Below are 144179 nucleotides of genomic sequence, written 5' to 3'. Positions count from 1 at the left end.
CTCTTGCAGCATGAACATCCAATCAAAGGATCAGAGCTAGTACTGAAAGCATAAGCTACAGCTAGCTAGCACTGCAGTGCATAAAATGTGGTGAATAGTTGACTCAAGAGAGAATGACAATAGATTAACAGTTTTAAACCAATTCAATTCTTCAAAAATTAAGGAGAAGCAGCAGAGAGAGAGATGACTATATTTTGTTGTATTTTTTCAGTTTCACTTACTTAGCTAGCTAATGCAGCTAATTTAGCTTACTCAACAACTTGACTCAAACAGAGAGGAAAACTATTTATGTTAGTTAGCTGGCTAAGGCTATCCAACTCTTCCAAGTCAAGGTAAACTTTTGGTTTTATTAATTTACCCAGGGGGGCCCACCAGTGTAACTGCTAAACTGCTTGTTGTACACTGTACCTACTGCACGATTGTACACATGGATTGGCAGTGCTGTTAACTCTCAGGCATTGGCCAGGGGCCACCCACATTTGACCCTCTTCACACGCTCACACAGCACACCTCTTATTTCTCAATCATGCTGCTTTTATTTTCTAATTAATCCACTATATATTCAGTGCATTAACTTTTCAACTGTGCCTGCAAATCTTTTTGAAATCGGAGCACATAATATGTGCCTGTAATTCTAAATCACAAGCAATCACTGCCACTGCACTGTGAACCACGGCAGATTGAAGCTTGTGATTGGTTTAATAATGGTCATGGACCAAGGGTATTGGATGTGCATTTGTAAAGAAACGGCACTCACAACTAGAGTGGAGTGCAGCCACGGCAGACTGGAGAGGTTCTTCGTTCTCCGCGAATCAAATTTTATGTACTCAATTATCCAAAAAGTAGCGCTGTTTTATACACGTAATGTCTTGTAGTGCTCTTTTATACACATAACTGTCAACAAATGAATTTGTGGTCACTCCTGTCCCTGTCGCAAAATGCTTCCTTACGACATCATGTGATAATTAAGAAATAAAGCCCGAGGGGGTGTGGTACAGTGGGGCAAAAAAGTTTTTAGTCAGCCACCAATTGTGCAAGTTCTCCCACTTAAAAAGATGAGAGAGGCCTGTAATTTTCATCATAGGTACACTTCAACTATGACAGACAAAATGAGAAAAACAAATCCAGAAAATCACATTGTAGGATTTTTAATAAATTTATTTGCAAATTATGGTGGAAAATAAGTATTTGGTCACCTACAAACAAGCAAGATTTCTGGCTTTCACAGACCTGTAACTTCTTATTTAAGAGGCTCCTCTGTCCTCCACTTCGTTAACTGTATTAATGGCATTTCTCGTTACCTGTATTAATAGATTTCTGTTATTATCGCCACCAACTGGACTGGAGTATGGAAGAGCAAAACGGACAGTCTAAATCCTACCCAGAATTCTCATATCCGTAAGGAAAGTCAATAGATAATTAAATACTACATCCCCGAAGATTTACCCAGCAGTTCACTTAATCTTGGCTCTTCAACCAAGTAACTTCTCAAATCTAACAACAATTTCTCCCTTTCCCCTCCCATATTTCTGGCACTGCAATAGAACATGTTCCACTGTCTCAACTTCAGTTGAACTCTCCTGGAACTCTCCTGGCTGTATGTTCCACTGTCTCCATCTCCTCCTGACAATGATCACACCTCCCAGTTTCCAAACCAATTTCAATGTAATATTGAGCCTTATGTGTTCCAGTCTCAGCCTTGTGATTACTCTTTCCTCCCTTCTCTCTCAGCCTGATGACCTCCCTGTCCCCACCTTTTCCCAAATCTTATACAGGTGTCTTCCCTTTCCCTCCCTTTTCCACAACTCTTGACATTTGATTTTAACCACTGTTTTTATCAACCCCTTGGCTTCTGCTTTACTGATTGACAATTCCATCTCAACATTAGGATGTTTAAGAGCCTGCTTGGTGTTAACATCCACCTCCTCTTTCCCCTCTACTCCCACATGTGCAGGTACCCAGAGGAACAAATACCCTTATCGGTTTTACCCTATGGAAGCACTGCAAAACCTCATACAATGCATCCTGTCTGCTCTGAGACACAAAGGAATTTAAGCTCATCAGTGCTGCACAGGAGCAGATCACTACTCTGTCTGGCCTCACCTCCTCCACCCACTCTGCAGCCAAGAGTATGGCCATAAACTCCATTGTGTAAAAATACAAATTATCTGATGCTCTTTTTGTCACTGCCACCTTAAACTCTTTAACACTAAAAGCTGCACCTGTCCCGTCTGTTTTAGGGTCCTTAGATCCAACTGTAAATATATTCAAGAAAGCATAGTACTGTGTTCTTAAATGTTCACTTACAACTGAATCTACTCCTTCCTCATCAGCTCTTACCCTCTCAAGCAACCCTAGATATATCACTGGCTGAGGGAGCAACCAAGGTGAAATAGCAGGAAGAACCACAGAGGGGCTCAACGCCCTCCCAAACAACCCCATCTCTCTCACCATGCCATTGACTATCCACCCAAAACTTGTGTTCAGATTTTGTTCATGTTCCCAGCCCTCTGGGAGTATATTTTTCGTAAGATGTGTAACCTTATTTCCTTGTAGATTTACAGTGCCTTGCGAAAGTATTCGGCCCCCTTGAACTTTGCGACCTTTTGCCACATTTCAGGCTTCAAACATAAAGATATAAAACTGTATAAAACTGTGAAGAATCAACAACAAGTGGGACACAATCATGAAGTGGAACGTCATTTATTGGATATTTCAAACTTTTTTAACAAATCAAAAACTGAAAAATTGGGCGTGCAAAATTATTCAGCCCCCTTAAGTTAATACTTTGTAGCGCCACCTTTTGCTGCGATTACAGCTGTAAGTCGCTTGGGGTATGTCTCTATCAGTTTTGCACATTGAGAGACTGACATTTTTTCCCATTCCTCCTTGCAAAACAGCTCGAGCTCAGTGAGGTTGGATGGAGAGCATTTGTGAACAGCAGTTTTCAGTTCTTTCCACAGATTCTCGATTGGATTCAGGTCTGGACTTTGACTTGGCCATTCTAACACCTGGATATGTTTATTTTTGAACCATTCCATTGTAGATTTTGCTTTATGTTTTGGATCATTGTCTTGTTGGAAGACAAATCTCCGTCCCAGTCTCAGGTCTTTTGCAGACTCCATCAGGTTTTCTTCCAGAATGGTCCTGTATTTGGCTACATCCATCTTCCCATCAATTTTAACCATCTTCCCTGTCCCTTCTGAAGAAAAGCAGGCCCAAACCATGATGCTGCCACCACCATGTTTGACAGTGGGGATGGTGTGTTCATGGTGATGGGCTGTGTTGCTTTTACGCCAAACATAACGTTTTGCATTGTTGCCAAAAAGTTCAATTTTGGTTTCATCTGACCAGAGCACCTTCTTCCACATGTTTGGTGTGTCTCCCAGGTGGCTTGTGGCAAACTTTAAACAACACTTTTTATGGATATCTTTAAGAAATGGCTTTCTTCTTGCCACTCTTCCATAAAGGCCAGATTTGTGCAATATACGACTGATTGTTGTCCTATGGACAGAGTCTCCCACCTCAGCTGTAGATCTCTGCAGTTCATCCAGAGTGATCATGGGCCTCTTGGCTGCATCTCTGATCAGTCTTCTCCTTGTATGAGCTGAAAGTTTAGAGGGACGGCCAGGTCTTGGTAGATTTGCAGTGGTTTGATACTCCTTCCATTTCAATATTATCGCTTGCACAGTGCTCCTTGGGATGTTTAAAGCTTGGGAAATCTTTTTGTATCCAAATCCGGCTTTAAACTTCTTCACAACAGTATCTCGGATCTGCCTGGTGTGTTCCTTGTTCTTCATGATGCTCTCTGCGCTTTTAACGGACCTCTGAGACTATCACAGTGCAGGTGCATTTATACGGAGACTTGATTACACACAGGTGGATTGTATTTATCATCATTAGTCATTTAGGTCAACATTGGATCATTCAGAGATCCTCACTGAACTTCTGGAGAGAGTTTGCTGCACTGAAAGTAAAGGGGCTGAATAATTTTGCACGCCCAATTTTTCAGTTTTTGATTTGTTAAAAAAGTTTGAAATATCCAATAAATGTCGTTCCACTTCATGATTGTGTCCCACTTGTTGTTGATTCTTCACAAAAAAATACAGTTTTATATCTTTATGTTTGAAGCCTGAAATGTGGCAAAAGGTCGCAAAGTTCAAGGGGGCCGAATACTTTCGCAAGGCACTGTATCCAATATGTCATGGGCAGCTGTTGTCTTCTTAACTTTAACGGCATCTCTCCCAACTCTACCTGCATCGCTGCCACCGAGGAGGTCCTGAGTGCTCCATAATATATTCTTAGGGCTTGGGCCTGGATTACATCTAGCGTTTCAAAACATTTCTGAGCTGCTGATCCTTATGCTATACTTCCATAATCCAGTGATGACCTTAACAGTGCTATTTAGATAATTTTCAATGCCATTGTATCTGCCCCTCACTCCATTCCTGACAGGCAATGCATCACAATATTTTCTTTCCTTTGACAACTACTCTGTTAACATGCTCCGCCCATGTCATTCGAGTGACAACCCAGACCCCTAGGAATCTAAACCCTCCCTCTACAGATTAATTCATACAACTTCAAGTATTATTTCCACCCCAACCTTCCTTCTAGAAAAAAAACTGTCTGTGTTTTCTCAACTGAAACATGAAGCCCCACCTTGAACTCTCCTGGCTGTATGGGTAATATATTTCCCTCTCTTTAGATTATTTGAGCTGTGCACCTTCACATATTCCTGTGCTAACATCTCTGCCATCTCTCACTACAACAATTCCCAACTTTTTAGCTCAGGGAGATCCCAATCTTGTCTGAACCCACTCTTAATCCTCTTAATCATCCCCCATACCTCTCCCACAGGAGTGGTCCTACCTATGTTTCCACAAAAGCGGCACCAACACCCCCTCTTAGCTGCCTGAATGATCCTCCTTACTGCTGCTTGTGCCTGTTTATACTGAATCAGGTGCTGGTAATTATGGGACCTTTTCAACATTCTGAAAGCCCTGTTCCTACTCTTCACAGCTTCTCTACTCTCTTCAGTCCACTAGCGTTACTGCATTACTCTTTCTCCCCCTGTACCCATAGGAATGACCTGCCTTGCTCCTTCTCCCCCCTGTACCCATATGAATGACCTGCCTTGCTCCTTCTCCCCCCTGTACCCATATGAATGACCTGCCTTGCTCCTTCTCCCCCCTGTACCCATATGAATGACCTGCCTTGCTCCTTCTCCCCCCTGTACCCATATGAATCACCTGCCTTGAGGCCCCTACTATTGCTCCTCTTATTCTATCATTCACTGTTTCTATATCTGAACTGATATAAACCTGAAACAGCTCCTGTTCACTCAACTCCTGAAACTGACCCCTCTCTGCTTTCCCAAATATCCATCTCCTACTGAAACTTCCATCTTCATTCCTACAGTACACATGATAGGATAGTGATCACTACCCCCTGTATATTCCTCCAAAACCTCCCAACTACATCTGCCTGCCATTGAACTTGAGATCAGAGAAAGATCCAGTGCAGATTTATTTCCAGTTCCTGGGTCAATCCTTGTTCCCCGGCTGTCATTAAGACTCACAAGCCCTTTCTCATACAGTAGGTCCTCCAACGATTGTCCATTTACATCAGTCTGTACCCCTCCCCAGAGAGTACTATGAGCATTAAAATCTCCACACCACATTACGCGTCTTCTATCTTGACCTTCTACATTCCCAAGGGTAATCAACTCCAGTCTCTCACACAGGTTGGAAAAAATTGCTATTACCATATTCCTCCCTCCCAACCACACCTCTACACTGACATACATTTGTTCAACTCCCTCTCATACACACCTATATGGGATCCCCCGCGTTATAAAGGTAGCACACCCTCCCCCTGCCACCCAATCTCTAAGGTCTGCAACATAACCTTGTATTACAAAATCTAGAGTAGGTTTAAGCCATGTCTCCTGGAAACATATCACATCAGGTTAGGCTGGTAACACCTCAAGAAACTGTTTGAACTCTTGCCCATTAGCCATCAAACTTCTTGCATTCCATTTAAGGATTAACACCATAATGCAAATTAACCAGAACATGATTCGTCTCTGGACTGATTCTCAATCTTATTGAGGTCATCCTGTGCATTTTCCCATGTCAGTCCTGTGATCCCAAGATATTTCACTGCCTGTTCCACTATTATCTGTATCTTCTTATTTTTAGTTTTAAATTGTTCTTTGCAATTGATTGCTGCTATCACAAATGTAACAACCTTTCTCATGTCTACTATCAGTCTTGTGTTCTCCTCCAATCTCAAATCAAGTCAAATCAAAACTAATTTGTCACATACACATGGTTAGCAGATGTTAATGCGAGTGTAGCGAAATGCTTGTGCTTCTAGCTCCGACCATGCAGTATATATCTAACAAGTAAGCTAACCTAACAATTTCACAGCAACTACCTTATACACACAAGTGTAAAGAAATTAATAATAATATGTATATAAAACTTATTGAATGAGTGATGGCCGAACGGCATAAGCAAGATGCATTAGACGGTATAGAGTACAGTATATACAGTACATATGAGACGAGTGGTGTAGGGTATGTAAACATTATATAAAGTGGCATTGTTTAAAGTGGCTAGTGATACATTTATTACATCAAGATGGCAAGATGCAGTAGATGGTATAGAGTACAGTATATACAGTACATAAGAGATGAGTAATGTAGGGTATGTAAACATTACATAAAGTGGCATTGTTTAAAGTGGCTAGTGATACATATATTGCATACATTTTTCTATTATTAAATCAGTTGAGTCAGTATGTTGGCAGCAGCCACTCAATGTTAGTGGTGGCTGTTTAACAGTCTGATGGCCTTGAGATAGAAGCTATTTTTCAGTCTCTCGGTCTCTGCTTTGATGCACCTGTACTGACCTCGCCTTCTGGATGATAGCGGGGTGAACAGGCAGTGGCTCTGGTCGTTGTTGTCCTTGATGATCTTTATGGCCTTCCTGTGACATCGGGTGGTGTAGTTGTTCTGGAGGGCAGGTAGTTTGCCCCCGGTGATGTGTTGTGCAGACCTCACTACCCTCTGGAGAGCCTTACGGTTATGGGCGGAGCAGTTGCCGTACCAGGCGTTGATACAGCCCAACAGGATGCTCTCGATTGTGTATCTGTAAAAGTTTGTGAGTGTTTTTAATGACAAGCCAAATTTCTTCAGCCTCCTGAGGTTGAAGAGACACTGCTGCACCTTCTTCACCACGCTGTCTGTGTGGGTGGACCATTTCAGTTTGTCTGTGATGTGTACGCCGAGGAACTTAAAACTTTCCACCCTCTCCACTACTGTCCCGTCGATGTGGATAGGGGGCTGCTCCCTCTGCTGTTTCCTGAAGTCCACGATCATCTCCTTGGTTTTGTTGACATTGAGTGTGAGGTTATTTTCCTGACACCACACTCTGAGGCCCCTCACCTCCTCCCTGTAGGCCGTCTCGTCATTGTTGGTAATCAAGCCACTGTAGGGTCATCTGCAAATTTGATGATTGAGTAGGAGGCGTGCATGTCGTGGGTGAACAGGGAGTACAGGAGAGGGCTGAGAACGCACCCTTGTGGGGCCCCAGTGTTGTGAATCAGCAGGGTGGAGATGTTGTTACCTACCCTCACCACCTGGGGGCGGCCCGTCAGGAAGTCCAGTACCCAGTTGCACAGGGCGGGGTCGAGACCCAGAGTCTCGAGCTTAATGACTAGTTTAGAGGGAACTATGGTGTTAAATGCTGAGCTGTAGTCGATGAACAGCATTCTTACATAGGTATTCCTCTTGTCCAGATGGGTTAGGGCAGTGTGCAGTGTGATTGCGATTGTGTCGTCTGTGGACCTGTTGGGGCGGTAAGCAAATTGTAGTGAGTCTAGGGTGTCAGGTAGGGTGGAGGTGATGTGGTCTTTGACTAGTCTCTCAAAGCACTTCATGATGACGGAAGTGAGTGCTACAGGGCGGTAGTCATTTAGCTCAGTTACCTTAGCTTTCTTGAGAACAGGAACAATGGTGGCCCTCTTGAAGCATGTGGGAACAGCAGACTGGGATAGGGATTGATTGAATATGTCCGTAAACACACCAGCCAGCTGGTCTGCGCATGCTCTGAGGACGCGGCTGGGGATGCCGTCTGAGCCTGCAGCCTTGCGAGGGTTAACACGTTTAAATGTTTGCTCCCAATATTCTCCCTACATCATGCCCAACCTGCATCCCTATCTGCTCTTCTAGGTGCCCCAATTGTTTCTGCGTGAACTGCCTTCACTGCTTCTGCATACTACTGCACTGTTGGAGCTAGGAACACAAGTATTTCACTACACCCGCAATAACATCTTCTAAATATGTGTATGTGACCAATACACTTTGATTTGATTTGACATGAGATTTTACACTCACTCCACACCTGCTGCACTTCCACCTGTCTTTTCATCACTGCACTATCCCCATATGCAATACTGTGGGCACCCCCACAATTAAAGCACTTTACTTGCACTCATCTTCACATTCCCCTTATGAATATTCTGCCCCAAACTTTGGACATACAGTTGAAGTCGGAAGTTTAAACCCAAATGTGGAACTGATTCTAGTTGGGGACAGTACATTGAAAGATAATTTGTGTTGAGTGTAGGGGTAAATTTAGCCTGTGCCATCTTGTCCTCAGAAGATTTTGTTATCAGTTTAATTTATCTGGTCTTTCACAATAGCTGATGTAAGGCATTAGAATAATTTGCATCCCCTACATTGGGCTAAAATTACACAATAAGGCCCTAGGGGATGTGGTATATGTTCAATATACCACAGCTAAGGGCTGTTCTTAGGCAAGAGTCAAAGCAGAGTACCTGGACACAGCCCTTAGCCGTGGCCTTATTGCTATTATAAACTGGTTCCCAATGTAATTAGAGCAGTAAAAATACATGTTTTGTCATACCTGTGGTATACAGTCTGATATACTATGCCTGTCAACCAATCAGCATTCAGGGCTCGAATCACCCGGTTTATAATATAGAATAATTACTTAGTGTGCTTATTGCAGCAAAAACACTGTCATTCCCAATATTTTATTATTTCACTTCTTACCAATTAAGTGATAAAATGAGGACAGGCTATATTGAAATGCCCCTTGCTTCAAATATCCTGTTTTGTAATTTTAGTATTGTGCACAAGCTGCTAGGTAGAAACGGTAAGCATAATTGCAAAAGATCTTGCCTATGTAGAGTAAGATGATGGCAAGGTTTTGAAAATCAGCCTCAACCACCTGAAGATGGATTTTTCTTAAATGTGGGATCATTTGTATAATGTCAAATGTCACATGAACATATTCAAGCCCGTAGTATTTGGGAAACATAGATCAGAGATGGGCAGCCAACCCTTTTGGAGAGTTACCTCTAGGCAGGATTTTTAATGGTCCTATTTTAGAGGGATCGTTCACCCAAATGTAATAATTATTTTGCCTGTTGGTTTCTTATGGACAAGGAGAAACTGCAATCTGTCCTATGGTTAGCCACTGCCACCTAATATTAATATTAGCTTATTCTAACCAAAAACAAATATAATTAAATGTCCCCCAGTTAGCATTCTCTAAATTCCATGCCCAAATAATCTTCAAACCAAGTCATCGAGTTTTGAGCGTGAATTCAACTTCAAAATTCCTGAATACACCTGAGCTGTTTTTTAAAAAAAATTCCACTCTGGGCCTAAGCCATGTGACAATATGTAACATTTCTGCAAATTAGCTTTAAAACAGATTTTTTTTTAAATTGGGGGAGAGATACGCACATAGGGGCATAACAAGAGAGATAATGATGGGAATGGGTAGAGACATAAAGGAGGGGTGGATGAGATCAGAGTAGTGCTAGGCCAAGAGAGAGTATAGCGAGAGGTACGTTGGCCAAAGGGAGCGAGCATAGCAATGAAGTACATTGGGCCAAGGGGTTCATCAACAGTCACGTGAATGATTTGGTGACATACAAAGTAGGCCAACAAAGATAACATAAAGTCAAGATAAGATACGATAAGGAAGGTGAAGATTTGAAAAGATTACATCACAGCAAAGGAGCTTTGTCACTGTTAATTCAATCACTCTATGTTGTGTATATTGTGACACATGATGGTGTGATTTCCCCCCCAAAACATAATCCTTATTGACTGGAGCCCAGAGTAGAATAAACAGCCTCACCTCACCATTCAGAGAGAGAGAGGGAGAAAGAGAAAGAAAGAAAAGAAAGAAAGAAAGAAAGAATGAAAGAGAGAGAGAGAGAGAGATGTGTAATGTTTAATGTTAATTTCTCATTGTGTATTTCACTTTGGTTTATTATCTATTTCACTAGCTTTAGCAATGCAATATGTTTCCCATGCCAATAAAGCCCTTTGAATTGAATTGACATGCGGTAGAGAGAGAGAGATGAGGTAGAGAGAAGGTGAGCGAGAGAGTTTAGATATAGAGGAAGGTAGAGAGAGAGAGATAAGGTAGAGAGAAAGAAAGATGGAGGAGAGAGATGAGGTAGAGAGAGAGATGGAGAGAGAGTTAGAGAGCGATGGGGTAGAGAGAGAAAGAGAGAGAGATGTGGTAGAGAGAGAAAGAGTAACAAGAGAAAGACAGGAGATAAGGAAATTAGACAATTATGCAAGACCCAGTAAAAAGGGTGGGGTGAAAGGGAAGAAGACTTGAGTTAAATCATCCCTGTCTCTTTTCTGAACCCCATGCACCCCTTTCTCCTCCCCTCTCTTTTCTCCTGTGAAGCTGTCAGGGGCCCTCCAACCACGACCAGCACTACAAGTCAGGTGGTCAGCCTGAAATTCAGCTATCAGCTTGAATCCTTGGGATGGGTCATCATTGGTCCCCTGACGGCTTCCCTCATGAGAAGAAAGGACTATGGCACCATGAGGGTCATCCACCATGTCCATGTCCTCACCAGCACCACAAACCAATCAGTCAGCCGGGAATGCGCACACTAGCTTGAAGATGAACAGGCACGGCTGACTTCAATAAACTCGTTAAGGGTGTGGCTGGCTACTCAGTCAGGCGCCACACTTATCAGCTGCTGATTTCCCTTCACGGGGAAGAGGACTGAGAGAGCAGGTAGCTCTAGTTGCAAGTTTTATTTGCGGAACATTTCTTGATTCTTGAAGAGATCGTTTAGGTTGGAACCTTATAAAATCTATTTTGTTTTGAATTTACCCTGCCTCATGAGCCTCTGTACTAGAAACCTATCCTAGCTCTGGTCAGTGACATCACACCTCGCCACTGGCTGCCACATCTCCCGAAAAGTAGAAGGGGTCAGAAGGGACAAGAATGTTTACAAACAACAAACCAGAAGAAATGTTTTCTCTCCAATAAAGTCTTGTTAAAGCACTATCTATAGACTCCTTTGAAAATAAACCCAAGACACAATGTCCAATGCCCAAAAAAGACATCCTCTGTCTCTCTCACAGTCCGAGTCCGTCGCAGACAAAGTGAAATGACAATGTTCTTACACTGTTATGTGTTGAGTGTTTTCACCCTATTTTTTCACCCAGGTTCTTTCATTAAGAATCTCTTCTGAGAAATGGAAGCATTGAGTGTCGCATTGACATGTTTAATTAAAAGCCAAGTAGGCTATTTCAAGAGGGACTTGTAGTGGCACCTCTTCACGTGCTCCATTAACTTAAATACTCTTGTCAAAAATTCTATGGTATCAAATCAAATCAAATGTTAATGTGAGTGTAGCAAAATGCTTGTGCTTCTAGTTCCGACAATGCAGTAATAACCAACGAGTAATCTAACCTAACAATTATACAACTACTACCTTATACACACAAGTGTAAAGGGATAAAGAATATGTACATAAAGATATATGAATTAGTGATGGTACAGAACGGCATAAGCAAGATGCAGTAGATGGTATAGAGTACAGTATATACATATGAGATGAGTAATGTAGGATATATAAACATAGTGGGATAGTTTAAAGTGGCTAGTGATACATGAATTACATAGAGATGGCAAGATGCAGTAGATGCAGCAAGATGCAGCAGTTTAAATGAGTACAGTGTAAACATATACATATGAGATGAGTAATGTAGGGTATGTAAACATTATATTAAGTGGCATTGTTTAAAGTGGCTAGTGATACATTTTTACATCAATTTCTATCAATTTCCATTATTAAAGTGGCTGGAGGTGAGTCAGTATGTTGGCAGCAGACACTCAATGTTAGTGGTGGCTGTTCAACAGTCTGATGGCCTTGAGAGAGAAGCTGTTTTTCAGTCTCTCGGTCCCTGCTTTGATGCACCTGTACTGACCTCGCCTTCTGGATGATAGCGGGGTGAACAGGCAGTGGCTCGGGTGGTTGTTGTCCTTGATGATCTTTTTGGCCTTCCTGTGACATCGGGTGGTGTAGGTGTCCTGGAGGGCAGGTAGTTTTCCCCCGGTGATGCATTGATGCGTTGTGCGTTGTGCGGTGGTACTGATGATGGATAAGGTCATCACGTGTTTTCTTCTTCAGTTTGAGCTTGCAGGCACCATTCAACAGGAAGGATGCAGCAATGGCCAGGTGTGTGTGCTCATCTCATCTGTGTCTTTCTCTGTTGTCAAAAGTGAACTAGCAATGAAACAGAACTCATTGAGGTTGTTTCACAGCATAGCTTTCAGTATCCTTCTGAAGTGATGTGCTGACCCTGGATATGTTAACTTATAAACCCCTACAGCCCACTCAGACACTCAGATAATGTGCATGACACAGGGAGCATGGCACAGGGAGCAGGCCATGGAAAGTCTTGAGAGAGAGATAAACACTTCACTGACTGCTGTGGTAATTTAGTAACAGAGGAACTGGTCACAACTTTGGGTAAAATAACAAAATGACACCAGCTTGATCTTTGTCCTTCCTTTAAAAGGCTTGGAGCAGAGATTCCAGATCACAATCATTATGACATACAGTTGATTGCTAATTATATGCATCACAAATACACATGATCACCAACACTATCTTCTTCTCTCTTGTGCACTTGATTAGAAAAGGAAGTCTGATAAAGCTGTTCGAGTCCCCTTAAAGCCTTCAACACAGCAGGCCTGCTGTCCACTTTTCCTCACCTAGCCCACATAAACAGGGTCCCCTGATGGCATGTGCTAGGGTGAGAGTAAAGAGTTGAGAGGTCATTCGAGTTAAAAGGTTAGCTAGCTAGCTATGACGGCAGCAAAGCATGCATCCATCTCACATTTAACTTTCAGAAATGCAATGTTAATATACAAAAATAATATTTGTGCATCTACCAAGCATGCGTTCACAACAACCAGCGTGTCCGCAAAAGAGGTTTCGCTTCAGCAACTGGTTTTATGCTAGCTTGCTAATGCTAGCTGGCTAGTAGCTATGTTGCAACCAAGTTGTTGACATTTCGTCTTGCCCCACCCGACAGGTGCTCATTTGTAGTGAATTTGAAGTGAAGAACATTCAGGTGGGTAACAATTTTTGCCAAATGTTTACATTTCTCATGATCCTCTGATACTGAGTGATACTTTCTTTTGGTGAACCAGTTTATAAGCCTGTGTTAGCAAGCCAGCCATTGCCAGCAGCTGTTATTTAGGCTAGCTTGCTAACGTTAGGCTAACTGTCTACCAGGACTGGCAAAGCTGAGGTAGCAAGCGAATCTAGTGTGCTAACTAAGCAGCTAAGATAAAAGCATATAACTAGTTAGTAAAGAGTATATTACATTTCAGTTAAAGCATTGCTTTAGTTTTTTGGGGGGGAAACTAGCTAGCTAGCAATTGAACGAACTACAAAAATCTCTGAAACTGGAAACACTTATCTCCCTCACTAGCTTTAAGCACCAACTGTCAGAGCAGCTCACAGATTACTGCACCTGTACATAGCCCACCTATAATTTAGCCCAAACAACTACCTCTTTCCCTACTGTATTTTATTTATTTATTTATTTTGCTCCTTTGCACCCCATTATTTTTATTTCTACTTTGCACATTCTTCCATTGCAAATCTACCATTCCAGTGTTTTAATTGCTATATTGTATTTACTTTGCCACCATGGCCTTTTTTTGCCTTTACCTCCCTTATCTCACCTCATTTGCTCACATCGTATATAGACTTGTTTATACTGTATTATTGACTGTATGTTTGTTTTACTCCATGTGTAACTCTGTGTCATTGTATGTGTCGAACTGCTTTGCTTTATCTTGGCCAGGTCGCAATTGTAAATGGTTAAATAAAGGTGAAATAAATAAAATAAAATAAACTGCTGACACTACTATTTTACAGGAACACACATTAAGACCTTTTGTATTTGTTTAGGGGTGGAGAACTAGCCTAGGTATTGCATGTGAAGGTGGAAAAGTTTTAAGATGTAATGTCACATACACCACTTAATTTAGAGGTCCTGGATGATGTACTGGTTCTGTCCACACCACCCTATGTAGTGGTATGCGATCGAGGGCGGTGCTGTTGCCATACCAAGCAGTGATGCTTTCCACACTGCCAGGTCTTTGCAGTAGCTAAAAAGGATTTAGCTGGTAATTTATATAATCCCTGTCATTGAGTTGAAATCAAGGTGTGCTGTTGGAATGTGAAAATGGCTCAGCTCATGATGAATAAATTAAGTCTACTAACTACTATGCTTTTGATGTTTTTCTTCCAGTTTAGACTGCAGCATCAACCTCATTAAACTGCATTCTCTCTGTCAAATTGAGTTATTTTCCAATAAGCCCATTTGCCCTCTATGTGTTCTGACACCAACACAAATCCTCACAGTGGTGATGTCCATTAGCGAAATGAGCAGGCTACCTCCTGGTCACATTCCAAACACTTCTAGGCCTTATCATTCTTGATGAGATTTTTAGAAAGCTTTACACACACTCGCACACACATTCTGCATAAGGTGTTTCTTTCTGGAGGAGGGATGGCAGTGCTTTATGTGGGCCTCTGTGGGCACTTATCTTTCATATCATCGAGAAATAATCTTTCAAATAAAAAGTATACACTTACTGTAGCCAGTTTGCACAGATCCATACAGTTGTGTCCCTAAAACCGACGAACTACACTTTCACTACAATTCCTCCCCAGTTACACTTACACAAAGGTGTTCGAGCGCGCTAGATAGCTAATTAGCACAGGTGGTCGCCTCTGTTTCCTCTGTCTGTCTTCCGTAAACAAACGCTGTAAAATGGAGATATGGCTGTGTGGGAACACTAACCACAACCTTATAAAGGTGTGTAGTAATTGAACCTTTGTATTATTATTATTACTTGCTGATATGAAAAATATGTTCCTTATTTTTCCAAAACTGTACCGCAAGAGATAAGTGTTAACAGAACTTCCCAGGCCAGAAGATACCTTCACTCATAGACGCTAAAGGTGGTTAGCATCTATGAATGGGTTACACTGGCCCCATTGTCCTATTCAAGTGCAATCAGTGTGCCCTGTCTATTACAGGCACAGTTCATATTGAAAGTAGGCTAACCTTACAGTATGTACTGACTACGTCCACAGGCTGTATATTGATCATTGGCACAACTAAGCCTTTTTACTGGTGTGAGTGTGTGTGTGTGTATCTGGGTGTGTGTTTGTGTTCTGGCTTGTTTTGTACTCTCAGAGATCCAATGGGTAAAAGTTATTAAAGCGTTGTTCTTTTCCCCACTGACTAACCCTCACCCTCCCCTCCCTGCGAACTGCACCACTCATCACAGACAGCAGGCAGCAATTAGCTGTGAGCACAGTGGAGATGGAACCCAGGGGTTGAAGTCCTCTCTGTTTTTCCACTGCAACAAAGAGGGCTGTTCAGCTAGCCTAACTCAGAAGTTGAATTACTCTGCCTAATGGTTTTGAGAGCAGAGAACCAAGAATGGGCACGACTCGGTTTGCTGTTTAGACATGGTTGACCTCTCATTTCCATTTCCTCTATGGTGACATTTGGTCTCCACTCAAAATGATTTCCAGATTATGCAGGGTCAGACTACGAGCAGATATATATGTGTCATTGCAGTTGGGCTAGATCATATTTTGCTATGGTGATTGAATAAACATTTAATCAACCCTCGTTATATGGATTTAATCACATTTTCTATGATTTTATTAGTCCTACACCATTGAACATTGAAAGAAAATGTTTTCCGTGAGCGGGTGAATAGCCTACATCCCTTGTGTCCTGGGGGTTGGAAAAAATCATGATGTGATGACTTTATCACTTTTCACCTCTCATCCTCTGGGGACCATAAAGGTGTGTGTGCTCTAGCATGTTCCTGCCGACACGTGTGTGTGTGTGTGTGTGTGTGTGTGTGTGTGTGTGTGTGTGTGTGTGTGTGTGTGTGTGTGTGTGTGTGTGTGTGTGTGTGTGTGTGTGTGTGTGTGTGTGTGTGTGTGCGCGCGCGTGCATGCGTGCGCGTGTGTGTGTGTGTGTGTGTGTTATGGGGGAGAGCAGTAACAGGGGAGGCGTAATTGTGACAATTGTGCTGAGCCAGCGTGTTCCTCACCTCTTCCGTGCTTCATATTTTCCATTGCTAAAAAACAACAACCCTTAAACCCCCATCCAAGCTCTGTATGACACACACACCTGAGTTGTTATTCCATCAACCACTTTGAATGCTGCTTACCGGGAGACCTGCCGTGTAATGGTACTGCTGTTGCTAAGCGTGGTGGTCATTACGTGAGGGGGATGGAACCGGGAGACTTGTGCGATTACAGCGGTAATGGAGGTGGAGGAGTGTGAACCACAGTTCAAAACACCTGCTTGGTAGAGCAGAACTCCCTGTAGCCGAGCTCAGGTTCACTGCGTCAGCAAGACCAAGCAATAAAAACTAACAGCAAGAATAAAGCCATATGTTCTACTGATTTAGTGTTATGATTTGTTTTTTCTTCATAGGCTTATACTTTTATCCAAAGCCACATGCATAGCATGCGTAGCCAAGATCCCCATTTTTAGGGTAATAGGTGACACTGACAGTAGTTCTGGGAAAGTTTGTCCTACCTGTTGGGTTTATACTTTTTGTTAGGATATGCTCATTGGTTCATGCTTGGCAATACTGAGCTGTTAAGGCCCCATAAACCTAAATACGATACACTCCTCCACTCAGCAACTGATTTCTATGAACACTAGTAGACACAAAGGGTCCCTGTGGGGCAAGACTAGATATCATCTGACATGATCATATGGAGATCATATGAGCTGTCAAAGTCTCTGTACACCTACTGTAACATAGCAGTAGCTTTGAAAATAAAATGGAATATAGGCCAAGGCGTATGACAGTATTGAGTGGGCCCCAGATGGCATCCTTCTCGAAAGCTCGATCCAACAAAAGACAGCTGTAGGCTGAGTTATATGCAAAAATATTTAGGCTATTCAGTGGAAATGTGAAATGTTCAGGTCTAAAAAAAGGTTGTCAGGCGAGCTGCATAAAATCCAGTCTCCCTGCTCACAGCATTTTAACAGTAAGAAACTCCTGGCTCCAACCCCTATTTACATTCCACAATAGGAATGTCTGCCTTGGTTTTTCCACTGTTTAGTGTTTAGGAAGATGAACAGAACAGGAGGGTTTACTAGTTATGAGGACATTGATAACTCCATTTGTCTTATATTAGGCAACTCCATGATTCATCAAATCTTTCCTCGTTACTCCTAAGCTTGCAGTTCCATATCCGCCGAGAATTCTAGAGAATTGATTAGCTTACTTTGGAAGTGTTAATGTCCTATGTACAGTATATCTGCTTCATGATCAGTTTAACTGCTTTTACTGTAGTGAACTAACAAGTTCACTGACGGATTAAGAAGAGAGTCCAAATATAAATGTGAAATCATCTCTCGCTCTCCCTCTCTCTTCCAGGTATGGCGATGTCGGTGCAGGGGCTTTACTTTGTGGTGACCCTGTTTCTGGGTAGTTTCCTTGACAGCATGTTAATGCTAGTCCCTGTGCTTCCTCTCATGCTGATGTCACCCGCCTGGTACCCTGGATCACAGACTCTATCTTGGCCACCTGGCTCACCCTGCATGTGGTTCATATATTTACACCAATCTGTTCCTGTCTCTGTCTGTGTTCCTTACCTCTGCATCTTCTTACTTATGTCTGTCTTTTTTATCACCTTTGTTTGACCACTGTGGTTTAACTGTTGTGCCTTTTTGGTTTTGACCTCCTAACCTTCTTTGATGTGTCTGTAAGTCAAACTAATTTTAAGAACATTGTATGCACATACACAGAGATACTCAGGGAGTTACCTTTCTTGATCTCTTGCCCTGATGTTTTTTGACCTCTCACTGACCTTGTTTTTTGTACTATTCTTGGCCTTTTTGTTTTTGTCTAGAGATGATGAAATTTATACGGGGTGCTCTTGTGAATAAGAATGCAAATACAGGGGAATACAGCAGGACTAAATTAAATGACAGTCTTCCTGTTCCTTCCTTCCTTCCTTCCTTCCTTCCTTCCTTCTGTGCAGGCCTTGCTGGAGCTGGTGTTTGGGGTAATGGTGGTGATCAAGGCTTCATCCCAGGGGAGCATAGTGTGATCATCATGAACCACCGGACCCACCTGGAAGGTACTCCTGTGGTACTGCCTGCTGAGGTATAGCTAGCTACCTGTGCCTGGAGAATATCTACCTCAAGGTGGGTATAGGCAACATATGCACACACATGTGTGCGCACACACACACACACCTCAGCAGTGCTTCATCAAGCGTCAGTGGGAGGAGCCACAAAGAGAACATGCTGGAACACTTCTGTAACATCAGAGAGCCCCTGCAGCTCCTCCTCTTCCCTGACCGGTAACAGCTTTTAGTGACAGCTTTTAATGACATCAGCCAACCAGGGCAATGACTGTTGAATAGGACATGAGCACCCTGCATCAACCGTTTCCAGCTCTCATCCCCAAGCCTGTTAACATCGGTTTTATACTGTAACTCCCTGAGTATCTCTGTGTATGTGCATACAATGTTCTTAAAATTAGTTTGACTTACAGACCCAGGGCCAGATATATGACACATTAGGGTTAGGGTCAGCATCTGCACAAACCCCACAAACAGTGCCTGTTCAGGGGCAGAACGACAGACTAGTACCTTGTCAGCTCAGGAATTTGAACTTGCAACCTTTCTGTTACGAGTCCAACGCTCTAACCTCTAACGCTCTAACCACTAGGCTACCCTGCCGCCTCTTGTTCTTGTGTACCCCATTCTCTCTACTTGCAAATCATCATCTGCACATCCATCACTCCAGTGTTAATGATAAATCGTAATTATTTCGCCTCTATGGCCTATTTATTGCCTTACCTCCCTACTCTTCTACATTTGTACACACTGTACATAGATTGTTTTCTATTGTATTATTGACTGTACATTTGTTTATATGTAACTCTGTGCTGTTTGATTTTGTTGAACTGCTTTGCTTTATCTTGGCCAGGTCGCAGTTGTAAATGAGAACCTGTTCTCAACTGGCCTACCTGGTTAAAGAAAGGTGAAATAAAAAATGTAAAATAAAATGACCCAGGAGCACTGGGCTAAAAGGGAGGTCCGCCTGAGTGACCTCTACGCCGCTGAGCCCCTGGGCTTTCCACAGGGAGGTTGCCGCGTGCCCCGGTGTAAGACGGAGCTCCACATGGCTCTGATAAAAACAGCCTCTCTGTTCTACTGGAGCTCCTTCATCACCTAACTTCACAGACCTCTGGCTCTGGGCCTTATCTGATTTTATTTCATATCATTCTTGAACCAGAGTGTCATAATAATAGCCAGAATACTATTTCTTAGTTCAGTTATGTGTTTTAAATGGATTGTATTATTGTTTTGTATGTTGTCCCTTGGTTATGTATTTATTTATTTTAAGTGATGGAAAAGAGCCATAGTATACAGCACTCATACATTAGATGTGTGTATTTTTGCCATTATTGTTCTGTGTTTAGCCAATGTAGATTATCCATTAGTCAAGCCAAATGAATCACTGTTTCTGCAAGCAATCATTAGCCAACAAAAAGTGATTACCGGTAGAACTGAATGCTTTCAGTCGAAGTGATGAGTCAATCGTGCACTAAAGTGTTTGCTGGCAGGGAATCTGAACAGTGTCTAACACATTAAGGCTACTGTCAATCCATTTACATTGAGCCTTTATAGACGAGGTAAGTTGTTTTCATTGCTTACCTCTCGATAAACCTGTAAACCTGATCATTTTTGTATACATGCTGGAAGTAGCTTTTGCACCAGGAAATCCAAAGGCAAAAATCAGCCATGTAATGTAAAAAGGAATCAAACGGAATGTAGTAGTCTGCCAAAACTGGGCAGGGCAGTTCCACCACGCATCGCTGCTAAGGTTCTTGTGGAATGCAGCAACACTTTCATGCACTCTTTATTGGAATGGGCGACTGTTCAGGAATCGAGATCTGAGACTGAGCAACTGCAAAGCAGCTTAGAAAGAGAGGGTGGAGGGTGGAAGAATGTAATTTAGACAACACCCACAACATCCAAGTGGGACACAGAGGACCAGACTTGGAGTGGAAAGTTGGCCTTGAAGTCGCCCTAATCCAAAAAAGCCTCATGCCCACCTCTTTCTCTTCCCAGCAAACTTGCATCGATGCTCTCAGCGCGCTAAACTCAATTAGCGAATGACAGCTGAGAAAGCTCTACCGATTATGACAAAAAAACAAATCCAACCTTGCCATATATAGAGTTCTGCCAATCCAGAACCATTTTTATGAAGGACACTGTTTGATCTACCGACCACCTCAATGCTGCAGGTCAAATTATAATTTTTGTAAGAAAAGAATGAGTCCTATGTACAAAGTCATACTGTGCCTTGCGAAAGTATTCGGCCCCCTGGAACTTTGCGACCTTTTGCCACATTTCAGGCTTCAAACATAAAGATATAAAACTGTATTTTTTTGTGAAGAATCAACAACAAGTGGGACACAATCATGAAGTGGAACGACATTTATTGGATATTTCAAACTTTTTTAACAAATCAAAAACTGAAAAATTGGGCGTGCAAAATTATTCAGCCCCTTTACTTTCAGTGCAGCAAACTCTCTCCAGAAGTTCAGTGAGGATCTCTGAATGATCCAATGTTGACCTAAGTTACTAATGATGATAAAAACATTCCACCTGTGTGTAATCAAGTCTCCGTATAAATGCACCTGCACTGTGATAGTCTCAGAGGTCCGTTAAAAGCGCAGAGAGCATCATGAAGAACAAGGAACACACCAGGCAGGTCCGAGATACTGTTGTGAAGAAGTTTAAAGCCGGATTTGGATACAAAAAGATTTCCCAAGCTTTAAACATCCCAAGGAGCACTGTGCAAGCGATAATATTGAAATGGAAGGAGTATCAGACCACTGCAAATCTACCAAGACCTGGCCGTCCCTCTAAACTTTCAGCTCATACAAGGAGAAGACTGATCAGAGATGCAGCCAAGAGGCCCATGATCACTCTGGATGAACTGCAGAGATCTACAGCTGAGGTGGGAGACTCTGTCCATAGGACAACAATCAGTCGTATATTGCACAAATCTGGCCTTTATGGAAGAGTGGCAAGAAGAAAGCCATTTCTTAAAGATATCCATAAAAAGTGTCGTTTAAAGTTTGCCACAAGCCACCTGGGAGACACACCAAACATGTGGAAGAAGGTGCTCTGGTCAGATGAAACCAAAATTGAACTTTTTGGCAACAATGCAAAACGTTATGTTTGGCGTAAAAGCAACACAGCTGAACACACCATCCCCACTGTCAAACATGGTGGTGGCAGCATCATGTTTGGGCCTGCTTTTCTTCAGCAGGGACAGGGAATATGGTTAAAATTGATGGGAAGATGGATGGAGCCAAATACAGGACCATTCTGGAAGAAAACCTGATGGAGTCTGCAAAAGACCTGAGACTGGGACGGAGATTTGTCTTCCAACAAGACAATGATCCAAAACATAAAGCAAAATCTACAATGGAATGGTTCAAAAATAAACATATCCAGGTGTTAGAATGGCCAAGTCAAAGTCCAGACCTGAATCCAATCGAGAATCTGTGGAAAGAACTGAAAACTGCTGTTCACAAATGCTCTCCATCCAACCTCACCGAGCTCGAGCTGTTTTGCAAGGAGGAATGGGGAAAAAATTCAGTCTCTCGATGTGCAAAACTGATAGAGACATACCCCAAGCGACTTACAGCTGTAATCGCAGCAAAAGGTGGCGCTACAAAGTATTAACTTAAGGGGGCTGAATAATTTTGCACGCCCAATTTTTCAGTTTTTGATTTGTTAAAAAAGTTTGAAATATCCAATAAATGTTGTTCCACTTCATGATTGTGTCCCACTTGTTGTTGATTCTTCACAAAAAAATACAGTTTTATATCTTTATGTTTGAAGCCTGAAATGTGGCAAAAGGTCGCAAAGTTCAAGGGGGCCGAATACTTTCGCAAGGCACTGTAGATGGTTATCTATGTGTTTTTGTTTCTTGAAATACGAGGCCCTGTGGTTCAGGTGTATGGGCTGGTTCCAGTCACTGTGATTAGACTGCGTTAACAATTCTCTCATCAGGATGTCAATGGCTTACCAAATTACTACTCATCTCTCTATTACTAGAATCTCTGAAACAGCTGGAATTTACATATTTCACCCATCTCTCTCCATCTCTCTCTTATCTGTTCTCTTTGTTTTCCTTTATCTTTCTTGGTTTCTCAAAGTTCTCTATTTCTCTGTTGGGTTGTCTCTGTGTTTTGTTATTGTCCATAATAGAATAAACTGCTGATGCTGGACTCCTTTACAATCACTGTCCTCAGATAAATCTTTACTGGCCAATGTTGTCAGTTATCACGCTGTTCAATAAATATAACATTTCATCCCATGCAGATACCCTGCTCTGTGTGTCTTGTTTGAAAATGTGCAATGTAAAACTCATTCTTCACTGATTGACGTTCAGGATGCTGACCCAACATTATATCAGCTCACTACCATTAGAATATTGTAGTTGTGGTCTCTTGGAGCAGTCCTAGTAAACATTTTAGTGAATGAATCAATAAGACCGTGCACGCTCATGTTACAGCCATAGTGAGCTCACACCATAGACCATATATATATAAACACACTCACCACACCAGTCTGCTGTGGCACTGACAGACAGAGGGCAAGAGATTTGAAGGTGAAGCAGTGTTGCCGTGGCAACAAATGTTGACTCATCCGTTCCCTAGCAACGTGATGCAGAATGATGTCAATGGAAGCATGCTATTTTTTCCTCTACTGCTAACGGTATGATGCCACTTGTGTATGTGTCAGTGTGTGTTTAGTGCATGGGTGTTGGGTGTTGGGTCTATGAGCTGTGTCTGCAAGCATGAGTCTCTGCTCTGATTTTAAATCCCAGCTCATTAATGCTGGAGGTAGAGAGGGAGGGAGTGATGCTGACATCCTTGGGAATAAATGAGGGCGAATGCAGGCCAGGTTGATACAGGACTTTTAGAAATAGCCACTCCAGGGACTATGAATCACAGGGCAATTATGCATATGGCTCTAATTATTACCTTAACTGTTTTTTTCATCATCCTTGTGCTGTGGCCGAACTGATGTCCACACCCACTATGATAGATATTACAGTGGGTGGAAGGATGATGATACAGCTTCCATCATTCTGTTGGCTGGTTGCAATGACACATCACAAGACATGTTCCTATTCCTTCTCAACCCTGGAGGAACATGAAACCAGGAGCTCTTTTTAGCATAGCTTTCTTAATCCACAGATAAAAGGGGAAACCTAGTTAGTTTCTAGTAATCTCTTCCTTCAGTCTTCTTCTTCTTTTGTGGACTTTATATGGCAGTTGGCAACCAACTTTAAGGTGCATTACCGCTACCAACTGGACTGGAGTGTGGACCTCAGTTCATCTTTCAATCACCCACGTGGTATATGCTTCTAAAAACCAATGAGGAGATGGGAGAGGTGGGACTTGCTGCACGTCATGCGTCAAACATTTAACCACGTTCTATTTTAGCACCTGGCTACACAGTCGTGAGCAAGTGATTTGGATGAAATTATTGAATAACATGTATGTGTAAATGTATTTTGCAACGCTTGCACACGCAACACGGGCAATGTTGTCAGCATGTCAGAGGGGAAAAGGATAACCAATACAATACATATTGGGGACAAGAAACTTGTTTGTTCATCTGATTGTTTCGTCTACCTTGAGTATTGGTGGAGCTGGTTATGTCTGGCACTCAACATGTTGCTATTTTAATCCACCTTCCTTTAACACCCTGACCCTCATCCTCTTTAGTTCAATCACCTGAGATGCCTCACAAGTACACTAATGTGCACAAACCCCAGCTAGTTCTAACAAAATGGATCACACAGGGTAACCCATTCTGTCCCGCCAAACTTGTGCAGTTAATCAGGATTTGTTAGAGCCTGCCTGGTAAGTGATTGGTAGCACTCTTGCTTGAGTAATTGCAGACCCCTGCTGATCCTACCATCCATAACACATAAACACACTCAGACTAACACCCACAGACAACGATGGCTTCCAACAGGATCAACTCTAAAAATAACCCCCGTGTTCAGCTCTGTAATATGTATGGGTGGATTAGGAATGCTTTGTCACTGCCTGTTAATAAGCCAATTTCACACACCACCAAACCCCTTAATAGTGGTGATATTTGTGGCCTGTGTTGTCACAGAACAAATTATTGTGGTTGCTTGGTCTGTGTTCAGACAGCTGTGCCTGTTTGACTCCTTATCTGGGTGGACTTGGTTCCCATTCTCACATTTTCCACTACTCTTTGTACCCACCTTGACGTTCTCCACTATCAGTTTGATGTGAGTTAGTAGTTTTATATTGTAACGGCATTCTTCCTCCTCTTCTGAGGAGGAGTAGCGAGAAGGATCGGAGGACCAATGCGCAGCGTGGTAAGTGTCCATGACGTTTATTTAAAGACATAAACTGAACACTACAAAACAATAAACGTGAAACTAACAAAACCGAAACAGTACAGTGTGGCAACAAACACTCACACGGAAACAAACACCCACAACTCAAAAGTGAAACCCAGGCTACCTAAGTATGATTCTCAATCAGAGACAACTAATGACATCTGCCTCTGATTGAGAACCATACTAGGCTGAACTCAAAATTCAGAATGTGAAATATAGGCTATATAGAAGTAATGACATTCAAATTGAAAATCATTCTACGAAATAAAAGGATCTAATAGATTACAACACATTCCTGTGTTCGAACCTGTAACAAGGCTGCATGGGATTATTACTAATGCGACTCGGCGCATCCAATGACAATGTCCGCAATATGTATACCGCCAAAGCCACTTGCTGATTTGACAACCCCAATGCAGTTACACCTCCAAACATCACTTTAATAAAAACAATCAATCTGCTATGCCGTTTTCGGTTAAGGCGGATGTGATTGAATCGAGCCCTCATTCTATTAAAAAAATTATTAAAAAGACATTGGCCGTGTTAGAGCATCAAAACCCTGATGTATCTTGGGTAAATTGTGACTGACTCACTGATCTCCAAATACTATTGAGGTTATTTGTGATGCAAGGCGATTTGTAGATCACTCAGTCTCGACCCAGCTGCAAAGTCAAACGCTTCCACTGTCTAAATGCTTCCACTGGGTTCACAAACCTTTTTACTTGGGGCCCCCCTTCCAGCATTGGGGAAACTCCTGCGCACCCCCTGCGCCACATCTATTTCTACGGGCACAAGCACTGTTCATGACACAAAATGTCACCCCTCTTGTTTGCAGAGAGAATTGTGCAGGTTTAAAGCTTATTTCCTGCAATTCTACACATATTGTCATGGGGTGCAAAGAACATTTTGTAGTTTAACTAAAGCAAATTTTCTTTAAATTCTATACATTTGGCCATGTCTAATGTGTTTACATGTGATATTTGAGTGACAAAAAAATGACAACAATATCTCTGGGCTAAAAATAACCCCCATGTTCAGCTCTGTTCAGCTCTGTAATATGTAACCTAAATTAAAAAACCTTAGCTGACAGTCTAGTTGATCTGGACATTTCTGACAGGTTATAAATAGCTCTCTAAGGTATGCAATGCCTAACATGACAATAGGAACTGATGATGCACTACCCAATTTCGAAATTGCACGTTGTGCATTCTACTATTACAGTTTGGAAACCACTGGTCTATAGGATAACCATAGTCACATCACAACACGCATTGTATTTTTAGTATGTAATCCGTTTTATGGTGCCATCTAGTGATCTAAAGCTCAAACTGTACCAAACAACATTTGGAAACATTACTTTTAGCAAGAATACACACTTTATTTCAGAAATCATCACTACAGAGGAAAAATTGCCCAAGCAGGATAACTGGAAAAAGAGACAATCTTACATTTCAAGAAAAACAGACGTTGTTTTTTAAAAATACATAAAGAAAAACAATAATCATAATAAAAGCAATATTTTTTTATACTCATTCTGTAATTTCTTGGTAAATTAAAAAAAAAATATTTGTATTGTATTCACGTGACATTCTACTGTACTGTTGGAGGTGCTTTTAACACCTGCAAATCTGTGTACTCGACTAATAAACTGATTTGAAAAGCAAACCAATTAAAACAATGACTCATCTGAGAATAAAAATACAATAATGATACTAACCATTAATACAATTATAATAATTTCTGATGATCATGTGTTATTTCTATCTACTCCGCTAGCCAGCACCTCGTCTTAATAGGTGTGCGTTTCTTTTTCTTCTAGATTTCTATCTATTGTACATTAACCTGGGCAGGGATTGGAAACAAAGAACAGCATGACAGAGAACACAGATCCCTTCATTCCAACTGGCTGGGAATTGTCAGAAATTGGGAGGAACAGCAACAGTTCATATGAAGGCCAGCCCAGCAGGCCACCAGTCTTTGGGCATGATACTACCCTGCTCAGCTCCTCACTTACTAAGAGGCAATAGGCTGCTCGCACTCCTCACACACAGAAGGATGGACTTGTGGGGATGTGCATGGCAACAAGCAGGTCCTCACAATGCATGCACAGGCACAGCAGCCAGATAGAGGATAAGGATACACAGTACACACAACACTGGGAGGGAGTTATAGTGACTGCAGCTGTAACGTTGACAAAATATCCAGTCAGTGAATACATCTACTAATCATGCATGTGAGCATGTCAAGTATGTAAATATGAGTCTGTGTGCCTTGCAGTGTGTGTAGTTGCCTTCAAAATCCTGTGTTTGCACGTGTGCATGGAGTCCATAGCTATGTGAAAGCGGGCCCGTCGATGTCTCTAGGTGACAGAAGGTGGTCTTTGAAAGAGAGAGGGGTTTAGGAGAGGCCAACAACGCATCAAGAGATCCAGCCAATCAGGAAAGGTCAAAAAGTCCTAGCTAGGTCAAAGCTGTGGGTGGAGCCTAGACTATTGACCAGTGTCTGGAATAATGAGCTTGGGGCTATGGAGGGTTAGGGCAGGGGCGTAGGGATGAGCGAGTATTTTGAGCATCAGCTCAGGAATTGTCAGAGGGGACATGTTCTTCGAAGCCCTCGCTCTCCCTGACGAGTGCTCTCTCCAGGATGACGCGGCCCTCCTTGTAGCGCTGGCTGTCCTCAGTGGCAAACTCATAGATCCAGCCCAGCTTGCTGTTACAGTTCTTACAGCTGACATCTCGCACCATGTGTCTGCCCGTCAGCATCACGCGGTCCTGCACCTCGCTGTACTGCAGGTTCACCACCTTACAGATAATGAATAATAATGCAGAGGTTATTACACAGTCGTAACATGGTAATAAACATGTATGTGTTTGCTAGGTGTTACTTCTGTCTTTTGTGGAAGTGGGTTTTCTAGGTGTCACGTGTAGTGTAACTTGCTGTGTAAATAATGTGAGTACACTTGTGTGTTATACATAGCTAAGTATAGTGATAGTGAGCCTGGAATAAAATATATTAGTTTGAGTGTTTATGCATAAAAGGAGTTTTCACATTGGACTATTTCAATCAAGGGATAAAAGTACTCATGTGAAAACATGTCTTTGGCAGTAGCAGGCAGGTGTCATGGTGTTACAGTGGAGGTGTCGCTTGCCTTGTTGAAGAGGAAGGCTCTGCCGGTGGCTCCGGTGAAGCGGGTGGAGATGAGTTCTGAGCGATTGGTCAAGATAGTGTCACAGTTGGCGCAGGAGAAGAGGCGTGTGCCCCCGATGTGGTCCAGGAAGATCCGCCCCATGGTTCAGTACACACTCACCTGCAGGACCAAACGGAAGGTTAAACGCTGCTCTCTGAAAGACAGAGAGATCATTTAAATTACATCTCTATACTCTGTTCAAAAAACTGTTCAATGAAGAACACAAATCCATGACAACTGTCATAATAAAGTCCCTAACGATAATACAGTCAGTCCCTAACGATAATACAGTCAGTCCCTAACGATAATACAGTCAGTCCCTAACGATAATACAGTCAGTCCCTGACGACGCTGTGTCTCGCGCACGCACTCTCTCTTTCATGGCCGGTTTGTCAAACTCAGTAACGCCATATTTAGCAAACGACGTCGATGGCATCAAGAGAAGGTCGGAAAAATATGACGTGTTGTTGCCTAAACACAACCCAGTCTTACCGTTTAAAGACTTTTCGACTAGTTGGGTTTTAGCTATTTGTAGCTAAGCCGTCCTTTTCCACGTTAATTATATTATTCCCCAAAGTCTGTTGGGTTCGTTGTCGCTTTGTTGTTCTCTCCCAGCTGTTCCTGCGGATTCTGTATCAACATCCGGTACGATGACGTGACGTAGAACGTCGCACTGGCACTTAGATCGAATAGCATTCCAGCTATGAACACAGTATTCTGCTCTCTAGTGGGTAGAGTTAGTAAGATTTTTCAACCAAATCGTTTGAGAAGGAGGTAGCTACAGCTCAATATGGAAACCGGAATATGGGCAAGTGGGTGTGTTGAAAGGAAAGTAGCAAGCATGTGGAAGGAAGTGGTTGTGTCCAAAGGAAAGTAGTAGGCGTGTGTAAAGGAGGGTGTGTGTCGAAGTGCTCTCCTATAGGTTAGAACAGTTCTGAACTGGTTCAGAGAGGGAAAGGAAGAGGCCCAACTCGATCAAAAAATAATACGGCCCAACTCCGTGGAAATGTCTCCCTCCAGCAGGTGGCATTTTTGCGTTGTTTTACCAGGGAATGCGTTTTAGTATTGAGGTCAATGAGAGAGTGTCGAATTTGGGCAACCAAAATGGCTATTTTGCTACATGAGGTTTATATTATGGAATAAGAGTTTCGTAACGCTTACATTGTTTCGAGTGTACTGATATAGGACACGTGACATCCCAGCAGCTTTGATAAAAAAAAAAACACTATTTCGGAGTTGTCTCGAGATGGCTATGCATATTCATGTCATGAGGCTAGTAGCATAGCATCTATCTCCATTGAATACAGGTGGTTGACGTCAACAACTCTCATAGAATATTAAAAAATAAATTACAATAATGATCTCCATCCACCAATCCAAAGAAAGGATAGGCGGGAGCTAGGCCTCTACAGGATCGGTGTCCACTGCGGGACGGTTGAGCTAATGTAGGTTAATGCGATTTGCATGAGGTTTTAAGTAACAACAACATTTCCCCAGGACATAGACATATCTGATATTGGCAAAAAGCTTACATTCTTGTTAGTCTAACTACACTGTCCAATTTGCAGTAGCTTTTACAGTGAAAGAATACCAATACCTTTAATTTCACATTTCTACAAACTTCAAAGTGTTTCCTTTCAAATGGTATCAAGAATATGCATATCCTTGCTTTAGGTCCTGAGCTACAGGCAGTTAGATTTGATTTATTTTCATTTTATTTTTTGTTAAACATTTTTTACAGGCAGTTAGATTTGGGTATGTCATTTTAGGCTAGACGTCACACTTTTTGGACTACTCCCATAAGAGTAATTTATCTTGTCAGTATATCCATGATCTTTGACTGGTTTTACCTAAGGACTTAAATTGGAACCAGGTTGTCTCAGTTGTAACCCAACATTGGCATTGTGAAAAATGATTGCCAAAATATAATCTGGAAACTATTTTAAATGCTATATTGATAGTAAATGTATCAATTATTTGCCAATGGAACAACATTCCCAACTCTCATTGTCAATAATACAATTTTGCCCATATTCTTGATGAAGAATGTTAGTAACTCAATGGTTTAAGAGCCCCAAATCAACCATAATAGCACTGCTAATAGCTCTATAATGAAAATACCATGAATTAAGAAAATATATACTATCACTTCTATACACTTTCTTCCTGGTTTAAGTCATTTCAGTTTAGACTGAATAAAATAAAATAAAAATGACAAAAACATTTACTCAGACAATCACGACCCATTCCAAACCTCCCGCGACCCAAATCTGGTTTGCGACCCACCAGTTGAGAATCGCTGGGTTAGACTGTTTTCATTTAACTACCGTACAACGAGAGTTAGGACTTCTGTTTTGAAGCCAGAGGACGAGTCTATGTCATATTTCACTCTTAGTTTTACACAAATAATTGTACATTTTTAGTTATAAAATTGACAATGGATTATTTTTTAAAATAAAAGTACTGATGATGGGTGTACTGTTGCTTCATACGTTGTATGCGTGTGCTTACTGTGAACTATAATATCCTATGCTTCACGGAGTCGTGGCTGAACAAGGACATGGTTAACAAATCTAGCTGCTTTTTTATGCATCAGTAAGACAGAATGGCAGCGTCTCACAAACTCAAGGGCGGGGGTATGTGTCTCTTTGTTAAGAACAGCTGGTGCACGATTTCTAATATCAAGGAAGTCTCCAGGTTCTGCTCTCCTGAGTTAAAATACCACATGAGAAGCTGTAGACCATACTATTTACCAGGAGAGTTTTCATCTATGTTTTTCGTAGCTGTCTATTTACCACCACAAACCGATGCTGGCACTAAGACCACACTCAACTAGCTTTATAGGGCCATAAGCCAACAAGAAAATGCTCATCCAGAGACAGCGCTCCTAGTGGCCAGTTGCTTTAATGCAGGAAGCTGAAATCTGTTTTGCCTCAGTTCTACCAGCATGTCACCTGTGCAACTACATCACCTTGACTCCTCACACAGAGACGCATACAAAGCTCTCCCTCGCCCTCCATTTCGCAAGTTTGACCATAACTCTATCGTCCTGATTTCTACTTACAAGCAAAAACTCAAACAGGAAGTACCAGTGATGCTCAATTCAGAGGTGGACCAATGAAATTAATGCTAAGCTACAGGAATGTTTTGTTAGCACAGACTGGAATATGTTTCGGGATTCATCTGATGGCATTGAGGAGTTTACCACATCAGTCACCGGCTTCATTAATAAGTGCATCGACAACGTCTTCCCCACAGTGTCCGTAGGTAGATCTCCCAACCAGAGGCCATGGATTACAAGCAACATCCGCACTGAGCTAAAGGCTTAAGCTGCCACTTTCAAGGAACAGGACACAAAACTGGATGTTTATAAGAAATCCCGCTATACCTCTGATGTACCAACAAAGAAGCAAAGAGTCAATACAGGACAGATCAAATCCTACTATACTGGTTATGATGCTCGCCGGATGTGGCAGGGCTTGCAAACTATCACAGATTACAAAGAGAAACCTAGCCACGAGCTGCCCAGTGACGCAAGCCTACCAGATGAGCTAAATGCCTTCTATGCTCACTTTGAGGCAAGCAATACTGAACCATGCATGAGAGCACCAGCTGTTACGGACGACTGCATGATCACACTCTCCGGAGCCGATGTGAGTAAAACTTTTAAATAGGTTCAAATTCACAAGGCCACAGGGCCAGAAGAATTACCTGGATGCGTACTCAGAGCATGTGCATTCCAGCTGGCAAGTGTCTTCACTGATATTTTCAACCTTTCCCTGAACAAGTCTGTAATACCTACATGTTTCAAGCAGACCACCATAGTCTCTGTGCCTAAGAACACCAAGGTAACCTGTCTAAATGACTATCGCCCCTTAGCACTTACATCTGTAGTCATGAAATGCTTTGAAAGGCTGGTCATGGCTCACATCAGCACCATCATCCCAGACATGCTGAACCCACTCCAATTCGTATACCACCATAGATGACACAATCTCTATTGCACTCCACACTGCCATTTCCCACTTGGACAAAATAAACACCTACGTGAGAATGCAGTTCATTGACTACATCTCAGCGTTCAACACCATAGTGCCATCCAAGCTCATCACTAAGCTAAGGTCCCTGGGACTGAACACTTCCCTCTGCAACTGGATCATGGACTTCCTGACGGGCCAACCACAGGTGGTGAAGGTAGGCTACAACACATCTGCCATGCTGACCCTCAACACGGGGGCCCCTCAGGAATGGGTGCTTAATCCCCTCCTGTACTCTCTGTGTGGCCATACACGATTCCAACACCATCATTAAGTTTGATGACAACACAACAATGGTAGGCCTGACCACAGACAACGATGAGACAGCCTATGTGGATGAGGTCAGAGACCGGGCAGTGTGGTGCCAGGATAACAACCTCTCCCTCAACATCAGTAAGACAAACGAGCTGATCGTGGGCCGAGCACTCCTCCATTCACATTGACAGGGCTGTAGTGGAGAGGATAGAGAGCTTCAAGCTCCTTGGTGTCCCCATCATTAAGGATCTATCATGGTCCAAACACACAAACACAGTTGTGAAGAGGGCACGACAACGCCACTTCCCCCTCAGGAAGCTGAAAAGATATGGCATGGGCCCTCAGATCCGCAAAAAGCATTGGCTGCATCACCGCTTGGTATTGTACTGCTTGGCATTCAACCGCAAGGCGCTAGAGAGTGTAGTGCATACAGTATGGCCCAGTACAACACTGGCTCCCTGCCATCCAGGACCTCTATACTGGGTGTTGTCAGAGGAAGGCCCAAGAAATTGTCAAAGACTCCATCCACCCAAGCCACAGACTGACTGTTCTCTCTGCTACCGCACAGCAAGTGGTACCAATGCACCAAGTCTGGAACCAACAGTACCCTGAACAGATTTTACCCCCAAGCCGTAATACTTCTAAACAAGACTGCTAAATAGCTCATGAAATGTCTACCCGGACTACCTTTAGATTAACTATCTTGCAATGGCTCTATGCACACACACTGGACTCTACCCACACACTCACACCGACACCCCAACACACACATACTGTACACACAATACATATGCCCACGCACACAACATGCACACACATGCATACTGATGCCACGCACTCACACACACACATACTTTCACACTCACCACATAGGCTGCTGCTTGTCACTTTACCCCTACCTACAGTGCATTTGGAAAGTATTCAAACCCCCAGACTTTTTCCACATTTTGTTTATGTTACAGCCTTATTCTAAAATTGATTAAATAATTATTTTTTTCTCATCATTCTGCACACAATACCTCATAATGACAAAGCAAAAACAGGTTTTTAAAATGTATTGCAATTGTATATAAATGTTTTGAACTGAAATATCACATTTACATAAGTATTCAGACCCTTTACTCAGAACTTTGTTGAAGCACCTTTGGCAGCGATTACAGCCTCAAGTCTTCTTGGGTATGATGCTATAAGCTTGGCACACCTGTATTTGGGGAGTTTCTCCCATTCTTCTCTGCAGATCCTCTCAAGCTCTGTCAGGTTGAATGTGGAGCGTCACTGCACAGCTATTTTCAGGTCTCTCCAGAGATGTTCGATCGGGTTCAAGTCCAGGCTCTGGCTGGGCCACTCAAGGACATTCAGAGATTTGTCCCGAAGCCACTCTTGGGTTTTCATGACTGTGTGCTTAGGGTCGTTGTCCTGGTGGAAGGTGAACCTTCACCCCAGGATGAGGCCCTGAGCGCTCTGGAGCAGGTTTTCATCAAATATCTCTCTTTACTTTGCTCCGTTCATCTTTCCCTTGATCCTGACTAGTCTCCCAGTCCCTGCCGGACTGCTGCTGCCACCACCATGTTTCAACGTAGGGATGGTGCCAGGCTTCCTCCAGACGTGACGCTTGGCATTCAGGCCAGAGTTCAATCTTGGTTTCCTCAGACCAGAGAATACTGTTTCTCATCATCTGAGAGTCTTTAGGTGCCTTTTGGCAAACTCCAAGCGGGCTGTCAAGTGCCTTTACTGAAGAGTGGCTTTCGTCTGGCGACTCTATCATAATTGATTCATGGATTCATGGAGCGCTGCAGAGATGGTTCTTCCATTTCTTCCTCTTGCTGTCTCTGCCTGGCCGGTTCCCCTCTCTCCACTGGGATTCTCTGCCTCTAACCCTATTACGGGGGCTGAGTCACTGGCCTACTGGTGCTCTTTCATGCCGTCCCTGGGAGGGGTGCGTCACTTGAGTGGGTTGAGTCACTGACGTGATCTTCCTGTCTGGGTTGGCGCCCAACCTTGGGTTGTGCCGTGGCGGAGATCTTTGTGGGCTATACTCGGCCTTGTCTCAGGATGGTAAGTTTGTGGTTGAAGATATCCCTCTAGTGGTGTGGGGGCTGTGCTTTGGCAAATTGGGTGGGGTTATATCCTTCCTGTTTGACCCTGTCTGGGGGTATCATCGAATGGGGCCACAGTGTCTCCTGACCCCTCCTGTCTCAGCCTCCAGTATTTATGCTGCAGTAGTTTATGGGTCGGGGGGCTAGGGTCAGTTTGTTTTATCTGGAGTACTTCTCCTGTCTTATCCGGTGTCCTGTGTGAATTTAAGTATGCTCTCTCTAATTCTCTCTTTCTCTCTTTCTTTCTCTCTCTCGGAGGACCTGAGCCCTAGGACCATGCCTCAGGACTACCTGGCATGATGACTCCTTGCTGTCCCCAGTCCACCTGATCGTGCTGCTGCTCCAGTTTCAACTGTTCTGCCTGCGGCTATGGAATCCTGACCTGTTCACCGGACGTGCTACCTGTCCCTGACCTGTTGTTTTCAACTCTCTAGAGACAGCAGGAGTGGTAGAGATACTCTTAATGATCGGCTATGAAAAGCCAACTGACATTGCTGCACCCTCGACAACTACTGTGATTATTATTCTTTGACCATGCTGGTCATTTATGAACATTTGAACATCTTGGCCATGTTCTGTTATAATCTCCACCCGGCACAGACAGAAGAGGACTGGCCACCACTCATAGCCTGGTTCCTCTCTAGATTTCTTCCTAGGTTTTGGCCTTTCTAGGGAGTTTTTCCTAGCCACCGTGCTTCTACACCTGCATTGCTTGCTGTTTGGGGTTTTAGGCTGGATTTCTGTACAGCACTTTGAGATATCAGCTGATGTATGAAGGGCTATATAAATTCATTTGATTTCCACAGAGGAACCCTAGAGCTCTGTCAGAGTGACCCTCAGGTTCTTGGTCACCTCCCTGACCAAGGCCCTTCTCCCCTGATTGCTTAGTTTGGCCGGGCGGCCAGCTCTAGGAAGAGTCTTGGTGTTTCCAAACTTCTTCCATTTAAGAATGATGGAGGCCACTGTGTTCTTGGAGACCTTTAATACTGCATAAATGTGTTTGTACCCTTCCTCCAGAACTGTGCCTTGATTACAATCCTGTCTCAGAGCTCTAAGGACAATTCCTTTGACCTCATGGCTTGGTTTTTGCTCTGACATGCACTGTCGTCTGTGGGATATGCACTGTCATCAAATCATGTCCAATCAATTGAATTTACCACAGATGGACTCCAATCAAGTTGTAGAAACATTTCAAGCATGATCAATGGAAACAGGATGCCCCTAAGTTCAACTTCTAGTCTCATAGAAAAGGGTCTGAATGCTTATGTAAATCAGGTATTTCTGTTTTAATATTTAATACATTTGCAACCTGTTTTCACATTGTCATTATGGGGTATTGTGTGTAGATTGCAGAGGATTTGTATTTAAGCAATTTTGGAATAAAGCTATATCGTAACAAATGTGTAAAAGTCAAGGTGTCTGAATACTTTCCGAAGGCACTGTACATACATTCATTTTACAGAAATGCCTGGGGAAAAACTAGTCAGACATTGGTGCAAAATAAAGTTATTTATTTTTGTTTGTGTACTTATTTACTCCCCCAGTGACCTCAACCCCCCCCCCCCCCCCCCTTTCAAAAATCTATCTCTACCTAATCTGTAACAATCCCTTGGCACTGAAATGTGGTTGTAAAATAGTCATACTCACTCTTCCTTCTGTAATTATTAACCCACTCAATGGTGGTACAAGTGACTTGGACACAGACTTTAAAGCTTTACTTCAGCAAATATCTTGTTGGTCTATGGTAAAACATGACTGGTGAGGACAGATGCCCAGCAGTTGAAGTTCTGGATGGCACATCACCCAAGCTCAGCCTGAAACGGGAAGTGGGACTGGTTGGCGCTGTGTCGCTCGTGGCTGGCACTATGATTGGATCTGGGATTTTTATGTCCCCTCAATTCGTTCTGGTCAACATAGGAAGCCCAGGAGGAAGCCTGGTGGTCTGGGCTGCTTGTGGCCTGCTGGCTGTGCTTGGCTCTCTCTGCTATGCTGAACTGGGGACAGTCATCCGAGAGTCGGGGGGAGAGTACATCTATATCCTACGGACGTCAGGCCCAGTATTGGCCTTCATTTTAATTTTCAGCTCAGTCATATTTGTGAGACCTGCCAGTGTGGCTGGGATCTCATTGAGCTTTGCTGAATATGCATTGGCACCTTTCTACCAGGACTGTCCATGCCCACAGCTGTTGGTGAAGTGTGTGGCTGCAGCAGGGATTGTGGTGACAGCCATTGTTAACTGTCTGAATGTACGATTCGCCATGTCAATGCAAGTGTTCTTCATGGTGGCCAAGGTGCTGGCTCTTTCAGTAATAATTATTGGAGGAGTGGTGTTGCTCGTCAGAGGGGAAACAGAAAGTTTTGAGGATTCTTTTAATGGGACCAACTTGGGCATCAATCCGATAGGTATTGCTTTCTACCAGGGACTGTGGTCCTACGATGGATGGAATAACTTGAATTATGTGACAGAAGAGCTGAAACGTCCTAAGGTAAAGAGATGCATTCACTTCCATTGTAGAAACGGTACATTGAATTTATATTAGTGCTGATTTTGAGTACATAATACATTATATTTATTATCTCATACAGGTTGATTACAAAGGAACACTAACACTGGTTTACACATTCTGAGTGTCACTGACCCTGACAAAAAGTGTTTTCAATGGGTGGTGATCTCAAATTTGTTTATTCCGGATGGATTCTCCTCGGGTTTTCTCCTGCCATATCAGTTCTGTTATATTCACAGACATTATTCTAACAGTCTTAGAAACTTCAAAGTGTTTTCTATCCAATACTGCCAATACAGTCCAAGGAATGTTGACATCTACTGGAAGCCATAGGAACTGCAATCTGGGAGGTATTCCATTTATTTTCCCATAGATAGCCATTACAATGAGTGGTGAGCTCATTTTTTTATATTTTGGATGGATTCTCCTCGGGTTTTCGCATGCCATATCAGTTCTGTTATACTCACAGACATTATTTTAACAGTTTTCGAAACTTTAGAGTGTTTCCAACACTTCCAATTACTTCCAATTATATGCATATCCTAGCTTCTGGGCCTGAGTAACAGGCAGTTTACTTTGGGCACCACAGTCACCCGAACGTCCGAATACTGCCCCCTATCCCTAAGAAGTTTTTAAGCAGGTCAACATTCACAAAGCCACGGGGCCAGATGGATTGCCAGGATGTGTACGCAAAACATGCACGGACCAACTGGCAAGTGTCTTCACTGACATTTTCAACATCTCCCTGACTGAGTCTGTAATACCTACATGTTTCAAGCAGACCACCATAGTCCCTGTGCCCAAGGAAGTGAAGGTAACCTGGCTAAATGATTACTGGCCCGTAGCACTCACATCAGTAGCCATGAAGTGCTTTGAAAGGCTGGTCATGGCTCACGTCAACAGCGTGAGCCGTTTTCTTTTTTGTACTACTGAGGTTATAGCTCACAGGAAATAAACCAAAAATACAGAGTATAGGATATACAGTGCCTTGCGAAAGTATTCGGCCCCCTTGAACTTTGCAACCTTTTGCCACATTTCAGGCTTCAAACATAAAGATATGAAACTGTATTTTTTTGTGAAGAATCAACAACAAGTGGGACACAATCATGAAGTGGAACGACATTTATTGGATATTTCAAACTTTTTTAACAAATCAAAAACTGAAAAATTGGGCGTGCAAAATTATTCAGCCCCTTTACTTTCAGTGCAGCAAACTCTCTCCAGAAGTTCAGTGAGGATCTCTGAATGATCCAATGTTGACCTAAATGACTAATGATGATAAATACAATCCAACTGTGTGTAATCAAGTCTCCGTATAAATGCACCTGCACTGTGATAGTCTCAGAGGTCCGTTAAAAGCGCAGAGAGCATCATGAAGAACAAGGAACACACCAGGCAGGTCCGAGATACTGTTGTGAAGAAGTTTAAAGCCGGATTTGGATACAAAAAGATTTCCCAAGGGCGCTGTACTGCAGCGCCAGCTGTGCCATCAGAGTCCCTGGGTACGCGCCCAGGCTCTGTCGTAACCGGCCGCGACCGGGAGGTCCATGGGGCGACGCACAATTAGCCTAGCGTCGCCCGGGTTAGGGAGGGCTTGGTCGGTAGGAGTGTCCTTGTCTCATCGCGCACCAGCGACTCCTGTGGCGGGCTGGGCGCAGTGTGCGCTAACCAAGGTGGCCAGGTGCACGGTGTTTCCTCTGGCGCATTGGTGCGGCTGGCTTCCGGGTTGGATGCGTGCTGTGTTAAGAAGCAGTGCGGCTTGGTTGGGTTGTGTATCGGAGGACGCATGACTTTCAACCTTCGTCTCTCCCGAGCCCGTACGGGAGTTGTAGCGATGAGACAAGATAGTAGCTACTGCAACAATTGGATACCACGAAATTGTGGAGAAAAAGGGGTAAAATAAAAATTAAATAAAAAAAAAATAATAATAATAATAATAATAATTCCCAAGCTTTAAACATCCCAAGGAGCACTGTGCAAGCGATAATATTGAAATGGAAGGAGTATCAGACCACTGCAAATCTACCAAGACCTGGCCGTCCCTCTAAACTTTCAGCTCATACAAGGAGAAGACTGATCAGAGATGCAGCCAAGAGGCCCATGATCACTCTGGATGAACTGCAGAGATCTACAATTGAGGTGGGAGACTCTGTCCATAGGACAACAATCAGTTGTATATTGCACAAATCTGGCCTTTATGGAAGAGTGGCAAGAAGCAAGCCATTTCTTAAAGATATCCATAAAAAGTGTTGGTTAAAGTTTGCCACAAGCCACCTGGGAGATACACCAAACATGTGGAAGAAGGTGCTCTGGTCAGATGAAACCAAAATTGAACTTTTTGGCAACAATGCAAAACGTTATGTTTGGCGTAAAAGCAACACACCATCCCCACTGTCAAACATGGTGGTGGCAGCATCATGGTTTGGGCCTGCTTTTCTTCAGCAGGGACAGGGAAGATGGTTAAAATTGATGGGAAGATGGATGGAGCCAAATACAGGACCATTCTGGAAGAAAACCTGATGGAGTCTGCAAAAGACCTGAGACTGGGACGGAGATTTGTCTTCCAACAAGACAATGATCCAAAACATAAAGCAAAATCTACAATGGAATGGTTCAAAAATAAACATATCCAGGTGTTATAATGGCCAAGTCAAAGTCCAGACCTGAATCCAATCGAGAATCTGTGGAAAGAACTGAAAACTGCTGTTCACAAATGCTCTCCATCCAACCTCACTGAGCTCGAGCTGTTTTGCAAGGAGGAATGGGAAAAAATGTCAGTCTCTCGATGTGCAAAACTGATAGAGACATACCCCAAGCGACTTACAGCTGTAATCGCAACAAAAGGTGGCGCTACAAAGTATTAACTTAAGGGGGCTGAATAATTTTGCACGCCCAATTTTTCAGTTTTTGATTTGTTAAAAAAGTTTGAAATATCCAATAAATGTCGTTCCACTTCATGTTTGTGTCCCACTTGTTGTTGATTCTTCACAAAAAAATACAGTTTTATATCTTTATGTTTGAAGCCTGAAATGTGGCAAAAGGTCGCAAAGTTCAAGGGGGCCGAATACTTTCGCAAGGCACTGTACAGGCAAATCACCTGAGACAATACCTGACAAGTCTACTCTATCGCATCCTGCTAAATGGTTTTGATCTTTGGACCACCCCACCAACAGAGATATAGTGTGCCCTTATCTATTTTTTAAATTGCATCTGATACACTAATCAGGATGGAAATATGGTTGAAAATGTATGCAGAACTACGTCATTAGCTAGAGGGCAAGTCTACACTAAAAAGACCTCGGCTGTCATTTTTACATTTACATGGCTTTTGACAGCAATTGCATGTGGCTTTATGACCAACACATATAACAATGGTGAGATACTGTAGGTCAACCTTGGCCTTAACCTTTCCGACCTTCAAGGGAAGGAATTATCCAAGTGTACAATGACATACAGTAGCATCCATTTTCTCACTCTCCTAGTCAATCGGACCTCCTTTTTTTTGTTACAGTAATAATTTGGTGAATCTTTAACAAACACTTTGGGGGGGTAATCTGTATGGGTACCATTTTACATCTATAAACAAAGACACAACAATATACATTTTGCAACCTGAGAAGTTAATATTAACTACTAAGTACTTTGCACCCAGCATCAAAGATTTGCCAGGTCTTTGTATGTATTTGTCTTGCTTAAGAAGAAAGGATTGACCATTGACAACATTTTCTCATGTTGTTTGAATCAGTAAGCTGGCCATGGCAAAAACAGAAACAGAAGGGCTTGAACTGAAGTGCAAGTTGGGTTTAGTTGGTTCTGTTTCACTGGTAGCAGGAATCATAATTGGATGGGGTATATTCATGTCCCCTCAGTTTATGCTGTCTTACATTGGAAGTCCAAAGGCAAGCCTGATCATTTGGGCCCTGTTTGGCCTAGTAGCCATGCTGGGAGGAATCTCGTAAGCTGAGCTAGGAACCATTATTAAAGAATAAGGTGGGGACTTCATCTACATCCTTCAAATCTATGGACCTTTCCCTGCCTTCTTTGAGGCCTTTAACTTCCTACTAGTGGTGAAGCCAGCGAGCATCGCACCAATACCCCTCAGCTTTTCAGAATACGCTGTGGCACCTTTCAACCAAGACTGTTCTCCTTTCAGCTAATAGTGAAATGTGCTGCTGTTGCAGCCATCATGGTTGTAGCCATGGCCAGAATCTTGAATGTACATTTATCCATGAGAATTCAGGTGGTCTTCTTGGTGGCTAAGCTACTTATTTGCCCTGATGGTTATAGTAATTGGAGGAGTAGTGAAAATTGCACAGGAGAATGTTATTGTACAAAAAAAATGCTTTTGATAGTACGAACTTGGGTGTGAGCTCCATAGGGATGGCTTTTTACTAAGGCCTCTGGCCCGTCACTGACTTGTATAACTTAAACTATGTGAAAGAAGAATTGAAAAGACCTGAGGTAAGAATGCACTGTAATAAGTAATGTCCTTTGTTCCATGATCTTAAGGACTTTACATATCTTTATCCATCTTGCACCCTCTCAGGTAAATCTGCCCAGGGCAGTTATGATTGCCATCCCCATGGTAACCATGCTCTATCTACTGGTCAATGTGAGCTACTTGGCTGCCATGACACCCAGAGAACTGATGTTGTCGAGTGCAGTGGCTGTCACCTGGGGGTGAGAGAGCTTAACTCCATCCATACACCTCTCTCAAAAAAATGTTCAATGTGTGATGAGATGACAAATTACATTGTTGTCTTTAACAGGAATAAGGTGCTCGGGAGCTGGGGATGGGTGATGTCCATTGCAGCTGCTTTGTCTGCTTTTGGCTCCCTGAATGGAACATTCTTTAGTGGTGGCCGGGTGTGCTTTGTGGCTGCAAGAGAGGGACACATGGTGAGAAACACATGCAAGAGACAGGCAATTTTAACTGACATTTTTCAAAAGGAAACTTTGGCATAGTCTGATGTAGGTGTTGAGTTAGATAGTTTTGTAGTTTTTATGTCAACATTTGTGTTGTCTTTGTCTCCAGCCTGATATTCTTGCCATGGCCCATGTGAATCGACTGACCCCCTCTCCAGCCCTGATCTTTACCACGGCTATCTCACTTCTGGTTCTCATCCCTGGGGACTTCCAGAGCATTGTCAACTTCTTCAGGTAGTTTATGCTTTGACTTCAAAATGTCTCAATACATTTATCAAATTGTTGCTTTATTTATCTTCCATCCCTCTGCATTGATATTACCAGTTTTACAGCCTGGTTCTTCTATACAATCACTCTGTCTGGGCTTCTCTACCTCAAGATCAAGAAACCTGAACTTCCCAGGACATATAGCGTGAGTCTCATAGGATATCTAATTTCTTATTTTATTTATAAAGGTGTGAGTCCTTTTGAACAACACAAGATTGATTTATTAAAATTCAATTGGCCAAATGGACCCATCTACTTTCTCAACTCTTGTGACAGTACCACTGTTTTTGTTTATTCACCCAGGTTCCCATTGTAATCCCCATTTTGGTCATCATGGCAGCGATTTTCCTTGTGATGGCACCTATCATTGACAACCCTGCAATAGAGTACCTCTACGTCACCATATTCATCTTCAGTGGTGTATTGGTTTATGTGCCATTCATTCACTACAAACTCTGCCCTGGACTGTTGGAGAAAGTCACTGTGTTCCTGCAGCTCTTCCTAGAGGTGGCCCCAGCAGACAAAAATATATGACAATGCTGTCTTCTGAGTAATACCTGGACCAAAATAATTTACATCTCAGATGGGCACCACCATAACCTGATTTTCAATAGTATTTAGGATGGAACGTAAAAATAAAAAAAAATCTCATTTGTACTGATTGTACTGCAATATAGGATGCTTTCAATAAATAATGCAAGTAAACATACCATTTTGTAAAATTGTAGACTTTATTTGGTGAAAAAAAGAGAAAAGATAATTTGTTGTTTAATTATTTTTTTACATTAATATGTTCCGACAAGACATTTAGTATGATAAATCCAAAATTACTGTGCAGTTATTACAAAAATGAGTTAGATTTCTTTGTCATTGCATTTGGAACCACTCAATCATGGTAATGTATACAGCATTTTCAGTATAAAAAGTAGGAAAGCAATATGGTTCAAAATAAATGATACCACACAGGCCCATTTCCAGCACTGATTGTAACTACACATGTTCAGTAGACTTTTATTAGAATCAGACTTCCAAAAGTCATCGTTGATGGAATAATATGGGTAATGTCAAAATATAATCATAGGCAGAATTTTAGGCTGTTATTTTCCTGTGTAGCCTGCTAACAACTTCATGAGTCCTAATCAGTTACTATCATTTAGTTGGCAATTAAAACAGATCCAGATCATCAATAGATGTAGACTCATTTTGTTGGATATACTTGAGAATGTCGATTTGATCCTTCACCTCATCTGCAACTGGAAGAACACCCACAACTGGGCCCCTACCACCTGAGACTAGAGAGGAGGGCTTCACAGGCAGTTTTGGCTTTGGGGCCAGTTTGGGTTTGGGGGCAGGAACTGGCCTTGCCTTGATACTTTTCTTCACCTGGAGGAGCTTGTCAAAGTTGTCTTCTATCCTGAAAAGGGAAACAAGGACAATGTTGAATGGCTAATACAATGTTGTAATAACCCCTTTGTCTCGCAAATAACTGTGACTGTCTACCTGAAAAGTTCATCTGTATCCTCATCCAGTCCTGAATCTGCAGATGCCACATCCTTGTATGCTGTTGGAAGTAGTAAAGGGTCCCCCAACTTCACATTCCACATCAAGTCTGGCTCCTTAAACAGCTTAACGTTGCCTGTTAGCCCAATGAAGATATGAGTTGAACTTAAATTGGACAAGAGGCAAGCTTCCTTGGGAACAGATCTGATATTTTCATTTACAGGGTGGCAGTCTGGAATCTCTGACACTGACACTGTTTGTAGACAGCTAATGACATTGTTATTGCAGTTCCTATGGAAGCAATAAATGGAACACAGAATCTGTATTTAAATATTTATACTAACTGTCTTTGGCTGCAGGTTGAAACAAGTCGTCATCTATATCCTCAGCCTCATCAAACAGAGATAACTTAGGTTGGGTAGCCACTTTAGCCTGTGGAGGCTTTTTCTTCTTCTGCCTCGTGCACCTGGGGGAAAGGGTGACAGAAAGCATTAAATACCATACAGTGCCTGTAGAAAGTATCCCAATTTTCAAATGTTGTTGATTTACAGCATGAAATGATATTTTCCCTTTCAACCATTTTATCCAGAATACAGATATTTGAGAAGATACCAAAACCATTGAGAAAAACATCTAAAATGAACACAACCTCAGCAAGGCTCTTACTTTAAATTGCCTAGAGGTCCAAGGTACTGATCATCATCGTCATGTTCCTGCTCCTCTTCCCTAGGTTTCACTGGTGGAACATGTTTGGTTACTTTTGCAGCAGCAGCAGGGGTCTCCTCACTTTCAAAGAAATTAAAGCCTTCTTCTTTATCCTGGTCCTGCCAATCTGCAACGTTCCTGGTTTTCGAATCTGCCATTGTGGACTTCGCCCCTACAGAAATATGAACTGTGAGCCAAATATTCTTTTTGACATTATATTCTTGATTAAATAAGGCAACTTCTACAATACAGGGAAGTACTGTTTATTTTTTCTGTTTGGTTAATAATTCATACTTTTCTTAAATAACCAGCCAGGCAGATACATGTCAATTTGAACCCCCGACTGCCTTGATATACAGTAACCTCATTGTTCAAATAATAATATCACAGTTTGGTGCAGTAGTATTAGTACTAATCCCCAAGGTTGAACATTTTCTGACCTATGTAGTTTGCATTAAGATAGAGGGGTGGCATTAATGTAGGTGAATGAGTTGGAAAGTGCAAGTTTCAGTCAGAGACAAGCAAATCAAACAAGTTATTTACCAAAACTCTATAGAAAAAATACTATTTACTGTAGTGCTTTGTGGTACATTACCTAAGAGCTCCAACACCTCTGGGCAAGTAGCAAGTGTAGAATTCTTGGAGATGAACTTGACCAGTTCGTCAAAGGCCACCCTACGCTCCCGGATGTCTGCCTCGCCTACAAACATGGCCTTGCGAGGCATGGCTGGTAAGGTGATCTTCGGATATTGACCCATGAGTCTGTAGTAAAACTCATCAATTTCACTGTATTTCTTTGAAACCTGCAAAACACATGTAAAACATGCAGGGTCTAGGTATGCCTGTAGCTTTTATAGCAATGCTTTGGGGTTCAAATCTAACCGTTAGAATTGTATATTTGGTTGTTGTTCAAAATCTTAATGTTATTATGCATTATGTAGCTGTTATAAAGGGTTTAGGAATGCATACTGTACATACTGAATGCTACAGTGAAGTGTTACCACAATTTCAGACCAAGCAGTAGCTGCAACACCATCACTTTCAATTTGAGGTGATTAGGGGCACAGGGGCAGGATGCTAATACTTATGTTTCCACCTAGCTTACATGGGACTACGACTACCTGTGACTACCTACCACCAGCTGTACAATGTCTTCAGGTTTGTGCTTGGCGGATTTGAAGGCAGCCAGCCGAGTCACCACAATTATCTGGTACTCCACATGACCTGTCATCATGGTACCACGGATCTCCTGGTAAAGAGGCACCTGCAGATCTATGCCTGTCACCTCATTCTGCAACAGCCTGGGATGGAAAACATTGTGACATTGACCAAAAGTAATTGCATAAAGTGCAAGATTCATACAAGAACAGAACTGTGGAGTGACATCGTGAATAAACATCATTTCACACTGTCCCAACGGTAAACAGCAAGAAAGGAATCCAGCAAACATGTCAATGACACCTTTTATTTCACTACATAATGGTATTAATTCATATGTGCACAATAGTTTGGTGAATAGTTGCAACTAAGTCAAAGGGACCCCTGGGTTGGTACAGGGAAAAACAAGGACTGGCTTCAACAAGTAAACAACGATGGGGATGTGTTTCACACGTGTTAATGTTATCAGGCAACCTCGAAACGTCAAAGAAAGATAGCTACGACATGTTCTTTATTTTACCTGCTTGTAATAAGTCCGTCTGGCATTGTGGTAAGATTGCTGTCCTGTCTCTGTTTATCTGTAATCAAGCTGACCACCCCCATTCCCTACTGTTATGATACAAGTCATGGGATGGGAACTAGATACTGTTTCGGCTGCAGGCATACAAAACAGGGACTTCCGGTTTTAGCCTTCAAAATAAAAGCGCGCTGCTGCACTCGTTCTGCACAGCACGAGCGGTGAGTTGCGAATATTTTGCAGTTGCTTGTGGTCTGGGAAGGAGGCACATCGACTCCTTGATAGTAAGTCGAGGCATATGTCAGTAGCAGAACAAGCTCAAATCAAGTAAAAACTAGCTTGTTTCGACAGCAAAGCTAGGTAACTAGGTCATCATCTACATTGGCTATGATCAGCTGATAGCCCATCCGTCTTTGCCTTAATGGCTTTTGCGTGCAGCCCTGCTACACTAATAGCAATCGGGCATCCGTGTGAGAACTCGTTGGGCTAGAATACGGCCATATCAGCTCTCATTTCATAGAACTCTCCATAAGCCACGCCCCAGTGGGAAGATCTAGGCATGTTGCCTAGAAAAAAATACATTTACAATGTGTCCGCCGTGGTTCTGTGTAGCCTAGTAATGCTAATATATTTCAGACCAGTGTATTGTAGTTAATTTCGTCTTTGACTCAATAAGTTCAATATATTTGAGTAGTAAACAGGGAAACAACAACGAAGTGAAAGGAGATACCAAGTCCGTTTCACAGCTGAATGCTTTCAACCAAAATGTGTTTGCCGCATTTAACCTTAACCCCCTAGGATCCAGGTAGTTCGCAAAAGAATATACCAGAGGGGGGCATCGTTTTACTAGGCTACATTGGGATCATATAGTTACCACCAGTGTTCTAATACATTGAGTTCGTTGACAAAACAGCAGTGGTGGAAAAAGTACCCAATTGTCATACTTGAGTAAAAATAAAGATACCTTTTTATAGAAAATGACTCAAGTAAAAGTGAAAGTCACCCTGTAAAAAAGTACTTGAGTAAAAGTCTAAAGTATTTGGTTTTAAATATAATTAAGTATCAAAAGTAAATGTGTAAATCTTTTCAAATTCCTTATTAAGTAAACCAGAAGGCACCATTGTCTTTGAATTTTAAATGTACCTATAGCCAGGGGCATGCTCCAGCCCTCAGACATAATTTACAAACGAAGCATGTGTGTTTAGTGAGTCTGCCAGATCAGAGGCAATCGGGAAGACCAGGGATGTTCTCTTGATAAGTGTGTGAATTACACAATTGTTCTGTCCTGCTAATCATTCAAAATGCAACGAGTACTTTTGAGTGTCAGGGGAAAATGTATGGAGTAAAAATTACATACTTTTCTTTAGTAATATAGTGAAGTAAAAGTTGTCAAAAATATAAATAGTAAAGTACAGATACCCCCCCAAAAACTACTTAAGTAGTACTTTCAAGTAATTTTAATTAAGTACTTTATACCACTGCAAAACAGACTATTGGACAGAGATGTATTTGTCAAGGTCCACGGTGGGTCTGTGTAAACTATGCAATTATATTGGAGACGGCCTCATAGCAGTGAATGTCATCTATTCATTTACTGTTATATTATTTGTAAGTAGCAGCCATATCAGCCAAGGAAACAAATTGTTCTCACTCTATAATAGAACAATCAGATTTTTCTGCATGAGTGTGGCACTCTTTAGCTGAATTATTAGGATTTTCTTGTATTCTCAACAAATCTGCTTATTTAGCTGAAATAGAGATAATTTCAATGTTTTCTTTGAAGATGGCCCTGTCTGAGAATAGAACATTCCGTTTTTTGCCTGATTGTGGAGCTGTTTATTGTAAATTTCTGGATTATCTTGTGACCAGAACAAAACTACTTAAATAAATGGTGTTTCTTTAAAATGATGGGCCTGAGGGCCTTCCAAGTTGCGCAGCGGTCTAAGGCACTGCATCTTATTGCTAGAGGCGTCACTACAGACCTGGGTTTAATCCCAGGCTGTATCAAAACCGGTCGTGATCCGTAATCCCATAGGGCAGCGCACAATCGTCCCAGCGTCATCCGGGTTTGGCCGGGGGGGGACCTTACTTGGCTCATCGCGCTCTAGCAACTCCTTGTTGCAGGCCGGGCGCCTGCAGGCTGACCTCAGTCGTAAGTTGACCAGAGGAATCTGATGCATTGGTGTGGCTGGCTTCCGGGTTAAGCGGGCGTGTTTCGGAGGACGTATGACTCTGCCTTTTGCCTCCCAAGCCCGTTTGGGAGTTGCAGCAGTGAGACTAGATCAAAATTGTGGAGACAAATCAGGATGAGCCTGGCTGACATGGACTGTTTCCTCACCTTGTTCTTCTTGTGGTTATCCATGGTTGTTGCTTATTTTACCAGGTAACAAGAAGTGAAAAAACAAAAGGACTGGAAAAATAGGCTCCTTATTTTACTAAACTAGAGATTTAAATAAATGGTGTTTCTTTGAAAAGATGGGCCTAGCTGACATGAAAAATAAATTAAGTGGGAAGGATCCAGAGACACAGAGGCTCATTATCTTTCTGCACATATTTTTATTTACAATGCTGGCTGCCATGGTTAACAAAAACGCAGGAAGGCTACCTGAATTAATTCAGAAACTAACATAAGTAGTCCTGAAGTATCACAACAAGGTCAAACAAGTGTGTGTGTGTGTGTGTGTGTTTGTCAGATTATCCAGTATCCACAGCAACACTATTGATTGTTCTCTACCTCCAGTGCATGTGGTGTACAGTACTATGGTCTTAGCCATGCTCTCACTAACCCTAATCTTTTCTCTTTCACTGTCTCCCCATCCGGAGGGCCTGAGGCTCTTGGACCACAACTTAGGACACCCTGGCCTGACACCTGGATGTGCCTGTCCATATCCCCCCTCTACCTGCCTGTTACTTTAAAGTCCATATTTAACCTATACAGCTCTGGATCCATTGTCTTACATATTACTGCAACAAATTGTCAGTTATTTGCCATTTTAAATCATTTTTATTTTATTTTTTACTAATGACTGAAAGCTGTGTGACCATTAACAATTGCTGAATATACATTGTCCTTCTCCCAAAGTATTGACTTTCACATTTCTTCTCATCTCAGGGATTTAACAATGGTGTAAAGTAGCTCAAACCAATGCTTACACCTAGCCAATGCTTGGATATCCATGAGGAGAGAGATGGACAATTGGTATGCAGCCACTAATTTCAGGTGGCTTCATCAACAGATGGAATGTGTTCCAAATGGCACCCTATTCCGTATGCATAGTGCACATTCCGCCTGTTGAGCACCACCCTGCCTATTGTTATCCATCCCATTCCCCCAGTTAAGCAAACAAAGGGGAGAGGCTCTGACTATAATTTATGTAGTAAATTGCTTTTCCTATCAATTACTTTATTTTATAAACTTCCTTTGTTGTGTATGCATGTCCCTTTTAATAAAACCTTAATTGTCTCCCGAGTGGCGCAGCGGTCTAAGGCACAGCATCTCAGTGTAAGAGGCATCACTGCAGTCCCTCGTTTGAATCCAGGCTGCATCACATCTGGCCGTGATTTGGAGTCCCATAGGGTGACGCACAATTGGCCCGGGTTTGGCCTGGCTAGGCGGTCATTGTAAATTAGAATTAGTTCTTAACTGACTTGCCTAGTTAAATAAAACATTTTGTTTTTTAAATTAATTCAAACAAGAAATCCATATTTTCACTGGTGGATATTCATGATGGACATTATACTGAACAGTCATGTACCAATGAGATTCACAAGTATTGCAGTTGTGTGTGTGTGTGTTGTTGTTGCCATTCAGCCTCATCTAGAATAACTGCTAACTGACAAAATAACTCAGCCATAGGAAATCATTGGGGAAAGAAGTCACACGTCCGGTTGGCACAAATCTTTATTTGACTTTTTGTAATAGAGCTACAAACCGTATAAAAGCATACATTCAAAACCTTATGGTCAAATGTAATGGAATCCAAGTTTCTGGGTGTGTGGGGTTCAGTGACAGGGGCAGGTAGATGGGGGCCAGGTGGGATTGGGCCAGGCATGTCCAGGTGTCAGGCCAGGGTGTACTCAGTAACGGTCCAAGAGCCTTAGGCCCTCCGGAAGAGGAGACGGAGACAAGATGAGGGTTGCGAGCATGCACTGGGGGCAAAGAATGATCAATCGTGCTGATCTGGACACTGGATAATCTGACTAATACGCACACACACACCTGTATGACCTCGCTGTGGTACTGTAGGCCTATTTGTGTTACTTTTCAATTCAGGGAGCATTCAATGTCTTGCGTTTGTGTTAACCATGGCAGCCAACATTGTAAATAAAGAAATGTGCAGATTGTTAATCAGCCTGTGGTGTGTGTGGATCCTTTCCACTCAATGTCTTTTTCATGTCAGCCAGGCCCATCTTCTCAAAGAAACACAATTTAATTCATTCTTGTTACCTGGTAAATAACCAACAAATAAGGTGAGGAAACAGTCCAGGCCCATCTTTTTAAATAAACAATTTATTTCAATCTCTAGTTGAATAAACTATACTGAACAAAAATATAAAGGCAACATGTAAAGTATTGGTCCCATGTTTCATTTTGTGCAGACATTTGTTTACAGCCATGTTAGTGAGCATTTCTCCTTTGCCAAGACAATCCATCCACCTGACAGGTGTGACACATCAAGAAGCTGATTAAACAGCATGATCATTACACAGGTGCACATTGTACTGGGGACAATAAAAGGCCACTACAATGTGCAGTTTTGTCACACAACACAATGACACAGATGTCTCAAGTTTTGAGGGAGCGTGCAATTCGCATGCTGACTGCCGGAATGTCCACCAGAGCTGTTGCCAGAGAATTGAATGCTAATTTCTCTACCATAAGCCTCCTACAATGTCATTTTAGAGAATTTGGCAGTACGTCCAACCGGCCTCACAACTGCAGACCACGTGTAACCATGCCAGCCCAGGACCAGGACCACGTCCAGCTTCATCACCTGCGGGATAGTCTCAGACCAGCCACCAGGACAGCTGATGAAACTGAGGAGCATTTCTGTCTGTAATAAAGCCCTTTTGTGGGGGAAAGCTTATTCTGATTGGCTGGGCCTGGCTCCCTAGTGTGTGGGACTATGCCCAAATATGTAAAATCCATAGATTAGGGTCTAATTCATTCATTTACAAGTAACTGATTTCCTTATATGAACTGTAATTACGTAAAATCGTTGAAATTCATGCATGTTGCATTTATGTTTTTGTTCAGTCAATATTGTAGCCTCCAAAATTCCAAAAGTATTCCATTTAAGAATGATGGAGGCCATTGTGTTCTTGGGGACCTTCAATGCTGCAGAAATGTTTCTGTACCCTTCCCCAGATCTGTGTCTCGACACAATCCTGTCTCGGAGCTCTATGGCCAATTCCTTCCACCTCATGGCTTGGTTTTTGATCTGACATACAATGTCAACTGTGGGACCTTATATAGACAGGTCTGCCTTTCCAAATAATTTCCAATCAATTGAATTTACCACAGATGGACTCCAATCAAGTTGTAGAAACATCTCAAGAATGATCAATGGGAACAGGATGTACCTGAGCAAAATTTTACGTCTCAAAGCAAAGGGTCTGAAAGGTATTTCTGTTAGAATTTTTGTATACATTTACAAACATTTCTTAAAACCTGTTTTCACATTGTCATTATGGGTATTGTGTAGGGAAAATGTGTATTTAATTTTTAAAAAAAATTAAGGTCTGTAACGTAACAAAATGTGGAAAAATAACATTTTCCGAATGCACTGTAAATTTGGTATCTGCATTTGATGTAAATCTGATTTCCAGGTCTCACTCATCAATAACATCCCTCAATTTAGAACGAACAAGGTTGACTTGACTATAATTCCACGGTAACAGAGTGACACTGAGACTATTTAAAGTGTATTTCAATCAAAAACAATGATTGAAAAGTTCAAGAAATCCTACAACTATTTATTTTATTTCACCTTTATTTAACCAGGTAGGCTAGTTGAGAACAAGTTCTCATTTACAACTGCAACTTGGCAAAGATAAAGCATAGCAGTGTGAACAGACAACAACACAGAGTTACACATGGAGTAAACAATAAACAAGTCAGTGACACAGTAGAAAAAATAAAAAAAAGAGTCTATATTCATTGTGTGCAAAAGGCATGAGGAGGTAGGTGAATAATTGCAATTTTGCAGATTAACACTGGAGTGATAAATGATCAGATGGTCATGTGCAGGTAGAGATACTGGTGTGCAAAGGAGCAGAAAAGTAAAGAAATAAAAACAGTATGGGGATGAGGTAAGTAAATTGGGTGGGCCATTTACCGATGGACTATGTACAGCTACAGCGATCAGTTAGCTGCTCAGATAGCAGATGTTTAAAGTTGGTGAGGGAGATAAAAGTCTCAAATTTAAGCAATTTTTGCAATTCGTTCCAGTCACAGGCAGCAGAGAACTGGAAGGAAAGGCGGCCAAATGAGGTGTTGGCTTTAGGGATGATCAGTGAGATACACCTGCTGGAGCGCGTGCTACCATCGTGACCAGTGAACTGAGATAAGCATGGACTTGTAGATGACCTGGTGCCAGTGGGTCTGGCAACTAATATGTAGCGAGGGCCAGCCGACTAGAGCATACAGGTCGCAGTGGTGGGTGGTATAAGGTGCTTTAGTAACAAAACGGATGGCACTGTGATAAACTGCATCCAGTTTGCTGAGTAGAGTATTGGAAGCTATTTTGTAGATGACATCGCCGAAGTCGAGTATCGGTAGGATAGTAAGTTTTACAAGGGTAAGTTTGGCGTCGTGAGTGAACGAGGCTTTGTTGCGCAAGAACTTCTAACAATGTCCACTGAACATTTACAGTTGAAGTCGAAAGTTTACATACTTTTAGGTTGGAGACATTAAAAATCATTTTTCAACCACTCCACAGATTTCTTGTTAATAAACTATAGTTTTGGCAAGTTGGTTAGGACATCTACTTTGTGCATGCCACAAGTAATTTTTCAAACAATTGTTTACAGACAGATTATTTCACTTATAATTCACTGTATCACAATTCCAGTGGGTCAGAAGTTCACATACACTAAGTTGACTTTGCCTTTACACCTCAGAAAGAATATTGTAGACCTCCACAGGTTCATCTTTGGGAGCAATTTCCAAACATCTGAAGGTACCACGTTCATCTGTACAAACAATAGTACGCAAGTATAAACACCATGGGACCACACAGCCGTCATACCACTCAGGAAGGAGATGCGTTCTGTCTCCTAGAGATTAACATACTTTGGTGTGAAAAGTGCAAATCAATCCCAGATCAACAGCAAAGGACCTTGTGAAGATGCTGGAGGAAACAGGTACAAAAGTATCTAGATCCACAGTAAAATGAGTCCTATATCGACATAACCTGAAAGGCCGCTCAGCAAGGAAGAAGCCATTGCTCCAAAACCACCATAAAAAAGCCAGACTACGGTTTGCAACTGCACATGGGGACAAAGATGGTACTTTTTGGAGAAATGTCATCTGGTCTGATGAAACAAAAATAGAACTGTTTGGCCATAATGACCATTGTTATGTTTGGAGGAAAAAGGGGGAGGCTTGCACGCCGAAGAACACCATCCCAACCGTGATGCACGGGGGTGGCAGCATCGTGTTGTGCGGGTGCTTTGCTGCAAGAGGGTCAGGTGCACATCACAGAATAGGTGGCATCATGACGTAGGAAATTATGTGGATATATTGAAGCAACATTTCAAGACATCAGTCAGGAATTTGAAGCTTGGTCGCAAAGGGGTCTTCCAAATGGACAATGATCCCAAGCATACTTCCAAAGTTGTGGCAAAATGGCTTAATGACAACAAAGTTAACGTATTGGAGGGGCCATCACAAAGCTCTGACCTCAATCCTATAGAAAATTTGTGGGCAGAACTGAAAAAGCTTGTGCGAGCAAGGAAGCCTACAAACTTGACTCAGTTACACGAGCTCTGTCAGGAGGAATGGGCCAAAATTCACCCAACTTATTGTGGGAAGCTTGTGGAAGGCTCCCCAAAACGTTTGACCCAAGTTATACAATTTAAAGGCAATGCTACCAAATACTAATTGAGTGTATGTAAACTTCTGACCCACTGGGAATGTGATGAAATAAATAAAAGCTGAAATAAATCACTCTACTATTATTCTGACATTTCACATTCTTACAATAAAGTGGTGATCCTAACTGACCTAAGACATGGACTTTTTTCTAGGATTAAATGTCAGGAATTGTGAAAAGCTGAGTTTAAATGTATTTGCCTAAGGTGTATGTAAACTTCCGACTTCAACTGTACAAAAACGAATGTACATGAACAACAGTGCAAAATGTTGTAACATTTTCAAAGGACATTGTTTAAAGTAGTCACTGTGCACAGAGTTGTGTGGTTTGTTTAACATTGCAATTATTGGATTTTGTTTGACATACATTTTAAAAGGAAAAATCAGAGTCTCAGCATCTTGTTATCATGGAATTGACCCTATGGCAACAGTTTTGCTTACGAATTCCTCATCTCAAAGCCTATACCATCTGACTTGATAGTGATACTCCAACTACATGCCTGCTTCCCCTGTGTCATATATTGAATGGCTATAGTTGGCTATTGCCCAACCAGGTGAACTATACATTCATTATTTACAGTTTATCAGGGGTCACTAAACGTCAGGCTGTTGTGCTCTCACTGTACAATCAGCATTTTAAAGATACTGTGCCGTTTGAAAAAGCTTAGAAAGCTTTTTTATTATCTTTAGCGAGTTTAGTGACCCGATTTTTATTTAGGCATAGTAATTGTTGGGAAACCCATTTGCTACTTGTTTAAAGGCAGGCTTACACTGGGGATGTGAGTAGACTAGGTACAGCCAAAAAACAAAGACATAGCCTACAGTTCATGCCAGAAAAAGTGCAATTTTTGCTTGTTGAAAAAACTGGTACATTCATACTTATATATTTTCTCACCACCAAGTTTAAGCTAAATTCAAACAGTAAAAGGTCTCGCACCTCCAGGAAAACAAATGTATGGTGACCAATCAGCACACACGCCTCAACATCCGACTATGGGGTTAATTGAAAGATAAAACATTTTAAAAAGTGCTTTGGCAGACCATGTCAGCTACCTCAGAGGTTATATTCAAATAACAATGTTTACTGAAAAACAAACATTACTTTGCATCTCAGGTGTGCATTAACTGGTGTGTTTGCTTTTAAAAATACAATGTTATCCTTGTGTTTGATATCAAGTTACACCTTGTGCCATTTAACCTATGTTCTTTGCCAAGAATAGAATCCTTACATTTTTGTTGACAGGTTGTAGGTTGGCATAAGGTTTTAAACTTCGGCAAAAAAGCAGAGAAAATAGGTTGAGTCTGATGGGTCACACGGCTCCTGCCAAAACTACACTTCAAGCATTGAATGTCTGATTCTTTAATGTCCACCAGCTGTAGTTGAAACACCCCCACTGTAATCAATGAGGCACACTACATACACCAGCCGCAGAAGCAGCATGTCATGTTCCAGGCCGCCTATATAGCAGTAGGGTTGCACAGGTTATCAGATCATTAAGTCATACTGATAGGGTTCTTGGAATGTTAAACAGATATTAAACTGAAAGTTTATCAGACCTGTATCAGATCTCTGCAAGTTCCAAAATCTTAAAAATATAAATACAGAGTACCAGTCAAAAGTGTTCTACATTGTAGAATAATAGTGAAGACATCACATTTATTAAATAACACATACGGAATCATGTAGTAACCAAAAAAGTGTTAAACAAATCCAAATATATGTTACATTTGAGATTCATCAAAGTAGCCACCCTTTGCCTTGATGACAGCTTTGCACATTCTTGGACTTCTCTCAACCAGCTTCACCTGAAATGTTTTTCCAACAGTCTTGAAGGAGTTCCCACATGCTGAGCACTTGTTGGCTGCTTTTCCTTCACTCTGCGGTCCAACTCATCCCAAGCCGTCTCAGTTGGGTTGAAGTCAGGTGATTGTGGAGGCCAGGTCTTCTAATGCAGCATTCCATCACTCTCCTTCTTGGTTAAATAGCCCTTACACAGCCTGGAGGTGTGCTGGGTCATTGTCCTGTTGAAAAACAAAAGATAGTCCGACTAAGAGCAAACCAGATGGGGTGGTGTATTGCTGAAGAATGCTGTGGTAGCCATGCTGGTTAAGTGTGCCTTGAATTCTAACTAAATCACTGACAGTGTCACCAGCAAAGCACACGCACACTATCACACCCCCTCCTCCGTGCTTCACGGTGGGAACCACACATGCAGAGATCATCCGTTCACCTACTCTGAATCTCACAAAGATACGCCGGTTGGAACCAAAAATCTCAACTTTGGACTCATCAGACCAAAGGACAGATTTACACCGGTCTAATGTCCATTGCTCGTGCTTCTTGGCCCAAGCAAGTCTCTTCTTCTTATTGATGTCCTTTAGTAGTGTTTTCTTTGCAGCAATTCGACCATGAAGGTCTGATTCAAGCAGTCTCCTCTGAACAGTTGATGTTGAGATGTGTCTGCTATTTGAATTCTGTGAAGCATTTATTTGTGCTGCAATTTCTGAGGCTGGTAACTCTAATGAACTTATCCTCTGCAGCAGAGGTAACTCTTGGTCTTTCTTTCCTGTGGCGGTCCTCATGAGAGCCAGTTTCATCATAGTGCTTGGTGGTTTTTGGGCCAACACTTGAAGAAACTTTAAAAGTTCTTGAAATTTACAGCATTGACTAACCTTCATGTCTTGAAGTAATGATGGACTGTCATTTCTCTTTGCTTATTTGAGCTGTTCTTGCCATAATATGGACTTGGTCTTTAACCGAATAGGGCTATCTTCTATATATCACTCCTACTGTCACGCCCTGGTCTTAGTATTTTGTGTTTTCTTTATTATTTTGGTCAGGCCAGGGTGTGAAATGGGTTATTATGTGGTGTGTTTTGTCTTGTTTTTTTTGTAGGTATTGGGATTGTGGTATAGTGGGGTTTTCTAGCAAAGTCTATCGTTGCCTGAAGTGGTTCTCAATCAGAGGCAGGTGTTTATCGTTGTCTCTGATTGGGAACCATATTTAGGCAGCCATATTCTTTGAGTGTTTCGTGGGTGATTGTTCCTGTCTCTGTGTTAGTTTGCACCAATATAGGCTGTTTCGGTTTTCTTGTTTTTGTATTATTCGTGTTTATTCATTATTAAACATGTATGAAAATTACCACGCTGCATTTTGGTCCTCCTCTCCTTCATCGGAAGAAAACCGTAACACCTACCTTGTCACAACACAACTGATTGGCTCAAACGCATTAAGAAGGAAAGAAATTCCACAAATTAACTTTTAACAAGGCACACCTGTTAATTGAAGGGTGGCTACATTGAAAAATCTCAAATATACAATTTATTTTGATTTGTTTAACACTTCTTTGGTTACTACATGATTCCATGTGTGTTATTTCAGTTTTGATGTCTTCACTATTATTCTACAATATAGAAAATAGTAAAATAAAGAGAAACCGTGGAATGAGTAAGTGTGTCCAAACTTTTAACTGATACTGTATATACCAAATCCTACTGTTCAGTGTGCATCTCTATATTAGACTTTTGCGTAATTTAAATAATGTACGAAAACCTTCTCCAACTTTTCTAAAAGCTATACATGGATTATGGCATAGCTATAATTCCTCATACAGTATACTGACCTACATAATGTGCAACTGGTAGTTGTTGCAAGTTGCTACAGGACAGTAGATCCCTGAGAAACAAAACAGGAGACAATGATATTTTGATCCAAAACAATTGCTAAACGGGATAATCAGTACTGACAAATGTGCAATTCACATATTCTAGAATAGTGACAATTTTCTCCTTTGTTCAACTAATCAAAGTTGATGACCTTTGGATTGGCCACAACATTTGCAACATTGATTTATCTACCATAGCTCTCAGTTGGGCTGTCTTTGGGAGGGACTAGGAGAGATATGGGGAGATATTATAAACAATCTAGGTCCTGTGGTTAGTGAATCAGTTACGGTTGAGAGAGAGCTCAACCCAACATAAGGGACAGAGCTTTTTTTGTTGTTGAGCGCCCATCATGGGGGACCCCAAGATCTGGCTATTACTTCTTCTGAGCACCAATGTCTTTGCTCGTAAGTTTTTATCTTTTATTACTCTCCGATTTTCATAAGATAGTGAAAAGTATTCATCACTTGCATTTTATTTAGTCAATATAGGAAGATACATATTTTAGTAATATATTAGGAAAATAATTATATTCTATACTACAATCTACTTTAATTAATGACATTAAATTATTTTGGATAGTTTGAAAAATATATGTCTAAAAATGTATGCTCAACTGCATGTCTGACATTTACACAGATTCAACGTAGCAAAGTATACTGAACAAAAATATAAAAACAACATGTCAAGTGTTGGTCCCATGTTTCATGAGCTGAAATAAAAGATCCCAGAAATTGTAAATACGCACAAAATGCTTATTTCTCTCAAATGTTGTGCACAAATTTGTTTACATCCCTGTTAGTGAGCATTTCTCCTTTGCCAAAATAATCCATCCACCTGACAGGTGTGGCACATTAAAAAGCTTATTAAACAGCATGATCATTACGCAGGTGCGCCTTGTGATGGGGACAATAAAAGGCTGCTCTACAATGTGCAGGATTGTCACACAACACAATGACACAGATGTCTCAAGTTTTGAGGGAGCGTGCAATTGGCATGCTGACTGCAGGAATGTCCACCAGAGCTGTTGCTAGAGAATTAAATGTTAATGTCTCTACCATAAGCCCCCTCCAACGTCATTTTAAAGAATTTGGCAGTATGTCCAACCGGCATCACAACCGCAGACCACTTGTTTGGCATTGTTCGAGTGAGCGGTTTGCTGATGTCAACCTTGTGAACAGAGTGCCCCATGGTGGCGGTGGGGTTATCGTATAGGCTGGCATAAGCTACGGACAACGAACACAATTGCATTTTATCAATGGCAATTTGAATGTATAGCGATACCGCAACGATTTCCTGAGGCCCATTGTCATGCCATTCATCCACCACCATCACCTCATGTTTCAGCATGATAATGCATGTGTTGCAAGATCTATACACAATTCCTGGAAGATGAAAATGTCCCAGTTCTTCCATGGCCTGCATAGTCACCAGACATGTCACCCATTGAGCATGTTGGGGATGCTCTGGATTGACATGTTCGACATCCTGTTCCAGTATCCGCCAATATCCAGCAACTTCGCATAGCCATCGAAGAGGTGTGGGACAACATTCCACAGGCCACAATCAACAGCCTGATCAACTCTATGCGAATGAGATGTGTCACACAACATGAGGCAAATGGTGGTCACACGTGCATATCTATATTCCCAGTCATGTGAAATCTGTAAATTAGTGCCTAATGATTTTATTTTCATTGACTGATATCCTTGTATGAAATGTAACTTAGTCACATTTTTGAAATTGTTGCATGTTGCATTTATATTTTGTTCAGTATAAATAAATGCTACACCAATGTAACATTTTTCACAAAAATTAGGACTCTTTTATTTGCTTTTTAGAGAAAGGCAGTGAAAATGCTGATGAACAGATGTCATCATGCCCATGTAAGTCTCTAAGAATTTACTTGAACTGTTAATCTTACATTCAGTAAATACATGCTTTTAGATCGATGCCTGTCCTGGTTTTTGAGTTTTAGTGGAACTGGAGATAACAGAGATAACATGGCTGGATCTGAACTCTTGCGCCATGATGTTCATGATTTGTACAATTGATGTTATTCACTAAGAGAATTTCCATTTACTCAGTAAAGGTCCAGAGTTCAAGTGGTGACTTGGAACTTCGACTGTGAACCCAGGATGTTGTGTAAAAAATATTGACTTAATTAAGGGAAAACCCTTCTCTTTTTTTTTCCTCATTTAAAAAAATGATGTTTTGTTTTGCATTATGTAGAAGTACAGTACCAGTGAAAAGTTTGGACACACGTACTCATTCAAACTTTTTATTTTTATTTTTTTTACTATATTCTACATTGTAGAATAATAGTGAAGACATCACAACTATGAAATTACACATATGGAATTATGTAGTAACCAAAAAAGTGTTAAAACCAATCAAAATATATTTGAGATTTGAGATTCTTAAAAGAAGCCACCCTTTGCCTTGATGACAGCTTTGAACAGCCTTGGCATTCTCTCAACCAGCATCACGAGAAATGCTTTTCCAACAGTCTTGAAGGAGTTCCCATATTTGCTGAGCACTTGATAGCTGTTTTTCGTTCACGCTGCAGTCCAACTCATCCAATACCATCTCAATTGGGTTGACGTCGGGTGATTGTGGAGGCCAGGTCATCTAATGCAGCACTTCATCACTCTCCTTGGTCAAATAGTCCTTACACAGCCTGGAGGTGTGTTTTGGGTCACTATTCTGTTGAAAAACAAATGATAGCCCCACTAAGCACAAACCAGATGGGATGGCGTATCACAGCAGAATGCTGTGCTAGCCATGCTGGTTAAGTGTGCTTTGATTTCTAAATAAATCCTAGACAGTGTCACCAGCAAGGCACCGCCACATTATCACACCTCCTCCATGCTTCACGGTTGGAACCACACATGGAGAGATCATCCGTTCACCTACTCTATGTCTCACAAAGACACGGCGGTTGGATCCAAAGATCTCAACTTTGGACTCATCTAACCAAAGGACAGATTTACACCGATCTAATGTCCATTGCTTGTGTTTCTTTGTCCAAGCAAGTCTATCTTATTATTGGTGTCCTTTAGTAGTGGTTTCTTTGCAGAAATTCGACCATGAAGGCCTGATTCACGAAGTGCCCTCTGAACAGTTGATGTTGAGATGTGTCTGTTACTTGAACTCTGTGAAGCATTTATTTGTGCTGCAATTTCTGAGGCTGGTAACTCTAATGAATGTATCCTCTGCAGCAGAGGTAACTCTGGGTCTTCCTTTCCTGTGGCGGTCCTCATGAGAGCCAATGCGCTTGATGTTTTTTGGGACTGCACTTGAAGAAACTTTCAAAGTTCTTGAAACTTTCCACATTGACTGACCTACATGTCTTAAAGTAATGATGGACTGTCATTTTGCTTTGCTTATTTGAGCTATTCTTTCCATAGTATGGACTCGGTCTTTTACCAATTAAGGCTATCTTCTGTATACCACCCCTACATTATCATAACACAACTGATTGGCTCAAATGGATTAAGAAGGAAAGAAATTCCACAAATTAACTTTTACCAGGGCACACCAGTTAATTGAAATGCATTCCAGGCAACTACCTCATAATGCTGGTTGAGAGAATGCCAGGAGTGTGTGAAGCTGTCATCAAAGCAAAGGGTGGCTACTTTGAAGAATCTCAAATATAAAATATATTTTGATTTGTTTAACACTTTCTTGGTTACTACATGATTACACATGTGTCATTTTATAGTTTTGATGTCTTCACTGTTATTTTATAGTGTAGAAAATAGTAAAATAGAGAAAAACCCTGGAATGTGTAGGTGAGTCCAAAATTTTGACTGGTACTGTACATCTAAAACGTAGCCAGTGGCTAGTAGCTAGTATATTAGAAGTATTGATATACATTTTATAATACTTGATATAATACTTGTACATTCAGTGACATTATTCAAATTGATTTGCCCATTATTTGTGATCTCCAGTGTCAGCAAGGTTTAAGACCTTTAAGAAATATGTGTACCAATACACAACAGAGAGCAAAAATGGTGTGACTGGTACATCCAAACTCAGTAATGGCCCCAAAGTCACATGTCAGGTAAGCCTATGTCTGTTTGTTTTTGTGGCTCCACTTTTTATTGTTTCTCCTGGTAAACGGGGGAGCTCTTATCTTACTGCCCCTCCCTCTCTCTGTTTGCTTCACCTCTCTTGTTATTATCCTCCTTGTTTAGGTTGAACTCGAAGTCCCACAAGAATGCAGCTTCGTTCTTCACACAGCGAACTGTGCTCTCAGTGAAGTTTCGGTCATCGACCCTCAGGGAGAGCCTGTGTATAGACAGGCCGCAGGAGCTGATGCCTTCCAGGCTGCTATGGAGAAGTCAGTGGAAACATTTACCATAAAGATAAAACATGTATTGTCAATTTGATGATTTGAACATAAAATGTTCTCCATCACTTTCCATCATTTTTTAACCATTTCAATCATTTTTCACTTGTAAAATGAATAACACTATTTATTAGTCTATTATTATTAGTCCAGTGAAAGAACAGATCAACTATAATTAATTTGACAATGTTGACTTATTGTCTGGTGTGCCGTTTGTATTCAGGAACCCTCTGAAAATCACATGGGAGCCGGTCGTCGGAATACGCCTCTACCCAGAGCCAGATGAGCCTGTCAACATCCTGAACATCAAGAGGGGTATCATCTCCGCACTCAACGTCCCTGTCATGGAGGAGAGCAACGACATTATGGTAGGTCAGGTGATTCTTAGAAGTGCACGATTGCACTGAGGGAAAGTGTGGGAAATATTGATGTATATTTTTCCCTTTCCTCATTAGAACACTGTGCATGGCCTGTGCAAGACTGACTACACGGTCAACTCCAGGAAGGACATTGATACAGATGTGACCCTCACCAGAGATCTGTCTCAGTGTGATCAGTTCCGCAGAATGAAGCTCCCCAGCAGCCCCCTGGCCCTCCTCCCAAGCCTGGTGAGACCTGACTTCAAAAACATTAAACCTGTACAACTTCACTGTGTTGAAAATGTTGTGGATTCCCTCTGGGTCCACCCATACAGTTATAGGATCTTAATTTGACCAGTTTCTCACAGTAGAAAAATAATCAGCAACAGGAAATGTGAAATATTGTGTGGATTATAATGAATGGACATTTTTGTAGGGGTTGATACAAGTGAAAATTACAAACTTTAGAAGCCTTTTTTTTTAACCTTGAATACACTACAATATTTCCTGCAACAACAGGGTGATCAAATTAAAATCCTACACCTGTACAAAAATGTTTGCTCTCAAAGTGACTGCTAAAAGTGACATAAAACATATTATATGATGTTATTTTAGAGCAATTATAGTCTATAAAATATATGACATTTCAAGGAAGTCCTGAACAAACCATACAGCCATTTTGATAGATATGTGTCTTTTCTTATAACTTCAAAAGTGAGATTTTCAGGAAATTTAAAAAAGGTAATAATGTCATTATATGGCTATCACTCTTTCTTCAGCATGGTCCTTTGTCCAAGCTCATCAGTAGTACTCAGGACTGCAACTATCAGTTTGACAACAGGAGAAAGCATATGACCAATGCTGTGTGCACAGAAAAGCACATCTTTCTGCCCTTCTCACATGAGTAAGTCACCGACAAACATTTATGTGTATGTGCGGTGTGCAAGTGTGCGTGTGTGTGCTAGGGTTTAATTGCGGGAACTGGGTTACCAAGATTTCCCACCCAAACCCATTCTCGTTTCCCGAGATAAATAATGGCATGATCAATCAACACAGTGTGTGTGTGTGTGTGTGTGTGTGTGTGTGTGTGTGTGTGTGTGTGTGTGTGTGTGTGTGTGGTTGTAGCCTACTGTGGGCCTATTACGCAAAGTCGCCATTAATTCAAAGCGCTACGTGTGAGGGGTTCTTCTACCATGCCATTGGAAACACCAAGTAGGCCTACATTCTACATCAGATCAGCACTAAAAAAAGATGGCCATAGCCTACCCTCCCCAAGAATCCCCCAACATATCACAACTGGTGAGAGAATATGCAGAGAACGAAAAGGGCATATTAGCTTAGATGCAGAAATACAAACTATGCACTTGCAACATATCAACTCGCTGGCTTCATTCATACATTAGTCCAGTCATCACAATGCTAGCAGCTTACCATATTTACTCAAAATGAAGTCCCCAATAGAAAACATCCTTTACAAACTAAGAAAAGAGTGTTCCTCAAGGGTTCTTTGAAAAGGGTGAGGGTTCTGTGTGGAACTATAATGACTCAAAGAACCCTTTGAGCCTTTCAATGGTTCTTTGCGTTCACAGTGGTGGTTTGCTCACAGCTCTTTTTGTGCAACAGTGAATGAGTGTCATTCCAGTTTATCTAATCTGTTGTGCTATGCCATTACATGTTAAATGTGATTATGTCCAGTGATGGTGTCTTGTGAAAGACTCATATATGGCCTTGCGTCAATTGAGAACTGATGTCTAAATCAGGTTCTCAAACCTCTCCTCAGGGACCCCCAGCCATTCCAGAGCTAGCACACCTGATTCAACTTGTCAATTAACACAACAATAAAAACTATGGAATTTTAACCATACTTTAACCATGTCATTTGAGGGCTGAGGGGATAGGATGTATATTTTAAGTGTTTGGACCGCAGTCATAGACTGTTCTCTTTGCTACCGCACTTCACACTTATTTTTCTTAAAACTGCATTGTTGGTTAAAGGCTTGTAAGTAAGCATTTCACTGTAAGGTCTACCTACACCTGTTGTATTCGGCGCATGTGACAAATAACATTTGATTTGATAAAGAACATTTGAAAAGGGTTCTGTACAGAGGTAAAAATGGATGTAACGATAGCGGAACCCTTTTTGGTGATAAATAGAACCTTTTTTTAATAGTTATTTTTTGGGAACAAGTTCTCTATAGCACCATCATGGTTCCATTTAGAACTGTATGAGCATGGTTCTTTATAGAAGCTTCAAAAAGGGTTCAATTTAGCACCTAAAAGGATATGCTATCTTTACAAGCCAAATAACCCTTATTTGGCACTATATAGAAAAATGTATTTTTAGTGTGATAGCTACTTGCATGGTTTCTGTAAATATAATTGCTTACTAAGTGTGCAGGCTACACTCGACCTCTCGACGCAGTTACAGTAGACAATGTCCAATCTCAATATCCATACATTAAAATTTCCAAACTAATGTGTGGCACTGGCAGAGACTCAAAATATAAACTGTTGCTAATCACAAAATGGCAGATACACTGTGTCCACAAATGCGCTTGAGGAAATAGACATTTGCAATTTTGTTTCATGATGTTAGGCCTATGCTAACAAAAGTGAGCTCACGGTGGGATACTGGTCAGATTCACGGACAATTTATCAACTGCAATATCCATGATTCTCCTCTGCTACCCTAGGCCTGCTTAGCTTATCTGTTTGTATAGCGGAGAATCTCATGTTCCCTGGGACAAAGTTACCACAATAAGTGTATTATCATCAAGTAAAAACAGCCACAACCTCCCCCAACTCCCCAATTGCCAGGTGCAAGCCAGGGAAGAGAAAAAGGACAAGAGAAAAGCTGTCTGACATCTTTCAGTCAAAGATATACTAAAACAAATGTCATTTTCACTAGACCTCATAATATTTTACTAATCGGCCATCAGTGCTTCATAAGACTACATTAAAACTAGGCTACATCGCCTCCCGAGTGGCGCAGCGGTCTAAGACAGTGCTGGAGGTGTCACTACAGACCCGGGTTCAATCCCAGGCTGTGTCGCAGCCAGACGCAATCGGGAGACCAATGATGCAGCGCACAATTGTCCCAGCGTTGCCCTGGTTAGTGGAGGTTTTAACTGGCCGGGATGTCCTTGTCCCATCATGCTCTAGCGACTCCTTTCCTTGTGGCGGGCCGGACACATGCACACTGACTTCAAATGCTAGTTGTACGGCGTTTCCTCCAACACATTGGTGCGGCTGGCTTCCAGGTTAAGTGAGCAGTGCGGCTTGGCAGGGTCGTGTTTCATGGACACATGGCTCTCGACCTTCGCCTCTCCTGATTCCATAGAGGAGTTGCAGCAATGGGACTAGACTGTAATTACAAATTGGGGAGGAAAAAGTTTTTTTTTTTAAAAGTGTTTTGCATGCATGAATGTGATATTGCAGGGTGTTGAAAAATGCCAAAGCAAACAATCAAAAAAAACACCAAGAAACACAACAAAATCTAGAAAGGTGTCTGCATGGAGAAAGTCTCCTCCATGAATGGGGAATTGGTGTATTTATCCTGGGACACACCGGGCCCAAGTGTTTCCCATGTAGCTGACGACCCTCCCAACTCCGCCCACCGGCATCCTAATAAGGAAACAAGAACAAAGAGAGAATACGGCAGACAGAGTGGGAGGGTCGTCACAACGGGAACACCTGAATCCCGGTCATTTCTTGTAATTATCACTGGAAAATATTCAACCTTAAATTGTGCGTGTTACAAAAATATTTGAATTGATTTCAGTAAAGCCAATTTTTACCCATCTGCAGGAATAGTGGAATATCATCTGTGGTGACACAGAGCCTGACCTTGAAAGACTCAGCAAAGATCAACAACAGAGTCGTTGGTAAGGAACATGAAGGCATGTACTGTACTATCAGGAAGTGTGAGTGTTGTGTTTGTTGCGATCTGTGATTTCTCTTGCTAAAAATATCCCCTTGTTATAAGAGCTGCATAGCATTGTGTTAACAATTACATATTGATACCATGAAAGCTGTCAGTTTATAACATTAAATTCAGCTCATTTGGCTTGGGTCCTGACCCTGTCGTTTGGCCATTATATGTCAAGTAAAGTGTCAATTATTAAGCAGATAACATGAGTTGAAGGGAACTTCTTGAAGGATTTTCCATACCTGTTCTTTTCTCCCTGTACGTTGACGTAGAGGTTGAAACCAGCCGCATTCAACCCCTTCGCATGGAGTACCCAGAGGACAAGGCTCCTACTCAGACCAAAGAAGCTGTGCTGAGCACGCTGCGAGACCTCAGCGGTCTGTCAAGCACTGACCAGGGCCAGAGGAGGCCAGGTCTCTTCCAGAAACTGGTCTCCAAGCTCCGTGCTCTAAAGAACGAGACACTGAGCCCGGCTGTGGAAGAGATGATGGTGGAGGGTGGTATGCTGACCTGGCAGGCCCTGGCCCAGTGTGGAACACCAGAGTGCACCAGTGCCATCCTCCAAGTCATCAGGACGATGGACAGCAACGCTGTGGAGGGGGATGCCTTTGTGTACACCCTTAGCCTCCAGTCGAGCCCTGATTCCCACCGGGTCAGAGATATGCTCAGTGTGGCCCAACACAGGCAGAGCAAAGCCATTATGTATGCTCTGGCAAACACAGTCAAGAAGTAAGTGAAATTACACTCTTTACTATTTTTACTCTACCTAAAAATAACTGAAATCATCGATATCTCATCAATTGCCTTTTTTTGGGAGGGGGGAATATCGTTGAAGTTTATTTGACTGTAACCATAACAGCTTTGTAACTTTTTAGATTTTTTTATTCAATTAATTGTTGAAGCTAACCACCATAGGGCAATAATTACCATCACAACTAGGGTTGCAAAACTTTCAATAAATTCTCTGGTTTTCCCGAAATCCTGGTTGGAGAATTACAGATTTCTTGCTTAATGCTTATACTCCTCCAACCGGGATTTCAAGACAACCAGGGAATTTATTGAAAGTGCCCAAAATTTTGTAACCCTAGTCACAACACAATTCAGCACTGTTAACATATTCCCAACACTCATCTGCAGGTTCCACCCAGGACATCCCACCGCTGAGGTCAAAGATGTGAAAGAGTTCATGGATACCATGTTGGGAGACTGCTCAGGGAATGAGGATATGACTTTCCTGACACTAAGGGTATACAACTGCTTATACGCAATATTAAAAGTATTGTTTTAAGTATTGTGTTGTTGTATATCTAACATACATATACAGCTAGTCAGTATTGCACCTTGCAACTTAATTCTTTCACAAACATATTCCAGGTAGTAGGTGTTATGGGTAAAGCTATGAAATCTACCGGTGATGTCAGTCTGGGCTTGAAGAAGTCCCTCATGAACTGTGTGCAGAAGGGGGCTTCTCTATCTGTCCAGAAGGCAGCAATTCAGGCCTTCAGACTCATGGACATCGACCAGGAGGTGATTCAAAGCCCACCACCATACCCACCACCTAAACCTACTCAATAAATTCTCAACGTTCTTCTTTGAGTTCTCTTCAGTTATATACTTTTATTACTTAGCACACTGTTCATAATCCTATCAATAACAATCTGTACTAATAAGCTAAAAGGTTTGTGCTGTGAATGACAGGTCAGAGAAAGTCTCTTGGAGGTGTACCAGGATGCTGAGAACCCCGTCCAGAAACGTGTGGCAGCTTATCTGATGCTTATGAAGAGTCCTGACGATGCACTCCTTAGCAAGGTGATCACCACGCTGAATGACAAGCAGAACCCACAGGTCAGGAGCTTTGTGGCCTCCCACCTTGACAACATCCGGCACTCTGATGATCCCAAAACGCAGCAGTAAGTGACTGTTTTCTGTATGATATGTTCAGTCACTCCCTATTCGTTTATATACGTAGTTTGCAAGGTTAACTTAATATGTTTGATCACAGTGGTAGAAGGTGTCGTTGTTTTCTGCATCTCCTACTGTATATGTTTTTGACACCTGTGTAAGAAAATCATCTTCATTTAGTTATATTTTTCATGTCTGTCCAGCTACAAAATCATGGACATGATTGTGTTCAATAGAATCACAGCAACAAAATAATACCCTTTATTTTCCCAATCCCCATAATCACTTGTGCAACACAAACAAGTTGTGGGTTCTGAAAAGCGCTCTCTCTTTTCCTCAAGAATAAGACAGTATATCGAGGAGGCATTGCAAAACCATCAGCATCCTGCTAACCCTTTCACCACAATGTCCCGCAACTACAAAATGGACACTGCCATGGGCTCCATGAAGGGCAACATGATCTTTGATTCCACTGACTCCCTGCCAAAGGAAGTCCTGCTGGAGACCACCCTCAAAGCCTTTGGGTACAATAGTGACATGTTAGAGGTAATGTTTGAAAATACTTTAGAAACTTATTTGGTAAATATGATACAAAAAGTGTATTTATCTAATAAATGAAACATTTTATTTAAATGCATATTATTTCAAAGAATAATTGCATCTATATTGGTGTGATTACATTGATATCTTGTCTCCCCTTTGTGTTTTTTAAGTTTTATAACATATTCTCACTTCTTTTTTTAAGGTTGGTATTGAAGGTAATGGATTTGAAGCGAGACTTGAGGCCCTTTTTGGAGAGCAGGGTTTCTTCCCTGACTCGGTCTCTAAGGCCATGTACTGGGCGGGTCACAAGATGCCAGACTCGGTCAAGCAGGTGCTGGAGAACTGGATCCCCCCCTTGAGGAGTGACAGAAGGAAAAGACAGGTAAAAGTGTATTTTATGTATTGATGTTCAAGGAATAGTTTTTTGGTTTGGCCTTTTAAGGACATGTTTAATCCTCCATATCTTACAGGCCCCACAGGACCTCATGAGAGACATTGGACAGAACTTCCAAAAGCTTGTCAGGGAACTTCGCTCTCAAGACTCCCCTGAGGCTATGGCATACCTAAGGATTCTTGAAAATGAAGTTGGATACATCAAGTCCAGTGAGATGGAGCACATGGCCCAGAGCCTAGCCATGTACTCTGAGGTGTTCTTCAAGATCATGCCTCTTAAGGTAAATCATGGTTGACTGAACAGGTCATTCTGAAGGAATGAAGCTGATTAAAGGCCTACCGGGTGGCGCAGTGGTTAAGGGCGCTGTACAGCAGCGGCAGCTGTGCCAGAGACTATGGATTCGCGCCCAGGCTTTGTCGTTACCGGCCGCGACCGGGAGGTCCATGGGGCAACGCATATGGCCTAGCATCGTCCGGGTTAGGGAGGGCTTGGCCGGTAGGGATGTCAGCGTTCAATTGGCATGCTGACTGCAGGAATGTGCACCAGAGCTGTTGCCAGAGAATTGAATGTTCATTTCTCTACCATAAGCCACCTCCAACGTTGTTTTAGAGAATTTGGCAGTACGTCCAACCGGCCTCACAACCTCACCCAGGACCTCCACATCGGGCTTGTTCACCTGCTGGATTGTTTAATACGCAGCGTGGTTAGGGTTAAACATCTTTAATAAAGACGAATACAGAGAAAACACTACAAATATACAAAACAATAAATGTGAAACCAGTCCTGTGTGGTAAAACAAACACATGGGATTTGTGGGTGGTTATTTCCGTGTCAACCACCCACAAATCCCAACACAAAACAGGCTACTTAAATATGGTTCCCAATCAGAGACAATGACTAACACCTGCCTCTGATTGAGAACCATATCAGGCCAAACATAGAAATAGACAAACCAGACACACAACATAGAATGCCCACCCAGCTCACGTCCTGACCAACACTAAAACAAGGAAAACACAAGAACTATGGTCAGAACGTGACATAATGTTTCAGCATGATAATGCACAGCCCCATGTCGCAGGGATCTGTACACAATTCCTGTTAGCTGAAAATGTCCCAATTCCATGGCCTGCATACTCACCAGACATGTCACCTATTGAGCATGTTTGATGTTTGGGATGCTCTGAATGGACGTGTACGACAGCGTGTTCCAGTTCCCACCAATATCCAGCAACTTCGCACAGACATTGAAGAGGAGTGGGACAACATTCCACAGGCCACAATCAACAGCCTGATCAACTCTACTCAAAGGAGATGTGTCATGCTGCATGATGGTGGTCACACCAGATACTAACTGGTTTTCTGATCCATGCCCCTGCTTTTTTTAAGGTATCTATGACCAATAGATGCATATCTGTATTCTCAGTCATGGGAAATCCATAGATTAGGGCCTAATTGATTAATTTAAATTGACTGATTTCCATATATGAACTGTAACTCAGTAAAATCATAGAAATTGTTGCATGTTGCATTTGTATTTTTATTCAGTGTACGTAGAACCATTGTGGAATAGACGTTGAATTGATGTCTGTGCCCAGTGGGAAATATGATTTCAATTATCTCCATACACTAATTGAGTTAAAGTGAACTTACCCACACCAAAAGCAGTGTCGGTCGGTGATGTTTAAGATGAGGGAGGACGATTTTTTTTTGTTATAAGCATACCTTATTTCTATTACAGCACATTGGCTGACTGTCATTCATATTCCATTCACCCAGCTCAACGTAACGTCGATAGGTTTAGGCTACTACATGATACTCTAATTTTCCCTATACCCATCATGAGGTTGATACGACTTGGCCTATGAATGAAAGTTTACAACTTAGGTGCAAAATTAGAGTAATCAAGGTGACATTCAATACTGCCTTTCACACTCTTGCCTGCATCTAGATGATCTAGGCCTAGGGTGTAATCATTAGTCCAACAGTTGCAAACGAGAGTTTCAATTGGATAAATTCAGGTATGTTTATCACACGCAAACAAAGCTCACAGCATGATCATTGTGCTCATTTTACAATTACTTCTAGCATCTACGCGTTCTCCTTCTCTCACCTTTTCCCTTCGCTTGTGGACTTCAGTGCACAACACATCAGCTGTCTGTGACCAGACGAAAAAACCTTTCCAAGCCAAACCTTCATATCATAACCGCTAACCGCTACACACAGCTTACATCATTGTCACCATATTAGCTAATGTCATAGCTAGTCAACATACCTACTAGAACTAACGTGTTAGTAAACCCTCTACAGTCATGTGGTACAGTGTACAGTCAGCAAGCAGTTTAGCACTTACACCGGCAGGCCTCGATGGCAATGAATTAATAAATCCAAAATCTTACATTGACTTGGAAGAGTTCCAGTGTTGGATAGCCATAGCCAGCTAGCTAACATAGCATCCTTCTCTGTTTGAGCCGGCTATGAGTAGGCTAAACTAGCTAGATGCATTCGCTAGCTAAGTAAAAATGCAAGTGAAAAAAATACAACTAAATATGTCTCTCTCTCTCTCTCTCTCTCTCTCTCTTTCGCTTCTCCTTCATTTTTAATGAAATTAATTTGTTCAAAACTGTTCAACTATTGTCTTTCTTTCTCTTTGAGTCAACTACTCACCACATTGCATGCACTGCAGTGCTAGTTAGCTGTAGCTTATCATTCAGTAGTAAATTGAGTCTCTGATCCTTTGATTGGGTGGACAACATGTCCATTCATGCTGCATGAGCCCTGATAGGTTGGAGGACATCCTCGGAAAGTTGTCATAATTACTGTGCAAGTCTATGGAAGGGGCTTAGAACCATGAGCCTCCTAGGTTTTGTGTACCCAGAGGAGGACGAAAACTAGCTGTCTTCCGGCTACACCATGGTACTACCCTACAGTAGGCTGTTGAGGCTACTGTAGACCTTCATTGCGAAACAGTGTGTTTTAATCAATTATTTGGTGATGTGAATATGTTTAGTATAGTTTTATCTAAAAAGGAAAACTTTTTAAATGTTTCACTATTTTAATTTGTATGAAATTCACTGAGGAGAATGTTCCTCCCCTTACTCTTTTGAGGAGCCTCCACTGACCCAAATTCCTTTTGTTTCAATTAACCTTATTCTCTTTATTTTTGCACAGGTCATGCAGTCTCTAATGTCGAGCACTGACAACGAGCTTTATGCCCACTATATCTTCCTGGATGAGAGCTTTTATCTGCCCTCCGCATCTGGCTTACCCCTGAAATTCTCCTTGTCTGGTGTCTTTGCCCCTGGAGCCAAGGGAGGTCTGAGCTTCTCCCCTGGCATGGTAAGCTGCCTGCTCTTTTGTTTCTATTCAATTAAATGTATATGCCTTATGGAAGACTTTGAATGTATTCCAACCCTATTTGAACAAATTTTATGATTCATTTAGGATCCTAGGTTATTTTTAAGTGTGAATTGTGCCTTTCTTACCTGTAGCAGCAGCTGTCTTTCATGCCATCTGTCGGTGTGGAGTTTATTACGCAAATGGGCATCCAAATTCCTGAGTTTGTGGTGGCTGGCATTGAGATGCACACCAACATGTACCATGAGAGTTCCCTGAACGCCAAAGTCACCATTAGCAGAAATGAGATCAAACTCTCCATCCCTGCACCCAAGGGAACCACTCAGCTATTCAGTGTCAGGTGGGAATTACTCTAACTTCTACTTAACATATGTCTACTTAAAATAATTGTTTTTAAATATAATTGGAATGTTAAGGGTAACTCACATACTGTTGTCAGTGTGAATCGCAGTACAGACTTAAGAATCCAGTTGTATCAAATGCCATCATCTTTTAACATAGAAAAACTTTACATAAACCAGCCTCAACTTGAATCAGTTATATTAAGCATTACTATGTAAAAAGTAATATTAAAGATTTTGTCATTATTTTCCTGCATCTCTTCAAAATCCAGCAACAAGCTGATGTCATTGTCCTCCACCCAGACTAAGATGGTGCCGTCGATAGGGGAGGGTATGACAGACTCCACTGAATGCCAGCCCCTGTTTACTGGTATGAATATCTGCACAACACTGCGTTACACCAATGCAAGCTCAACAGATGATGCTCCGTACTACCCCCTTACAGGGGAGAGCAGGTGAGAGTTGATTCCATCGCCAGAATTTCCAAACACATTTGATTTCAACTGCATCATTTTATTGATTCAAAAGATAGTCTTTAAGAGACACATGTCTATCAATTCATTAGGCTTTCTGTGGAGATCCAACCAACAGAGGAGGTAACAGAATACACTGCTGCCATTACTTCTGAAACTCTCAGAGAGGGTAAGGAGGGACGCCAGAAAGTGGACTCTCTGAAGCTAACCCTGAGGGCATCAGGTATGTGTGTCCAATTTTAAAAAAAATAACAAATTAAGACTGGCAAATTATAAAGCTACCCCAATAGAATGTACATAACATGAATTGAGGCACATCTGTCCTCTTCATATTAGGTTCTGAGCCCACAGAGGCGACCGCAACACTGAAGTACAACCGGAACAAGAACACTCTGACCACTGAAGTCCATGTCCCTGATTATGACATTGAGGCAGGGATTAAGCTGGCAGTCACAGACAGCAATGTGAATGGGAAGAAGATACGTGGCATCACCTTAGATGTGACCAACCACAATATTCCACAGTTGTCTCTAGTTGGTCGTGCCAGGTAAAAGAAAACCCAGAATTATGTTTTACCATTTTGGCAAGGTTGGTAATACTGTAACTAACATGCCTTTCTTTGAATGTTTATTAACTTAGACTTGAGTCCATGGAAAATGGAATGCTGCAAGTCCAGATGACCATCCCGGCCCTGAGTTCAGATGCCTCTGCTACTGCAACCCTGAAGAACACCGATGGTCTAGTCATGCAATTAGAGACGGCAGTCAATATTCCAGAGACTTCCTCCATGCAAACAGTCATTGTGAGATATGGTAAGTGTCATACAGCTTTTTCTCTGTACTGTGTGACCTGACAAAGGCAATTGCTAAATGTAACTACAAACAGAAATTATTCAAGTCTTACATGTGGTTTTCCCATACAGATGACAACAAGTTTGAGGTGGAGATGAAGTCTGACCTGAACTCTGAGATCCCAAAACTCATCCCAAACACAGAAGATTACCAGAGGGCGCTACAAAAGTTCATTGATGACATACTAGATCAGAAGGTGGCTAAGACTGATATGAAAGTGCGGCACATTGTTACCAAAGCCATTGAGGTAAGAGTTGTGTTTTTAAAATACAGAGAGTTCTAAAGTAATGGGAATAATCACTTCTATATTAATAAGGATGCTACCGTGATTACAGCTAGTTCCGAATGAATTGAGTGAGAAAGTTACAGACGCACAAATATCATACCCCTAGACATGCTCACCATTACAATAACTGGGGAGGTTAGCATTTATTTTATTTTGAGGGGAGGTATGATATTTGTGTGTCTGTAACTTTCTCACTTATCATTATTCATGATTCATTCAGGACTATCCGTAATCATGGTAGCATCAACATTCATGTAGAAGTGTTTAGAAATATATTACATTTTTATTTACAATAAAAGTCACTCCAATTACACAATACATTATTTATCCTTAATTTCTATTGGGCACAAAATAATCTGAAACACAACCAAAACAAATAGAAAATGGATCTGTAACGTCCGTTGTTGGTGGAAGAAGGTGAGGACCAAGGTGCAGCGTGGTGTGTGTCCATATTTATTAAAATGAACACGGAAATAACAAAAATACCAAAGGTGCAGACTCCGGACGAAAAACACTGAACTTATAGGGGAGGGTCTGGGTGGGTGTCTGTCCGCGGTGGCGGCTCTGGCGTGGGACGTGGACCCCACTCCACCATAGTCCTTGTCCGCCTCTTAGCCCGCCTCCGTGGCCTCTTTAGAGCAGTGACCCTCGCCGCCGACCTCGGACTGGGGACCCTAGCCACGGGTGAATGGACGGGAGACTCCGGCAGCACCGGACAGGCGGGAGACTCCGGCAGCTCCGGAGAGAAGGGCGATTCCGGCAGCACCGGCGTGACGGGTGATTCTGGCAGCTCCTGGCTGAAGGACGGCTCCGGTAGCTCCTGGCTGACGAGCGGCTCCGGCAGCTCCTGGCTGACGGACGGCTCCGGCAGCTCCTGACTGACGGACGGCTCCGGCAGCTCCTGACTGACGGACGGTTCCGGCAGCTCCTGACTGACGGACGGCTCCGGCAGCTCCTGACTGACGGACGGCTCCGGCAGCTCCTGACTGACGGGCGGCTCCGGCAGCTCCTGACTGACGGGCGGCTCCGGCAGCTCCTGACTGACGGGCGGCTCTGGCAGCTCAGGACAGGAGGGAGACTCTGGCAGCTCAGGACAGGAGGGAGACTCTGGCAGCTCAGGACTGGAGGGAGACTCTGGCAGCTCAGGACTGGAGGGAGACTCTGGCAGCTCAGGACTGGAGGGAGACTCTGGCAGCTCAGGACTGGAGGGAGACTCTGGCAGCTCAGGACTGGAGGGAGACTCTGGCTGATCCGGACTGGAGGGAGATTCTGGCAGCACTAGACAGGCGGGAGCATCAGTAGGGAGGAGACGGAGAGACAGCCTGGTGTGGGGGGCTGCCACCGGATTCTGGTGCAGTGGAGGTGGCACCGGACAGACCGGACCGTGAAGGCGCACTGGAGCTCTCGAGCACCGAGCCTGCCCAACCCTACCTGGCTGAATGCTCCCAGTAGCCAGGCCAGTGCGTCAAGGTGGAATAGCCCGCACTGGGCTGTGCTGGCGAACCGGGGACACCATGCGTAGGGCTGGTGCCATGTACCCCGGCCCGAGGAGACGCACTGGAGACCAGATGTGCTGAGCCGGCTTCATGGCACCTGGCTCGATGCCCACTCTAGCCCGGGCAATACGAGGCGCTGCTATGTACCGCACCGGGCTATGCCTGCACACCGGGGACACCGTGCGCCTCACGGCATAACACGGTGTCTGCCCGGTCCACCTCTATCCACGGTAAGCACGGGGAGTTGGCTCAGGTCTCCTACCTGACTTAGCCACACTCCCCGTGTGCCACACTCCCCGTGTGCCCCCCAATATATTTTTGGGGCTGCCTCTCGGGCTTCCTTGACCGCCGTGCCAACTCCATTCTCCGGTATCCCTCCCAGGTTGTAACCTACTCCAGATAGCGCTGCTCCTTACCACGCTGCTTGATCCTTTGGTGGTGGGTGATTCTGTAACGTTCGTCGTCTTCCTCTGATGAGGAGTAAGAGAGGTCGGACCAATTTACAGCGTGGTAAGTGTCCATTTTAATAAGACAAACTGAACACTACACAAATACAAAATAACAAAGTGAAACAAAGTGAAACAAATGAAACGGTCCCGTGTGGTAACAAACACTAACACGGAAAATAATCACCCACAACTCAAAAGTGAAACCAGGCTACCTAAATATGGTTCTCAATCAGGGACAACGATAAACAGCTGCCTCTGATTGAGAACCATACCAGGCCAAACACAGAAATCCCAAAACATAGAAAAAGGAACATAGACAACCCACCCAACTCACGCCCTGACCATACTAAAACAAAGACATAATAAAATAACTAAGGTTAGAACGTGACAGGATCAAACAAGTTTCTAGAGTCTCACGCTTTATGTAATCATTCTGTGCTATGAATATGGGAACAAATATTAAAATGTTCACTACTTTAATACACAATACAAATTTGCCCAATACTTTTGGTCCCCTAAAATGGGGGACTATGTACAAAAAGTGCTGTAATTTCTAAATGGTTCACACAATATGATTTCAAATACTCTCAAATTAAAGCTGACAGTCTGCGCTTTAACCTCATTGTATCAAATCCAAAGTGCTGGAGTACAGAGCAAAACAACAAAAAATTGTCACTGTCCCAATACTTTGAGCTGACTGTATCTTTTGATTAATGGCATCGGCAGTAATTTTTCAAATGTTCTACTCCCAATTGACATGCCTAGTTAAATAAAGTTAAGATAAATACAAAATGTTAACAAATTGCAACAATTTTGTTTCCATTGATAACATTTCTCTACAACAATTCTCAACCTAAAAAGTACATCTCATTTTAGGCATGCAACATTTGGCTGGACAAAGTTGCTGGAAGAAACAGGAGGATCCTTGCAGAACTCACTCTACCCACCGTGCCTGAGAAACTGTTCCTTCAATCGTAACTATCTGACAATTCACATATTAAGTGGGGTTGGGATTACAGTGCATTCGGAAAAGTATTCAGACCCCTTCCCTTTTACACATTTTGTAATGTTACAGCCTTATTCTAAAATGTATCAAATAGTTTTTTTCCCCTCATCAATCTACACACAATAACACACAATGACAAAGCAAAAACAGGTTTTATGTATTCAGACCCTTTTCTCAGTACATTGTTGAAGCACCTTTGTCAGCGACTACAGAATTGAGTCTGGGTATGACGCTACAAGCTTGGCACACCTGTATTTTGGGAGTTTCTCCCATTCTCCTCTGCAGATCCTCTCAAGCTCTGTCAGGTTGGATGGAGAGCGTTGCTGCATAGCTATTTTCAGATCTCTCCGGAGATGTTAGATCGGGTTCAAGTCCGTGCTCTGGCTGGGCCACTCAAGGACATTCAGAGACTTGTCCCAAAGCCACTCCTGTGTTGTCTTGGCTGTGTGCTTAGGTTCGTTGGCCTGTGGGAAGGTGAACCTTCTCTTCAGTTTGAGGTCCTCAGTACCGTGGGGCAGGTTTTCATCAAGGATCGCTCCGTACTTTGCTCCATTCATCTTTGCCTCAATCCTGACTAGCCAAATCAAATCAAATGTATTTATAAAGCCCTTCTTACATTAACTGATGTCACAAAGTGCTGTACAGAAACCCAGCCTAAAACCCCAAACAGCAAGCAATGCAGGTGTAGAAGCACGGTGGCTAGGAAAAACTCCCTAGAAAGGCCAGAACCTAGGACGAAACCTAGAGAGGAACTACGCTATGAGGGGTGACCAGTCCTCTTCTGGCTGTGCTGGGTGGAGATTATAACAGAACATGGCCAAGATGTTCAAATGTTCATAGATGACCAGCAGGGTCAAATAATAATAATCACAGTGGTTGTCGAGGGTGCAACGGGTCAGCACCTCAGGAGTAAATGTCAGTTGGCTTTTCGTAGCCGATCATTCAGAGTATCTCTACCGCTCCTGCTGTCTCTAGAGAGATGAAACAGCAGATCTGGGAGAGGTAGCACGTCCGGTGAACAGGTCAGGATTCCATAGCCGCAGGAAGAACAGTTGAAACTGGAGCAGCAGCACAGCCAGGTGGACTGGGTCAGCAAGGAGTCATCAGGCCAGGTAGTCCTGAGGCATGGTCCTAGGGCTCAGGTCCTCCGAGAGAGAGAAAGAAAGAAAGAAAGAAAGAAAGAAAGAAAGAAAAAGAGAGAAAGAGAGAAAGAGAGAAAGAGAGAGAATTAGAGAGAGCATACTAAAATTCACACAGGACACCGGATAAGACAGGATAAATACTCCAGATATAACAGACTGACCCTAGCCCCCTGACACAAACTACTGCAGCGTAAATACTGGAGGCTGTGACAAGAGGGGTTGGGAGACACTGTGGCCCCATCCGACGATACCCCTGGACAGGGTCAAACAGGCACGATATAACCCCACCCACTTTTCCAAAGCACAGCCCCCACACCACTAGAGGGATATCTTCAACCACCAACTTACCATCCTGAGACAAGGCCGAGTATAGCCCACAAAGATCTCCACCACTGCACATCCCAAGGGGGGCGCTAACCCGGACAGGAAGATCACGTCAGTGACTCAACCCACTCAAGTGACGCACCCCTCCTAGGGCCTCATGGAAGAGCTCTAGTAAGCCAGTGACTCAGCCCCTGTAATAGGGTAAGAGGCAGAGAATCCCAGTGGAGAGAGTGGAACCCGCCAGGCAGAGACAGCAAGGGTGGTTCGTTGCTCCAGAGCCTTTCCGTTCACCTTCACACTCCTGGGCCAGACTACACTCAATCATAGGACCTACTGAAGAGATGAGTCTTCAATAAAGACTTAAAAGTTGAGACCGAGTCTGCGTCTCTCACATGGGTAGGCAGACCATTCCATAAAAATTGAGCTCTATAGGAGAAAGCCCTGCCTCCAGCTGTTTGCTTAGAAATTCTAGGGACAGTTAGGAGGGCTGCGTCTAGTGACCGTAGCGTACGTGTAGGTATGTACGGCAAGACCAAATCAGAGAGATAGGTAGGAGCAAGCCCATGTAATGCTTTGTAGGTTAGCAGTAAAACCTTGAAATCAGCCCTTGCCTTAACAGGAAGCCAGTGTAGAGAGGCTAGCAGTGGAGTAATATGATCAAATGTTTTGGTTCTAGTCAAGATTCTAGCAGCCGTGTTTAGCACTAACTGAGGTTTATTTAATGCTTTATCCAGGTAGCCGGAAAGTAGAGCATTGCAGTAGTCTAACCTTGAAGTGACAAAAGAATGGATACATTTTTCTGCATCATTTTTGGACAGAAAGTTTCTGATTTTTTAAGGATGCGTAGATGGAAAAAAGCTGTCCTTGAAACAGTCTTGATATGTTCGTCAAAAGAGAGATCGGGGTCCAGAGTAATGCCGAGGTCCTTCACAGTTTTATTTGAGACGACTGTACAACCATCAAGATTAATTGTCAGATTCAACAGAAGATCTCTTTGTTTCTTGGGACCTAGAACAAGCATCTCTGTTTTTTGTCCGAGTCTAAAAGTAGAACATTTGCAGCCATCCACTTCCTTATATTCTGTGGCTTCGAAATGTACAGCTGTGTGTCATCCGCATAGCAGTGAAAGTTAACATTATGTTTCCGAATGACATCACCAAGAGGTAAAATATATAGTGAAAACAATTGTGGTCCTAAAACAGAACCTTGATGAACACTGAATTTACAGTTGATTTGTCAGAGGACAAACCATCCACAGAGACAAACTGATATATTTTCAACAGATAAGATCTAAACCAGGCCAGAACATGCCCATGTAGACCAATTTGGGTTTTAGCGCTATGATGGGGTCTAAAACCAGACTGAAGCATTTCATATACATTGTTTGTCTTCAGGAAGGCAGCGAGTTACTGCGCAACCGCTTTTTAGAGGAATGGGAGATTCGATATAGGTCGATAGTTTTTAATATTTTCTCGGTCAAGGTTTGGCTTTTTCAAGAGAAGCTTTATTACTGCTAGCCTCCCAGTCCCTGCCGCTGAAAAACATCCCCACAGCATGATGCTGCCACCATCATGGTTTACCGTAGGGATGGTGCCTGGTTTCCTCCAGATGTGATGCTTGGCATTCAAGAGTTAAATCTTGGTTTCATCATTAGACCAGAGAATCTTGTTTCACATGGCCTGAGAGTCTTTAGGTACCTTTTGGCAACCTCCAAGCGGGCTGAAATGTGCCTTTTACTGAGGAGCGGCTTCTGTCTGGCCACTCTACCATAAATACCTGATTGGTGGAGTGCAGCAGAGATGGTTGTCTTTCTGGAAGGTTCTCCCATCTCCACAGAGGAACTCTAGAGCTCTGTTAGAGTCACCATTGGGTTTTTGGTCACCTCCCTGGTGGCCACCTCTAGGAAGAGTCTTGGTGGTTCCAAACGTCTTCCATTTAAGAATGATGGAGGCCACAGTGTTCTTGGCGACCTTCAATGCTGCAGAAATGTTTTGGTACACACCCCCAGATCTGTGCCTCGACCTCATGGCTTGATTTTTGCTCTGACATGCACTGTCAACTGTGGGACCTTAAATAGACAGGTGAATGCCTTTCCAAATCATGTCCAATCAAATGAATTTACCACAGGTGGAATCCAATCAAGTTGTAGAAACATCCCTAGGATGATCAATGGAAACAGGATACACCTGATTCTAAGTCTCATAGCAAAGGATCTGAATACTTATGTAAATAAGGTATTTCTTTTTATAATTGTTTATACATTTGGGGTCTGAATACTTTCCGAAGGCACTGTATTTCCATGTCAATCCTTTCCATTTACTTTAACCATATCTACATGTACATGCTACCTCAATCAGCCTGACTAACCGGTATCTGTATATAGCCTCGCTACTTTTATAGCCTCGTATATAGCCTGTCTTACTGTTGTTTTATTTCTTTACCTACCTATTGTTCACCTAACACCTTTTTTGCACAATTGGTTAGAGCCTGTAAGTAAGAAATTCATTGTAAGGTCTACTACACCTGTTGTATTCGGCGCACGTGAAAAATAAACTTTGATTTGATTCAATTCAGGAGATACAATTAAATGTAATAATGGCAAAGTGTAAGGGGAAATCAGGATAAATTCTTCGCTAATAGCAATTAATTAATTTGTCACTTTCTTTTTTGTTTTTACTACAGTGATAGTTTATTCAGATACGAGTTCAACCAGAACAAAATGGCAATCTCCCTTGTTTTGCCTTTGGGAGGAAAATCCTCTGAGGAGTTAAACATTCCCGCTACCCTGTCCATTCCTGCCATTGATGTTCCTGAAATAGGTTGGATGGTTCCTGCCAATGAGATCCAAATCCCAACTTTCACCATACCTCGCTCTTTTGACATCGTGCTGCCCTTGCTTGGCCTTGCTGAGGTGACCTCCAAAGTAAACAGCAACTTCTACAACTGGGAGGGATCCATCTCCGGGGGCAACAACACTGTTGATGTTCCCAGCTATATTGCTCATTTTAAAGTCAAGGCTCAGTCTCCTGTCAGCCCACTCGCCTACAGACTTGAAGGTAAACTTTGCTGATCTTTCCATGTTTCATTAGGGGTTCATAGTGAAGCTCTGTAACCTATTGTTATTCTTACATTTTGTTTTTCCTTGACATGGTCAAATAACTCAAGCATAGATTGATAATTTTTTTTTTTGGGGGGGGGGGGTATACAGAAACTAGAGGCCATGAGCAACTTTGTTAAAAATGACTGAACTGATTGGCCTATAGATGACGCTGGTATGATGCACTTTGCATCATATGATGCAAAACGCAGCATCGTATGATGTACAATGCATCATTCCGCCTGTATTTCTGTATTTTGGAAGTTATATATCTTGAGAACTTGATTGCTGACATGCAAAACATTTTGGGTCTATATCAACAATGGACTTATGCAACAAATACCAAAAGATCATTTTTGGGTGTAGTTTTCCTTTAAACTCTCATATCCCCTGCCATTTGACCTAGAGTCTTGAAACTTTGTATGTAGTTGTCTGTCATCATGCTGAACAAATTTTCCTCAAGGACCCATAAGGTCCATCAGGATCGATTTTCCTCCATCTTGGACAAAAATAAATAAACATATTCTCACAAACCAAGTCCGAATTACACCAAATGACACCAAATGTAGAATGTAGGTCCATTGTACATGTTTTAACTTAGTCTTAAGTTTGAGAAAAGCTAAGTGATTGATTAAGAGATGGCTGAGTTATTGATAAATCAGGAAATCTGATTTTAAATGTCTATCTAAATCCTTTATAAATCCACTCCACAATGGCCTGTTTTCTTGGGGTCATCAGAGACGTTACCTTGATGAACTATGTTACATTTTGGCATTGATATCTTAAAAAATAAGAAAACTATTAACAATTAACTTTTTTTAATATGTAATGCTAATGTTTAAATTAATCCGAAAAAAAAACGTATTCTCATGGACTAAACTTAAGATTCATTCAAAATGTGGGCCTTGGACTCACCACAAAAGTCCCTAAAGAGTTTAAGAAAATAACGTTGATGCATTCAAAGATGTACACAGTATACCAGTAGATGCATATTAGCACATATGTTAAAATATGCTACAAATACTTTGAAAATCTTCTTCTCATGAACCATACGACCAAATGACACCAAATGTAGAATGTAGGCCCATGGTACATGTCTTAACTTTGTCTTAAGTTTGAGAAAAGCTAAGGCATTGATCAAAATATGCCTGAGTTATTGACAAATCTGATTTTATGTGTCCATTTAAACCACAGTAAATCAGCTCCACAGTGGCTGTTGAACTTGAAACTTGTCATCGCTATTATGGACGTCCCTAAGATGAACTACAATGAATTTGGTATTGATATCTCAAAAAACAAGGAAACTTTTAACAACAAATTCTTTGCATATGCAACGCTAATGCTCAAAATCATCTGCAATCATCTTCTCCTCATGAACCAAGATTCACTCCAGATTTTGTATTTAATGCTGTCATATAAGATATACAGTATTTCAAATTATATTTGTGTAGTGATTTTCTTGACCACACCTACAGTCTTGCTTCGGTACTTTGGTGCTGCAGTTTAACTCATAGACCGCACAATAGAGAAGTCGGATTTGAAAATTCCTAATAAGACACTTTAGTCTTCACCTTTGTATGCAAAACCATATTTGGTACATAGACTTACCACATTAATCTCTAATGAGTTTAACAAAATAAAGTCCCAGAATTCAAAGATGACTGCAATATACCCATACACTAAGGCTGAAACTATTTCACAAGTCTTAACATTAACCATTAGTCAAATTGACTCCAGAATTGATATATAAACTCAGTACATTAAGTAATGACTTTAAGAATGATTACCTGCTGCAATCAAAGATAACAACCTACAGCGCTAGACTAAACTTCACTTTTGTCATTCTTGTGGTATTGAGAGATAAACATGGTAATGTTTCACTGATTGCACATAAAGGAAGATAGTTCCTACATGATAGAGTTTGCAGTTTGCTGTGTTATCCAACTGATCTTGTGTCCTTTCTGTCATCCCGTGAACCCCGTTCATTGCTGGTCGCTGCTATATTTTAATGTACAGTGCATTCGGAAAGTATTCAGACCACTTAACTTTTTCCACATTTTGATCTGTTTCAGCCTTATTCTAAAATGGATTAAATGGTTTGTTTTCCCTCATCAATCTACACACAATACCCCATAATGACATCACAATACCCCATAATGACAAAGTGAAAACAGGTTTTTAGAAATGTTTGCATATGTATTCATAATAAAAACAGAAATACCTTATTTATATAAGCTGTGTGCTCAGGGTCGTTGTCCTGTTGGAAGGTGAACCGTCGACCCAGTCTGTGGTCCTGAGCGCTCTGGAGCAGGTTTTCATCAAGGATCTCTTTGTACATTGCTCCGTTCATCTTTCTCTCGATCCTGATTAGTTTCCCAGACCCTGCCGCTGAAAAACATCCCCACAGCATGATGCTGCCACCAACATGCTTCACCGTAGGGATGGTGCCAGGTTTCTTGCATACGTGATGCTTGGCATTCAGGCCAAAGAGTTCAATCTTGGTTTCATCAGACCAGAGAATCTTGTTTCTCATGATCTGAGAGTCCTTTAGGTGCCTTTTGGCAAACTCCAAGTGGACTGTCATGTGCCTTTTACTGAGGAGTGGCTTCAGTCTGGCCACTCTACCATAAAGGCCTGATTGGTGTAGTGCTGCAGAGATGGTTGTCTTTCTGGAAAGTTCTCCCATCTCCACAGAGGAACTCTGGAGCTCTGTCAAAGTTACCATTGGGTTTTTGGTCACCTCCCTGACCAAGGCCCTTCTCCCCAGATTGCTCAGTTTGGCTGGGTGACCAGCTCTAGGAAGAGTCTTGGTGCTTCCAAACTTCTTCCATTTAACAATGATGGAGGCTGCTGTGTTCTTGGGGACCTTGAATGATGCAGAAATGTTTTGGTACCCTTCCCCATATCTGTGCTTCTACACAATCCTGTCTCAGAGCTCTACGGACAATTTCTTCAACCTCATGGCTTGGTTTTTGCTCTGGCATGCACTGTCAACTGTAGGACCTTATATAGACAGGTGTGTGTCTTTCCAAATCATGTCCAATCAATTGTATTTACCACAGAGGAACTCCAATCAAGTTGTAGCATCATCTCAAGTATGATCAATGGAAAAGGATGCACCTGAGCTGAATTTTGAGTCTCATAGCAGAGGGTCTTATTTATACTTATTTAAATCATGTATTTCTGTTTTTTATTTGTAATACATTTGGAAAAAAAATGTTCAACTGTTTTTGCTTTGTCATTATGGGGTAATGTGTGTAGATTGATGAGGAAAATTGTTTATTTAATCTATTTTAGAATAAGGCTGTAACTTAACAAAATGTGGAAAAAGGGAAGGGGTCTGAACACTTTCCGAATGCACTGTATATTTTCCACACATACATTTAAGTACATAGAAGATCACCATATTTCACTGTTTATATAATGACATTGGTTTAATCTCCTTTTGTCTTCATAAAGGCACAGGCATGATTTCAGGAACAGTGGAAGATAATCTGAAGTACCTAGTCAACGGGTCCCTGAGCCACAGTTTCATCGATGCCAGCTTCAGTATCTTTGAAACCTTGAGCGTTACAGACAAACTGAATGCTAAGGCCAACTACAAAATTGAAGCCTCAAGTCCTCTGGGCCTGCAGACCTCTCTGTACTACTCAGCAATGTCAGAATCCACTTCTGAAGAGGTCACAGGGGATGGTAGCTTGGATGGAACCATCAGAGTGGGCTCATGGAAAGCCGACTCCACCTACAGACATAACTATGCCATTCGCCCCCTCGATAGAGAAGGAAGAGGAGAGTCCAATCTGCGGGTGAACTCCCCACTTATCCAGGCTCAGAACATGATCAAGGGAGTGTATGCCAATGACGAGTTGTCCATTGTGTCCAAAACCAATGTGCAGGACAATGCTCTCAAGCATGTGGCAGAGCTCAAGTACAAGGATGGCCAACTATCTCTAAAATGTGATGCTGTTTCCAATGCCCTGGGCAATATACTTAAGAACAAAGTTGAACTTGGAATCTCCAGTGAGGTAATCATTCTGAGAGTTGAGTCCCAGGCTGATGATGCAACAAACCAGGCTTACTCCCTTCTCACAGGTTCCCTGAACATGGACGGTCTTGAAGTCAACTCTGAAGGCTCCCTTACCGTTAAAGGAGGCCGTGGATTGCATAAGGCCACTGTGTCAGTGAACAGAAATGGCCTGGTTACCAGTGGCACCAACAGCCTGCAGTGCAGTCCCTTGACGTTTGAGAACATCTACAATGGGGGCATAGATAGTAGTGGAGCCTCCCTGACCTCCACGACCAAAGGAATGGCTGAAGACAGCAGAGCCGAGCTAAGCTTTGAGGGCAGAATATCAAGTACTGAGGCTTCTCTAGGCAGTGCCTTCAGAGGCAACGCCTATGATTCAAACGCAAGAAGTACAACAAACCTGGTATTTAACAGGCAGGGTTTAATCTTCTCCAACAACATGAAGGGATCTCTGCAGAACATGAAGACAGAAAACACCCATAGTCTGACTCTCACATTATGGACCCTGGCCTTCCGCTCTAAGACAGATAACTCCATCTGTGAGGACGCCTCCTACAAGCATGATATAAAGGTTGACGTGAAGCCTTTTGTTACCTCCATTGACATGAAAAATTATCTCAAGCTCTTTGACGTCCGTATGAACAATGAAGGCCAGTTAAAAATGGAGCCTACCAAGCTGGACCTGAGTGGAAGTTTAAGAGGAGCCTACCGAGACGAACATGAGCTCAGACACACTTATGAACTAAACTATGCTGACCTAGCTGGCGCTCTGAAGTGTAGTACAACTGGGAAGATAATGGATGCACAGATGAGCCACAACTGTGAAATTGAGATTGCAGGACTGACCTCCAAGTCTAACTGTGAGGCAAGGATAAACTCAGAATCATTACGTTTTGTCAGCACTATTCGTACCTTGGCACTGCCATTTAGTGTCACTGTCAATGCCATAATCAACAGTGATGGTGAGGTGGACCTGTTTGGGAAGCACACTGGGCAGCTCTATAGCAAATTGCTTGTTAAAGCAGAGCCTCTTGCACTTGCTTACTCACATGACTGCCGGGCCACAACCACACATATGCTGGAGAGTTGGGAATCTGCTGCTCACCTGGATAACAAGTTTGATGGTCTTCTAACACCCAGTGAACAGTCATTAACCTGGAAAACTAAATCCAAGTTTGACAACCACGCTTATAATCAAGACGTCAGCACTTACAACAATGCTCAGATGCTTGGAATTGAGTTTGAGGGAATAATATCTACAAACCTTTTAAATGAGGCTGGAGTGTGTGGAGACCAAAGGTCAGAGAAGGAAAACCAAGAATTCAGTGTCTCCGGTTTCCTGAAGTATGACAAGAACAGTAACTCACATATCATTGAGCTTCCCTTCATTAAAAGCCTTCCTGCTGCTTTTGATCTCCTCAAGACTGCTGTAGTCAGTGCTCTGGAGGCCATGCAACATTATATCATCAGCTTAGACATTAACCAGCTAATTGGTGAGCTAAGAGTCCATTTGGACAATCTTCCGCAGCAAGTCAGTGACTTCATGACAGAGATTGATTTGGAGAACAAAGTGACTGATGTCAAAGAGAAACTGATTATTTTGACACAAGAGTATGCTGTGACACTGGAGGACTTGGAAGCCTCTGTGGAGAATCTTAAGGTGAACATTGAAAAAACACTATTTGATATTGCAACCAAAATCAGAGACCTGATTGCGACAGTCAGGGGCAGCATTGAGAGGGGAGACTTGTCAGACGCCATTTCAAATGTCCTCTCACAAATTAGTAATATGCTTAAGGATGTTGATTACCATTTTAATATCAGAGAAACAATTGTCATAGTCATTGATGCAATTGAGGATGTCATCAGACAGATTGATCTACAGAAGCTAGGAGACAGCAGTGTTGCCTGGTTGGGGGACATTGATAGTAGATTTAGAATCAAAGAAAAACTTCAAGATAAAATTAGTGAATTGAAACAGGTTATTGAGACCTTTGATGTCACAATGTTTTTCCAGAATCTGAGGGACTACACCCTCTCAATCAACTTTGACTTTGCTAAATATGTGGAGCAGCTAACTGCTAAGATTCCCACTGAGCAGATGGCCAGGGTCCTTGAATCTATAAAGGATGTAATTGTCAACTGGATTGAAGAATATGAAATTGCAGACAAAATCAATGCTATGTATTCTTATATCAGAGATCTGCTTCTCAGGTATGAGTTTGACAAGAGATTTGAAATATTCATGGATCAGACTGTAGTACTCATCAAGGAATTCAGAATCCAAGAAACTGTGCAGTCACTGGTTGATGCTTTGAAATCTATAGACGTTGAAGTCATGTATGACAACGTTATGCAACTACTGGATGGGTCTGTAAATCAGTTCAAATCAATTGACTTCAAGCAAAGCATTGATGAGCTAAAGGAATACATTTGCTCAGTCATCAAGATTATAAAGGAATTTGATTACAATGCGTTTGTTGATGATGCTAACCAGAAGATCAGTGAACTAACAAGTTATGTTAATAATCAGATTGAAGCCTATGGAATTGCACAAAAAATAGAGGCCTCCAGAGAATTTGTTAGAAAGATCCAGGGTTCTATCTTCAAATACTTGGAACAACTCAAAGAGACAAGAATTGCAGAAGTCGTGAAGATGATGAAAGATGTGATTGACACTACAGCCTTCAACGATATAAAGACGATTGTACAGCAAGCCCTTCAAGACATGAGAGATCGAGTTGATGGCATGAACATTAGAGAGGAGATACTCATATATCTGCAAAGGGCAAGTGACTCCTATACGAACATGGTTGCCTACATTTCTGTTCAGTTCAACAAACTGATTGAGGAAATCCGCAGGGTGGCTGAGGACCAAGATATATTAAACCAGATCAGTCAGGCTGTGGATGGTATTCTGGATGCACTGAAGACAGCAGATGTTGAGATTCCCTCTTTTGTAGTGCCTCTCACTGACCTCGTAATTCCCGCCATCCAAATCAACCTGAACAGGCTGCAGGACATAAGCATTCCGGCTCAAATCTCAGTCCCTGAGTTCACCATCCTGAGTTCTTACACTGTCCCAGCCATGAACATAGATTTTGAGGAAATCAAACAACAAATAATTGCATTCATCGACCAAGTAAGAGAATATGAGGTTCCAATGCCTCCACCCGAGGCCATCTTTGGAGACTTGAGAGCACTTTACTTATCCGACCTCCCAGACTTGACCTTCCCAGAAATAACTATTTTAGAGATCAAGCTTCCAGCCATCAACCTCCCTAAGTTGAATCTGGAGAACTTTGAAATCACAATGCTTCCAATTCCGGAGTTAAAGTTCCCTCAGGTCCACACTGAAGTTCAAATTCCTGCTTTTGGCACGCTCTATGGCGAGTTTAGAGTGAACTCCCCCCATTACACTCTTGTGACAGTAGCCTCATTAGAGAACTCAACAACAATTAATTTGAATAGAGATGCACCAGAGACTTCCAAGTTCACAGCCACGCTTACTTCTCAGGCCAAATCAGCCTGTGAATTCCTTGACTACTCCTTGGATGCCACTGCTCGTCTAGAAGCTTCTCAGATGGAAACATTGGTGTTTACTGAGACTGTGAATGTCACCCACATGGTCTTCTCTATAGATCACGAGGGATCACTGACTTTCAGCGCACCCTCTGCAGAAGCAACAGCAAAGACCACTGCTAAGGCCACTACTGAGATGTACACAGCTGATCTGGTGAACAACATTGCACTGTCCCTAAAGAATGGAATTTCTGCATCAATAGACACTACCTACAGCCACAACTTGAACATCCCAGCTGTTGAAACTTCAAGCCAAGCCACCATGACCCAGACTGCAGCAGCCAGTCTTGAATCTGGTATTATTTCTGTGACTGTTCGAAATGAAGGAAATGGAAAGTGGTCCATTCAAGACTACTCAGATGAAGGCACACACAAAAACAATCTAGAATTCAACATCAATGTTATCACTGCGAAATTAACCTTTGTTGGAGAAACTGAAAGCAAGGTCTTGAAAATGAAACAAACCATGAATGCTGAATCTGTCATTTTCAGCCACTTCACTGTTGATGCCAGGGCTGAGACAGAATTTCCTTTCGTCAAGAGCAGTATTGTGGTTTTAAATGGAGATGCCCATGTGGGAGACCTAAAGATTGCACTGACAGCCTCCCACAATGCAGAGCTTATGGGAAGAATGAGTGGAACCATATCTAACACTTTGGAATTTTTGGCCCGTCCTTTTGAGATTGTCCTAGATTGCAAAAACGAAGGAAATTCAAAGGTTATCTTCCCATTGACACTCACAGGAAAGTTTGATCTCCAAAATGAATTTGGTGTGATACTTAACTCTGAAATGCAGCGCGCCTACTGGGCTGGCTTAGCTCGATTCAATCAGTACAAGTACTATCATAATTTCACCATGGACAACAATCAGAAAGACATTGGAATCTATGCAGCAATGAACGGTGAAGCCAATGTTGACTTTTTGACCGTTCCCCTCACCATCCCTGAGATGACAGTGCCTTATCTTAGATTGAAAACACCTCACATTCAAGAACTTTCTCTTTGGGAGCATGCTGGCCTCAAGGAACTTCTAACCACCCCTAGGCAATCATTTGAAATGAACCTAAAGCTTCAGTATCAGAAGAACCCTGACATGCACACCATTGCTTATGACCTACAACCCTTCTACAATGCAATTAGTAATTTGGACATTTTTAGGGCTCACTTTGAGTTAGGGAGAAACAAACTTGTAAACCTTCTGACAACCTCTTACAATGAAGCCAAGACACATTTTGACAAATATAAGATTGACACATCCAACCAACCTCCCAGGTTTGTCACAGTCCCCGGATACAAAATACCCATCCTGCATATTGAAGTCTCTAGCTTCAGAGCAGAGTTACCTGCATTTGGCTTTTTCATCCCTAAGGAGGTCAGTACACCAGGTTTTAAAGTTCCAACAATGGGTTTTTCTGTGCCATCTTATACCCTGGTGCTGCCATCTCTGGAGCTGCCAGTCTTACATATTCCTGAGACATTGAGTGAGCTGACCCTTCCCTCATTCACACTACCTGCCATTCAGAACAACATCATGATCCCTGCCATGGGCAACATGACATGCGATTTCTCTTTCAAGTCCACAGTGATTACCCTGACTGCTAATGTAGGCCTCTATAACCAGTCTGACATTGTTGCCCGATTTGGAGCTTCCTCAACTTCTATGTTTGATATTCTAAAAGGTAAACTTGACGGGTCTACCAGCTTGACAAGGTCAAGGGGTTTAAAACTTGCCACTGCTCTGTCCTGGGAGCACAAGAACATAGAAGGCAGCCACGACTGTACTGTTAGTCTCTCTAAAAGGAACATGGAAGCTATTCTGGCAACTGTTGCAAGAGTCAACCTTCCCTTTGTGAGTCTGGAATTGAGTCAGGAACTTCTTGGAAATACCAAGACGAAACCAAATGTAGCCTCCAAGATTAAACTAAAATACATGCTTAATATGCCACTGATTGAGGCTGTAGGCAAGGGGAACATTGATCAAAACTTGGCATTGGAGGGACTTACATCTTATGTCTCACTGGAGACCTCTACCAAAGGAAAAACTGACATAACAGTAAAAAGGATTGTTTACTATGGAGCTATAGACAACGAGGCTAACATTTACCTAAACGCAAATGGCTTGCGATCCACAGTGAAAACTGACCTAGACTCCAACCTTGTTCACGATAAGGTTACCATATTGAATCTGAACATCAATGACAACCTAGCTCTTGAGGCATCTCTGAGGCGTGTGTATGCAACTTTGAATTACACCTGCAACAATATGGTTAACATTGTTTGGGCAGGGTTTGATACAAATGGGAAGCACTCTGTTAAAGCAAACTTAGACTTTGTTCCTCTAACAACGGTGACAGCTAAGGTAGACATTGGTGCAACCCAGCCATTCAATTACATGGATCTTCCAGGTGACGCAGGAGTGGATCAGAAATGTTATCTTTCCATCGCTGCAGATAAGCAGACATTCAGCTGGAGTGGCAGAGAGCAACTTGCCTCTGTTGTACATTCCTGTGACTTACTTCTGTCAAATGATGAGGCTGAAGTGAAGATAGATATTGCTGAATCTGTGGAAAGATCTCTTGCTTTCCTGAAGTCTGTCCGGCTCCCTGTCTACCAGAAGACTATTTGGGATGTGCTTAAGTTAGAGCAGGTCTCCAGAATGGATGAAATGCAATTCCTCAATCTGTCCACTACTGTAGTTTACACAAAGAACAAAGAGGGACTAATTTTCACTTTACCATCCAAATTATTTGAGAATGGGGTCACCTTCAATATCCCAGAATTGACACTAGCAGTGCCTAGCTGGGTGAAAGAGATCCCAAAGGCTGTAAGGACGATTGACATGCGATTCCAAAATATTGATCTCCCAGATCAGGTCTCAGTGCCACCTGTCATCGATGTTCCAGCTTTTGATGTACCCTTCACCACTCTCCATGTGCCAGCCTTCTCAATTGATTTGAAGAATTTGGAGATCCCTACGATGATAAGCACCACTGGCTTTGACATCATGCTGCCTGGTCTGCCCAAGGTGGAAATTCCCCGTTTTGATATTGATATACAGTTGCTACAGAACAGAATGTCCTTCCTGTCAGTGAAGCTGCCACAGTATGAAATCATTATCTCATCATTTACCTTCTCCAAGTCTATTACCATTGGTGAGCACACCATTAATTTGGATGAGATTGCTAGTCAGATTTCCAACTTTGAAATGCCAACCATTACCATCTCAGAACAGAAGATTGAAATCCCTGAAATCTCCCTGAACTTGCCTGTAAGTGTGTTTATCCCAGCCTTTGGTGCCCTTTCTACCACTGTGAAGGTGTCATCCCCAATTTACAATGTGACATCAACTGCAAACCTGGAAAACAAGGAGTCCAACGTTGTCACTTCACTGAAGTCCATCTGTACCTCCACTATGATCTTCCTGGAGTATGACCTCAATGGTAAGATTTATTTTTTTTTACTTTGGATTACTTCCTCCAAGTACTTTCAGGTTTACATTTATTTTTGTATATTTGTCCCTGCAGCCACCGCCACTCTTCGTTTTGAGAACGGAGCAGTCCGCATGAATGGGAAATGCAACTTGGTTCACAGTGACATAAATGTCAACTGGCAGCATGTCTTCTCACAAAATCTCAGGTAAAATATGTTATGAAAGTAAGACTGATGCTTTCGAAAATACAACGCTACCAAATAATAAGATAACAACATATTTTTCTGATTTAAATGTAATCTATTTTCTTAGGATGAAACGGCAAGTCTCTCCTGATGCTATGTAAGTACCACAATATAATTAGATTTTTTTTACTTTACTAGGCAAGTGAGTTAAGAAATTCTTATTTACAATGATGGCCTACCGGGGAACAGCCTTGTTCAGGGGCAGAACGGGGAACCTGGGCAACCTTTCGGTTACTGGCTCAACACTCTAACCACTAGGCTACCTGCCGCCCCAGACATCCTGTACATTTCTACCTTTCAGCCCAGATTTTCCCCAACAGACAGATCATAATCGCATAAAAATCTAACCAAGTGTCCTTTATCTTTCAGTGTATCTCGTCATACTTTGAATGTGGATATCACCAGCCCAACCTTTGTTGATGTGAGCTTCCGCTATGCTTCCCGCAAGGATGGCATCACCACTTCCATGGCTTCCCCATCGATTGGTTTCCTCGGATTCCTTTTTACTTGGAGGTCACCTTCACAAGTGTACGGAAAAGTGTTCAGTCGCTACCTGGTAAGACACATCTGAATTACTGGAACTTGTTTTATATGCATACTACACACCTCTGCCTATAAATTGTCAAACTGAAAGCTTAGAGTTTTCAAGATGTTATTTTCTATGGACACAATACATAGCTTTTTGTTGTTGTTGCCTTAATCAGTGTTTATACTGAAGGAATGAGACAAACAATTCTAATCCCCTCTTACTTGTTCCTTATCCATCCAGTCTAGCCCTGATAAGGATACGGACATTGTGAGTGTCAAAGCCACTCTGAAGAACTCTGAGAAGTTAAGTTTCCAGGTTGCCTGGAACATGAATACCATGCATTACACCATCGAAGGGCTCAAAGAGCGGATGCCTGCCATCACAGATGCGCTGCTCAAGTTCATAAACAAGTATCACACAGCTCACTTTGGCTTCAGTGTAAACCGTGCCTCCATTAAGCTGAAGAACTCTGTCTCCAACATCATTGAGAGAGCCTATCATGAGGTCCCATTGGGTTTTGATACACTACAGAATTCTATGAGAGAGATGTTTAGGATTGCAGCTGACAGTATACCGTCTATCGACATCACTGAACTGCTTAACAGTGTTCTTACGTTCTTGCGTGAGACTAATTTTGCTCTGCCCGGAATAGAGGAGAGACTTTCTGGACAGGAGCTCTACGAGAGGGCCAGTCGCTCTGTGTCTGCAGCCATTGACTGGGCTGCCCAAAGGTTCTCAAATGTCATGGAGACCATAACTGATATAATTGAAAGTTTAATTAAAGGCGTTCAGTTAACAATCCCTGGTAGCAATGTAGTTGTCAACGGAAACAAGATTGTTGCCAACCTGAGGTCTGTCGTGAGTGCCATCCAGGATGAGATGACCAAGGTAGTGAGACACTTGGAGGACGTGAGTCTGGAGGACCTGATCCAGACAGTTCATAACCTCCTGCAGCTATGTTTCCAGAGGGCAGCAGAGTTCATCGCCTCTCTGAAGACACAAGACCTGAAGAAAATGTTGCGTTCTCTTGAGCGTGACATGTACATAACAAAATCTAAAGCTGGTGAGTACAAAGATACTGCCAAAATAAAGATCCAGGAAATCTATAATGAGGTTACAGTGGATCGTGTGAACAATGACCTCAAGGAGCTTGTCGATTTTTTCCAGTCTCACTTTTATGGGGGACTCAATGAATTGATCTACCTAATGGAGCAGGCATCGCAAAGCACAGCTCCATACATAAGAGTAACATTGAAAAAGATGGACATTGATGTTCCCCTTCCCTTCTTTTGGAAGTCTTTCGGTGAGTGGCCAACACAGATAAGGCAGTGAGTGAGCGAGCAATGCTTATTACCACCACTTGAATAAGAACAGCTAACTAAATGTACTTTTCTAAATGAAAAGAAAACACTATACTAAGCACAGGAGGTTGGTGGCACCTTTATTGAGGAGAACGGGCTTGTGGTAATGGCTGGAGTGGAATCATTGGAATGGTAACAAATACATCAAACACATGGTTTCTGTAATTGATGCTATTCCATATGCTCCATTCCGGCCGTTCTCCCCTCCGCAGCCTCCTGTGATACTAACATATACTTTATGTTTGAGCTGTGACTTTGCTATGTGGAAAACCCAAAAATATTATACTAACAAATATACATTATATTTGAGCTGTTATTATATATCACTGTGTTTCATTTTTAAAAAAGCTAGTTTTTTTTTTTAATACCTGAACAATCATCTTTTTGATGACCATGTTAATTGAGACAATAAAGGGATTTTTTACAGTTATGGTCAACAACACATTTAATATGAGTTATTTCAAGTGAGATTCTTACATCCCAACAAATTAAGGAAGATGGTTCACACACATAAAGTACAGACTCCAAGACTCTTATTTTGTTCTAGCTCAAGTTAAAATCATGTGGCCTTTAGATGGCAGGGTAGTCCAACTCTTTGGAATACTTCTGGTTATAGAATTCTAACTGTCTACATAGAAAGCTATAAACCTTTGTTTGCTACAGATTTTGGATCTTAATTTGATCACTCTTCGGTTGCTGAAAAACTTCCTGCACTGTAGGAAATGCAGATGAGCTTTTTGATTTACATAAATTAACTGAAAACCTGCACTAATACACGGCTATATTAACAGTATTGCACTTTTCATGTCGTCTAATTTTGGCCAGTTTATAGCTTAACCACCAATCAAGCAACCTTATGGACTAAACGTTCAACTCCTGTTGCTGCGGGATTATTTCACTGAGACAATACAGGGCAAATTAAGATCCTACATCTGTAGGTCCAGTTATTCACCCTTCACCCTGCCTCTTCTCTCCTTTTTGCCCTCCCTTCTTTCTCACTCCCAATATCTCATACAGCCTCTTGCTCTCTTTCATAATGTGTGCCACATTCCCCCTGCTTATTTCCCCTGGTTACCTGGTTGGACACTTAATGCCCCCCACTGCTATTTCATATACTCTATCAAAGAAGGGCCCATAACAAATGTTGCTAAGCTTGGTTGCTGTCATCTGTTTGGAATTCAGGGCTGTGATGGTTGCAAGAGAAAACAGTTTTCCCACAGTAGTCTTTCAAAAAGTGTTGTGTTTGAGCTTTGCTCAAAACATATATAAAATATCAAAATGTAGAAATGCATTATATCTCATAAATAACTAACATAAGAATAAAAAAGATTAAAGATCATTGTTGGAACGTGGAGTCAGAAAGGACGTTGGCTTCATGTATTACTTCATTATGAGCAATCTCCTTCAGATTAAAGTGACTAAGTCACATGTCCAATTTGGTCAAGTATCTGTATGAGTTTCATGTTAATTTCAGAAAATGTAAAAAATGAAAAGTTCAGTGTGGCTTTATTTTTAGGAGCAATCATACATCATATTTCTTTAAATATTCATAGCAGTCAACAAATGAGGATGTGTTCTGGTGTTGGACGGTAGTAAATTCGTTTTTTTGTCATTTATTTCTATGAAGACATAAAGATGAACAGTCAAATGTGGAGTTATACAGTTGTACACACATTTTTTTTTACATTTTCAATCCCACCCGCTGCTCTCTCCACCTGACCCCAAAAATGAAAAAAACATAACACCCTCATCCTTACCATCCAATACCTAATTTATTTTTACATTGTCATACAAACACGATCACACACGATTAAGTCTCTGGCAAATCAAATCAAATTGTATTAGTCACATGCGCCGAATACAACAGGTAGACCTTACAGTGAAATGCTTACTTACGAGCCCCTAACCAACAGTGCAGTTTCAAAAAATACAGATACGAATAAGAGATTACAAGTAATTAAAGAGCAGCAGTAAAAAATAACAATATATACAGGGGGTACCGGTACAGAGTCAATGTGCAGCGGCACCGGTTAGTTGAGGTAGTATGTACAGGTAGGTATCAGACAATCATGGAACTGAATCATACTGTATGTCCGCAGGTTACCTGGGCATCTACTGGCCTGCCAAGATGGTGCCACTGTAGGCTGCAGGTAGCCAAACTTAACTGACAAGATTGTCTCTATAACACAAACCATTGCTCAGATGTTAAAGTGACTTCAGAGGTCATTAATAAGATTTCCTATTGTTGAATACCCCTGAATTGGATTACTGCCAGCCATGAGTAATCTCATCTCTGTGAAGGATTAACAAGGTTGCGAAAGAAAACAAAATGTCTGTGATTTACGAGGTGCGTAAAAGGCAATAAAACATCCACTGTGAAACCCCCACCCCTTTCCCATAATATTCCTCCTGCACATTGCCAGCTGTGTGTTGAACTGGACAGTGATAAAACTCATATGACTTATTGTAAATTCTTGCAATGTTTCATCTCTAACCTTCAAGATCAGATGCAGCCTTGCTCTTGAGAGACTTTGTCATTAGCACATTGCATCAGGATTGTATTAGTCAAAAGGTCAGTTTTCTTTCCATTAGGGCCTTGATGAAGACACACTGGCTACTTAAAAATGACACCAACGCCAGCCAGTAGCTTTCCTGTCGCACCTGTTGACACCCTTCGCTCTTTGAAATTAAAAGGTTTTCCTTAAGTCAATCTGAGTTGACCTAACATAAACTTCACATAAAGGCAAATAAACACAATATTATGCCACTCTGAAATATTATGTCATGATACTCATGATAATTGTGTGCAACTGTAAAGTACCGCCTACCTTATTAAGAAGGGTGCCCCCAAGAACAAATCTGCAAATGGAAGAGAGGCCCCACTGGACACACCACGTAATTTCAACGTGGACATTTGGGTATTATTTGGAGATGTTGATCAATGACATTTCAACCTTTATTCACCCACTCAAAAAGACAGACAGAAGTTTGTTGAATTCCCAATGTGTTACTACTATTTTTTCAACCATCTAAAAGCACAACCAAATTCCAATAAAGAAATGTCGGATTATGGTTTAGTTGTCATCAACATGTGCTATTACTGCATTTTCAACCATTTAAAAGCACAACAAAGCCCTGGATCAGATCAAGCGTTAACAAGAAATAGCTGATGCTTGGCAGTGTCGGAGGTGGAGCTGTCAAATCAAAGTGGTTGCTCGTGTGATCATAGTTACAAAGCCACACCCGTCCCACTCATGTTAGAAGTTCAGAAAAAGAAAGTGTAGGCTATATAGAAATAAGGACACTTACATTTCAAAATCTTCAAAATAGAGGTCTAATTGAGGTGTAGATTACATCTCATGTGCTAGTGTTCGAACTTGTAAATAAAGCTGATTTCTCTTAATGTCACACTTTATGTATAATGCCGGGAGCCGCTTGTGGATTTGACAGCTCTAACGTAGGTCCACCTCACACACTGCCAAAAAAAAACACTATTCAGGTGTTGGCTAGCGTGGATCTGATACAATCTAGCCCAAGGTTCAAATAGGAATACAATGTCAGATATTTTGTATTTTACAACAATTTAATGTCATTGTACTTTGTCTAATAGCACAACCAAAATGGCCTGGATTGCAATTGAAATTACATTAAAAGTACATAGTGCAAGGGATTCTGCTCGTATTATTAAAGCAGTTGTGAAGATCTCCACAGACCTGTGACCTTTGTGTGCTATCTTGAGCATGTACACTTTCTATTATTACATAAGAAGATATTTACAGTTGAAGTCGGAAGTTTACATACACCTTAGCCAAATACATTTAAACTCAGTTTTTCACAATTCCTGACATAAAAACCCCCCTGTCTTAGGTCAGTTACGATCACCACTTTATTTTAAGAATGTGAAATGTCAGTATAATAGTAGAGATAATTATTTCTTTCAGCTTTTATTTCTTTCATCACATTCCCAGTGGGTCAGAAGTTTACATACATTCAATTAGTATTTGGTAGCACTGCCTTTAATTTTTTAACTTGGGTCAAACGTTTCGGGTAGCCTTCCACAAGCTTCCCACAATAAGTGGGGTGAGTTTTGGCCCATTCCTCCTGACAGAGTTGGTGTAAATGAGTCAGGTTTGTAAGCCTCCTTGCTCACACACGCCTTTTCAGATCTGCACAAAATGTTCTATAGGATTGATGTCTGGGCTTTGTGATAGCCACTTCAGTACCTTGACTTTGTTGTCCTTAAGCCATTTTGCCACAACAAGTATGCTTGGGGTCATTGTCCATTTGGAAGACCCATTTGAGACCAAGCTTTAACTTTATGACTGATGTCTTGAAATGTTGCTTCAAAATATGCACATATTTTCCTTCCTCATGAATGCCGTCTATTTTGTGAAGTACACCAGTCCCTCCTGCAGCAAAGCACCCCCACAACATGATGCTGCCACCCCCGTGCTTCACGGTTGGGATGGTGTTCTTCGGCTTGCAAGCGTCCCCCTTTTTCCTTCAAACATAACGATGGTCATTATGGCCAAACAGTTCTATTTTTGTTTCATCAGACCAGAGGACATCCAAAAAGTAGGATATTTGTCCCCATGCGCAGTTGCAAACTGTAGTCTGGCTTTTCTATGCTGGTTTTGGAGCAGTGGCTTCTCCCTTGCTGAGCGGCCTTTCAGGTTATGTCGATTTTGGACTCGTTTTACTGTGGATATAGATACTTTTGTACCCGTTTCCTCCAGCATCTTCACAAGGTCCTTTGCTGTTGTTCTGGGATTGATTTGCACTTTTCGCACCAAAGTAGGTACTTCTCTAGGAGACAGAACGCATCTCCTTCCTGAGCGGTATGACGGCTGCGTGGTCCCATGGTGTTTATACTTGCGTATTATTGTTTGTACAGATGAACGTGGTAAGGATGCCCCAAGGATCCCAAGGATGAACCAGACTTGTAGAGGTCTTGGCTGATTTCTTTTGATTTTCCCATGATGTCAATAAAAAATGTACTGGGTTTGAAGGTATGCCTTGAAATACATCCACAGGTACACCTCCAATTGACTCAAATGATGTCAATTAGCCTATCAGAAGCTTCTAAAGCCATGACGTCATTTTCTGGAATTTTCCAAGCTGTGCTGTAATGGCACAGTCAACTTAGTGTATGTAAACTTCTAACCCACTGGAATTGTGATACAGTGAAGTGATAATCTGCCTGTAACAATTGTTGGAAAATGTACTTGTGTCATGCACAAAGTAGATGTCCTAACTGACTTGCCAAAACTATAGTTTGTTTACAAGACATTTGTGGAGTGGTTGAAAAATGAGTTTTAATGACTCCAACCTAAGTGTATGTAAACTTCCGATTTCAACTGAATCATTACAGCAACCTCAAAATGTGGCCATGGACGTGTTACTAATTTTAAGGTTGAGTAAATGAAGAGTTTCATTCAAAAACGCTATATATCCATTTTCAGAAGTATTGGTAAATTAGCTTTTATTGTTTAAAGAAATGATGAAAGAGATTTGTGTGTTTTATCACTATCTAATCATGGCATGGGGTTGTTCAATCACAGACATGCATTTGTTTCAAATCTATCACTTGATTGTTTAATTTGAGTTGAATTGAAACAATAGCTGTTAATGACTTAACAAATGCTACATATGCCTAGTATCATTGACGATATATGACGTATTGTCATTGTCCAGCATCACTACTCTGGACGGCTCTGACTTAGAATACGTGGACAACTACAAATACCTGGGTGTCTGGGTAGACTGTAAACTCTCCTTCCAGACTCACATTAAGCATCTCCAATCCAAAATTACATCTAGAATCGGCTTCCTATATCGCAACAAAGCATACTTCACTCATGCTGCCAAACATACCCTCGTAAAACTGACCATCCTACCGATCCTCGACTTCGGTGATGTCATCTATAAAATAGCCTCCAACACTCTACTCAACAAACTGAATGCAGTCTATCACAGTGCCATCCGTTTTGTTACCAAAGCCCCATACACTACCCACCATTGCGACCTGTACGCTCTCGTTGGTTGGCCCTCGCTTCACACTCGTGGCCAAACCCACTGGCTACAGGTTATCTACAAGTCTCTGCTAGGTAAAGCCCCGCCTTATCTCAGCTCACTGGTCACCATAGCAGCACCCACTCGTAGCACGCGCTCCAGCAGGCATATCTCACTGGTCACCCCCAAAGCCAATTCCTCCTTTGGTCGTCTATCCTTACAGTTCTCTGCTGCCCATGACTGGAACAAATTGCAAACATTTCTGAAGCTGGAGACTCACATCTCTCTCACTAGCTTTAAGCACCAGCTGTCAGAGCATTTTACAGATCACTGCACCTGTACTTAGCCTATCTGTAAACATCCCATCTGTGTACCTACCACATCCCCATACTTTATTTTGCTCCTTTGCACCCCAGTATCTCTACCTGCACATTCATCTTCTGCCGATCTACCATTCCAGTGTTTAATTGCTATATTGTAATTACTTCGCCACCATGGCCTATTTATTTCCTTAACTTACCTCATTTGCACTCACTGTATATAGACTTTTTGTTTTATTTTGTTCTACTGTATTATTGACTGTATGTTTGTTTATTCCATGTGTAACTCTGTGTTGTTGTATGTGTTGCTACGCTTTATCTTGGCCAGGTCGCAGTTGCAAATGAGAACTTGTTCTCAACTAGCCTACCTGGTTAATTAGAGGTGAAATAAATCAAATTTAAAAAAAATCTCTCAATAATAATTCTCACAATAGCACATTGATAGTAGTCAGTAACAAATATCAAAGCCAAGCAGGGATGGCCTTAGATACAACCCTGGATGGGAGACCAAAAAGATAACTGTAGATAGTTCAACTCTCCAGGAGGTTCTGCCCATCATTGATTTTTTTCTGATACTGGATATAACTTTGAAAAATCTTATGTTGTTTCAAAGCTACAAATTCAACAACATTTATCTACGTTTAAAATTGGTTACCATTATGACATAATCCTGTGGTTGAAATATTAGCCTCTAAACAACATTTTCCGTTGATGACTTTTTGCATATCCAACGTATTTTCCACATAGATTCTACGTCACAATACGTTGACAAATTACGTTGAAACAACATTTATTCAACCAGTTTGTGCTCAGTGGGGCACCTCTGGCAGCAGGAGAGGGACATCCACCTCCTGGGAGGAGGAGGGATTTTATTGCTACACACAAGTTGCTGATGTCCTCTCTCCTTTAGCCCTGGAGCTTTAACAGCACCCAGCTTGTGGTTCCTAAATAATGAGGTCAGAACTTTTCAGCCATCCCATCACATCACAACACACATCATACCACATAACATCACACCACACCACAACACATCACACCACACCACATCAGACTACATCGCATCACGTCACATTCCGCTGGAAGCAGCAGCAGCAACATCACCACCCCTTTTGCCTCCCACAGGCTGCATGTTGCCCCGCAGTCCTCCTCCTCACCCCCTGCACCCTCCCATCCTGCTCTCCCTCCCTGCAGGTTTGGGAGCACATCCAAATCTATTACGCACAGGGCCAAGCCTAGCTACTCTCTGAATGAACTCTTCACAGCTGGACCCAAATGACTTGCAGGTGTCTCTGTAGGCTGCACATCACTGGCTCTCTACTCACGGTCAAAGGGGGCATCACCTTTGCTACATTGGGGATCACAGCTGGTGCAGCGTAACACTCGGCAGGAAATGTCTGACAGCAGCCCGCCAGCGTGAATCTGGGAAGTGCCCATAGAGAGAGAGAGGAGAGTGCGATAGAGAGAGAGAGCAAGGGTTGGAAGTGGGGGGATTGGTGTTTTGTGAATGCGAAGGCCAAACAGGAAATGCTGACCAACTTTTGAATGTGCTGCTGCCCCATCTGACAAGGTGCAAGTGCAACAACGAGTAACACACTGTGATAGTGAGCAATTTTGCTGGACTATGGATGTGATGCACGGTAGTTGTAAGCATGCTATGGTTCTCATATGTTTCTCAATCATTGCCCAGCTGCTGTTTTATGGACCTGGTCAGGCATATATCAGCCCCTACATAGTTAAAGCTCTGAAATGTTCCTAGGTGATTTAGGTGTAGCGTGTTGGCCAGATCCAACGGTTAAGGAGAGTTTTATCTCCTCTCCCCAGAGAGAGGCTCTCTCAGTCCTGCGTGTTAACTTGTTTCCTGAAATCAAAGCACACACAGGAGCACTCACTGGAACACACACACACAGACACACACAAGGCACAGACACACACACACAAGGCATAGACTCACACATAAGGCATGATAATTAACCAGCATAAAATGTGCTAGAAGAATGTTTGTTTATACTCCAGCTCAGAAGGTGGCGGTAATGCACCTAAACATTGTTTTGTGCACTGGCATTAAATCTCAATGAGAAAGAAGAAGACAAAGAAGGAGGCTGTGTTCCAGACCGCCTACATTGCAGTCATGTTGCTTAGATTATCAAAATGCTAAATCATACGGATGGGATTCCTGCCATATTAAACACTTCTTACATGTTTACAGAGATCTAAAACAGATGTAAATAGTCTTAGATCCATTCACATGCGATAGTAGTTTTTTTATGATCGGATCATTATGGGTGCCAGGTAGCCTAGCAGGTAAAGCTTTGTGCAAGAAACTGAAAAGGTCGCTAGTTCGAATCCCTGAGCAGACAAAGTGAGAAATCAGTGGTTGTGCCCTTGAGCAAGGCACTTAATCCTAATTGCTCCAGGGGCGCTGGACAATAGAGTTCGCCAGCTTGTAGGCTAGTCCTAAAATGAATGTGGAAAGAATGGGGTTTTGGGATAAAAGCCTGAACTAAGGTCTTAGGTTAACACAGGCTAATGAGATCTTATAAGTTTTGTTCTATGAGATAATATTAATCAGTTAACATGAATTATGAAGCCTGTATGTGCTTGTTTTGATTAAATAAATACTTAAAAATTCATAAAAAGTTACGTTATCTGGTGAAGATTATCTGGAACGCCACCAAGACTATCAGACTGGACCAGCTAGAAGCCGGGTGAGCACAAACCACTCGTGCCCCTTCAGTGTCCGTTGGTACTAGGGCATGACCGTCATCAACGTAGCAAAACATTTCATTTCGACAAAGCATTTGGTATGTAATCGTCGCAGTGAAAATCTTAGGAGTAATAGCTAGCTAATTAGGTAGCTAGCTGGCTATCCGATTTCCAACAACATTAGCAACATAATTAGCGTAGCAGCTCAGTCAGGTATGTTCTATGCAATGATATAGCTAGCTGCCCAGGCTGTGACTAAAAATGTACATGTTGTCAACCAACCTAAAAACGATTCCCTAGTCAGCTAATTTATTACACTGACTGGGTCGGTGTCAAAGGGAATGAAACGTTAAACTGATAACATGTAGGTGAACGGTTCAGTGGCCTGTGTTCCAACATGCAATCACAGAATTTGAATCTCAGTCAAATTGGACAATTTTCTAAAGAAGAACCTCTAGGTACAATAGATGGATGGCAAATATTAGGCTAGTTCTCTAAATAAATGAATAGGCTATTTCATATGGAGCATGTCTGATTATCTCCATAATAATGGAGGTTATTAATATCTTTGCTACAGCCATGTTATAATCAGGGCTCATGAGGTGGCAATAGCCTTGAGGTTAGTGACAGCAGCCAATATTGAATTGTCTGTTCAAATCCCCGCCGTTGTATCTTTGATCATGGCACTAACCTCAACAAACTACATTGCATATCAAAATGAATGAAATAACTAACATTTCATGCCTCACTCTTTTGCTAGCCATTGACATGGGATCCTCAGCAATGGAGGATAGAGATGAGGCCTTCACAGAGCACCTATACAGCTGTGGGGCTGTCACAGAGGTCCTCAAATTCGTCACCTGTAACCTACACTCTGGTAATCCCCCCTAAAGTGCTTTTTCTCGTCATTTCAGGTGAGTCTCTTTAAAGCATTTTCTTAATTAATGGAAAATGCATTATGTTATTCCTGGTTAGATTATTGTGAGATGCCTGTAGTTTTCATCCAAAAACTGTATTGGTAAATCGACTACAGCCAAGATATGTGTATTTTGAGTGGGCTATCCCTTTAGAGTAGAGTCTTTATTATCCCCAGGGGGCATTTAATTTTGCAGCACATAGTAAAAGCACATGACAATAAATATACACCAAAACAATATATACTGCAATAAGTTCACAACTACCAGTGCTACTACAGCTTATTGAGAAAGCTGATAGCAGCTGGCATGAAGGAGAGTTTAGACCTATTTGTTTTGAGAGAAGCAACATAAAATAATCAAACAAGGGATGCTGGGAGTCCCTCAGAATGGATGGCTCCTTACGTATGACTAGTGTCTGATACAGGTGAGAAAGGTCAGTAAAGCTCATGATCCTGCTACTTTGTTTCACAGTGTTACCCATCCCGTTCTTACTCTTTAAGTTGAATATTTCTAAAACAGCAGATCGTATTGAATGGTAAAATGGATTCAATGAGCGATCGATGAAAGATGGTCATCGGCGTCTTATCCACCCTGAAACGGCAGTTTCCTCAGAAAGAACAAATGCTGATCTCTCTCAACTCAATTTGCTGTCGAGGAAAGTTCCAAGATATTTGTATGGATCGACGGCCTCTCACCATCTATCAGTCTGTATTGGCGGCAGTGAGCTCCTCCAGAAATCAATAGCCATATCCTTGGTTTTCTTGACATGAATTTCTAAGTAGGAGTGGTCACACCATCCAACACTCTCCTCCATCACTGGGCCATGGCTCACCTCAACTTCCTGTCACACTCATGATAACCTTAGTCATCTGCAAACTTAATGGTATGTCTTGTCGTGATTACTCTGACAATCATTAGTGTACAGTACAAACAGAGGGGAAAGGACGCAACCTTGTGGTGAACCAGTGAAGGAGGATATTGTAGGGAACCATTGAATCTCACTGAGTTATTTTGATTAAAAAAAATCTCTCAACCAGACTGTTAAAATCAAGAACAAAATTGGACAATAGCCTATCTGCTAAGATGTGGTTGTATATAATTAAAAGTGGAAGAGAAGTCAACAAATAGTAGTCTGGCATGGGTTTTACTGTACTTCCCTCAATGTTTAAGGACATAGTTAAGAAGAGTGACAGTTGCATCTTCCATCCCTCTCCCAATCCCATACGCAAACTGCAATGGGTTTAATCAATCCTGAACCTTGGCCATAATCTCACCCTTAACAATATGTTCAAAGGCTTTTTAAACTGCAGTTTTTAAAAGTGGTGTCGTTAATACAACACGTTTCATCGTATTCCTGACAGAGCAGTTTGCTTTAATTGACCCTTAGTGTCTCATCATCATATCATGTGATGTTGATATTAAACGTCCTATCCTGTGACTATGTTCTCACCACGTCCGGACCAAATAGCACACAAACATATTTTGGGTCTCGTGTGCCTCGATACTACTCTGCCTATGTCACCCCACTTCTTTGTGGTTAAATATGGGAACTTTGAGAAAGATGAGCCATAGAGTCAGGGCGAGAATCTCAGTCATGCCAGTGACCTTTGAAAGGTCGCAGTGACTGGAGCTCGTTCATTGCCCTCTAAATATCACTCAGTATATGGCTCAATGGACCCATTATGGCTGACAGAGACACCGTGAAGGCCCAGTTATTGTAGACCAGCTGCCCTTTTCTCAGTGATCAGAGTAATGATCTTTGTGTCCAATCTTATGGACAAGCCGTGTTTCATACTCTAAAGCACTCACAGGTGTATCTGTATTCTCTGTAGGTGTGTTTTGATTGATGAATGGAAACCATGACGACTTGAATAGAGGTTGACCTCTTCCAATTAAACGTATGTGTTTTTGACTGTTTTGATAGAGCACAGATGCCACAGCCAATCATTCTAAAATCTCAAAGCGTGTAGCCTACTACAATCATAGACATTCTGTATTCCTTGGTGAAAAAAATGGGTTAGTGAAAAGTTTGATGTTTTAAAACCAGCACCTGATATGTTTTGTCATGTGTAGGCCTATGTTCTTCTCTGTCTGTTCTGTGTGATGGTGTTGTGTGTGCGCCTGTGACATCTTGAGAACTTGAGAACTTGTTCTCAACTTGCCTACCTGGTTAAATAAAGGTGAAAAAATCTTAATTTCCTCCTGAGGATCAAAAATGGTCAATTCAACGGATGAAAAAGTAACCAGGAGCAACTCGCTTTAGCCTCTAGGGTAAATGGATAGGATAGTCTACTTAATACATAGGCCACCCTCTATCGATACATCCCTCCACCCTCCCTCCAGGCCACCCTCTATTCTCAACAGATGGAGGAGAGGCAAAAAGGTCAGCAAGACCAAGGGAGGGAATAGCAATCAAATGTTACCTCCAGGTTACATTCCACCAAATATTTCAGCAATGCATGAAAATAATCATAACCAATAACTTGGGCTGACATTCCAGTCTTAGCCCTCAATCCACCTGCCGCAATGCTATTAGCAGTACCAGGCATGTCACTATTAGGTAAACATCTGAATTGAGCCCCTGTAATACCGCTGTGATTAAAGTGAGTTAAAATACATACTTTAAGGTGTGGTGACTGCAGTCCGTAAAATGTATCACTGCTCACTGAACATTTCAACCACTTGATTTTTGCAGAATAGGCCTAAAAGGCAAATGTGTTTTGGGAAGTCTAACTCAATCTTTGGAAGTGCAGTGGAAGCTCAAAGTGGGCTGCAGGTGCGGGACTACGTCAGTGCTGCGGTACTTCAGGCACAAGGCCGAGAGATCAAAGATGCTAGGGAGGGAGGTCTCCACAGTGTTCAGTTCAGCAGACCCACATTCATACACTAGAAATGCACCCTTTCTAGTGAAGGAAGAAGGGAGGAAAGACAACAAGTGGGGAAGACAGGGAGGGTTGTTTGACTTTCTTGAATTAATCAAGCCTGGAGTGATTCAGGAGTTGTCCTCTTCCAAAAATAAGACATTTGGTCATGAGACATCTGTATTTAAATAATTAACAGATATCCAATGTGCTATTGTGCTTCTTTTAGCTAAGAGATGAGTCAGTCTCTTATTAAGGCACTTATGTCACTACATTAATAATGCTTCAACATTTGTCACTCTCTTATTGCCAGTGCATGCTCTATGCCTCCAGAAGCACTTGCACAACTGCTGTTGCCAATACTAAAGTGATGTATGATCTGAACTGTGGCTAAAATGCAATTCCTTTAGTGACAGACACACAAGAACAATAATGTATTTTTTATTGAGTTATAATATCTTAGCCATTCTTAAATTAAAATATAATTTGTTGCTATTTCCAACTGTAGCCTACACTGAGTATAACAAACATTAGGAACACCATCCTAATACTGAGGTGTTGAAAGTGTTTCACAGGGATGCTGGCTCATGTTGACGCCAATGCTTCCCACAGTTGTTTCAAGTTGGCTGGGTGTCCTTTGGGTGGTGAACCATTCTTGATACACACTGGAAACTGTTGAGTGTGAAAAACCCAGCAGCATTGCAGTTCTTGACACAATCCTACCACCATACCCTGTTCAAAGGCACTTTCATTTTTTGTCATGCCCATTCACCCTCTGAATGGCACACATACACAATCCATGTCACAATTGTCTCAAGACTTAAACTTCATTATTTTACCTGTCTCCTCCCCTTCATTTACACTGATTGAAGTGTATTTAATAAGTTACATCATTAAGGGATCATAGCTTTCACCATAGCTTTCATAGTAATAGCGCCAGAGGAGATGGCTGCCGTTTTACAGGCTCCTAACCAATTGTGCTATTGTGTGGTTTTTTTGCATTATTTGTTATTTATTTTGTACATAATGTTTCTGCCACCGTCTCTTATGACTGAAAAGAGCTTCTGGATATCAGAACAGCTATTACTAACCTCATACTGGACAAAGATTTTTTCTTTAACGAGTCAAACACAAAGGATTTACTTCAGACACTGAACAAGGCCTAAATCCCCGTCATTCACATGAAGATGAGATAGAGATATAGGGGACGTAGGTCGAGGTGCCTTGTAGGAACCCGACGGCGAGCGGTTAACCCACCTCTAACAACGTGCAATCATTGGATAATAAACTGGATGAGCTCCGATCAAGACTATCCTACCAACGGGACATTAAAAATGAATATCTTATTTTTCACAGAGTCGTGGCTGAACAACGACATGGATAACATACAGCTGGCTGGGTTTTCCATGCATTGGCAAGAGAGAACAGCTGCCTCTGGTAAGACTAGGGATGGCAGTCTGTGTCTATTTGTCAATAACAGCTGGTGCACGAAATCTAATATTAAGGATGTCTCAATTTTGCTCGCCTGAGGTAGAGTATCTCATGATAAGCTGAAGACCACACTATTTACCAATAGAGTTATCATCTATATTTTCCATAGCTGTCTATTTACCAACACAAACCGATGCTGGCACTAAGACTTAACTCAACAAGCTGTATAAGGCCATAAGCAAACAAGAAAATGCTCAGAGACTGCGCTCCTAGTGGCCGGGGACTTTAATGCAGGGAAACTTAAATCCGTTTTACCTCATTTCTACCAACATGTTACATGTGCAACCAGCGGGAAAAAAACTCTAGACCACCTTTACTCCATACATAGAGACCCGTACAAAGCTCGCCCTCCATTTGGCAAATCTGACCATAACGCTATCCTCCTGATAGCGTTATGGTCAGATTTGCCAAATGGAGGGCGAGCTTTGTACGGGTCTCTATGTATGGAGTAAAGGTGGTCTAGAGTTTTTTTCCCGCTGGTTGCACATGTAACATGTTGGTAGAAATGAGGTAAAACGGATTTAAGTTTCCCTGCATTAAAGTCCCCGGCTACTAGGAGCGCAGTCTCTGAGCATTTTCTTGTTTGCTTATGGCCTTATACAGCTTGTTGAGTTAAGTCTTAGTGCCAGCATCGGGGATTTGACGGGGATTTAGGCCTTGTTCAGTGTCTGAAGTAAATCCTTTGTGTTTGACTCGTTAAAGAAAAAATCTTTGTCCAGTATGAGGTTAGTAATAGCTGTTCTGATATCCAGAAGCTCTTTGATTTCTGCCTACAAGCAAAAACTAAGGCAGGAAGCACCAGTGACTCGCTCAATACGGAAGTGGTCAGATGACGCAGATGCTAAGCTACAGGACTGTTTTGCTAGCACACACTGTGTGTCTGGGACACACTCTGTCTGGGATTCTTCTGATGGCATTGAGGAGTACGGCACATCAGTCACTGGCTTCATCAATAAGTGCATTGTGCATCCCCACAGTGACCGTACGTACATACCCCAACCAGAAGCCATGGATTTAAGGCAACATCCTCACTTAGCTAAAGGGTAGAGATGCCGCTTTTAAGGAGTGGGACTCTAACCCGGACACTTATAAGAAAATCTGTTATGCCCTCTGACGAACCATCAAACAGGCAAAGCATCAATACAGGACTAAGATTGAATCCTTCTACACCGGCTTCCGATGCTCATCGAATGTGGCGGGGCTTGCAAACTATTACGGACTGCAAAGGGAAGCACAGCCGCGAGCTGCCCAATGACATGAGCCTTCTAGGCGAGCTAAAGGACTTCTATGCGCGCTTAGAGGCAAGCAACACCGAAGCATGCATGAGCGCACCAGCTGTTCCGGAAGACTGTGTGATCATGCTCTCCCCAGCCGATGTGAGTAAGACCTTTAAACAGGTCAACATTTACCAGGCCGCAGGGCCAGACGGATTACCAGGACGTGTACTCTGAGCATGCGCTGTCCAACTGGCAAGTGTCTTCACTGACATTTTCAACCTCTCCCTGACCAAGTCTATAATACCAACAAGTTTCAAGCAGACCATCATAGTCCCTGTGCCCAAGAACACCAAGTCCACCTGTCTAAATAAATACCGACCCGTAGCAGTCGTGTCTGTAGCCATGAAGTGCTTTGAAAGGCTGGTCATGGCTCACATCCACACCATATCCCAGAAACCATAGACCCACTAAAATTTGCATACCGCCCCAACAGATACACATTTCACTCCACACTGCCCTTTCCCACCTTACAAAAGCAACACTTACATGAGAATGCTATTCATTGCCTACAGCACCTCGCTCAACACCATAGTGCCCTCAAAGCTCATCACTAAGCTAAGGACCCTGGGACTGAACTCCTCCCTCTGTAACTGGATCTTGGACTTCCTGATGAACTGTGTCAGGTGATAAAGGGTAGGTAACAACACATCTGCCACGCTGATTCTCAACACGGGGGCCCCTCAGGGGTGCGTACTCAGTCCCCTCCTGTACTCCCTGTTCACCCAAGGCTGCATGGCCAAGCACAACTCCACCATTATTAAGTTTGCTGACTACACAACAGTGGTAGGCCTGATCACTGACAATCACCGACGAGACCACCTATAGGGAGTAGGTCAGAGACCTGGATATATGGTGCCAGGACAACAACCTCTCACACAACGTAATCAAAAAAGGAGATGATTTTGGACTACACGAAAAGGAGGACCGAGCACACCCCCATTCTCTTCGATGGGGCTGTAGTGGAGCAGGTTGAGAGCTTCAAGTTCCTTGGTGACCACATCACCAACAAACTATCATGGTCCAAACACACCAAGACAGTTGTGAGGAGGGCATGACAAATCCTATTCCCCTCAGGAAACTGAAAATATTTAGCATGGGTCCTCAGATCCTCAAAAAGTTATACAGCTGCACCATTGAGAGCATCACTGCCTGGTATGGCAACTGCTCAGCCTTCGACCGCAAGGCACGACAGAGGGTAGTGCGTACAGCCCAGTACACACTTCCTGCTATCCAGGACCTCTATACCAGGCAGTGTTAGAGGAAGGCCAAAAAATTGTCAAAGACTCCAGAGACCCTAGTCATAGACTGTTCTCTCTGCTACTGAACGGCAAGCGGTACCGGAGCACGAAGTCTAGGTCCAAAATGCTTCTTAAAATTTCTTGCGACTCTCAAACCCGGATCCTGGAGCGTAATCATCGCCTCAAACTAATTAGCATAACGTAGCGGACATAAATATCCCTAAAAAATCTTCCTATTCATGAAAATCACAAATGAAATATATTGAGACACAGCTTAGCCTTTTGTTAATCACACTGTCATGTCAGATTTTCAAAATATGCTTTACAGCCAACGCTAGACAAGCATTTGTGTAAGTTTATCATAGCCTAGCATAGCATTATGCCCTGCTAGCAGCAGGCAACATTTTCACGAAAATAAGAAAAGCAATCATATTAAATAATTTACCTTTGAAGAACTTTGGATGTTTTCACTCAGGAGACTCTGTTAGATAGCAAATGTTCCTTTTTTCCAAAAATATTATTTTTGTAGGCGAAATAGCTCCGTTTGTTCTTCACGTTTAGCTGAGAAATCGACCGGAAAATGCGGTCACTACAACGCCAAACTTTTTTCCAAATTAGCTCCATAATATCGACAGAAACAAGTCAAACGTTGTTTAGAATCAATCCTCAAGGTGTTTTTCACATATCTATTCGATAATATATCCACCGGGACAATTGGTTTCTCATAAGAAGCGATTGGAAAAATGGCTACTTCTGTACTTTACGCAAGATTATCTGCGGGAGCCATCATGTGACCACTTGCTCAATGTGGTCCCTTACGGCTATTCTTCAACATAAATGCGTAAAAAGACGTCACAATGCTGTAGACACCTTGGGGAATACGTAGAAAGCGTAAGCTCATTCGTAGCCCATTCACAGCCATATAAGGAATCATTGGCATGAAGCGCTTTCAAAAAATGCGGCACTTCCTGATTGGATTTTTATCTGGGGTTCGCCTGTAACATCAGTTCTGTTGCACTCACAGACAATATCTTTGCAGTTTTGGAAACGTCAGAGTGTTTTCTATCCAAAGCTGTCAATTATATGCATAGTCGAGCAACTTGTCGTGACAAAATATTCCGTTTAAAACGGGAACGTTTTTCATCCAAAAATGAAATACTGCCCCCAGAGTTTCAAGAGGTTATTAACAGCTTCTACACCCAAGCCTTAAGACTCCTGAACAGCTAATCAAATGGCTACCTGGACTATTTGCATTTTTTTACACTGCTGCTACTCTCTGTTTATTATCTATGTATAGTCACTTTGCCTCTACCTACATGTACATATTACCTTAATTACCTCGACTAACCTGTGGCTCTGCACATTGACTCTGTACCGGTACCCCCTGTATATAGGCTCGTAACTGCTATTTTATTGTTGCTCTTTAATTATTTTTTCAACTTCAGTTTATTTTTCTTAACTGCATTGTTGGCTTAGGGCTTGTAGTAAGGAAGCATTTCACCTGTTGTATTCGGCTTATGTGACACATACAATTTGATTTGATTCTTCCTGTTGAATACAGAATGTGGCAGAGCTCGGTTTTGGTTTCTTGAAAAGTTTGTTTGAAAGTGTATTGGAAAGTTCTTGGTAGCTTGCTAGCTTTTTAGTTTGGATCCCGCAACGCAGTTGGCATCATTTGCTGGGACTGCTTATCTCTTTCCAGTGATCCTGCCAATGACAGGTCTGAGGAGCTAGCCTAGCTGCTAGCTAGCTGCATATCAAGCTAGCTGGGTTTTCTTGAACACAGCCTGCAATGCGGTAAGCCATTGTGGCTGGGTACGCGGATTGTCACTGGTTTGTGGCTGTCTAGATCACTGCTGTTTGTTGTTTTCAATCTTCACTGTGACCTGCCCTGTCTGGAACTGCAAGGAGTAACAGCGTAACCTACGTTGCTAGCTACCGTGACAAAGACCAAAGCCTGAGGGAGTACCGTTGAGGACAGTGGTCTCTCTCTATCACACATGAATGATCTTTTAAACAAACAAAAGACACAACAAGAAAATAGCTTCAAGTGTTTTATACTTGTGGATTCTACTAATAAAAGAATGGACGACCTGACCAGAGAGGTCCAGGATCTGAAGAACAGTTTCCAGTTCTCCCAGAGTCAGCTTGATGAGTTGAAACTGGAGAACCTCAAGATGACAGCAATCTGTAAGTCATTGAGAGAGGTCATATGTTCTGTGTGTGAATCCATGATAACAATGACAGATAAATCATATGTCTCGGGGGACAATCAAGGAGGAACAACATGGTTGTGGACGGAATTACAGAATCTCCACACGACGGAGTCTGAGGTCAAAGTGAGGGAACTGATCTCTGAGAAATTGAAGATGGACCACAGGAGGGTTGAGGTGGAACGCGCCCACAGGACTGGAAAACCCACCACTGGCCCAGTTGATAGGCCCAGGCCGATAGTGGTCAAGTTCCTGAAGTTCAAGGACAAGGTAGCTGTTCTGGAAAGAGCCAAGGACTTGAGAGGAACGTATATCTTCCTCAACAAGGACTATCCGGAAGCTGTGCGCCAGAAGAGGAAAGTACTGATCTCAGCCATGAAAGCTGCCAGAGCGCGTGGGGACATTGCTTACATCCGCTACGACAGGCTCATTGACCACCCTCCCTCCCAGAAGCCTGGAAGGGACGAGAGAGCTAAGCCTATGGGTTCGTAGCTTCAACCCCGCAACACACACACACACACACACCAATTGATTAATGGACTGCTGAATGTATATATTTTTTTCTTGCTTTGTTTGCTCTTTTCAGTATTATGTCTATCCCTGGTAAGCTACCCAGGAAATGGCTGAAAATAGCCCATATTAATATATGTAGCCTTACACCGTACCCAAACTGGCTGCGCTCGTGCACTATTGCGTGCAAATTGATTTTGTCCGCCCACACTAAATGCAATCACGACACGCAGGTTCAAATATCAAAACAAACTCTGAACCAATTATATTAATCGAAAAGCAATAAACATGGCCATTTAGCTAGCTAGCTTGCAGTTGCTAGCTAATTTGTCCTATTTAGCTAGCTTGCTGTTGCTAGCTAATTTGACCTGGGATATAAACGTTGAGTTGTTATTTTACCTGAAATGCACAAGGTCCTTTACTCCGACAATTAATCCACATATAAAACTGTCAACCGAATCATTTGTAGTCATCTCTTCCTTCATCCAGGCTTTTTCTTCGTGGGACTTTATATAGCGATTGGCATCTCTATTACCACAACAACTGACCTAACTCAGTTCATATTTCAATTTTTGGTACCAGTTACTGAAATCCACAATGGTTTTACATTTCTCTACCTTTTGAGTTGCACATGGATACAGTGTCTCTACGAAGTTATCATTCTAGTTAAGATTAGTTGTGACTTGTTTGAGGACTAGCCTACATCTGGTGTGGCCTTTGTTGTTGCTGTAGACGGTGTAACTTCGTCGGAATTTCCAGTCGCTGTCTCATTGAAATCAATGGCATCTGAATTCATCAGGCTATTGTGCTTTGCCTAACAGAGTACAACAATAGGAAACCCTCTTTGCTCCCCCTACTCCAATACCTCTGTCATGAATCATTCAGTTCTCATGTGTTTACCACCACCACTCCTGAAGAGTCTTATTGTGGAGTTAAGGCTTTTCCCTCTGTGACTGACTCTTGACTCAGTAAGACCTCAATCATCTCTCTCCATCAGCTCAGTCATCTCTCTCCATCAGCTCAATCCTAACCCCTTGTTAATTCAGGTTTCTTTCTACAGTATGTGCTATCACTCTCTTTCAGCCCACAGACTTAACATTGTGGCTTTTTTCATGTCCTAATTTAAATTTTTCTCTCTTAATTATGTTTTTTTGTCCACTTTATTTACCGGATAAAGGGGGACCTGTGCAGTCACCTTCATGACCTCTCTTGAGTGAGCGGTACACTCCTCGCAAAATAGTACCTGCGTAACCCGCCCCTCAATTGGCTGTGAACACCAGATACAGTAGATGTATCCTCCAGCGAATCACATTCCAAACTCCTCTTTGCTGATAGAGACAGATGTTGGGGACAAAACTCATACAAATACTGAAGCTTATCTTCATGAAGGCCAAGTATCCGTTGAAAGTTTATTTGTTCACATCCTAATAATGTGTTCAGTTTTGGGTACCTGTCTACTCCTTACAAATGGGTGGTCTGAGGAGTGATCCCAGACTGCTAAAGTATCAAGCGGTTTTCTTTTCTACACTTGCCTCGAGTTCAAAACGGTTCAAGCTGTGTGACAGTGGGATTCGGGGGGCCTTTATTACATCTTCTCTTGGGAGTGCAAGCCACCAGCGGGAGAGTGGGGGTGTCTACTGTTGTGCCTAGCAAAAATAGCACTGTCATTTCCAATGGCACATCTCTGGTATGGGTCGGGTTTCTGAAAGCCCACTTCTTGAGCATGTCTGGGGCCATCTGGGAGAGATTTGGAAACCCAGCGTGAATAAAAACATACAAATGTATTTCATCAGTAGGCTAGGAGGGGCTGCGGACGGAGTCTAGAAAAGGGTGCTGCATTTAAGGACAGCCCATCCCCTGCACACTCCCTACTGTCTGGGAGAAAGAGGGAGTTTACTGTTTACTCAGCTTGTGGAGAGCAGGAGACACAATGTTCAGTTGCGGGAGTCTTGCAGATATTGAGAGAGGTGGAGGTTGCCATTCGATGAGAGAAAAGAGGGGGCCTTATCTGTCATGGTTGGTTACAAAAGGTAAAAACAAAGTGACCAGGAAGCTCTCCTAGATAGTGGGATGGACATGATGTCCATTCTAATGGATCTACTGCAGTAGAGGCATGCACTTCATGAGATTCAAAATTGTTGTTTTTTTCACTGATCTACACAACCTCTGCCTACTACTGTCAATTAAATGAAAAGACCGGAAAGTTTCCACCTCACTGAACTATCGCTAGGGGGAATTGTCCTCATAATAACTTGTACCTCATAAATATCTGTACACTTCTAAGTCTTTATTTGTCTCCCATATTTATTTTATATGCACTCTGCTCAGCAGAGAAGCTTGCTCTCCCACAAAGAGTTGCGCAACGTCTTCAGCTGCGCTCGGTTCTTGATTAATGACTCAGGATATGTGAATGAAAATATGAAAACACTAGCGAGAACTGCAACAAGTGTTCTGAACTCGGGCCCACGGTAGTGAGAGTTCAATCTCAGACTACAGGTTTCATGCCATATCCCTCCCCCTCAAACCACTGTTTGTCCTTATTTCCCACAAAATCCTCATCTAGTTCCATGTACTTTATGGTTGCCATCACCCACCCTAGAAAAATAGAGTTGAACTCATAGTAAATGTTTTTGATTGTTTCAAGATCACATTAGCTTTCACAAGGAATCCAAGCCCTTCTGCCAGGCAAAATAAGACAAGTTAATTATTTTTAGGACATTAACAATGTGTGATTGTTACTTATTAGCTTGTTAGCTTGATGGGGGGCATGTGGTTAGATGCTTTCACAATGCAATAATTGTGGGTTCAACTCCAAGACTTTAGAGCTCCTAAATACAAAAACATCTAGATTCCATATCTTGCAATGGGTTTAATTCATCTTGAGGACAGATGTAGGATCTTAATTTGGCCTGTATTGTGGCAGGAAAATAATCCCGCAGAAACAGGATTTGAATGCTTAGTTCATAATGTTGCTTGATCGGTGGTTAGGCAATTATCTGGTCAAAATTAGGCTGCATGAAAAGTGGAATACAGTTTATCTAACCTTCTGTTAGTGTGGGTTTTCAGTGAATTTGTAAATCCCGAAGCTCATCTGCATTTCCTGCAGCACAGGAAAATTCTCAGCAACAAAGGATCATCAAATTTAAGATCCTACATCTGTACTAAGTGATACATTTATAGTATGCGGTCTGCGTGTTGCCAGATATTTATTTGTGTTTTATATGTACCCAATTGGATGTATTATGGAGATAATGGATTAAAAGGAATAACAGAAGCAGTGAGTACACTCCTTTACTGCATTTTTAACAGTGGCATATGAACTATCCAACCAACAAACCAATGCCATTTTAACCAGCATGTGGTCATGTAAAATCTCCCAGGTGAATTTTATGAACTTAATAATGTCCACTATTAACCAAAGTGTTAGATGGCTTTAACTTATTGTTCCAAATGCTTTAGCCTAAATGTGGCATGAGCGATGATTGGCAATGTATTGTTATAACACTCCACGGCCTAATGGAAAGAAAGCTTTATGTTCCTCCATAGATTGGACCTGCAGCTCTCTCTCAGCACCCTGTCACTGAGGCAGTTATATATGGAAAGGGCTTCATCTCATTTCAAAACAGAGAGCATTACCAATCCCATGGCCTGAAATTACAGATGTAGGCAAAAGTTACTTCTACTTTTCAGCTGGCCAGGACGCCAGGCTATGCCTACATCATTGTAAGCATGCCAATAAAACCTTGTGTTGCAGTCATAAACTTACTGCAACATAGTGTACACCCCGATTCTCATCCACACTTATACACGTGACTTGCACAATACAAAACACCTACTGTATGAATATATACAGATTACTCTCAAATAATGTCACTCGTCACACGCTACTGATACACACTCAGAATGCCACACTTCAGCTTCTCTCCTATTGGATGGACGGACAGACAGACCACACAGAGTAGCCTTTATTCTTAAACATCTGCTATTCAGCTTTTTGCTCTTTTATCTCACCCTGACAGAAATAAACCCCAACCAGGATAAACTCACCTTTTTTTACCTGTAGGAAGATATTACTCAACCGTACTATGAGCTAAATACAGTTCCTAGCTAGCAGCGGAGTTGACAGTGGGGGCTGATGAGATTGATGGCAAAGGTCAGGGAATGACAGGACGACCATAACGTGGCCACCGCTTTGTCGTCATACGCGATGTTCTTCAAGAGTACAGTGGAAAATGTATTGACATAATAAGAAACTGGTACAGTTGACTATGAAAATAGGTAACCCCGGTGTGATTGGCTTTTACATGACCTTTATGCAGACGCTTCACCAGACGTTGGGCTGGTGCTACCCTGTGTGGGCAGTGACCCATGCTGGACACTGTGTGCCTCCTGATACTATGGACGTGATCGATGGTATATACCGTAATTGCTGGACTATTAAGCGCACCTGAATATAAACCGCACCCACTGAATTATTTAAAAATATGTATTTTGTACATAAATAAGCCGCACATGTCTATAAGCCGCAGGTGCCTAACGGTACATTGAAACAAATTAACTTTACACAGCCTTTGACGAAACACGGCTTGTAACAAAAATTAAACAGTAGCCTACCAAGAAAGTCATTGGTCACTATCTTCCTCCTCCTGTGCACTGAAACCACTGAAGTCATCTCCTTCGGTGTCGGAGTTGAATAGCCTCAGAATTGCTTCATCCGATGTTGGATCGCTGCCCTCTTCAACACGCAGCAGTCCAGCCTTTCAAAACCCGTTGATGATAGTGGATTTTTTTGACAATGCTCCACGCTGTCAGCAGCTCTATTTCCTTTTCCAACAGCCAGATCGATCGCCTTCAACTTGAAAGCTGCATCATATGCATTTCTCAGTTTCTTTGCCATGATGAGGGTGACAAAATGACTACCGTAATCAGAATGATGGGAAGTTTGAGCGCGCTCGATTTACGTCACATTATGTGACGGTGCTCAGTTTTTTGGCGGCATGAATCTTGTGAAAGCGGGAAAAAAACATAAATTAGCCGCGTCATTGTATAAACCGCGAGGTTCAAAGCGTGGGAAAAAAAATAGCGGCTTATAGTCCAGAAATTACGGTAACTAATTCATATCTCTTATTGAAAGTGGTTTGTGCAGCAGGACATTCTATGAGGCTTTATTGCATATCAGCAGCACATCTCCTGACCACTGATGACTGACTAGCTAGCTTTGAAATGTGTACCTCCTTGTAAGCTCACTCGCCAATACTAAAGACAATGCTAAGGATGGCGCAGGAGAAGAGGAATGTGAGGTGAGCTGGACGAGTTAGCTTGAGCCAAGAGGCCTCTCCCTCTCCAGCCCGCACCAGCATATGAGCCCTGTAATATTCATTCATAAAGCAGTGAGGACGTTTTTATTGTGCCTGATACGTGGGAAAGACATTACCAAGGCCTCACCTGTAATAAGTGAAATACCAACCAGATGGAAGCAACAGCTTTTCTGAGGGCCATGAGATGGATGGGACGGTCTAGTTTGGATCTGTCCATCTTGAGAATGACAAAAGACATATCCACCTTGAGGATTTTAAAGAACCACTAGTAACACTTTACTTTGCACCCAGTGTCATAACATGTTATGACATGGTCATTACCGTGTCATAATGTATCTTAACAGCTGACATAACGTGTCATAACCTGTCATAATATGGTCATAACACTGTCATGACGCATATATTTACACCTGTTGTGACATAGATTGTGTTTTATGGCTGGTTATGACACCTACATAAGAGTGTCAAAACCCATATTTATTTACATTTGTTTTTCCCTGCCAAGAAGTTTCCTTTCATTTGAAAGTTTGTTTCTTAAATCTTTTGTTGCAGTAAGGAGTTTTATGACACTGTCATGAAGCATTATGACCATCACTTTACTTGAACTAAGAAAATTCAGTTTTGACACTGTCAAGAAGCATTATGATCATCATAGGCATATCTGGCTTATATGATTATCACGTACATGCCCTTATGTACGTCATCAGTCAAAAAGAGGGTGACTTGTCCTGCTCCTGAAATCTGCTTCTGCATTCATCCCAGTCATCAGCAACAGAGCATTGGGGTAGGTGCATGTCTAATATCAATGTTTGCGCAATTACAATCAGAATTGAATATGGTAATTTAAAAAATATATTTCCATCCTGAACATACTGTTGACACTTAGGCTATAGTGTAATGGAATGTTTTGCCCTGTGTGGTAATTTTTGGGGGTTTTGACACTCTTATGTAGGTGTCGTAACCAGCCATAAAATAACACAATATATGTCATGACAGTGTTATGACTGTATTATAACAGGTTATGACAAGTTATGTCAGCTGATATAACATATTATGATATGGTTATGACAGTGTCATGTCATTATGACGTGTCAGTAAGTGTAACCTTCTGTCAGAGTTTCCCCCTGTAGGTACTGTATGCCTCACATGGGCTGTGCGATAACTAGCATGAGTTCTGAAGAAAACTTGAATGAAGCCTTGGTTTCCAGGCATCTCTTCACAAAGCTCAAACGCCTGGAGACAACGTGACTTTGTCAGGTCAATCAGATAAACTATTTTGACCATATAGATGTCAGATTATGGTCATGAACCTAACCCTATCACAATTTTATGGTGGGGGGGAATTATCAAATGATGTAATACTGTACCAGAGGTAGATGGTCTTGATTATATAGACATTCATGTAACAAAGTGAAGCATTGAACAGTTCCTGTTTTATCCTGAACACGTGGCCATACTTGTCAACTCTCAACTCATAAGTGATTCATGGGACACAAGGCAAATTCTAGAGATATTCAGTAGATACAGTTAACACATTTTCAGACACCCCTGCCAATTTGTAGCATGTCATTTGATCATCAGAGGGAATAAATCAAAACCACTCTGTTCAGACTGGTATTCCAAGGGTGTTTTAAGGGTGCTAGGGATGTTATGATAGGCTGTCACCCCTATCTCAAGATCGACAGAGAACTCATCTTTTGTCCCAAAGCCTGATCTGATCTTAACTACGGTCCTGATTTAAGATGAAAGGTTCAAATTGTTCAGCCGCAAGCCCTATGTTTATCTCAAGTCATGCATCATGCCTTTTCATTTGAGATGCCCTTATCCAGGGAAATCTGCCTACTGTTAATACTATTTGCCGATCTGGAAAGCCATAGCCAATCAATAAATAATATGATAATACTCATAGGAAAGGTTTTCATCTTTAGCTCACAATCTGTGGATAATATATGATTAGAAAGATTAAAACATTTTGTAAAACATCACAGTACAATTGAAAAATATATGGCACAAAACAAACAAGGGTGGTCTATGGTGATAGGTGGGATGGACTGAGTGTGGCTGAGGGTTGGGATTAAAGAGTTTGTTTGGTAATGTATTGTTGTTATATATAAAAGTACCATGTATGTAAAAGGTATAGGTAAAATGTATGTATATGTAGTAAAAAAGCTGTACCAAAAAAAACGTAAGTCATTTGTCCTTTTTTTGTTGTTTTTTAATACTATTTGCCAGGCTAGACCTGCACGCTCATGTGGTCATGCATTATGGCTAGTATTACTTACGAGGTGTGTGGATGACACTTTCCACATCCACTCGACTCTTACCCTCATCCAACACAGAAACACAAACACGTCTGACATATCGGCTACCTTTCCACCCCTCTTCTGCGGTTTCAATCCAAGCCTTTGGTGACGGACCACCCTGGTCAACCCTTGAATGCCATTGATTTACACCTCGTCAGAGCATTACATTTGCTGAGGGTCAGGGTGGCATCGTAGAGCAGCAGCCTCTGAAACCTCTGGGACGTCCAGGGAAAGGCCTGGCCGATACAGAGAAACAGTATTGATTGGGCCTCCTCTAAAAATAGCTGTTAATGCAAGCACAGGGAACATTCTCCCTCTGCCAACATCAATAAGCCATCCCTGGGTCATGGGATCCTCCAGGAGCCCCAGATCTCATTCATTTTGTCAGAATGAGTTTGCAATGCTACTTTTCACCAGCAGCTTTCCCTCTTTTGATATGACTAAGTTGTACACTGTTAGTGTCCAGAGTACTAAACTATTCATTTCCCTCTATATTTCTGGATCGAACAGCTAAGGTCTAATATCAGGGTTATGGATTTTAACGAGATGTTTTTATGGTGCGTCTGATTCCAATTACGCTCCCTCCACTATCGTTGGTCACGTCTACAGATTTGCGTGATTTGTGCATAGGAGACAAATGGCACGAAGCAGTAGAAATTTCAATAATGACATAATGAATGTCAGGAATTCAACTTTTTTGTTTACTACCACTTTGTGACATTTTGGTCTGATGCCCAGCTTCTCAATCTGATCAAATAACTTCAAGACAACGTTCACTTTATCTTGTTACTTGATCCCTCGTTTTTATATGCAAGGTCGACAACTGTTGGCTACCACTGTGGTACAGATGTTGAACCAGCTTCACAAACACTTTTTGAGGAGGAAGTTTGTGAGCTGAGAGGAAGTATGCACAGTGAAATACAGGACGGAGGCTGTTGCTAATCTCCTTCTCATCTCTTTCTCTCAAAACTACACTGAGATGTGTTCATACCGTGTCCACACCATTGCCGTTGTTGGCATTTGTCACATTATTCAGAGGTCCTGAAGTTTTGCAAATGTAACCACACCCAAATATTGAGGAGAGAGTTTAAAAAAAGAGCCTCCACCTCCCATGTTGCAATCAGTAACACCACAAGTGAGGGTCTTTTGACACATAGGAAATCAGTTACCTTTCCCATGGAGGAAAAATGCACCACACATTTATTGCACATTTGTGCAAAGGCTTTAATCGCTTAAAGGGCCGCCCCAGCCTCCTGCCTCTCTCTTGCCAAGAGGATCATTAGGTTGTGTGGGGGAATTTATTTTTTCCATATGTTATTCTTTACTGACCCATTAATCACAATTTGTACTCATTTAGTTTTTTTCCCATTATATTTAAACATATCCTCAACCCCTACAACCTTCCCCACCCTATCCCTATGCTGTCTGAACAGAACGTCTTCGCCAAATTCCGCTCTGAAAGAATAAAACGTCAATCCCTCATCAAATATGTAAAATGGGGATTAATTTGTTCATTCTTAAATTAATTGGAATTTGTATTTTTCCTCCCGCTAAATCTCGATCACCATAGGTAGACACATTCTACACTTCCTTCAGCTCTTTCTTGCCCTCTCATCATCTCGCCATCTCCTCGCTCATACCCTCTCTTTAATCGTAAAAGGTTATTGTATTTGACTGCTCGGCGCAAGTAGGGAAATGTTAACCTCTTTCTTCGAAACTTTGTTCTGGGGCTAGATTTACAGGATTATTTCAATAAAGTAGAGCTAAATAGCTTTGCAAAAAGATTACAGAAATGAGATCAAGATGTTTTTGGAATACTTCCCAACTTCGATTTCCCTTTGGATGGTCTTGTTTTAATTTTGTTTTCAAAGGATCCTGATAACTGCTAATTTGAGGATATCAGCAAAATGAAACAGTGAATATTACCATAACATGTCCCTACATATGTTGGGGTGATCCATGTGCTGGTGCTGACGAATGTACATGTGTACAGAGACATTGATGAACAATGCTGCTCTCATGTCCTTGATCAGGGTGATGGCGAAATAGATGTCATACTGATGTAATACTGAATACTAATGATGAACCTTGATCTTTGCAGACTGAATGGAAGGATGAAGCACAAGCTGGTCTTCCTCAGTGAGCACATTCCCAGTGACACTTGCCTGGTCCTAATGGGCCACTCCGTCGGCTGCTACATCATCCTGGAGATGTTGACGTTGGTGCAGGTGAGACCCCACTTTGGATTAAATACTATGGTAGAAGTGAAATTGTGAAATTGTAGTGTAACATCTATCATATCGAGATTTGTCAGGCTTTAAAGCGGCAATCAGCAGTTGAAACAACAACAAATCGAACTACCCACCACCTTTTCCCTAAAACGACCCAGTCGGGGGAGAAGGGCCTTGGTGTAACGGCAGATCTCCTCTGAAGAGGAGTAAGGATCGGACCAAGATGCAGCGTGGTAAGTGTTCATGATGATTACTTTAATAAACAAACTGAACACTATAAAATACAAAACAATAAATGTGAACATGAACGAAACCGAAACAGTACCGTGTGGCGACAAACACTCACACGGAAACAAACACCCACAAACCAACAGTGAAACCCAGGCTACCTAAGTATGATTCTCAATCAGAGACAACTAACGACAACTGCCATACTAGGCCGAAACAGAAACCAAACATAGAAAAACAAACAGACTGCCCACCCCAACTCACGCCCTGACCATACTAAATAAAGACAAAACAAAGGAAATAAAGGTCAGATCGTGACACTTGGTCACTGACAGAGCTCTAGAGTTCCTATGTGGAGATGGGAGAACCTTCCAGAAGGACAACCATCTCTGCAGCTCTCGACCAATCAGGCCAGATGGAAGCCATTCCTCAGTAAAAGACACATGACAGCCTGCTTGGAGTTTACCAAAAGGAACCTAAAGGACTCTCAGACCATGATAAACAAGATTCTCTGGTCTGATGAAACCAAGGTTGAACTCTTTGGCCTGAATGCCAAGCGTCACATCTGGAGGAAACCTGGCACCATCACTACGGTGCAGCATGGTGGTGGCAGCATCATGCTGTGGGAAGGTTTTTCAGCGGCAGAGACTGGGAGACTAGTCAGGGTTGAGGGAAAGATGAACTGAGGAAAGTACAGAGAGATCATTGGTGACAACCTGCTCCAGAGCACTCAGGACCTCAGACGGGGGCGAAAGTTCACCTTTCAACAGGACAACGACCCTAAGCACACAGCCAAGACAATGCAGGAGTTGCTTCGGGACAAGTCTCTGAATGTCCTTGAGTGGCCCAGCCAGAGCACAGACTTGAACCCGACCGAACATCTCTGGAGAGACCTGAAAATAGCTGTGCAGCGACGCTCCCCATCCAACCTGACAGAGCTTGAGCGGATCGGCAGAGGAAAATGGGAGAAACTCCCCAAATACAGGTGTGCCAAGCTTGTAGCGTTATACCCAAGAAGACTCGAGGCTGTAATCGCTGCCAAAGGTGTCTGAACAAAGTACTGAGTAAATGGTCTAAATACTTATTATTATTATTTTTGAAGTACAATTGCCAAGAAAAATCCTAAAACCTGTTTTTGCTTTGTTATTATGGGGTATTGTGGGTAGATTAATGAGGGGAAAACTATGTTTGGTGTATATGGGCTCTCTGAGCATTGATGTCCATCTAGTTGCCTCTGTTCTATGGCACCCTACTGTCCCGTGAGGGGATAGGCTGGTCCCAGGGTGGTAGCTTGGCATGTTACAAAGTGCAGTGAGAACACTGCCTCAGCATGGGAGAGGTGCATGTTCGAGAAGGCATGTGAAAACACCCTAAACTGAGATTGGACCCTTGTAACCCTCCCATTTCAGACGCCACATTAAAGGTTAACGGATTGAATAACAAGAGAACTCGTCGTTTTTTTCTGGGAGGCATTTCCTCTCTCACTCAGACAAGCTTTTCATCATTTTTATTTTCTAGCTCTTATTTTATAATATGGCCTTTTCACTGTTTTTTTGTGTTGTTTCTCTTGTTGGCAGTTCCTCCTCTCTGTGGGGTTCCTTCCTCTGTTCTATGTGTAGAGATCAAAATATAGAAGCATCGGCAACCGCTCTGTGTAATCTTAATTGCTATCTTTAACATTTTCCTCACAGAAATAGAGCTTAATGATATGTAGGCCTACAGTAGATCTGTAATAGTCAAGGCATGATCACTTATTTGCTGTCAAAGTGCTCAGTCTGAACACATTCGATACATAAAAAGCTAATTCTATCAGATTAATTTATTGGATCTCATGTTACCCAAATAGGCTAACATTTATGCATCAACTTTGAGCTGCATTAATCTCCCTTTCCATCTCTCCTTGAGCTGGTACAGATGTAGGATATTCATTTGAGCCAGTTTGCTACAGCAGAAAAATAATCCTGCAGCAACAGGAAATGTTCATTATTATGTAGATTAAAATTAATGGACATTTTTATTGGGTTTGATATATTTTTCATTCGGTCAAATCAAGTCTGGATATTACAAACTTTATAAGCCTTTTTAAAACTCAAATACTTTACAAGTTTGCATTTCTCAGAAATAAAAGAGTGAGGGCCTCCCGGGTGGCGCAGTGGTTAAGGGCCTGTACTGCAGCGCCAGCTGTGCCACCAGAGACTCTGGGTTCACGCCCAGGCTCTGTCGTAACTGGCATTGACCGGGAGGTCCATGGGGCGACGCACAATTGGCCTAGCGTCGTCTGGGTTAGGGAGGGCTTGGCCGGTAGGGATATCCTTGTCTCATCACACACCAGCGACTCCTGTGGCGGGCTGGGCGCAGTGCGTGCCAACCAAGGTTGCCAGGTGCACGGTGTGGCTGGCTTCCTGGTTGGATACGCGCTGTGTTAAGAAGCAGTGTGGCTTGGTTGTGTATCGTAGGACGCATGACCTTCAACCTTCGTCTCTCCCAAGCCTGTACTGGAGTTGTAGCGATGAGACAAGATAGTAGCTACAAACAATTGGATACCATGAAATTGGGGAGAAAAAGGGGTAAAATAAAAAATGGGCTGAGATGTAAAATCTTAATTTGATCACTCTTTTATTTATTTATTTATTTATTTATTTTTTCTAATATGTTTTTTAAATTTTTATTTTACCCCTTTTTCTCCCCAATTTCATGCGTCCAGCCGGCTCTGCCATATTATTTTCTGCAAAAAAAGAATGAGCAGAAAAATACTTCCTTTCCCACTGAAGATTGCAGGCTGCCAAGAAGCAAACACAAGCGATTATGTCCTGTAACGTATGATGTGTGATAATCAGAAACTCCTGTTCCTTTGTGCCTCAGGTATTTGTGTTGGAATAATGGCTTGCCTTATGGGTTGGGGCACCGGCACGGCCTAGGTAAGCGGTGGCAGAGTTTTTAGTGTACTTACTACTTACCAACGGAAAAGGAGGCTGAGTTGAGCTTGTAGTAGGGACCAGTCTAGGGTAAGTTTGTGTACTTCCAGAGCACAGCATCTGGCACGCTGCTTGTCCCTGAAAAGGACATTTGGGTGTAAGGGCTGATAAGACTGTCTAGGTTATGCCCTGGGTTCTCTCCAGGTTCACTAGGCTATAGTGAGTGTTGTGTTTTTAACATCATGTTCATAGAGGCTTTGTTTGGCATCTGACACAATATGAAGTATAAATACTGTTTGTGTGCTAATATAATGCGTCATATACACACTTAGTGTTCAAAACATTAGAAACACTTTCCTAATATTGAGTTGCACCCCTCATTTTGTCCTTAGACTCAATTCGTCGGGGCATTGACACTACAGTCGTAAGCGTTCCACAGGGCTGCTGGCCCATGTTGACTCCAATGCTTCCTACAGTTGTGTCAAGTTGACTGTACAATTGAAGTTGGAAGTTTACATACACCTTATCCAACTACATTTAAACTCAGTTTTTCACAATTCCTGACATTTAATCCTAGTAAAAATTCCCTGTTTTAGGTCAGTTAGGCTCACCACTTCATTTTAAGAAAGTGAAATGTTAGAATAATTGTAGAGAGTGATTTATTTCAGTTTTTTTCTTTCATCACATTCCCAGTGGGTCCGAAGTTTACATACACTCAATTAGTATTTGGTAGCATTGCCTTTACATTTTTTAACTTGGGTAAAAAGTTTTGGGTAGCCTTCCACAAGCTTCCCACAATAAGTTGGATGAATTTTGGCCATTCTTCCTGACAGAGCTGATGTAACTGAGTCAGGTTTGTAGGCCTCCTTGCTCGCACACGCTTTTTCAGTTCTGCCCACAAATGTTCTATAGGATTGAGGTCAGGGCTTTGTGATGGTCACTCCAATACCTTGACTTTGTTGTCCTTAAGCCATTTTGCCACAACTTTGGAAGTATGCTTGGGGTCATTGCAAATGGGCCTTCCAAATGGACAACCAAGCTTTAACTTCCTGACTGATGTCTTGAGATGTTGCTTCAATATATATACACATATTTTCCTACCTCATGATGCCGTCTATTTTGTGAAGTGCACCTGACCTTCATGCAGCAAAGCACCCCCACAACATGATGCTGCTACCCCCGTGCTTCATGGATGGGATGGTGTTCTTCGGCTTACAAGCCTCCCCCTTTTTCCTCCAAACATAACGATGGTCATTATGGCCAAACAGTTCTATTTTTGTTGCATCAAAGCAGAGGACATTTCTCCAAAAAGTACAATCTTTGTCCCCATGTGCAGTTGCAAACCGTAGCCTGGCTTTTTTATGGCAGTTTTGGAGCAGTGGCTTCTTCCTTGCAGAGTAGCCTTTCAGGTTATGTTGATATAGGACTCGTTTTACTGTGGCTATAGATACTTTTGTACCTGTTTCCTCCAGCATCATCACAAGGTCCTTTGCTGTTGTTCTGGGATTGATTTGCTCTTTTCGCACCAAAGTACGTTCATCTCTAGGAGACCGAATGCGTCTCCTTCCTGAGCGGTATGACGGCTGCGTGGTCCCATGGTGTTTATACTTGTGTAGTATTGTTTATACAGATGAATGTGGTAACTTCAGGCATTTGGAAATTGCTCCCAAGGATGAACCAGACTTGTAGAGGTCTACAATTTTGTTTCTCTGTCTTCGCTGATTTCTTTTGATTTTCCCATGATGTCAAGTAAAGAGGCACTGAGTTTGAAGGTAGGCCTTGAAATACATCCACATGTACACCTCCGATTGACATAATTTATCAGAAGCTGTTTAAAGGCACAGTCAGCTTAGTGTATGTAAACTTCTGACCCACCAGAATTGTGATACAGTGAATTACAAGTGAAATAATCTGTCTGTAAACAATTGTTGTAAAAATTCCTTGTGTCATGCACAAAGTTGATTTCCTAACCGACTTGCCAAAACTATAGTTTGTTAAAAGAAATTTGTGGAGTGGTTGAAAAAACGAGTTTTAATGACTCCAACCTAAGTGTATGTAAACTTCTGACTATATCTGTATGTCCTTTGGGTGATGGACCATTTCTTGATGCACATGGGAAACCCAGCGTGTGAAAAACCTTGATACACACAAACTCGTGTGCCTGTTACCTACTACCAAACCACATTCAAAGGCACTTCAATCTTTTGTCTTGCCCATTCACCCTCTGGATGGCACACATACACAATCCATGTCTCAAGGCTTACAAATATTATTTAACCTGTCTTCTCCCCTTCATCTACACATATTTGAAGTGGATTTAACAAGATTGAAGTGGATTCAATGAGGATCATGGCTTTCACCTGGTTAGTCTGTCATTGAAAGTGTAGGTGTTCCTAATGTTGTGTACACTCTGTGTACACGCCCCAGGTAAATAATTTTCCTACATTTATTTACATTTGAAATATTTAAGTTGGACAAAAGTCACTTTCATTTAAAAATACATGTTTTTCTGACATAATTACTAAATGTTTAGTAAATACGGAGTAGAGTACATAATTATTAGTTGTTTCACCCCTTGCAAAGTAATATAATCTGAAATAATGTAAAACCAAATTGACACGAGCACAACTCGCAAACATATGTTCAGTAGAGGATTAACAGTATAATAAACACACAACTTTACTGCACCACCAACTGGTTTGTGTAATGAATTTCGGATTTAGTCTCTGTTTCTGAAATGACAAGGAAGAACGAAACCCCATCTAGCCTGTAACTCTCTCACCCTCTCAGCCCAGATCTCATCCATCACAATGGTATAAACACATTAGTCTCAGTGTGTATTCAACAGGAGCCTAAGCTTCAGATAACACTAAGCCTTCCATATTCATTTGCAGTTCAACATGGCAGATATTGAATATATCTAGCCAACTAATAAACCAAGGTTTACAGATGGTAGCTTTCACCTGTATTCACCTGGTCAGGTTGTCATGGAAACACTCAGTCTGATCTTCCTGGCAGCACCATCCGGTTCTCCTTACAGGCACAGAGAACTGAGTCGCAAACAAAGCACTTTAGAAGCCAACTCACTTAACCCTATCTCTTTCCAATCTCTGTACCTGTCATTTGGACACATGCACCATCTCACATTGACTCGACAACAGATGGCTTTCCGTATTGCTTATACAGTAAGTATGTAAGTAAGGAGTCTCTGGTGATTCTCGAGTCAGAGGAGCCTTCTTAATCTAAATCATTTTCAGCTTTGGGGCTGGCAGGTCTAACTGGAATTCCATTGATGTGAAAGACAGGTTAGACCCTGTTGGCTCGAGAAAGCCATCAGATCATGTTGTATACATACAATATGACTCTAAAGAAACCAGCTGTCTCAAAATGTGTTTAGCATGGCAGCTCTCTCTTCCTACCACCTTTGACCACAAGGGTTGTTGTAGTCATAACATTGACTTTAAATGGCAGAAATGGAGAGGGTTTTATCCTGACACTTGGCACAGCACAGCAGGTTACAATGAGCCAAGCCTGTGTTTGAAGTGGCAAACCTCACACTGTTTCCACAGTGGCACGTTGGTTCAATAGAGTGGCCTACGCTGGCTCTTTCTGGCTGCCCCTCACTGGAGTAAAAGCAGTAATTCACGTTAGAATGATGCCACCTGTCAGAAGACAATGATCTCTACTGTACTTTGACATCGGTCTCCCCCGAGACCGTTGTCCAAGGCCAAGACTAAGAGCACAGCTGCCAAGAGACTGCATCTTTGAATGGCAGGAAAGGCCAGATTCAAACCGGCCTGTTGAGTATTTATGCATTTGTTTACTGCCTGCCTCCATGTCGAAGGTGTATGCTACTGTGCAAGTACTACTGGGGTTTTGGTTGCCCAAGCTTCAGAAGCAGACAGTGGGGTGCAGTAGCAGGGAATAGCTGGAACACTGCTGGAGTGCAGGCATGAAGAGCTAAAAGCCTGAGGGGTCAGGGGAAATATACCACAGGAATGTAGCCTTGCAACCCACTGCAACAGGGGGTGCTAGAAGCTGTGAAAACAGTGGACACAAGTAGTTCATGGGCCATATCAGTGGACTAGAGTGTATATTTTAGTCTACATTTATGTGGGTTATTACCTGCAATAGATCAATACTGTGTGTTCTGTGTGCATGGGGTTAAACTTCCTCTTCACTGCGACGGATTTCTGTCATATGGATTCTGGAGAAGTCGTTTTTGAGATCAGTGTAGGTCCACAATAATACTTTCCTGTGGGTTGGGGCTGGTTTGGAGATTACATAGCCTAATACAGAAGCATGTCTGTACTACGAAATACATTCCCAAAGAGATTTATTCTCAAATATTTTATTTTCTCTGTTAAGCTGTGTGCAATGAACTGACATGCATGATTGTTGCTGACACTTTGATGTTCAGATGAAAGGAATTAAATAAATCTATCATGTGCACAACTGCTGCTCAACTTAAAAAGCTATGTGTAGCCTGCTGTAGCTGCTGGCAAAGTAATTCAAAGCCTATACTTGATCAATCAGATGAGGATACAACTTTCCATTGCTACCAGTTTTGCTATGTAATGTTGTCATTCAAACAATCAGACAACCCCATAGTAGAGTAGTTTACCTATTTACCTAGTCGACTTGTTGTTGTGTGTTCTATGCAAGATGAATATGCCTCTCAAGCCGCATTAATGTTGCAAGAGTCATAGGGAGCGAAACATGTATTCTGACAAGCAGTTATTGCACAACAATTCATAATTCAATCCCTGGAAAGCACTTTTGAATGCATTTTAGTCCTTTGTAAAAAAAGAGGGTGGTCCCAGTTTTCCATTGCTATCACTTTTTTCTTTACTCCTTCAATTCTTTACTCCTTCAATTGCGCGAGTGGCATCATTTACAAATGCAGTTACAACCGGAGTTTCAACCATGGTTTAGAAGCAGCTGCGCAACAGCAGTAATGGTTTGTTCGTGAACGAACGACCCTTTTTGAACAAGACCTTTTTGGTGAAAGAGCCTTTTTATTTGCCTCCCTGATTTGCATACTGTTACTATTAATTTTTGAGCTCCGGACATCGATTAGTCGCAGATGAGTTATAAAAACATTTTCTGAAGATGGTAATTCCTTAGTGCAGGAACAATATAGGGGGGAGAGAGCCTCATTCTAGTCCACGCAATTTTTTTCCAGTGCGTTAAATTTAGTCTTACATTTTTTTTGCAGGCCATCTAATAATTTGGTTAGGTACAAATATGTTTGGACTCACATTTCATGACCTGACATAATAGCTTATGGGAGAGAAATTACTATCCAATTCTCTAGCAACAGCTCTGGTGGACATTCCTGCAGTCAGCATGCCAATTGCACGCTCCCTCAACTTGAGACATCTGTGGCATTTTGTTATGTGACAACTGCACATTTTAGAGTAGCCTTTTTTGTGTGTGTCCCCAGCACAAGGTGCAACTGTGTAATTAATGGTCATGCTGTTTAAAAGGCTTATTGATATGCCACACCTGGATGGATTATCTTGGCAAAGGATAAATGTTCACTAACAGGAATGTAAACAAATTTGTGCACAACATTTTAGCAAAATAAACTTTGTGCTTATGGAACATTTCTGTGATCTTTTATTTCAACACTTTACATGTTGTGTTTATATTTTTGTTCAGTATATTAAAAAAAGCATGAGCTGGCGCACACCCAATACATTTACTGTGAACTTGTATATAGAGTGCCACTCTCTTTATTTATATTTATAGTGTGTAGTGTGTAAATACATTTTTTCCCCAGGAGAACAAAGCAAGGGGACTGGAATTGGCCAAGCTCGCAGTTTAATAAATGTACAGAATGATCCTCTTTCCCTAAAAGTATTATAGTCGTGACTTTCTTACATGAAAAGGAAGGTTAATTTGGCCCCGGACAATCGATCTGAGGTCGACTTAAGTTTCAGTCATGGGATTTATTTTTGCTTTAACCCCTGTTTGTGCTTACAGTATGTACATTCTAAATTCTATTTAGACTGAACTGTGTTTTTAATAGGCTACATTGTTATTTGTGATTTAGCACTGTTTGGAAGAACATTGGATATGATATGCCAAAACGGTGATTTCACTGGTGCCCCCCCACTGACTTTATGTTCCTCTCCAGGGGTCCATTATCAGGCCAGGCAGACAAAAGCAGATTGGCAGAGAAATAAAGATGGACACAGTGGAAAAGCACTTTTCATCTAAATAAACAGACAAGTGCGAGGGAAGGGGGGGGGGGGGGTTATTGGATCTCTGGACCTAATTTTATATGTCTGTAGAGGAAGAAGATGTATGACATCTAGCTTATAGGCTATGTGTTGTCAAGCAGGGTAACTGACACAACAACCTTCCGTTTCGTCTTCTGTATCCTCCGGAACTTGTAAATTGGAACTTGTTCTAATCAGAAGGAATCTGCTGCCCCCCTCTTTAATAATACCTTTCCTGATTACTTTAATCAGAATACTAAAGTAATGCATTTCCAAAAAACTGGCAAAATTCCCAAATTCTGGTGTAGTGAGGCTCCAGTTACGAGGAAGTTGATATTCCGGTCCACACAAAATGCCACATCCTTTTCTCTTCAGTGCTGGGCCCTAACCTGAGGCAATGATCACGCTGGTCTGCTGGTCCACATTCACTCTCTTTTAGCACCCTGCTTTGAACGACGGCATGAAAGAGGGAAAGAAAGGAAATCCAGCGTGTAATCAACGTTTCTAACTGTAGAGTAGAGTTTCCTGTTAGAGACTTTTAATATTTTACAGCCCTTAAATGTGTCTATAATGGTGTTAATAGCCACATTGTTTATTAACAGCCTTTTAGTGCAAGGTAGGCATTAAGCCAATAGTGAGGAGAAGGGGATGGGGGGTATACAGTACATAACCTGCATCCGACCCACACCCGGCACTATAATATTGGGACCGCAGCGCAACCCGCTGTAAGGAGAGACTGCTATGGCAACCCAACCATGTCTGCATAGAATTCAACCACGACCAATTCGCTAACCACTAATATCATAAATATTATAACAGCCAGAAGCCTATACCTTCCCATGAATGTGCCTACTCTAGTTCGTGCCACTCTCAAATGGCAGTAAAATTACTTGATTTGAAAAAGGTTGAGAATCCCTGTGATAGCCTAAGCAATTGTGATAAATCTCATGTGGTGATTAATAGTAATTCACAAGTATAATGCATCGTTGAATTTCCCTTAGAAACTATGGTGTGATGACAAATGTTGGCAAGGCGTCAACACAAGCCGCCTGGAAAGACGTCTGGTTTGGGATGCCCTATGGCTGGGGGGCAGTATTGAGAAGCTTGGATGAATAAGGTGCCCAGAGTAAACTGCCTGCTACTCAGGCCAAGAAGCTAAGATAAGCATATTATTATTAGTAGTAGTAGATTTGGATAGAAAACACTCAAGTTTCTAAAACTGTTGGAATGATGTCTGTGAGTATAACAGAACTCATATGGCAGGCAAAAACCTGAGAAAAAATCCAGCCAGGAAGTGGGAAATCTGAGGTTTGTAGTTTTCAAGTCTTTGCCTATCCAAGATACAGTGTACAGTCTTTAGAACCTTGTTTCAGGCTTCTACTGTGAAGGGGGAGCGAATGAGAGCTGTTTCAATCAGGTGTCTGGCAGAAAGCCATGAGCTCAGTCTCGCGTGCGGCCGTGAGAGCGACCTGCATTCCATTGCATTTCTAAAGACAAAGGAATGGTGTGCTTTTTCCGTAAAGCTTTTTTGAAATCTGACATAGCGGGTGCATTAAGGAGAAGTATATCTATAAATCCATGCATAACACTTGTATCTTTTATCAATGTTTATTATGAGTATTTCTGTAAATAGATGTGGCTCTCTGCCAAATCAAAAACACAGCTAGCACTGATTTAGACCACTGCGCCACTCGGGAGGCCCAACTATGCATAGACAATAAACAGCAAGTAGCAGCAGTGTAAAAACAAAGGGGGGTCCATGTATGGTGCCTGCCACCGGTTATGAATTTTATGTATAATGACTAAATTATGTATACATTTAAAGTAATGATAGGACTATATCTAATAGAATTCTACCCTGTCTCTGTTTAATGATGAAGAATGTTTATCCATAAGAAACAGGAACTGTGGCAGACAACTTGTGACCACTGTGGAACTGATAACAGGGAAGGAAGTCTCCCCATCCAGGGAGGGGAGAAACCTTGGGTTTGTAGTAGATTGTATAACAGGTGGCAGGATGGGATAAGCAATGTATGAGTAGATGAAGACTTGTAAACTATATTGTTATTGTCTGAGAGGAGGAGGGACATTTATGACGAAATGAGATGTATATAAACCAATGTACAGGAAATGATAAGCAGAGCTCTCATAAATAAACGTTTGCTGACTATTGTAGACTGGCCTCTGTCTGTTTCATTTCAACAAGAACCTTACAAATTCTTGGTAACAGACCGAGTAGTTTAATTGAAGTTCAGTTTATGAACATTGAGAACATAATTCTCTTAACACCGGTCTGCTCGCTTTTGCCAGTTATTGTCAGGTATGTGGATGATCAGGGCTTTATTCAGGAACGTTTCTTGAGCTACTTTGATATTAGTTTTTTTTATTTAACCTTTCTTTAACTACGCAAGTCAGTTAAGAATAAGTTCTTATTTACAATGACGGCCTACCCGGGTCAAACCCTCCGCTAACTCGGACGATGCTGGGCCAATTGTGCACCGCCCTATCAAACTCCCGATTGTGATACAGCCTGGGATCGAACCTGGTCTGTAGTAACTCCTCTAGCACTGAGATGCAGTGTCTTAGACAGCTGCTCCACTCAGGAGCAAGTGGGTGAGATGCGCAGTGCATTTGACTTTGTGAATTCTGAGATGTCTGATTTTAACTTCATTGAGAAACCCAAACCTATGATGTCACTGCTGTAATGGAATGTATCTGCTATTTGTATTTACAACTATGTCCTCTTCTGGTTCCTGATTTAAGAGGTGATCTCAACTACTAGTGTCAACTCTCTCCTGACATGAACTAAAGCTGCGTCTCATGTGCTCTCTCATCCACTAGCACATTGAATGTTTCCTCTCCAAGCACTGAGTAGACCTGTCAAGTCAAACACATACACAAACACATTATTACACATACATGATTTTACTCCTTGCTTGGACTAACTCATTCTTGTGTCTTTTGTCTAAATGTTGTTTTGTTTTTTTGTCTTTCCAGTCAAATCCTGTCCTGCCTTCAGTAGAAGAGTTGAGCTGTTCTCCAACACCATCCATCCAAGATGTGCCTGTCCTGCACTGAAGCATATGAACACCTCGACCCCTGTCCTACACTTAAGTCAAGCCTCTGAACACCTTAACTCATGCCTCATACCCTCATTCAATCACTGCTGTGATCCCTTCCCAACACTTTGTAAGTAACCCTCTCATTCCCATTCCCCATAATGTTGTACTATTAGTGTATTTATTAAATGCTTTAGGTTGAAATAATTAGTATTTGACGATTTGTGAAAGCACGCGTTGTCGTCTCAGTGCGGTCCTCTCTGTGGGTCTCTATACCGTGGGTCTCCCATCCTCCAATCAAGTCACCAGCCTCCACTGACTTACCTAACCCAATAATTTGGCAATTGCATTGACTGCATTAGCGAGCAGTTTATACAAGCGGGGGACTAAAATGTCCCTTGAGCCTCATGTTTGACCCCTGCTCTAGAGGTCCTCGATACAATGGAGAATATTGATGGCTTGTTGACTGCTTGGGTGGGCTCTGGCAAATTTTCTATCTGGATCGTTTTCATCTGCCTGATGGGAATATTACATTTTACAAATGAATAAATAAATACATTTTGAGACATTTTCATATGCCTTTGTTGTTCATCTAGATGATGATGGTGTTTCTATAAAGCAATAAAAACCTCTCATTACCTTTCTCTGTCTTCAGGATTATAGATTAAATGGTGAATTTCACCACAAGTGTGCTGTCACCAATCTACCTGTCATCCCCACATGAGTTCAGCTGGTCCAGCTTTCCATAACTGTACTTTCCACCTGATGTCACTTCCCAGCCGAGACAGCTGACGCACGTAGACATGACACCATATGCCATGGAGACTGGAGAGTGAGCCCTAGGAAGGCTCCATCCTTCCCTATCTCCAGCCCCCTCTTTCCTAGTCAGAAAACCGACAGAGCAGGCGTATAGCAGGGAGTGTGGGCATACAGTATGAATGGATCCTGAGGAGTCCCCAGGCTATTGTTGTCTTATGAGGTGCAAGAGAGGTACGTGAGGAGAGCTTTAGTGCAGCTCTTAACCCACACTGTCACTTAACAACCGCGGCAGGGCTGCACAAGGCTCTCCACACGCTCCGTGGCCAGGTGGCTTGCACACCAACATTTTACGACCGGGGGAACACCTGCTTTCTAACAGTGCGCTGGGTCTGGCCTGGCACTGTGTGGCATGTCAGCCCATTGGACCTCGTTAAAGAGGGTGTTAGGGCGGGCTGGACGCCACTGACCAAGTTCCATGCTGTTCCCAGAACCTTCTGTGAACCTCCCTTCTCTCTTTCCTACTCCTTTCATTTCTCACCTCCAGAACAATAAAAAAGGAAGGTAATATATCTATAAAACGACTAAGGCTGGAAGGTTTAGTCGTTGACAAATTGTTCCTGTTTCGGAAAACCATTTGGTTTCCTTAGTTCCAGGGTAAAGCTGGTCATCTGAGCTTGTGTGTTCTTTACCAAATGTTTCACTGTGTCAGGAGTTTGACTTCAGGAGTTGACTTCAGTAAACACGTGTGTGTGCATGCGTGCGTGTTTTCTTTCACAGAACAGACTGAACATTCAGTCACAAGTAAAGTGTACGTGTCATGTTGGTTCCATCTCTGGTGCAGAACATGTAAAACATTAACCTTCCTGCTCTGTCACATTTAGCGCTCAGGTGTTTAGAAATCAGCCCCTTTCACTGTGACATCTTAAGTCCACTCCGTCCGTCCATCCTCTCTGTCCCCACAGCAAAGCAGAGCGAGATGCTGCAGGTTCAAGGACTGTCCTGACCTGTCCGCAGGGGCCGGTCGTGTGTGTGTCCTAAGCAAACAATTCCTAAGAAAAGTTTAAAACAACACATTTCACTGCACCTTATCCGATGTATTTGACAATAGATGGGTTAGCTGACAACGTCACGAAAATGATGTACACGCTTCAATTGGGGCAGGTGTGTGTGTTGTGTTGTGTTGTGTTGTGATGTGATTCTGGATGGCCAGAGAGCACCTGTGTCCCTTTCTAAGAAGCTGCCATCGTATGCGGCTCGTTTCAGCTAGTTCTATCTTGTTCTTAATGTCTTGTTTGGAGGTGTTTTGAATGAGTCACGTTAGCTAACCAACAACTGCAACAATGTATTTGAGAGACAACAAGTGCTCATTGTGGAAATGTATTTGTTTTCAATAGACATTGGAGACAAATATTTTTTATTATTTCACCTTTATATAGATAACAATCTAAGCCAACCCTGTTTTGCCTCATAGTTGAGCACGTATCGGTTTGGTTACTAAACAACCAGCCCGTCTTTAAAAAGAAATCTCTAAATAAAAACTTGTGTAGGTGTGTTAGATGAAGAGTAAAATGTGTGTCTGTGCATGCGTGTGGTTGTCTAGGTGTGTTTTTGTGTTTGTTTGCGTGTGTTATTAGTGGTTATGTCAGTTAGTATTTTTTCAGTGTTTAACGACCAGCCTCTTCCTTCCGCATTCTTTAGAACATTCCTCTGTTCCTCTGGAAGAGGAGCTGCTTCCCATCAAAACTACCTCTTTACACATCAAAGCTCACCTGTGTCCCTCTGTGCACCTCTTTCTGTCTCTCTTTCACGCCCACACATACTTCATTTTCTGTCACACTCACACTACCACATATTGGTATCTTTCAACAGCTTCATTAATCTATAGCTACAAGGCTACATTGGTAGGTAATACGTTTTAATCAGTCAACTGTAACTACATGTGATTTTTATTTAATCGTTCTTTAACTAGGCAAGTCAGTTAAGAACAAATTCTTATTTACAATGAAGTCCTACCCCAACCTGGACGACGCTGGGCCAATTGTGCGCCGCCCTATGGGACTCCCAATCACGGCCTGTTGTGATACAGCTTGGAATTGATCCAGGGTCTGTAATGACGCCTCTAGCACTGTGATGCAGTACCTTAGAACGCTGTGTCACTCTGGAGCCCCTAAAGTAATTATTTATCATGGTAGGGCCATAAACAATAACTACTAATGCTGAGTTTCAAATCTCACCTTTCTGGTTAATATAAATAAATATAAATTGCTGAGGTGTAGTCACTTTTGAGGACACAATACAAATATGATAAAAAATATGAAGATTTTAATGATTCATTTCCTATTCAACAAAGTGGTATGAATAAGGCTTGAAATGACTTATATGCTTTCTAAATATAGTATAATAAAACAACTATACCATTTTACTTTCCTTATAATTGTAAAATACATATTTGGATGTTTGTTGTTTGGAAAAAAAGTGCATATTTTCAGAAGGTCTCTCTTGATCCAAACATCTGACCCCACTGCTGTAAACGTCAGACAGAGCTCTAGCTTGGCTCCGTGAACTCGTTAGGAACTTTCCTTTCGTCTCATATTAATCTTGTCCGTCTATGACAAACTAAAAGTTTAAAATCTATGAATTATTTTAGATTACTTTGATAAAGTTCGTTATAAATCTATTTTTGAACATGCTAGAGTGACGGAACCAATCTCGCCTGCTGGGCTATGATGTAAGGATTGCGGGCACATGTCAGTTGCAGTGACTCAGGGTTCATCCAGGAGTTGATGGTCCGTCAGAAGAGCGAATGAAATAGGAGGGACATCTAAGCTTCAAGTGGTGTTAGATTTCACATCCTACTTCACACAGGCAAAAGAGACTACTACTACTGTGTCCATGAGAACCAAGGCTACCGCTCAATGCAAGCTATTTTGATCTACGGTGTCCATTGATTGATTTATAAGTGAAAATCACAGTCGGAAGCGGTACCAGAACCACGCATGTCCCTTAAACAGGGACTTTACATTAAAGTATTGCCGAAGCAGGCCATGAAAATGGAAGATTAATGTTAATTGTTTTTCAATGATAGGGAGGGCCTCTAATGAATGCCACAGGTTTCACAGCAGTAGATCACTGTTAAAGCACGCTATTATGTTATCTCTGAAGTACAACATGTGGTTGCTTCCCCCGTCCCCCTCCCCATGTCAAAACAGCAGCCTTTCTTCCTACTGCCCTGTTGTCAAGGGGATACCTAAGTATTTTAGTGAGTTTGTTTCACTCACGTTGGAGGACGGCATTTCTCTCTTCCTCTCCCTAACGCTCTCACTCTCTCTTGGCCCCTTTTACCCCTAAATCTAGACATATCCCTCTTCCACCTCTCCCCCATCCATTCCCTATGTCCCCAATGTACTCCTTGAAAAGGTGTTAAACCTCTGGGTCCCCATAAGGATCTCTGGAGCTAGTTAATCAATCCCTGCTTTGAACTGGTAAGAAAAATACAATTCCAACAACCACAAAGGATGCATAGTAAGTCCACATCCAATCTGTGGGCCTTGCTCTTTCTGGGTCATAGACTGGCTGTTAGGTAGAGGTTTATCACTCTTCCAGTCTGCTGCTGGCCAAACGGGCAGGTGTTTCCTGTTTCCTAATACTGGTGTTCTGACACATGTATTTTCTCTCTTTCTCTCTTGTTCTCTGTCTTCTTTTATTTGTTCTCCATCTCATGTAATCACATGCATTGCCCATGTCACGCCCTCTCTTTTCCTGGACATCTCATCGCTTTTACCACTTTCACACACGTGCTCTCACCAACAGTATATTTCTGTCTCTCTCTCCAACTGTTTTGTCTTTAATGCCTTTGCTCTGCCACTCAAGCAACTCCTTCTTCACATAGTGCCCCCTGGCAGCACTAATGTAGCATAACATTAGAGCTGCACACAACTTTTAACTCTACTCTGAATGTTGGAATAATAGATACAGTACCTGCACATTGTCAACAGGTTTGGGAAAAGATCTAAAACCAAATTCATTGTATTTATTAGAACATGATGCCCTAAAAGTCCAATAGTTAATCTTTAAACTGAAGTCATTAAAAATCTGAAGACAGATAATGGTCCATAAATGTCATGGAACATCTATGCTTCTAGATTTATTGTAAGACACACAGACTAAATGAATGCATAGGAGAATGTCCCAAGAAGGAGGTTTAAGTTGGGTATGACTAACATCCTTTCTTCTACATGTTCTTGTGGAGGTGGTGAAATCCGTGATGCTGTTCCCCACCATTGAGCGCATGGCGGTGACCCCTCGGGGCAGGCTGTTGACCCCGGTGCTGTGCCACCTGCGCCTATGTAACTTACCTGCCCGTCTTCCATCTCTCTGCTGCCTAAAGTATTCTCTTCTATCCAGTAATCACTTCCCCAATAAAACTGCATCGGAATCTCATATTGTGTTGCGGCACTGAATCAGTTGATACACGTCATAATTTATCCAGTCTTTTGAAAGAAGAAATTAAATATCTCTGTTTTGGCAAAGGAAGCCCTACATTACTGTAGCATCAGGAAATACAATGTTTGTAATTAGGTTTACATAAAGCAAAGCTAGTCCCAGCCGGGTGTGGCTACCAAGAGGAGGATGGCATATTTTACTGTCAGAGATTAGATATTATTTATTACAACTTCTAGAATATATCCCCTCTTAATTTGCCAGATGATGGCTGGGGATTTGGGTATGAGTGGAAGTAAATAAGACAGCTTCTAGGAGAAGGAGAAGAGCCGGCCATCCCTCCTTCCTGCATAGAGCGGAGGAAAGCAAAGCCTGGCTCACTCGCTCTTTCTGTCGGATTTGAAGTGTGCTATGTTTTCCTCCTCAGTCTGTCCTGGGAGGGGAGAGATTGATGTTGTGGCGGCCTGAGGGCCTGTGCCAAAAAAAGCTCTCTCTAGCCAAGTAGCCATGCTGTGTCTCAGCCTCAGAAGCTTCTTCCTTCTTTCTCCCTCACTCTTCTGTGAGGTCAGAAAGCATCTTATTTTTCTTGTCACTGCTGAGCATGTTTTTAATCATTAGCACTTCCCTTTAATTAGCTTTTGGAATTTCTTTATTCCCTCATGGTCCATTTTTTTTTTGTGTTTTCCTGCTCAATTAATTATACTCTGACTAGTTAAAGAAGACGTTAAACATCGTCAATTCTTAATAGTTGTATACCTTTTTTCTAAAATAAAAAAGTTACTTGATTTCTAAAGGCAAGTTGGAATAGAGTTGTTCCTCACTGGTTTTGCACTGAACATTGGCCCCTTTCTAAAGATGGAATGCTGTAGTGTTTCTCTGTCATGTGTGACATATATAATAAATGGCCAGTTGACAGGCCTAATTAACAAAACATGTTGCGATTAGATGGAACTTCCTGCGTACATTTCAGCGTTTATTTTTCCTGAAATCCCTTGCAAGGAAAGGGAAAACGTTGATGTGTTGGTGCTGAAGGAGGGTTCTGGGTGCTCAGTAGCAGGCAGTCACAGACTGCCACCATTCTTATACGGCTTTGAAGGGATAGGAATAGCCTGAGCTCCATTACTGCTCTAGACAATTGAGTCGACCATAGAGTATATCCTAAAGCTAGTTATTATACAATAAGAAATATATTGAATGTTATTCACATTTTCATTTAAATATTAATTTTATTTATAACAGTAGATTTCCTGTTTTGATGTAGTTTTTTGATGACAGCTTTGCACACTCTCGGCATTCTCTCAACCAGCTTCACCTGGAATGCTTTTCCAACAGTCTTGGAGTTCCCACATATGCTGAGCACTTGTTAGAAGATTTTTCTTTGGCGAGTCAGACGCAAAGGATTTACTCCAGACAGCCGACAAGGCCCTCGTCCCTGTCATTCTCAGGAGAAAGAGACAGAGATATTGGGGAGGTAGGTCTGGGTGCCTTGTAAGGATCCGACATCGAGTAGGTAATCTGCCTTTTCCATTGGATAATAAAATAGACTAACTACGAGCATGAATATCCTACTGTACCAACGGGACATTAAAAACTGTAATATCTTATGTTTCACCGAGTCGTGGCTGATTGGCGACATGAATAACATACAGCTGGCACGTTTTATGCTTTTTCATCAGGATAGAACAGCCGCCTCTGGTAAGACAAGGTCTATGTATATTTGTAAACAACAGCTGGTGCACAAAGTCTCAAGGTATTGCTTGCCTGAGGTAGAGTATCTAAAGAGAAAGTGTTAGACCACGCTATTTACCAAGAGAGTTTTCATCTATATTCTTCGTAGCTGTCAAACCGATGCTGGCCGTACTCAATGAGCTGTATACGCCATAAGCAAACAAGAAAACGTTCATCCCGA

General features: G+C 42.0%; 4 protein-coding genes and 1 long non-coding RNA gene across 8 annotated transcripts; 3 read left to right on the top strand and 2 right to left on the bottom strand.

The window, feature by feature from the left end:
* Positions 1 to 26216: 26216 nt before the first annotated feature.
* Positions 26217 to 28951, bottom strand: LOC110505697 (protein yippee-like 5). 2 transcript variants are annotated; one of them, XM_021585089.3, is made up of 3 exons: positions 28539 to 28951; positions 28008 to 28200; positions 26217 to 27660 (listed from the first exon to the last, which is right to left on the bottom strand). In XM_021585089.3, exons 2-3 carry the CDS (start codon positions 28146 to 28148, stop codon positions 27436 to 27438), a joined length of 366 nt encoding a protein of 121 aa, XP_021440764.1. In that variant the 5' UTR covers positions 28149 to 28200; positions 28539 to 28951; the 3' UTR covers positions 26217 to 27435. The 2 variants fall into 2 exon arrangements, with proteins under 2 accessions (XP_021440764.1, XP_021440763.1); XM_021585088.3 differs by having other exon boundaries at positions 28008 to 28166; positions 28539 to 28916.
* Positions 28952 to 36091: 7140 nt separating this feature from the next.
* On the top strand, positions 36092 to 42840 carry LOC110505695 (b(0,+)-type amino acid transporter 1-like). The gene is made up of 6 exons (XM_021585086.3): positions 36092 to 36920; positions 41485 to 41618; positions 41708 to 41837; positions 41974 to 42098; positions 42189 to 42276; positions 42435 to 42840. Exons 1-6 carry the CDS (start codon positions 36186 to 36188, stop codon positions 42663 to 42665), a joined length of 1443 nt encoding a protein of 480 aa, XP_021440761.1. The 5' UTR covers positions 36092 to 36185; the 3' UTR covers positions 42666 to 42840.
* A 3-nt stretch (positions 42841 to 42843) lies between these two features.
* On the bottom strand, positions 42844 to 46540 carry hs1bp3 (HCLS1 binding protein 3). The gene is made up of 7 exons (XM_021585087.3): positions 46015 to 46540; positions 45472 to 45637; positions 44932 to 45139; positions 44298 to 44508; positions 43976 to 44097; positions 43632 to 43767; positions 42844 to 43545 (listed from the first exon to the last, which is right to left on the bottom strand). The coding sequence occupies exons 1-7, from the start codon at positions 46095 to 46097 to the stop codon at positions 43296 to 43298; spliced, it is 1176 nt and encodes a 391-aa protein (XP_021440762.2). The 5' UTR covers positions 46098 to 46540; the 3' UTR covers positions 42844 to 43295.
* Positions 46541 to 57953: 11413 nt separating this feature from the next.
* apoba (apolipoprotein Ba) lies at positions 57954 to 95688 on the top strand. The gene is made up of 29 exons (XM_021585085.3): positions 57954 to 58176; positions 59611 to 59655; positions 61726 to 61838; positions 61972 to 62117; positions 62350 to 62494; positions 62582 to 62734; positions 63265 to 63389; positions 66293 to 66369; positions 66686 to 67142; positions 67551 to 67659; positions 67788 to 67940; positions 68112 to 68323; positions 68657 to 68861; positions 69061 to 69240; positions 69329 to 69532; positions 72424 to 72591; positions 72744 to 72949; positions 73223 to 73405; positions 73516 to 73646; positions 73760 to 73970; positions 74063 to 74235; positions 74346 to 74521; positions 77382 to 77479; positions 81660 to 82033; positions 85534 to 93123; positions 93208 to 93319; positions 93426 to 93455; positions 93728 to 93914; positions 94128 to 95688. The coding sequence occupies exons 1-29, from the start codon at positions 58122 to 58124 to the stop codon at positions 95217 to 95219; spliced, it is 13110 nt and encodes a 4369-aa protein (XP_021440760.3). The 5' UTR covers positions 57954 to 58121; the 3' UTR covers positions 95220 to 95688.
* Positions 95689 to 104253: 8565 nt separating this feature from the next.
* On the top strand, positions 104254 to 137642 carry LOC110505693 (uncharacterized). Of its 3 annotated transcripts, none has more exons than XR_002470853.3 (4): positions 104254 to 104381; positions 105044 to 105197; positions 124513 to 124639; positions 137010 to 137642. It is a non-coding gene; the product is annotated as an uncharacterized LOC110505693 (long non-coding RNA). The 3 variants fall into 3 exon arrangements; XR_016492018.1 differs by having other exon boundaries at positions 124513 to 124875; XR_016492017.1 differs by lacking the exon at positions 137010 to 137642 and having other exon boundaries at positions 124513 to 126307.
* Positions 137643 to 144179: the final 6537 nt, after the last annotated feature.

Source organism: Oncorhynchus mykiss, chromosome 25 (genome assembly GCF_057628025.1).
Source record: "Oncorhynchus mykiss isolate SJ-2025 chromosome 25, ASM5762802v1, whole genome shotgun sequence".
In the NCBI taxonomy this organism is placed as follows: Eukaryota; Metazoa; Chordata; class Actinopteri; order Salmoniformes; family Salmonidae; genus Oncorhynchus; species Oncorhynchus mykiss.
The sequence above is the reverse complement of the archived record's forward strand: the minus strand, read 5'-3'. Positions and strand labels throughout refer to the sequence as shown.

What these genes read in the sequence shown, in the direction of transcription:
- LOC110505697 (XM_021585089.3), bottom strand. Translation starts at nt 28,148, where the DNA reads ATGGGGCGGATCTTCCTGGACCACATCGGGGGCACACGCCTCTTCTCC. An exon ending in GAGCCTTCCTCTTCAACAAG is followed by an intron (nt 27,661 to 28,007) that starts GCAAGCGACACC and finishes ATTATCTGTAAG; the next exon opens with GTGGTGAACCTGCAGTACAG.
- LOC110505695 (XM_021585086.3), top strand. Translation starts at nt 36,186, where the DNA reads ATGACTGGTGAGGACAGATGCCCAGCAGTTGAAGTTCTGGATGGCACA. An exon ending in GCAGTGGCTGTCACCTGGGG is followed by an intron (nt 41,619 to 41,707) that starts GTGAGAGAGCTT and finishes TGTCTTTAACAG; the next exon opens with GAATAAGGTGCTCGGGAGCT. An exon ending in AACTTCCCAGGACATATAGC is followed by an intron (nt 42,277 to 42,434) that starts GTGAGTCTCATA and finishes TTATTCACCCAG; the next exon opens with GTTCCCATTGTAATCCCCAT.
- hs1bp3 (XM_021585087.3), bottom strand. Translation starts at nt 46,097, where the DNA reads ATGGGGGTGGTCAGCTTGATTACAGATAAACAGAGACAGGACAGCAAT. An exon ending in AAGACATTGTACAGCTGGTG is followed by an intron (nt 45,140 to 45,471) that starts GTAGGTAGTCAC and finishes TGTGTTTTGCAG; the next exon opens with GTTTCAAAGAAATACAGTGA. An exon ending in TCAACCTGCAGCCAAAGACA is followed by an intron (nt 43,768 to 43,975) that starts GTTAGTATAAAT and finishes TTGGGCTAACAG; the next exon opens with GCAACGTTAAGCTGTTTAAG.
- apoba (XM_021585085.3), top strand. Translation starts at nt 58,122, where the DNA reads ATGGGGGACCCCAAGATCTGGCTATTACTTCTTCTGAGCACCAATGTC. An exon ending in GCCCCAAAGTCACATGTCAG is followed by an intron (nt 61,839 to 61,971) that starts GTAAGCCTATGT and finishes CTCCTTGTTTAG; the next exon opens with GTTGAACTCGAAGTCCCACA. An exon ending in GATGATCCCAAAACGCAGCA is followed by an intron (nt 68,324 to 68,656) that starts GTAAGTGACTGT and finishes CTTTTCCTCAAG; the next exon opens with AATAAGACAGTATATCGAGG.